At 48.4% G+C, this 144,179-nt stretch overlaps 2 protein-coding genes across 2 annotated transcripts; both read left to right on the forward strand.

Annotated features, from left to right (window-relative positions):
- The first annotated feature begins 46,967 nt into the window (after positions 1 to 46,967).
- Positions 46,968 to 118,212, forward strand: MAPKAPK3 (MAPK activated protein kinase 3). The gene is made up of 10 exons (XM_088461429.1): positions 46,968 to 47,275; positions 84,059 to 84,198; positions 91,795 to 91,859; positions 101,071 to 101,150; positions 101,232 to 101,358; positions 101,747 to 101,822; positions 101,981 to 102,105; positions 110,770 to 110,855; positions 112,325 to 112,405; positions 117,863 to 118,212. Exons 1-10 carry the CDS (start codon positions 47,093 to 47,095, stop codon positions 118,013 to 118,015), a joined length of 1,116 nt encoding a protein of 371 aa, XP_088317555.1. The 5' UTR covers positions 46,968 to 47,092; the 3' UTR covers positions 118,016 to 118,212.
- Positions 112,422 to 116,378, forward strand: LOC148453979 (uncharacterized). The gene is made up of 2 exons (XM_088461428.1): positions 112,422 to 112,487; positions 115,002 to 116,378. Exons 1-2 carry the CDS (start codon positions 112,422 to 112,424, stop codon positions 116,376 to 116,378), a joined length of 1,443 nt encoding a protein of 480 aa, XP_088317554.1.
- Positions 118,213 to 144,179: the final 25,967 nt, after the last annotated feature.

Genomic DNA, 144,179 nt, shown 5'->3' on the forward strand with positions numbered 1-144,179 from the left:
CTGAGGGGAGAGAGGTCAGTGATGTGAGAGGAAGGGGGGGTCTGTACTGAGGGGAGAGAGGTCAGTGATGTGAGAGGAGGGGGGTCTGTACTGAGGGGAGAGAGGTCAGTGATGTGAGAGGAAGGGGGGTCTGTGCTGAAAGGGGAGAGGGGTCAGTGATGTGAGATGAAGGGGGGTCTGTGCTGAAAGGGGAGAGGGGTCAGTGATGTGAGAGGAGGGGGCGTCTGTACTGAGAGGAGAGAGAGGTCAGTGATGTGAGGAAAGAGGGGGTCTGTGCTGAGAGGGGCCAGTGAAAGAGCAGGTCTGCTGTGAGGAGAGGGGAAGCTGTGATGTGAGGAAAGAGGGGGGCAGTGGGGGAGGGGGATGCTGAGAGGTGTTAGGGTTAGGCTGCGAGGGGGAGGATTAGGTTTAGGCAGTGGGGAGGGTTAGGATACTTACTGGTATCCTAACCATGTCGGGATGCTGGCGTTGGGACTCTGAGCACCAGCATCCTGTACCCAACCCATACATACATAGCTGACATTTCAAGGCCGCAGCGGACCTTTTCTTCAGGGTGCTGTACAGGGGCATGAATCAGAAATTAAAATATAGTGCTATGGATTGTTTGAGGGAGGGGGACCCCAAAACTGGTATCTTGCCGAGGTCCCCATGAGGCGTAATCCGACTCTGGGCTGTGTAATGAAGCTGAGAGACACAGGGGCTGGAGAATGAAGCTGAGAGACACAGGGGCTGGGGAATGAAGCTGAGAGACACAGGGGCTGGAGATTGAAGCTGAGAGACACGGGCTGGAGAATGAAGCTGAGAGACACAGGGGCTGGAGAATGAAGCTGAGAGACACAGGGGCTGGAGAATGAAGCTGAGAGACACAGGGGCTGGAAAATGAAGCTGAGAGACACAGGGGCTGGGGAATGAAGCTGAGAGACACAGGGGCTGGGGAATGAAGTTAAGATACACAAAAGCTGGGAAATTAAGCTTAGAGACACCGGGAATGGGGAATGAAGCTGAGAGACACAGGGGCTGGGGAATGAAGCTGAGAGACACAGGGGCTGGGGAATGAAGCTGAGAGACACAGGGGCTGGGGAATGAAGCTGAGAGACACAGGGGCTGGGGAATGAAGCTGAGAGACACAGGGGCTGAGGAATGAAGCTGAGAGACACAGGGGCTGGGGAATGAAGCTGAGGGACACAGGGGCTGGAGAATGATGCTGAGAGACACAGGGGCTGGGGAATGACGCTGAGAGACACGGGCTGGGGAATGAAGCTGTGAGACAGAGGGGCTGGAGAATGAAGCTGAGAGACACAGGGGCTGGGGAATGAAGCTGAGAGACACAGGGGCTGAGGAATGAAGCTGAGAGACACGGGCTGGGGAATGAAGCTGAGGGACACAGGGGCTGGAGAATGAAGCTGAGAGACACAGGGGCTGGGGAATGACGCTGAGAGACACAGGGGCTGGGGAATGAAGCTGAGAGACACAGGGGCTGGGGAATGAAGCTGAGAGACACAGGGGCTGGGGAATGAAGTTAAGATACACAAGAGCTGGGAAATTAAGCTTAGAGACACCGGGAATGGGGAATGAAGCTAAGAGACACCGGGGCTGGAGAATGAAGCTGAGACACAGGGGCTGGAGAATGAAATTAAGAGACACAAGAGCTGGGGAATGAAGCCGAGAGACACAAGAGCTGGGGAATGAAGCCGAGAGACACAAGAGCTGGGGAATGAAGCCGAGAGACACTAGAGCTGGGGAATGAAGCTGAGAGACACAAGGGATGGGGAATGAAGCTGAGAGACACCTGGGCTGAGGAATGAAGCTTAGAGACACACGGGCTGGATAATGAAATTACGAGACACAAGAGTTGGGGAATGAAGCTGAGAGGCACAAGAGCTGGGGAATGAAGCTGAGAGACATGGGCTGGGGAATGAAGCTGAGACAGGCTGGGGAACGAAGCTAAGACAGGCTGGGGAATGAAACTGAGAGACAGAAGAGCTGGGTAATGAAGCTAAGACCAGGGCTGGAGAAAGAAGCTGAGAGACACAGGGGCTGGGGAATGAAGCTGAGAGACACAGGGGCTGGGGAATGAAGCTGAGAGACACAGGGGCTGGGGAATGAAGCTGAGAGACACAGGGGCTGGGGAATGAAGCTGAGAGATACAGGGGCTGGGGAATGAATCTGAGAGTCACAGGGGCTGGGGAATGATGCTGAGAGACACAGGGGCTGGGGAATGAAGCTGAGAGACACAGGGGCTGGGGAATGAAGCTGAGAGACACAGGGGCTGGGGAATGAAGCTGAGAGACATAGGGGCTGGGGAATGAAGCTGAGAGACACAGGGGCTGGGGAATGAAGCTGAGAGTCACAGGGGCTGGGGAATGACGTTGAGAGACACAGGGGCTGGGGAATGACGCTGAGAGACACAGGGGCTGAGGAATGAAGCTGAGAGACACGGGCTGGGGAATGAATCTGAGAGGCACAGGGGCTGGGGAATGAAGCTGAGAGACACGGGCTGGGGAATGAAGCTGAGAGACACAGGGGCTGAGGAATGAAGCTGAGAGACACGGTCTGGGGAATGAAGCTGAGAGACACAGGGGCTGGGGAATGAAGCTGAGAGTCACAGGGGCTGGGGAATGAAGCCGAGAGACACAAGAGCTGGGGAATGATGCTGAGAGACACAGGGGCTGGGGAATGAAGCTGATAGACACAGGGGCTGGGGAATGAAGCTGAGAGACACAGGGGCTGGGGAATGAAACTGAGAGACACAGGGGCTGGGGAATGAAGCTGAGAGACACAGGGGCTGGGGAATGAAGCTGAGAGACACAGGGGCTGGGGAATGAAACTGAGAGACACAGGGGCTGGGGAATGAAGCTGAGACACAGGGGCTGGGGAATGAAGCTGAGAGACACAGGGGCTGGGGAATGAAGGACACAGGGGCTGGGGAATGAAGCTGAGAGACACAGGGGCTGGGGAATGAAGCTGAGAGACACAAGGGCTGGGGAATGAAGCTTTATGCATTTATTTCCATTATAATCTGCCTGGACTAATATGCACTTCGTGGCATTTACCACTGGGTATCAAACCTTTATTTTACAACGTATTATATGCTTGCGAGCAGGTCCCTCTTACCTCTATTATTGTGTGATAATGCACAGGCCCCCATTTATTAATGATCTGATCACATTTGCAATGCGATCAGGGTATGTCAGTATCATAGCGGCCGGATGTATCATTTGGGACATGCAGAGACGGGGTCCGTCCCTGCGATGTCTCCTGGAGCTGCCGGCCAGTGCTAGGGCTGCTGTACATGTGTAGTCCTGGTGACTGGCGGCCGCTGCCGGGGGAGGGGTCCAGGGAACCCTCCGCTGGCTAATTATGCGCGGTGTAGCCCATATTCTACAGTGGTTAATGCCATCTTCAGATGGCGTTCGCTGCGGGGGCCAATATTGGGCATGCATCACATTCCGGATGTTGGTAAATCTGGCAGCATCGCATCCCCCATAGAAACATATAGGGGACGCGATGCCTGCTGTAATGGAGAGATCACAGCAGGTATCGGAGATTCCATGCTGCGGTACATCTGGGGGATACTTAATATTTTAGGTAAACCCCTGAAAACTTGTGTTTTCGTGGATTTTACCTCATATATTCAATGATTAATGGGCCCCAAAGTCTTGTATAATAATAACAAAAATCACTGTAACAGGTGTGAAAAAAAACCTTCCCAGAAACATTTTTCAGCCTCTTGTCTCCCTCTAGTGGTGATTGTAGGAAACACGGCCCAGCTTTGTATTGTATTGGAGATGAAAGACAGAATGGACAATATGATAATGTGCGTAGAGATCACCCGAGCCTAAAGACGCCCACTTCTGCCTTCTTACATGCGTGTGACGACGCAAACCTGCGTAAATATCGGTAACATTGACGCACATTGAGAGGCCATCTTGCCATTGCGGAACGTCTGACCAGCCGCAAACACTGCAGCATTCCTCGCACGCAGAGCGCTCTCATGCTGTGTATTCAATCGCAGTGCATAATTTATGCACGCCCATAAATGGGCGTTCTACCGTACAGCCATGCCTGCGTTTTTCTGACCACCCCCCTGTTACAACCCCCAAATGCAGTCCACCTGTCACTCACTTATGTGCATTCGTAATCGCAATATGATCACTGCGTACGCACAGTGTGGCTTATATGCATGTGCAATGGCAAATGCTCGATCTGCGCACGTAATCGCCATTGTATTCATCAGGCCCCTGCTGGATATATCACCCCAGAGGGGAGGTCCAAATGGCAAGTGCAGGGGGCACAGTGTAGCAGTTTGCATCACCATTGTCCTCAGCTATGGCATCACACTGCAGGTGCAGAGTCATGGTGACATCATACTGCGGGTGCACGGTCATGGTGACATCATACTGCGGGTGCAGGGTCATGGTGACATCATACTGCGGGTGCAGGGTCATGCTGACATCATACTGCGGGTGCAGGGTTATGGTGACATCATACTGCGGGTTGTACGGTCATGGTGACATCATACTGCAGGTGCAGGGTCATGGTGACATGATACTGCGGGTGCAGGGTCATGGTGACTTCATACTGCGGGTGCAGGGTCATGGTGACATCATGCTGCGGGTGCAGGGTCATGGTGACATCATACTGCGGGTGCAGGGTCATGCTGACATCATACTGCGGGTGCAGGGTTATGGTGACATCATACTGCGGGTTGTACGGTCATGGTGACATCATACTGCAGGTGCAGGGTCATGGTGACATGATACTGCGGGTGCAGGGTCATGGTGACTTCATACTGCGGGTGCAGGGTCATGGTGACATCATGCTGCGGGTGCAGGGTCATGGTGACATCATACTGCGGGTGCAGGGTCATGGTGACATCATGCTGTGGGTCCAGGGTCATGGTGATATACTGTGGGGGTCATTCAGACCCGCTTGTGAGCGGCAGTACGCTCGCAAGCGGGTCAATGTCCCCCACTGCGCATGCGCACGACGGTGGGAGCTCCGTTGTGCGCATGCGCGAGACCCGGAGAACGACGGGCTCTCCATCGCTCCGGGTCTCGCACCAAAGGGGGCGTGCTGTCGATGTTGATTGACAGCATGCCCCCTTTGGTGGGCGTGCCGGGGGCGTGCCTGCCAGACGGAGGCATTCCCATGGGAACGCCTACCGTCTCAAGCCGGCCCCACTGACATCACTAGTGATGTCAGTGGGAGTGATTTTGGCTCTGACAGAGCCAAAATCACTCCAGGGCTTGCGGCAGCGAGACCCTACCGCAGGGTCTCCGTCGCAAGCCTGATGGTCGCGATGGTCTTGACCATCGCAACCATCATCATGGACGCTTGCTACAGCTGTGGGTGGTAACCCACAGCTATGCGAGCGTCCATGAGGACGCTCCAAAAAAAGGTAGGAGGGCCCTGATTCAGAGCGAGCGCTCTGGTCAGAGCGTTCAGCTCTGAATCAGGCCCTGTGTGTGCAGGGTCATGGTGACATCAGGCCCTGCTCCACCCACCTCCCAAGGTTCCCTGAGTCTCCCTGACATTGCAGGATAGTAGGCTGTACTATGGGCCTGATTCAGAGCCGGACGCTCTGACCAGAGCGCTCGCTCTGAATCAGGGCCCTCCTCCATGAACATGGAGCGGCCTCCTGGCCGCTCGCATAGCTGTGGGTGACCACCCACAGCATATGCGAGCGGCCAAAAAGATGGTCGCGATGGTCTTGACCATCGCGACCATCGGACTTGCGACGGAGACCCTTCGGTAGGGTCTCCCTGCCACAAGCCCTGGAGTGATTTTGGCTCTATCAGAGCCAAAATCACTACCACTGACATCACTAGTGATGTCAGTGGGGCCGGCTTCAGACGGTAGGCGTTCCCATGGGAACGCCTCCGTCTGGCAGGCACGCCCACCAAAGGGGGCGTGCTGTCAATCAACATCGACAGCACGCCCCCTTTGGTGCGAGACCCGGAGCGATGGAAAACCCGTCGCTCCCCGGGTCTCGCGCATGCGCACGACGGAGCTCCCTAATTCGTGCGCATGCGCAGTGAGGAACATCGACCCGCTTGCGAGCGTACTGCCGCTCGCGAGCGGGTCTGAATGACCCCCTATGTCCTAGCTCTGCCATCCTGCTCTGAGGCTGCATTTCATGGAATATGTATTATACTGGCTGATGTGCCTGGTGTTCCCTGGTGTACTCTCATTCTCCTTCTACCCACTTATGTGTCTCGCTCCCCTTCTCTCTCCCCCTCCACTCTCGATCACCAGCTTCTCTCTCCTCCCTACTCTCTCCTCCCTCCTCTGCTCTTTCTCTCTCCTCATCCTCTTTATCTTCCCCATTCGAATTGGATTCCACTCCCGGCTCTCCGACAGAGTAGGCAAGTCGGCTGGAATGGTCCCCGCAGCTCCATGCCTCCCCGTGCCCACATGCTAAAGTGGGCGGTCTCGGGGCGATGGCGGGATTTGCGCTGAATCGCATCATTATAGCCTCGCCACCTGCTTTACAATGCCGGCAAAATCAGTATGATAAAGCAGGGGGCGAGGGTGTAATGACGCGATAGCGCCGGCATACCCCCCGCACCACCCAGTTAAGACGTTCCTACACCCACTGCTGCCACGACCTGGCAGCCCCCTCCCAGAGGCACACATGGAGATGGGTCTGAGTGCTGGGAGCATGTCTCACACGCTACTCACTGTAACTCTCCCCTCACTACGCTAAGCTTCAGTATCCATTGATTCTCCTACCTGCATCACTGTGTCTTCTCTTACTGCTGCTGACTGAGCTCCAATCTCTAAACACTGCAATGCACTTCCTGGTCACATGACACTCTCCTACCTGCATCACTGTGTCTTCTCTTGCTGCTACTGACTGATCTCTGATATCGAAACACTACAGTGCACTTCCTGGTCACATCCAAGGTGCTCAAGGCACATCCCTCCTACTCAGAGGCATGGCTTTATTAGCTCTCTTTCTGTGCAGCTTACTGCCCATGGTGTGGCCCCACCCACAGCTCTGCAAGCAGTGTCTAACTATACAGAAGCGAGGCTGAGCTGTAGCTGCCTCCTGTCTCGTCTCCCTGCAGTCCCAGGGAGCTCCACAAAGCTGGTGAGTGTTAATTATAAAAATTATTACAATAAACAAAGAAGATGTTTTGTAAGTTATAATTATCTTCTTTGTATTATCCTAATCATTTTTATATCAAATCTCAGGAATATGACAGGAGAGGCACTGCCTCACCTGCCTGCCCTGACTGCACGTTCCGGGTCTGTACATGTAACTTTGTTGCCAATGGTGCGTAACAAAGGGGGGTCAAGCAGGGTGTGTACCCTGGGTGCCATAGGACCGGTGGTGTAGGGGCACTGCCGGCCATGGTACCAGCCCGTTCCAGTTAGCCAGTGTAGTGCCGACCGCAGTGAGTGCAGTCAGCACTACACATTTACAGAGGATGGGCGCTAGGCTTCCCTGCGCCCAGCGCCGTCCTGTGCTGCACAGCCGAGCCCCTTCTCTCCCCCTGATCGCTGCGGCGGCGATGTGTGTGTTAATCAGCAGCCAATGAGAGTCAGACAGACTCTCATTAGCTGCTGCGCCCACTGCAAGATTCGGGCTGGAGCTCCGCCTTCCGGCTCCTGCAGTGTGTAATGGGAGAGACGCCATGACATCATAACGTCTCTCCCATAATGCACAGCGCGCCAGCCCAGGAGGGTGGACGGCAACAGGGGCAGTAGCCAGAATTCAGGTAAGTTTTTATTTTTATTGGTATTTGTCTGCACTGCATCGGGAGGGGGAACCTCTACTGGGGGGGCCTCTACTGGGGGGTGGGGGGACTACTACTGGGGTCAATGCATCAGGAGGGGGGACTACTACTGGGGGAACTTCATCAGGAGGGGGGACCTCTAATGGAGGGGACCTTTACTGGGGGCACTACTGGGGGGGACTACTACTGGGGGCACTGCGTCGGGAGGGGGGACCTCTGCTGGGGACTACTACTGATGGGGGGGACTACTACTGGGGGAACTATATAAGGGGCTTACCACTAGGGGCACTGCACTGGGAGACCACCTACTGAGGGCAATACATAGGGAGGGGGCACTGTATAAGGGATCACTATGGGGGCCTACATAAGGGGGGCCACTACTTGGAGCACTGCATAGGAGGGACTACTACTGGGGGCACTGTATAAAGGGCACTGCATAGGGGGTACCACTACTGGGGGGCACTGCATAGAGGGGGACTACTACTGGGGGCACTATATAAAGGGCACTGCATAGGGTGTACCCCTACTGGGGGGCACTGCATAGAGGGGGACTACTACTGGGGGCACTATATAAAGGGCACTGCATAGGGTGTACCACTACTGGGGGGCACAGCATAGGGGGGATTACTACTGGGGGCATTATATAAAGGGCACTGCATAAAGGGTACCCACTACAGGGGGCACTGCATGGGGGGGAGCACTACTGGGGGCACTGCATAAGGGGGACCACTACTGGGGGCACTGTATAAGAGGGACCACTACTGGGGGCACTGTATAAGAGGGACCACTACTGGGGACATTGCACACTGGGGGTACTGTATAAGGGTCACTACTGGGGTTAAGGTGCATATGGAAAGGAATGTTTAGAGTGACGAGAAAGGGGTGTGTGTTGACGCGCCCCATTTTTTAAGTGACCACGCCCATTTATTTTGCCGCGCGCGTACATTGGGATTGATCCTGGCCGAGGTGACTGATCTTGCAGAGAAATCTGTCCTGATTCCAGAGCGGGGGAATCACTTTCTGGCTACGTCCAAGCCTGGCGGTCCTGTAACCGGAAACTGGTAACTTCCCTAACTGTGATGTCCAAGCCCACATGTGTCTGTGAGGCGCAGACATGGATCTGCCAGACTGGATAACGTCAGCCCTGCGGGGAGGACGGAATCAGTTGTCACATCTAACACCTGTCACCGACACTCTGCCCAACACAAAGGCTGCACAGAACATGCACCAAGAGCTGACAGTCCAGCGTACAATCGCCCAGTGCTGGAGACAACTGTACGTATATAGATAAGAGAAGCACTGTAATCTGCCCAACCTTACCATTCAGGGATATAGCCGAATCTCCCGTCTTGCTGAAAGAATCACATAATTGTCAGCTCAGTAGTCAACAACTTTTACCCATAGTAGATATATAAAGATAAGTATTCTGGAAAGTAGCAGTGGTTAGGGATTATATTGGCATCATAGGCGTCTTTATAATGGGTGCAAGGTGTGCGGTGCACACGGGCCCCTGGGACCAGGGAGGCCCACACCGCACACCCTGCACCCATAGGTAATTATACTTACCTCTCCGCCAATTCCTGAAGTGCTGCTCCACAGTGCCGGATCGGTGCTGCGGAGCAGCAAACACGCACTGGGAAAATGGCGGCGGCCATTTTCCCAGTGATCTGCTCATGCGCAGAAATATGTCCCCAGGAAAGTAGGCTCGGGCGCCATTTTCCCGGAGACCCGCGCATGAGCAGTAGATTCTGGCATGAAGCCAGAATATACAGCGCTTATTGCTGCTGAGAGCCGTCAGAGAGGAGGGGGCCCAAACGGAAGCGGTATGAAATACCGCCGGCCCTCTGGCCGGCAGTTCGAATCCCGGCAGCGGCAGGTCGACAGAAGCAGAGATCCCGGCAGCAGAAGCCTGACAGCGCTGGAAATTCCTATCGTCGGTAGGTAAGTAAAAACTAACCTAACCTAACCCCCTAACCCTCCTTAGGGGTGCCTAACCCTAACCTCCCCCCCAAGTGCCTAAAGCTAATCCCCCTCTAAGTGCCTAACCCTAACCCCCCCTCTTCCCCGCTGCCTAAACTTAAGTCCACCGGGGGGTGCCTAACCCTAACCCTCCCTCCCCCTAGCCTAACCCTAAGTCCCCGCCGGGGGTGCCTAACCCTAACCCTCCCTCCCCCTAGCCTAACCCTAAGTCCCCGCCGGGGGTGCCTAACCCTAACCCTCCCTCCCCCTAGCCGAACCCTAAGTCCCCGCCGGGGGTGCCTAACCCTCCCTCCCCCTAGCCTAACCCTAAGTCCCCGCCGGGGGTGCCTAACCCTAAACCTCCCTCCCCCTAGCCTAACCCTAACCCTCCTGGGGGCTACCTAATCCTAAATCCCCCCCCCGGGTGCCCTAAACCTAACCCCCCCCCCCCCGCGGCTGTCCGCTCGCGGCGCTCGGCATCCCTTCGATCGGGATGCCGTGCTCCGTTCTCCCGGCGTCGGGAAAATGACAGACGTCTAGATATAGGCGCCTGTCATTTAACCCTCGCCGGGATAAAGCAGTCGGGAAGCCGCCTGTCGGGATTAATATAGCCGGTTTCCCGATTGCATCCCGCCCAAACAGAGGCTGCACACAAGCCCCCTCCTTTCTTAAAACGCCCCTGATTGGCATTTTACTTTCCCTAAAGCCATGTATTAAACATTTCAATGGAAGTTTCTAAAAATAATTTACTAGAACCTAACTAACGCCCCCAGCTTGTATTGTGCCCCCTCTGTTTAGTGACGGGCAGATATACATAGCTAGTAGGTTTTGGTGTCACTCAACATATAGAAATGAGCGATGGGGTAAAAGTATTACGTTTATGACCTCTGGGTGCATTTAATTACAGTATTCATCGCCATGTTGCTTTGTAATGCACAAACTCTTCAATAACAATGTATTGTGTTAGATAATAAGCCCCGCGAGAAGACACAAGCTGGTCTCTGACATTACCATGGGGCACTAGGCCTAATTAAAGCATTTGATCCCATTACTGTTACCCGATTGGACGTTACTATGGAGCACACGTTACAGCTACAGCGATTTTTCTGGTCTCACCCTTCATACCGTGGAATGAGCCGTAAAGCGCCGACTTACCCTCAGCTTCCTACGTGAACCTTTGTATTTGGGGATTTACTTGGAACTGTGATAGAACATGGCAGTGCCACTTATTGTGTAAGATTTGGTTAGAATTAATATTTGCATTGAAGCTTAAACTCCCAGCCTGCGCCTTGCGGGCATTGGTGAGATTGTGGCGAGAGTAGCTGCTAGGTTTAAAGCCGTCATTTGTTTTAAGGTGAAACCAATCTTCCCTAAAACAAATGGCTGCTGTAAACCTACCGGCTACATCGTCGATATCTCGCCGCTGTCTGCAACTCACGGACATTTGGGCTGCTGTGTGCTCTCTATTTAACCAGTACAACAAAGGCTACTGTATATGTAAGCATCGCTGCCACCTGCTGGCTATTCATAAGAATGATAATAATACAAAGTTCATCTATATAATATATATATTGCCCTTCTTCAAAAGTACTTAAAGCACTTTACAATTGCAGAAAATAAACCATATTACAAAGTTGAGCAGCCATCTTGGACGCACTACAATTGGTACATTATAATATAATAAAGAATACAGAAAGTGACATATATTTAATAAACAAATACAAACAAAATATGAAACGTGACATACAAGATACAGTGGGCCTAATTCAGACCCGCTCGCGTGCACTGAGCGCTCGCAAGCGGGTCGATGTTGGCCCAGTGCGCATGCGCACGACGGACCCGGCTCTGTCGTGCGCATGCGCGAGACCCGGATAGCGACGGCCAAGCCCTCGCTATGGGTCTTGTACCAAAGGGGGCTTGCTGTCGATGGTGAGTGACAGCACGCCCCCTTTGGTGGGTGTGCCGGGGGCGTGGCTGCCCAGACGGAGGCGTTCCCATGGGAACGCCTACCGTCTGGGGCCGGTCCCACTGACATCACTAGTGATGTCAGTGGGAGTGCTCTCTGCTCTGATAGAGCCAAAAGCACTCCAGGGCTTGCGGCAGCGAGACCCTACCGCAGGGTCTCGTCGCAAGCCCGATGGTCGCCCGGGTTTGGTGTAAAAGATAGACAGAAACTAGATAGACAACAGATGTTAGACAGGCAGTAGGTTGACTGGGACAAAGGGTTGACAGATACAAAAAGTCAACAGGTGGAAAGGTCGACACAAAATAAAATTGGTCTGCACAAAAAAAATGGTCGACTAATTATAATTTATTTTTTTTTACCATAATCTTCACCCTAACCCTCCCTTTGGTGCCTAACCCTAACCGTCCCTTCTAGTGCCTGACCCTAATCACCCCTTCTAGTGCCTAACCCTCCGGTAAGTGCTTAACCCTAAAATAAAAATTGTCCACCATTTTTGCATTGACCTTGTTTTGGGTCGACATTTTTGACCCAACAACTTTTATACATGTTGACCATTTCTGTGTCGACCTTTTTCCATGTCGACCTATTGCCTGTCTAACATCTGTTGTCTATCTAATCACTATCTATTGACTGGAACCTGACTGAGTACTCCCAGCGCTATTTAAATCAGAGTCTACACAGAGACAATGGGCGCAGCGCAAGCCTCAAACTCCACTGGGAGGAGGGTTATCCGCGAGCATTTCATGTCCGACTGGAGGCCCCGTGACCACCCAAGGGACCTGTGCATCTCTCTCTCCACCTCCCTTCTCAGCCCCCAGTCTTCCCCTCCCTGCTACCACTGTCCAGTTCAGTTAATCAGGCATCAGTAACATGGCGCATGGATGGTGCAGTCCCATCACCTTCAGCTCCGCCTACCCCAGAGGCTGCATAACTTTGGCCTCTTAAAAATCTACTACATTAATAGTATCAATAATAATAATAATAATAATAATAATAATAATGACACTTTGTTTGTTACACGTATGTAACCCACTGTCTCTGCGTCACTGGTATGAGGGGCATGGGAGGACTGCTCACCTTCCCACTGATGTCCTACCCTGGCTAGCTTGTGGGTATGGGCAATGAGTGAGTAAGGGGTCCCCGCTCATGCAAGCTTTACAGCTAAGTGAGTTTTTTTTGTGGACTAAGGGGGTCATTCAGACCTGCTCGCGAGCGGCAGGATGCTCGCAAGCGGGTCGATGTTCCCCACTGCGCATGCGCACGACGGAGGGAGCTCCGTCGTGCGCATGCGCGAGACCCGGCGAGCGACGGGCTCACCATCGCTCCGGGTCTCGCACCAAAGGGGGCGTGCTGTCGATGTTGATTGACAGCACGCCCCCTTTGGTGGGCGTGCCGGGGGAGTGGCTGCCAGACGGAGGCGTTCCCATGGGACATCACTAGTGATGTCAGTGGGAGTGATTTTGGCCCTGATAGAGCCAAAATCACTCCAGGGCTTGCGGCAGCGAGACCCTACCGCAGGGTCTCCGTCGCAAGCCCGATGGTCGCGATGGTCAAGACCATCGCGACCATCATCATGGACGCTTGCTATAGCTGTGGGTGGTAACCCACAGCTATGCGAGCGTCCATGAGGACGCTCCAAAAAAAGGTAGGAGGGCCCTGATTCAGAGCAAGCGCTCTGGTCAGAGCGTTCAGCTCTGAATCAGGCCCTAAGTATGGATCGCTATTCTGCTTATACGCACGCAATGCAGATGTTAATATCAGCGGTGATATGTAAATGCATGCATTCGCATTGCGATCGTAGCCAGACATAAGGACGCCCACTTCCCCTTACTTACCTCCGTGTACTAGGGCAACATAGTGAAACAATCGGTAACATTGAGTAACATCGGACCCATACGCACAGGGGGCCTGATTCAGACCCGCTCGCAAGCGCTATGTGCTCGCGAGTGGGTGGATATTTGGCCACTGCGCATGCGCACGCCGGAGACGGCTCCGACGTGCGCATGCACGAGACCCGGCTAGCGACGGGTGCTCCGTCGCTCCGGGTCTCACACCAAAAGGGGGCGGCTGTCGATATTAATCGACAGCTCGCACCGTTTTGGAGGCGTGGCTTCACCAGTGATGTCAGTGGGAGAGCTTCCGGCTCTATTAGAGCCGGAAGCTCTCTGGGGTTTGCGGCCACGAGAAGCTATCACAAGGGTCTCGTCGCAAGCCCCGATGGTCGCGATGGTCAAGACCATCGCGACCACCATCCTGGCTGCTCGCAATAGCTGTGGGTGGTCACCCACAGCTAAGCGAGCGGCCAGGAGGCCGCACCAAAAAAACAAACGCCCTGATTCAGAGCGTCCGTCTCTGAATCAGGCCCAGTGTTGGCAGGTCAGACCTCACTCAGTAATTGCTAACTTCAGCGCACACTATGAGAAGTCAGGTGACGTCTGCTATCGCAGTGGCTGATTTATGAACGCCCATGCAACGCCTTTGAATTGAAACGCACTGGCACGCCTGGGTTCTGCCGACCACCCCCCCATCACCACCCACAAATGGTACTTCCTGTCAATCACTCTGCCAAGGGTCTGCGTAGCCACTGCGATCGCAGTGCCGATCACAGTGGGTAGTTCACGCTTGCTTACTGCAATGCGTACGCATGCGCAGTACGCAACAATAGGCCAATTGCGTGCGTATGAGCAACTGCAATCCTTGCTAAATCAGGCCCAGAGATGGTTGTTAAGGACAGGTCACGTCACGTGGTAACTGTGCAGGACACAGGTGATTCTACGTGGTGGGCAGAGGCGTCGGGACTCTCCTCTACTCTCTCTTCCCCTCCCCTCCCTATTACCTAAGCGGCGGCCGCAGACTGTCAGGCTGTGCGGCTGTATAGTAACAGGCTGCACAGCACAGAGGAGGGAGTGTAATGTGCTATAACTTACAGACCGCACATTATAATTATAAAGGTATAATGTGCGGCACATTATACCGCACATTATACCTCCTCATGCCGTGCTGGGGCTGTGCAGCCTATTACTATAAAGCTGCACAGCCCTGACAGTCCGCGCCAGCCGCTCCCTTGAAATGTTTTGGGGGGGCGAGCTGCCCCCTTGCCCCCCCCCCGTTCTAACGCCCATTGTGGTGGGTTTGCTGGACACAGGTGATGTTATGTGGTGTGTGCAGAACACAGGTGATGTTATGCGGTGTGTGCAGGACACAGGTGATGTTATGTAGTGGGTGTGCAGAATACAAATGATGTTATGCGGTGTGTGCAGGACACAGATTATGTTATGTAGTGGGTGTGCAGAATACAAATGATGTTATGCAGTGTGTGCAGGACACAAATGATGTTATGCGGTGTGTGCAGGACACAAATGATGTTATGCGGTGTGTGCAGGACACAGGTGATGTTATGTAGTGGGTGTGCAGGACACAGGTGATGTTATGTAGTGGGTGTGTAGGATACAAATGATGTTATGTGGTGTGTGCAGGACACAAATGATGTTATGTGGTAGGTGTGCAGGACACAAATGATGTTATGTGGTGTGTGCAGGACACAGGTGATGTTATGTGGTAGGTGTGCAGGACACAGGTGATGTTATGTAGTGGGTGTGCAGAACACAAATGATGTTATGTGGTAGGTGTGCAGGACACAAATGATGTTATGTGGTAGGTGTGCAGGACACAAATGATGTTATGTGGTGTGTGCAGGACATAGGTGATGTTATGTGGTGTGTGTGCAGGACACAGGTGATGTTATGTGGTGGGTGTGCAGGACACAGGTGATGTTATGTGGTGGGTGTGCAGGACACAGGTGATGTTATGTGGTGGGTGTGCAGGACACAGGTGATGTTATGTGGTGGGTGTGCAGGACACAGGTGATGTTATGTGGTGGGTGTGCAGGACACAGGTGATGTTATGTGGTGGGTGTGCAGGACACAGGTGATGTTATGTGGTGGGTGTGCAGGACACAGGTGATGTTATGTGGTGGGTGTGCAGGACACAGGTGATGTTATGTGGTGGGTGTGCAGGACACAGGTGATGTTATGTGGTGGGTGTGCAGGACACAGGTGATGTTATGTGGTGGGTGTGCAGGACACAGGTGATGTTATGTGGTGTGTGCAGGATACAAATGATGTTATGTGGTAGGTGTGCAGGACACAGGTGATGTTATGTAGTGGGTGTGTAGGATACAAATGATGTTATGTGGTAGGTGTGCAGAACACAAATGATGTTATGTGGTGGGTGTGCAGGACACAAATGATGTTATGTGGTGTGTGCAGGACACAGGTGATGCTATGTGGTGGGTGTGCAGGACACAGGTGATGTTATGTGGTAGGTGTGCAGGACACAGGTGATGTTATGTGGTAGGTGTGCAGGACACATGTGATGCTATGTGGTGTGTGCCGGACACAAAGGATGTTATGTGGTGTGTGTGCAGGACACAGGTGATGCTATGTGGTGTGTGCAGGACACAGGTGATGTTATGTAGTGGGTGTGTAGGATACAAATGATGTTATGTGGTGTGTGCAGGACACAAATGATGTTATGTGGTAGGTGTGCAGGACACAAATGATGTTATGTGGTGTGTGCAGGACACAGGTGATGTTATGTGGTAGGTGTGCAGGACACAGGTGATGTTATGTAGTGGGTGTGCAGAACACAAATGATGTTATGTGGTAGGTGTGCAGGACACAAATGATGTTATGTGGTAGGTGTGCAGGACACAAATGATGTTATGTGGTGTGTGCAGGACATAGGTGATGTTATGTGGTGTGTGTGCAGGACACAGGTGATGTTATGTGGTGGGTGTGCAGGACACAGGTGATGTTATGTGGTGGGTGTGCAGGACACAGGTGATGTTATGTGGTGGGTGTGCAGGACACAGGTGATGTTATGTGGTGGGTGTGCAGGACACAGGTGATGTTATGTGGTGGGTGTGCAGGACACAGGTGATGTTATGTGGTGGGTGTGCAGGACACAGGTGATGTTATGTGGTGGGTGTGCAGGACACAGGTGATGTTATGTGGTGGGTGTGCAGGACACAGGTGATGTTATGTGGTGGGTGTGCAGGACACAGGTGATGTTATGTGGTGGGTGTGCAGGACACAGGTGATGTTATGTGGTGGGTGTGCAGGACACAGGTGATGTTATGTGGTGTGTGCAGGATACAAATGATGTTATGTGGTAGGTGTGCAGGACACAGGTGATGTTATGTAGTGGGTGTGTAGGATACAAATGATGTTATGTGGTAGGTGTGCAGAACACAAATGATGTTATGTGGTGGGTGTGCAGGACACAAATGATGTTATGTGGTGTGTGCAGGACACAGGTGATGCTATGTGGTGGGTGTGCAGGACACAGGTGATGTTATGTGGTAGGTGTGCAGGACACAGGTGATGTTATGTGGTAGGTGTGCAGGACACATGTGATGCTATGTGGTGTGTGCCGGACACAAAGGATGTTATGTGGTGTGTGTGCAGGACACAGGTGATGCTATGTGGTGTGTGCAGGACACAGGTGATGTTATGTGGTAGGTGTGCAGGACACAAATGATGTTATGTGGTGGGTGTGCAGGACACAAATGATGTTATGTGGTGTGTGCAGGACACAAATGATGTTATGTGGTGTGTGCAGGACACAAATGATGTTATGTGGTGTGTGCAGGACACAGGTGATGTTATGTGGTGGGTGTGCACATAACATCAAATCATTCATGAACAACCTCTGTGTGTCCTGCCGGAAAGAGGCCACGGCCATCAGGGATTACAGTTGCCACGAGCAATGTTTAGGTAGATGGTATGTTCAAAGTAGCATCCACGGCAGGACACAGGTGATGTAAAGGAGCATCCACGTGAATGGCAGGACACAGGTGATGTAAAGGAGCATCCACGTGAATGGCAGGACACAGGTGATGTAAAGAAGCATCCACGTGAATGGCAGGACACAGGTGATGTAAAGGAGCATCCACGGCAGGACGCAGGTGATGTAAAGGAGCATCCACGTGAATGGCAGGACACAGGTGATGTAAAGGAGCATCCACGTGAATGGCAGGACACAGGTGATGTAAAGGAGCATCCACGTGAATGGCAGGACACAGGTGATGTAAAGGAGCATCCACGTGAATGGCAGGACACAGGTGATGTAAAGGAGCATCCATGTGAATGGCAGGACACAGGTGATGTAAAGGAGCATCCACGTGAATGGCAGGACACTGGTGATGTAAAGGAGCATCCACGTGAATGGCAGGACACAGGTGATGTAAAGGAGCATCCACGTGAATGACAGGACACAGGTAATGTAAAGTAGCATCCACGTGAATGGCTGGACACAGGTGATGTAAAGGAGCATCCACATGAGTGGCAGGACACAGGTGATGTAAAGTAGCATCCACGTGAATGGCAGGACACAAGTGATGTAAAGGAGCATCCACGTGAATGGCAGGACACAGATGATGTAAAGGAGCATCCACGTGAGTGGCAGGACACAAGGGGGTCTGTTCATAGAGCAGAGAAAAGTCCTGTTTTGCGGAACACAGGGCTTTTCTCTGCTTCGTGCAGTTCGCAGATCGTGGTTACCATGGAATAGTTAATGACTTCTCCAGCAGCACCCCAGCTCCATGGGTGAATGGCATCACCACACTTCGCTTCGCTTTTCCTTTGTGTTCAGATATCGCCATCTCAGGATAGTATAATCTGAACACCACCACAAAGCGGGCAGGGAAGTTGCTTACCTCCCTGTCTTCTGCCCGCAGTGCCCGGCTCCCGGTGCTGGCTCCACCCCCTTGATGTCCCAGCAGCCACTGCAGTCTCCCTTGACCTTCATTCGCCTCCTGGCTGCTCACCCTGGATTGCAGCCGAAGACAGGACCGCCGGAGCCCTGGACAGCGCATGAAGACATCGGAGAGGTAAGTATAAATGAATTGCTAATTAAAAGAGCTATATATCGCATCAAACCGAGAGCATCACACTGCCTCCGCCGGCTTACCTTCTTCCCATAGTGCATCCTGGTGCCATCTCCTCCCCAAGTAAATGGCGCACACGCACCTGGCCGTCCACATGATGTAAGAGAAACCGTGATTCATCAGACCAGACCATGGCCCTCATTCAGAGCCACTCGCTATTTGCAGTCGTTCGTTCTAAAACAAGGGGTGGCTATTCAAATGAACCGTTCGCTCATTGCGGTCTGTTCACGCCTCTAGGTCTGAACGAGCGAACAAAACTTGCGTTCGTTTTTTGGAAAAATACGCCCCCTGGCCGCTCGCATCCTACGTCATGTCCGCTATTTATTAGATTAATCGAGTACATCGACCAGGGTATGAGCTGCTCGCTATTCTTGTGGTTGGTTTTTGCTACCACAATTTTGCGAGCAGTTCTGGCTATAAAAGAACCCAGTGACGTGGTCAATGACGCTGCTGTTTTAAATATGCACACCCATAAAACGCCCGTTTTGACCTTTAAGCACGCCTGCGATCGGATCTCCACTCCCCGTTTTCAAGCACCTTCCCCTGTTACCACCCACATACGCCTCATCCTGTCACTCATATTAGCAGGCATTCGCTATTTTGCGAGCACATGAATTTCGGCCGCACTGAGTGGTTCGCGCATGCGTATTACGATCCGTACGCATGCGCAGTTGGGCAAACATCGCTCGGAGCGAACGAGCAGCCACTTGCGTCCGGCTCTGAATCAGGGCCCATGTTCTTCCATTGTTCCATGGTCCAGCTCTGACGCCCATGTGCCCATTACAGGCGCTTTCAGCATAGCCAGGACTCAGCATGGGCACTCTACCAGGTCCTACACTAGCATTATAACATATATACCCAACAAACCATTACATGGCAGTTAAACGCAGGGCCGGCTCCAGGGGTCTGAGCACCCTGTGCCGGCCCGATAAGTAGCGCCCTGACCTTATTACCATAAGCCACGCCCCCTACGTGATATTTTTGGAGGCATGCCTGCGTGGCACGCCTCCAGATAACGTCATGCTGGGGGTAAAGCCCAGCCCTCTCCCGTCAGTGAATGGATGCCGTGCGCATGCGCGCTGCATCCATTCAAACTCCAGTGGTCCGGCACTGCCGCACAGATGCGGTGGTGGGGGTCCCCAACCTCCCGATTTGACCACCCCATGGGCCACTTCTGTCCCGCTGAAATCGGGATGTTGGGGAGGGGTGCGCCCTCTATGGGTAGCGCCCCTGTTCTACAGCACAGGTCCAACACCCCTAGAGCCGCCCCTGGTTAAACGCACTCACCTCCCACGTACAGAGAGTAACATCTAGACAAGGGCTGGCTTGTGAGCCACACCCAACTAGTCTTTTATTAGTCTAATTAAAGCTGCGTAGCATTGTGTGTGTCCTGACACCTTTCTATCATAGTCAGCACTAAATGACTCAGCAATATGTGTTACAGTAGCTCCTCTGTGGCATCGGGCCATACGGGCTAGTCTTCCCTTCCCACACACATCAACGAGCCTTGGCCACCCATGATCCTGTCACCGGTTCTCCTTCCTTGGAGCACATTTGGTAGGTGCTAAGCACTGCATACCGGGAGCACCTCATATGACCTGTCATTTTGGAGCTGCTCTCACCCAGCCGTCACAATGTGGCCTTTGTCAAATTTTCTGAGATCCTTACGCTCGCCCAGTTTTCCAGCTACCAACCCATCAACTTCAAGAACTGACTGTTTGCTGCCTAATATATCCCAGCCCATGGCAGGAGCCATTGCCTACTTCCCAACTAAGCCAGCTGGACAGTCCCGCTTTTCGGGGTGCTGTCCTACCCGTGGGCTGCAGTGGTGGTTGAGAGATTGGGGGGCACTGTCACCGCCGCTATTTTGCTCTGCGGTGCTGGTGAAGATGATTGGATCGTCCATGTAATGCAGTGAGGAGGGGGTGAGGGGAGGCAGCCCAGCAGCTGACGGAGTGTTGGTCTCACCCCCAGCGACATGTGAAAACATCATACTCCTGGGGCATGACCACATCCCCTTTCCGGGGGTCTCGCTTATAACAAAGTGAATATTGGGAGGTTTGCCATTGTAACAAGATAATATATATTATTCACTTCACCTGTCAGTGGTTTCATTATTATGGCTGATCAGTATTATTATTATCCTTCATATGGTGCCACAAGGGTTCCACAGCGCCTAACACATTGAGCAGAACAAGAGAACAGTACAAGACAATGCAGCACAAGTACATGGTATACAAACATTGCCGCAACAGCGGTCATAGGGCCTGATTCAGTACGGATTGCAACAGCGTATGCAGACGGCGTGCGCATTGCAGTGCGAGTGCGCGAATGCCTCACTGCAATTGGGACTGCGATCGCAGCGACTACACAGACCCATCGCAGAGTGATTGACAGGAAGTACCATTTGGGGGAGGTGACGGGAGGGTGGGGGGTGGTCAATGAAACGCGGCGTGCCAGTGCGTTTGAGCACCGTTACAGGGGCGTGCATCGATTAGCCACTGCTATGGCATACGCCGCTTGCGTACAGCAAAGTTAGCCATTTATAAGTGAGGTCTGACCTGCTGTAAATGTGGGAGTGGCTCCGATGTACTTCGATGTTACCGATGTTTTGCAGGTATTACGGATGTGCGAGAGGGGAAGTGGGCGTCTGCATGTTGTCCGTGCGAGTGCTTTGCGATTGCACATATTAGCATACTTTCTCAGCAGACCTGCGTACGCGATTGCAGCCGTCATCGTATCAGCGATCCTTGCTGAATCACGCCCATAGTCCTCAAATAAGTAGTACGGTGGCAGAAGTCATGGGTTAGGTGCCGTAAGTAAGAATAAGTGAAGGACATGGGAAGAGGGAAGAGTGCCCTGGTCATGAGAGCTTACATTCTAAAGGATAGACCAGTATATGCCGAGTCACCTCCGTCCCCCCCCTACTAATAGTACAATACAATATACAAAGGTTCTGCTAATAGTACAATACAATATACAAAGGTTCTACTAATAGTACAATATAATTTACAAAGGTTCTACTAATAGTACAATACAATATACAAAGGTTCTACTAATAGTACAGTACAATATACAAAGGTTCTACTAATAGTACAATACAACATACAAAGGTTCTACTAATAGTACAATACAATATACAAAGGTTCTACTAATAGTACAATACAATATACAAAGGTTCTACTAATAGTACAATATAATTTACAAAGGTTCTACTAATAGTACAATACAATATACAAAGGTTCTACTAATAGTACAATACAATATACAAAGGTTCTACTAATAGTACAATACAATATGCAAAGGTTCTACTAATAGTACAATATAATTTACAAAGGTTCTACTAATAGTACAATACAATATACAAAGGTTCTACTAATAGTACAATACAATATACAAAGGTTCTACTAATAGTACAATACAACATACAAAGGTTCTACTAATAGTACAATACAATATGCAAAGGTTCTACTAATAGTACAATATAATTTACAAAGGTTCTACTAATAGTACAATACAATATACAAAGGTTCTACTAATAGTACAATACAATATACAAAGGTTCTACTAATAGTACAATACAATATACAAAGGTTCTACTAATAGTACAATACAACATACAAAGGTTCTACTAATAGTGTACAGTCAAAAGTAAAACAGTGAGATAGTTATACAAGTGGGTGACAATAACTAAGAGAATGACTGGTGGGGATGGGGGTTAGGGTTCCCCCTGGTGCTTAACCCTAACCATTGACACCAAAATGCCGGCTCCTCTGCAGTGACAGGAGCCGAGTGCACAGTGTGACATTATCCTACAGCGCCCAGCTCCTGTCATAGTGCAGACAGACCAGTGTCCGGGAGTGACGTCATCTGGATCCTCCACAAGGCCACATCCCTTTATTTTAGGCCACACCTCTTTTCTGGTGCTGGTGCGGGTGCACCCTCGGCGCATAGGGAGAGTCAGAGTGCGCACCGGGTGTCACCAGACCTGGTGATGCCTCTGACCCTAACCCTCCCTCTAGTGCCTAACTCTAACCTCACCCCCTGATGCTAAACTCTAACTCTCCCCCTAGTGGCTAAACCTAACCCATGCCCTGGTGCCTAACCTTCCCCCTAGTGCCTAAACCTCCCCCTGGTGCCTAACCCTAACCCTCCCCTAGTGCCTAACACTAACCTTCCCCCTAGTGTCTAGACCTAACCCACCCCCTACTGCTTAGCCCTAACCCTCCCTCTGGTGCCTAACCCTTCCCCTAGTGCCTAACCCTCCCCCTGGTGCCTAACCCTAACCCTCCCCCTAGTGCCTAACCCTAACCCTCCCCCTAGTGCCTAACCCTCCCCCCTGGTGCTTAACCCTCCCACTAGTGTATAACCCTAACACTCCCCCTGGTGCCTAATCCTCCGCCGGTGCCCAACCCTCCCCCTAGTGCCTAAACCTAACCCTCCCCCTAGTGCCTAACCCTCCCCCCTGGTGCCTAACCCTCCCACTAGTGTATAACCCTAACACTCCCCCTGGTGCCTAATCCTCCGCTGGTGCCTAACCCTCCCCCTAGTGCCTAATCCTAACCCTCCCCCTGGTGCCTAACCCTCCCCCTGGTGCCTAACCCTCCCCCTAGTGCCTAATCCTAACCCTCCCCCTGGTGCCTAACCCTCCCACTAGTGTATAACCCTAACCCTCCCCCTGGTGCCTAACCCTCCCCCTGGTGCCTAACCTTCCCCCTAGTGCCTAATCCTAACCCTCCCCCTGGTGCCTAACCCTCCCACTAGTGTATAACCCTAACCCTCCCCCTGGTGCCTAACCCTCCTCCTAGTGCCTAATCCTAACCCTCCCCCTGGTGCCTAACCCTCCCACTAGTGTATAACCCTAACCCTCCCCCTGGTGCCTAACCCTCCTCCTAGTGCCTAATCCTAACCCTCCCCCCTGGTGCCTAACCCTCCCACTAGTGTATAACCCTAACCCTCCCCCTGGGTGCCTAACCCTCCCCCTGGTGCCTAACCCTCCCACTAGTGTATAACCCTAACCCTCCCCCTGGTGCCTAACCCTCCTCCTAGTGCCTAATCCTAACCCTCCCCCCTGGTGCCTAACCCTCCCACTAGTGTATAACCCTAACCCTCCCCCTGGTGCCTAACCCTCCTCCTAGTGCCTAATCCTAACCCTCCCCCCTGGTGCCTAACCCTCCCACTAGTGTATAACCCTAACCCTCCCCCTGGTGCCTAACCCTAACTGTTCCCTCCCACAGCCCAACCCTAACCCTCTGCCAAGTGCCTAACACTAAACCTAACCCTAAAAATTATAAAAATGATCAAATAAACTGCCAGTCCGTCATCCTCAGCGGGAACACACAGCCTTCAGCCCGACAGCTGTTTCTTGATGTTCCCGGGTTCCGGTTGATGACGCTCGGCCATGCACACTGGCATCACGGTATCTATGATTGTGTGCGACGCCATCTCCGGTCCCATTGGGGACAGTCTTGGACTCTGGCATCCCCATGCAGGTGAGTGGGTTTGTTTTTTGATTAGCTTAGGTATAAATGGTGCTCTTTTTACCCGGGTGTGTATGTCACACCGAAACAGCTGTCGGGCTGAAGGCTGTGTGTTCCCGCTGAGGATGACGGACTGGCACTTTATTGTGCTAAGTACTCTTATTATTCCGTCATGCCTCCTTATGATTTGTGGGCAAACACAATCTATGTATGTACTTCATTCATCCTGCTTACTTTTCTATAAGGACGTTATTTTGCATCTATAAGTGGATTTGCTGGCTCCTTGTTTGAACTTTAAGAATACATCTATTTGCCATGCACTTCAACAATTGTACTTTGATGTGTTGTGTGCAGCTGGGTCCTACATTATATATACAGTATATATATATATAAATAAATATATATATATATATATATATAGTGATAAAGTCGGGGTAGGGGGTCCCTCTCCTGGGGTAGATGGACCCCTCCTTACACACAGGAGCCAGGAAACAGTACACCAGTCCAGGGTTTTCGTGCAAGCTGATCGGAACCAGTTTTATTGTGCAATATAAACAAAATAAACAAGACATAAAAATAAATCCTAGCCCGACTGGGCACTAACTAGTCAGGTTAATCCCTCTCTACAAGTGGCAGGACCTACTACCTTACCACAACCACAAACACAGCACTTTCAAATATCACAGTGTCTCTGAACAAACCTCAGTGTCTGTTCTCCCCAGGGTATGTGAGACACTCAACCAAAACCTAACACAGCTTTATCAGAGCCACTTTCAGGAGCAACTACCAATCAGCCTGCTCTCAGAATGAAAGGCCCAACACCTGGAATGGCCTGTGGATGGAGCCCTCCCTTCTCTTCTCACATCCACACCCCTAGGATCCATTATTCGGCTTTTACAAAAAGCCGACACTTCTGGTCTGTTTGGCATAACAGACTTTTCCTGGTGTTTTTAAAACACATTTGATAGGAATCTGGGACACACATATATGCCATCCCAGACTTCTCCAGTGCTTCTACCACAATATATATATATATATATGTATATATAACTACATATATATATATACAGTATATATATATATATGTGGTACCCTGGGTTCTGGGTACATATCTGTGCTGGGGTGTCCATGTTAATACATATATATACATTTATTGTAAAGTATTTTATGTAATGGAAATGTCCTTTAACAGTGAACTAGTACTGCCCCTGTGTGTTACCCCTACAATTCCCAGCAGACTCTGCAGCTTCTAAAGGGGTCAGGAGCAGGTCACATGACCAGTGCAGCGCAAATGACAGCTGTAAGCCAGTAGCCGCTGGCCAGGGCAGAGCTGAGGTAACCGTCTAGGAGGGAAGAGCTATGAGGAGGCGCTGAGGACGGCCACTCTGGAGGGCAGAGAGGAGGGTGTGAGGGGTCTAGGTGTAGCCAGTCCTTTTGGGCAGTGATTGAGGCAGACTCGGCAAAAAGTGACTCCCCCATGTCATCACTGCGGGGAAGAGATGTGCTCCTACCCTGTGAGGGGATTGAAGCAGGGGTGTATCTATAATGGGTGCAGGGTGTGCGGGTCACACAGGCCCCTTGGTCCAGAGAGCCGGGAGCCGTGTCCAGATAGTCGGGAGCCCCGCACCGCACACCCTGCACCCATAGTTATACTCCCCTCTCCAGAGTCCCACATAGGCCAAGGGTCCAGCGCTGTAAAAATGATAGGAAAATGGCCACCGCGGCCATTTTCCCGTCGTTTGCACATGCGCAGTACAGGGAACATGGCCGCCGCGGCCATTTTCCCGGTGACCTGCGCATACTTTATAGACTCTGGGCACACTCTAGTGCCCAGAGTCTATAACCCCGGCGCAGGCAGCGCACAGCTCAGCGCGCTGCCGGCCGCTGGATAGAGAGGAGGGGGCCCGTGTCGGAGACTGCACACGGGCCCCCTCCTCTCTAGAAACACGCCTGGTTTGAAGCAACATATTCAGGTTGTCACTGAGGTGCAGCATAAAGGGGCTCATTGTGGAGCAGTGTATGTGATGAGGACAGCAGACAGAGGTATCTCTTACCTATCACAAAAAGACTGATATATTTATATAGATATCTATATAGTTAATACTATTCTTAATGCAACTATACTAAAGGTACTGTAACTGAAGATACAAAGGCAGAGAAAAATAACAAAGACTTAGAGGGGTATTCAATATGAAAGGTTAACTTCCCTGGCGAAGTTAACGTTTCATATCTGAGTTTTTTTCTGCGTAAAGGTATGGTGCGCGCTCCCACTTATCCCTGTATTCAAAATAAAATTAACGAAAACTGGAAACTCCGAAGTTGGATTTGCGTAAAGTTACGAATTTTTCCTTAAAATAATTGTAAGACCCCCTAAAGTTGTAAAAACATGGGGGAACACTATGGGTACCCCCGTTTTAGCCTTTAATTGAAAGTCGGGGATTTAAATAGCCGCAGCAGGTGTTTTTTTCCCGACATTGAAGAAGTGATGGAGAAGAGCACTTAGGTTTTTTTTTTTCGTTTTTTTAAGTGGTCCCATCAAATTTGGGGTACATGAAAATGGGTACTAGCATATTTTGGTGTCCCTAAAGTAATTTTTTTTAAATTCTGCATTTGTGCACCTGCCGCTATAATTCTATTCTAGAAAACACGTGCCGCATACTTGCAGAATAGCCCTGAACCTATTTCCCTATTGTTTAACAATTTTTTCCCTTTTTTTTTTTTTGCACCCCAATTTTTAAATTAATTTTTTGGGGTGTTCCTATTTTTTTTAAACTTTTTTTTGACACAGTTCTTTTTTAAATGTCAATCTCAGGGGCGCAGGCTATTTTTTTTAAGCCTGCACCCCTAAACCCCAATTCTGCACTTTTTTTCGACACCTATTCGATGGTGAAAAGTTATCACCGTTTTTTATCAAAGACTTTTCAAAACTGCGATAAGTCTTTGAAATTGAATACGGTGTAAAACTAAAACAAGTGATATTAACGGAAAAACGTTAAAAAGTGCGATATTAATGCAAAAAACGATGTTATCGCACCCATATTGAATACCTCTATTAGTTTCAATCTCCCGAGGACCCAATAGCCCCTGTACTGTACATCCTTGTACATAGTTATTCCAGAAAACCTTAACTGACCATGACCTTTAAGCGGAGTTTTATAGATGCAGCAACATTTAAAGGGGAAACATCTCAAACAGATTTTAGACATTAATGCAACTATTGCTGCCAAACGCTCGGATGCTTTATGACAAACTCCCGGGCTTTTAAGTAACCTAAGAAAAGTGCACCAACGATGGCCTGCCCTATTAATTGAAACAGGTAATAGGGAGAACTGAGTTGGACTCAATAAACCTTTTATAATAACGGAGGATATATACTTATGCAAAATAAGATACAATACTGTAGTTAGAACTGAAAGTTTACACTAATGTTAATGTTAAGCAGGTTAAAATATGTATTAATTGTATAAAGTAAATATCTGTAATAGGTATAGAGCAGTGGTTCCCAAACTATTTTGAATCACGGCGCCCTAGAGTATCAGCATTGTTTTCATGGCACCCCTAAGCCAAAAGTTTGTTATTGAGAAATTCAGAAAGAAATGTAGTAAAATAGTAAAGTGACGTAAATTGTGCTGATCGGTCACCCTTAGGGTCAGTTATGTGGTGAGGACGGGGATGTGCTGACCTGTTACCCTTAGGGTCAGTTATGTGGTGAGGACGGGGATGTGCTGACCGGTCACCCTTAGGGTCAGTTATGTGGTGAGGACGGGGATGTGCTGACCTGTTACCCTTAGGGTCAGTTATGTGGTGAGGACGGGGATGTGCTGACCTGTTACCCTTAGGGTCAGTTATGTGGTGAGGACGGGGATGTGCTGACCGGTCACCCTTAGGGTCAGTTATGTGGTGAGGACGGGGATGTGCTGACCTGTTACCCTTAGGGTCAGTTATGTGGTGAGGACGGGGATGTGCTGACCTGTTACCCTTAGGGTCAGTTATGTGGTGAGGACGGGGATGTGCTGACCTGTTACCCTTAGGGTCAGTTATGTGGTGAGGACGGGGATGTGCTGACCTGTTACCCTTAGGGTCAGTTATGTGGTGAGGACGGGGATGTGCTGACCTGTTGCCCTTAGGGTCAGTTATGTGGTGAGGACGGGGATGTGCTGACCGGTCACCCTTAGGGTCAGTTATGTGGTGAGGACGGGGATGTGCTGACCTGTTACCCTTAGGGTCAGTTATGTGGTGAGGACGGGGATGTGCTGACCTGTTACCCTTAGGGTCAGTTATGTGGTGAGGACGGGGATGTGCTGACCTGTTACCCTTAGGGTCAGTTATGTGGTGAGGACGGGGATGTGCTGACCGGTCATCCTTAGGGTCAGTTATGTGGTGAGGACGGGGATGTGCTGACCGGTCATCCTTAGGGTCAGTTATGTGGTGAGGACGGGGATGTGCTGACCGGTCATCCTTAGGGTCAGTTATGTGGTGAGGACGGGGATGTGCTGACCGGTCATCCTTAGGGTCAGTTATGTGGTGAGGACGGGGATGTGCTGACCGGTCATCCTTAGGGTCAGTTATGTGGTGAGGACGGGGATGTGCTGACCGGTCATCCTTAGGGTCAGTTATGTGGTGAGGACGGGGATGTGCTGACCGGTCATCCTTAGGGTCAGTTATGTGGTGAGGACGGGGATGTGCTGACCGGTCATCCTTAGGGTCAGTTATGTGGTGAGGACGGGGATGTGCTGACCGGTCACCCTTAGGGTCAGTTATGTGGTGAGGACGGGGATGTGCTGACCTGTTACCCTTAGGGTCAGTTATGTGGTGAGGACGGGGATGTGCTGACCTGTTACCCTTAGGGTCAGTTATGTGGTGAGGATGGGGATGTGCTGACCTGTTACCCTTAGGGTCAGTTATGTGGTGAGGACGGGGATGTGCTGACCTGTTATCCTTAGGGTCAGTTATGTGGTGAGGACGGGGATGTGCTGACCGGTCATCCTTAGGGTCAGTTATGTGGTGAGGACGGGGATGCGCTGACCGGTCATCCTTAGGGTCAGTTATGTGGTGAGGACGGGGATGCGCTGACCGGTCATCCTTAGGGTCAGTTATGTGGTGAGGACGGGGATGCGCTGACCGGTCATCCTTAGGGTCAGTTATGTGGTGAGGACGGGGATGCGCTAACCGGTCACCCTTAGGGTCAGTTATGTGGTGAGGATGGGGATGCGCTGACCTGTTACCCTTAGGGTCAGTTATGTGGTGAGGACGGGGATGCGCTGACCTGTTACCCTTAGGGTCAGTTATGTGGTGAGGACGGGGATGTGCTACCTCTCATCCTTAGGGTCAGTTATGTGGTGAGGACAGGGATGTGCTGACCTGTTACCCTTAGGGTCAGTTATGTGGTGAGGACAGGGATGTGCTGACCTGTTACCCTTAGGGTCAGTTATGTGGTGAGGACGGGGATGTGCTGACCTGTTACCCTTAGGGTCAGTTATGTGGTGAGGATGGGGATGTGCTGACCTGTTACCCTTAGGGTCAGTTATGTGGTGAGGACGGGGATGTGCTGACTTGTCATCCTTAGGGTCAGTTATGTGGTGAGGACGGGGATGTGCTGACCTGTTACCCTTAGGGTCAGTTATGTGGTGAGGACGGGGATGTGCTTCTGTTTAGTCACATATTTACATTACATTGAGCAGAAATAATTTGAGTTGGTGATGGACCACCACCCTGGGGCACCCCTGCAAGTGTCCCAAGGCACCCCAAGGTGCCACGGCGCAGAGTTTGGGAACCACTGGTATAGAGGTTAATTGTTGATACAAAAGAAAAGTTGACATGTTATAGAAAACTATTCTGTGAACAATTGTTTCAGTCGTGACTTACCTGAGTGACTTACCTGAGTAACTTACCTGAGTGACTTACCTGAGTGACTTACCTGAGTGACTTACCTGAGTAACTTACCTGAGTGACTTACCTGAGTGACTTACCTGAGTAACTTACCTGAGTGACTTACCTGAGTGACTTACCTGAGTAACTTACCTGAGTGACTTACCTGAGTGACTTACCTGAGTAACTTACCTGAGTGACTTACCTGAGTGACTTACCTGAGTGACTCTTTTCCAGATAAATAAAATCAACTTTCCCTATAACACTTGTTTCACCTCTCTGTTGAAGTAGCTAAACAAAGTTAGGAAGTCTATTTGAAGAGATAAAGAGAAGGTCCCATCTCAGTAAGAGAGTTATGTGTGTACTAGACTGTTACTACATTTCTGATTGCAGGGTGTTTTATATATATATATAAATATATATATATATATATATATATATAATGTATATACATATATTCATTTTAGACTTGAGGAGACTGTACAAATTCTGCTAACAAACAATTATTTCCATAGTTCATAAACAATTATACTTATATACATCTAGTAGTGTTTTGCTTGAGGAGCCTACACACTGCACGCACCAAGTGTCAAGCATCTGGTTTTCCCTTTATTGCTCCTCTCCCAGATGTCACATTGAGATAATACATACCTCAGTTACTTTCTGGATGTCTACGCTTTACAATATTGTAAACACAATTCAAATCCATCCTATAGTTTTTACATGATGCCGAAACGAACAGACAGACAGACAAAAAACACACAAAAAACATGGTTCAAATCAAACACAATAATAAGGAATACGTGTCTCCAAAAAATGTCTATGTACAGACACAACCATTCCAACTTGATGTTATTGAACTGTGTGTTACAGTGTTATTGGTCTGTATGTTATTACATTGTTACTGATCTGTGTTATTATATTGTAACTGATCTGTGTGTTACAGTGTTATTCAACTGTGTGTTACTGGTCTGTGTGTTATTACATTGTTACCGATGTGTGTGTTGTTACAGTTTGACTGATCTGTGTGTTATTATATTGTAACTGTTCTGTGTGTTACAATGTTATTGAACTGTGTGTTACTGGTCTGTGTGTTATTACATTGTTACCGATCTGTGTGTTATTACAGTATTACTGATCTGTGTTATTACACTATTACTGATCTGTGTGTAACTGATCTGTGTGTTATTACACTATCACTGATCTGTGTGTAACTGATCTGTGTGTTATTACACTATCACTGATCTGTGTGTAACTGATCTGTGTGTTATTACACTATCACTGATCTGTGTGTAACTGATCTGTGTGTTATTACACTATCACTGATCTGTGTGTAACTGATCTGTGTGTTATTACACTATCACTGATCTGAGTGTAACTGATCTGTGTGTTATTACACTATTACTGATCTGTGTGTTATTTCAGAGTCACTGACCTGTGTGTTATTACAGTGTTACTGGTCTGTGTGTTACTACAGTGTCACTTATCTGTGTCTTAGTACAGCATTACTCATATGTATGCTATTACATTGTCACAGGTCTGTGTATTATTACAGTATCACTGATAAGTGTGTTATCACAGTGATACTGGTCTGTGTGTTATCGCAGTGTTACTGGTCTGTGTGTTATTACAGTGTCACTGATCTGTGTGTTATTACAGTGTTACTGGTCTGTGTGTTACTACAGTGTCACTTATCTGTGTCTTAGTACGGCATTACTCATATGTATGCTATTACAGTGTCACAGGTCTGTGTATTATTACAGTATCACTGATAAGTGTGTTATTACAGTGATACTGGTCTGTGTGTGTTATTATAGTGTTACCGGTCTTTGTGTGTTATTACAGTGTTACTGGTTTGTGTGTTATCACAGTGATACTGGTCTGTGTGTTATCGCAGTGTTACTGGTCTGTGTGTTATTACATTGTTACCGATGTGTGTGTTATTACAGTTTTACTGATTTGTGTGTTATTATATTGTAAATGTTCTGTGTGTTACAGTGTTATTGAACTGTGTGTTATTGGTCTGTGTGTTATTACATTGTTACCGATGTGTGTGTTGTTACAGTTTGACTGATCTGTGTGTTATTATATTGTAACTGTTCTGTGTGTTACAATGTTATTGAACTGTGTGTTACTGGTCTGTGTGTTATTACATTGTTACCGATCTGTGTGTTATTACATTGTTACTGATCTGTGTGTTATTACAGTATTACTGATCTGTGCTACTACACTATTACTGATCTGTGTGTAACTGATCTGTGTGTTATTACACTATCACTGATCTGTGTGTAACTGATCTGTGTGTTATTACACTATCACTGATCTGTGTGTAACTGATCTGTGTGTTATTACACTATTACTGATCTGTGTGTTATTTCAGAGTCACTGACCTGTGTGTTATTACAGTGTTACTGGTCTGTGTGTTACTACAGTGTCACTTATCTGTGTCTTAGTACAGCATTACTCATATGTATGCTATTACATTGTCACAGGTCTGTGTATTATTACAGTATCACTGATAAGTGTGTTATCACAGTGATACTGGTCTGTGTGTTATCGCAGTGTTACTGGTCTGTGTGTTATTACAGTGTCACTGATCTGTGTGTTATTACAGTGTTACTGGTCTGTGTGTTACTACAGTGTCACTTATCTGTGTCTTAGTACGGCATTACTCATATGTATGCTATTACAGTGTCACAGGTCTGTATATTATTACAGTATCACTGATAAGTGTGTTATTACAGTGATACTGGTCTGTGTGTGTTATTATAGTGTTACTGGTCTTTGTGTGTTATTACAGTGTTACTGGTTTGTGTGTTATCACAGTGATACTGGTCTGTGTGTTATCGCAGTGTTACTGGTCTGTGTGTTATTACAGTGTCACTGGTATGTGTGTGTTATTACAGTGTCACTGATCTGTGTGTGTTATTACAGTGTCACTGATCTGTGTGTTATTACAGTGTCACTGGTATGTGTGTGTTATTACAGTGTTACTGGTCTGTGTGTTATCACAGTGTTACTGGTATGTGTGTGTTATTACAGAGTTACTGGTCTGTGTGTTATTACAGTGTTACTGGTATGTGTGTGTTATTACAGTGTTAGTGGTATGTGTGTGTTATTACAGTGTTACTGGTCTGTGTGTTATTACATTGTTACTGGTCTGTGTGTTATTACAGTGTTACTGGTCTGTGTGTTATTACAGTGTTACTGGTCTGTGTGTGTTATTACAGTGTTACTGGTCTCTGTGTTATTACAGTGATACTGGTCTGTGTGTGTTACTACAGTGTTACTGGTCTGTGTGTTATTACAGTGTTACTGGTCTGTGTGTTATTACAGTGTTACTGGGCTGTGTGTGTTATTACAGTGTTACTGGTCTGTGTGTTATTACATTGTTACTGGTCTGTGTGTTATTACAGTGTTACTGGTATGTGTGTGTTATTACAGTGTTACTGGTCTGTGTGTTATTACAGTGATACTGGTATGTGTGTGTTATTACAGTGTTACTGGTTTGTGTGTTATTACAGTGTTACTGGTATGTGTGTGTTATTACAGTGTTACTGGCCTGTGTGTGTTATTACAGTGTTACTGGTATGTGTGTGTTATTACAGTGTTATTGGTCTGTGTGTTATTACAGTGATACTGGTGTGTGTGTGTTATTACAGTGTTACTGGCCTGTGTGTGTTATTACAGTGTTACTGGCCTGTGTGTTATTACAGTGTTACTGGCCTGTGTGTGTTATTACAGTGTTACTGGCCTGTGTGTGTTATTACAGTGTTACTGGTATGTGTGTTATTACAGTGTTACTGGCCTGTGTGTGTTATTACAGTGTTACTGGCCTGTGTGTGTTATTACAGTGTTACTGGTATGTGTGTGTTATTACAGTGTTACTGGCCTGTGTGTGTTATTACAGTGTTACTGGTATGTGTGTGTTATTACAGTGTTACTGGCCTGTGTGTTATTACAGTGTTACTGGCCTGTGTGTGTTTTACAGTGTTACTGGCCTGTGTGTGTTATTACAGTGTTACTGGCCTGTGTGTTATTACAGTGTTACTGGCCTGTGTGTGTTATTACAGTGTTACTGGTCTGTGTGTTATTACAGTGTTACTGGTCTGTGTGTTATTACAGTGTTACTGGCCTGTGTGTGTTATTACAGTGTTACTGGCCTGTGTGTGTTATTACAGTGTTACTGGTCTGTGTGTTATTACAGTGTTACTGGCATGTGTGAGTTATTACAGTGCTACTGGCCTGTGTGTGTTATTACAGTGTTACTGGCCTGTGTGTGTTATTACATTGTTACTGGCCTGTGTGTTATTACAGTGTTATTGGTCTGTGTGTTATTACAGTGATACTGGTCTGTGTGTTATTACAGTGTTACTGGGCTGTGTGTGTTATTACAGTGTTACTGGTCTGTGTGTTATTACATTGTTACTGGTCTGTGTGTTATTACAGTGTTACTGGTATGTGTGTGTTATTACAGTGTTACTGGTCTGTGTGTTATTACAGTGATACTGGTATGTGTGTGTTATTACAGTGTTACTGGTCTGTGTGTTATTACAGTGTTACTGGTATGTGTGTGTTATTACAGTGTTACTGGCCTGTGTGTGTTATTACAGTGTTACTGGTATGTGTGTGTTATTACAGTGTTATTGGTCTGTGTATTATTACAGTGATACTGGCGTGTGTGTGTTATTACAGTGTTACTGGCCTGTGTGTGTTATTACAGTGTTACTGGCCTGTGTGTGTTATTACAGTGTTCCCGGCCTGTGTGTGTAATTACAGTGTTACTGGCCTGTGTGTGTTATTACAGTGTTACTGGCCTGTGTGTGTTATTACTGTGTTACTGGCCTGTGTGTTATTACAGTGTTACTGGCCTGTGTGTGTTATTACAGTGTTACTGGCCTGTGTGTTATTACAGTGTTACTGGCCTGTGTGTGTTATTACAGTGTTCCCGGCCTGTGTGTGTTATTACTGTGTTACCGGCCTGTGTGTGTTATTACAGTGTTACCGGCCTGTGTGTGTTATTACAGTGTTACCGGCCTGTGTGTGTTATTACAGTGTTACTGGCCTGTGTGTGTTATTACAGTGTTACTGGCCTGTGTGTGTTATTACAGTGTTACTGGCCTGTGTGTGTTATTACAGTGTTACTGGTATGTGTGTTATTACAGTGTTACTGGCCTGTGTGTGTTATTACAGTGTTACTGGACTGTGTGTGTGATTACAGTGTTACTGGCCTGTGTGTGTGATTACAATGTTACTGGTATGTGTGTGTGATTACAGTGTTACTGGCCTGTGTGTGTTTTTACAGTGTTACTGGTATGTGTGTGTTATTACAGTGTTACTGGCCTGTGTGTTATTACAGTGTTACTGGCCTGTGTGTGTTTTACAGTGTTACTGGCCTGTGTGTGTTATTACAGTGTTACTGGCCTGTGTGTGTTATTACAGTGTTACTGGCCTGTGTGTTATTACAGTGTTACTGGCCTGTGTGTGTTATTACAGTGTTACTGGTCTGTGTGTTATTACAGTGTTACTGGTCTGTGTGTTATTACAGTGTTACTGGCCTGTGTGAGTTATTACAGTGCTACTGGCCTGTGTGTGTTATTACAGTGTTACTGGCCTGTGTGTGTTATTACAGTGTTACTGGTCTGTGTGTTATTACAGTGTTACTGGTCTGTGTGTTATTACAGTGTTACTGGCCTGAGTGTGTTATTACAGTGTTACTGGTCTGTGTGTTATTACAGTGCTACTGGCCTGCGTGAGTTATTACAGTGCTACTGGCCTGCGTGTGTTATTACAGTGATACTGGCCTGCGTGTGTTATTACAGTGATACTGGCCTGCGTGTGTTATTACAGTGTTACTGGCCTGCGTGTGTTATTACAGTGTTACTGGTCTGTGTGTGTTATTACAGTGTTACTGGCCTGTGTGTTATTACAGTGATACTGGCCTGCGTGTGTTATTACAGTGTTACTGGCCTGCGTGTGTTATTACAGTGTTACTGGCCTGCGTGTGTTATTACAGTGTTACTGGTCTGTGTGTGTTATTACAGTGTTACTGGCCTGTGTGTTATTACAGTGATACTGGCCTGTGTGTGTTATTACAGTGTTACTGGCCTGTGTGTGTTATCACAGTGTTACTGGTATGTGTGTGTTATCACAGTGTTACTGGTATGTGTGTGTTATCACAGTGTTAGTGGCATGTGTGTGTTATCACAGTGTTACTGGCCTGTGTGTGTTATTACAGTGTTACTGGCCTGTGTGTGTTATTACAGTGTTACTGGTATGTGTGTGTTATTACAGTGTTACTGGCCTGTGTGTTATTACAGTGTTACTGGCCTGTGCGTGTTATTACAGTGTTAATGGTATGTGTGTGTTATTACAGTGATACTGGTCTGTGTGTGTTATTACAGTGTTACTGGCATGTGTGTGTTATTACAGTGTTACTGGCCTGTGTGTGTTATTACAGTGTTACTGGCATGTGTGTGTTATTACAGTGATACTGGTATGTGTGTGTTATTACAGTGTTACTGGCATGTGTGTGTTATTACAGTGTTACTGGCCTGTGTGTGTTATTACAGTGTTACTGGCCTGTGTGTTATTACAGTGTTATTGGTCTGTGTGTTATTACAGTGATACTGGCGTGTGTGTGTTACTACAGTGTTACTGTCCTGTGTGTGTTATTACAGTGATACTGGTATGTGTGTGTTATTACAGTGTTACTGGTATGTGTGTGTTATTAAAGTGTTACTGGCCTGTGTGTGTTATTACAGTGATACTGGTATGTGTGTGTTATTACAGTGTTACTGGCCTGTGTGTGTTATTACAGTGTTATTGGTATGTGTGTGTTATTACAGTGATACTGGTATGTGTGTGTTATTACAGTGTTACTGGTATGTGTGTGTTATTACAGTGATACTGGTCTGTGTGTTATTACAGTGTTACTGGACTGTGTGTGTTATTACAGTGTTACAGGCCTGTGTGTGTTATTACAGTGTTCCCGGCCTGTGTGTGTTATTACAGTGTTACTGGCCTGTGTGTGTTATTACAGTGTTACTGGCCTGTGTGTGTTATTACAGTGTTACTGGCCTGTGTGTGTTATTACAGTGTTACTGGCCTGTGTGTGTTATTACAGTGTTACTGGCCTGTGTGTTATTACAGTGTTACTGGCCTGTGTGTGTTATTACAGTGTTCCCGGCCTGTGTGTGTTATTACTGTGTTACTGGCCTGTGTGTGTTATTACAGTGTTACTGGCCTGTGTGTGTTATTACAGTGTTACTGGCCTGTGTGTTATTACAGTGTTATTGGTCTGTGTGTTATTACAGTGATACTGGCGTGTGTGTGTTATTACAGTGTTACTGGTGTGTGTGTGTTATTACAGTGTTACTGCCGTGTGTGTGTTATTACAGTGTTACTGGCCTGTGTGTGTTATTACAGTGTTACTGGCCTGTGTGTTATTACAGTGTTATTGGTCTGTGTGTTATTACAGTGATACTGGCGTGTGTGTGTTATTACAGTGTTACTGGCGTGTGTGTGTTATTACAGTGTTACTGGTATGTGTGTGTTATTACAGTGATACTGGTCTGTGTGTGTTATTACAGTGATACTGGTATGCGTGTGTTATTACAGTGTTACTGGCCTGCGTGTGTTATTACAGTGATACTGGCCTGCGTGTGTTATTACAGTGTTACTGGCCTGCGTGTGTTATTACAGTGTTACTGGCCTGTGTGTTATTACAGTGTTACTGGTCTGTGTGTGTTATTACAGTGTTACTGGCCTGTGTGTTATTACAGTGATACTGGCCTGTGTGTGTTATTACAGTGATACTGGCCTGTGTGTGTTATTACAGTGTTACTGGCCTGTGTGTGTTCTTACAGTGTTACTGGCCTGTGTGTTCTTACAGTGTTACTGGCCTGTGTGTGTTATTACAGTGTTACTGGCCTGTGTGTTATTACAGTGTTACTGGCCTGTGTGTGTTATTACAGTGTTCCCGGCCTGTGTGTGTTATTACAGTGTTACCGGCCTGTGTGTGTTATTACAGTGTTACTGGCCTGTGTGTGTTATTACAGTGTTCCCGGCCTGTGTGTGTTATTACAGTGATACTGGCCTGTGTGTTTTATTACAGTGTTACTGGCCTGTGTGTGTTATTACAGTGTTACTGGCCTGTGTGTGTTATTACAGTGTTACTGGCCTGTGTGTTATTACAGTGTTACTGGCCTGTGTGTGTTATTACAGTGTTACTGGCCTGTGTGTTATTACAGTGTTACTGGTATGTGTGTGTTATTACAGTGTTACTGGCCTGTGTGTGTTATTACTGTGTTACTGGCCTGTGTGTGTTATTACAGTGTTACTGGCCTGTGTGTGTTATTACAGTGTTACTGGCCTGTGTGTTATTACAGTGTTATTGGTCTGTGTGTTATTACAGTGATACTGGCGTGTGTGTGTTATTACAGTGTTACTGGTGTGTGTGTGTTATTACAGTGTTACTGCCGTGTGTGTGTTATTACAGTGTTACTGGCCTGTGTGTGTTATTACAGTGTTACTGGCCTGTGTGTTATTACAGTGTTATTGGTCTGTGTGTTATTACAGTGATACTGGCGTGTGTGTGTTATTACAGTGTTACTGGCGTGTGTGTGTTATTACAGTGTTACTGGTATGTGTGTGTTATTACAGTGATACTGGTCTGTGTGTGTTATTACAGTGATACTGGTATGCGTGTGTTATTACAGTGTTACTGGCCTGCGTGTGTTATTACAGTGATACTGGCCTGCGTGTGTTATTACAGTGTTACTGGCCTGCGTGTGTTATTACAGTGTTACTGGCCTGTGTGTTATTACAGTGTTACTGGTCTGTGTGTGTTATTACAGTGTTACTGGCCTGTGTGTTATTACAGTGATACTGGCCTGTGTGTGTTATTACAGTGATACTGGCCTGTGTGTGTTATTACAGTGTTACTGGCCTGTGTGTGTTCTTACAGTGTTACTGGCCTGTGTGTTCTTACAGTGTTACTGGCCTGTGTGTGTTATTACAGTGTTACTGGCCTGTGTGTTATTACAGTGTTACTGGCCTGTGTGTGTTATTACAGTGTTCCCGGCCTGTGTGTGTTATTACAGTGTTACCGGCCTGTGTGTGTTATTACAGTGTTACTGGCCTGTGTGTGTTATTACAGTGTTCCCGGCCTGTGTGTGTTATTACAGTGATACTGGCCTGTGTGTTTTATTACAGTGTTACTGGCCTGTGTGTGTTATTACAGTGTTACTGGCCTGTGTGTGTTATTACAGTGTTACTGGCCTGTGTGTTATTACAGTGTTACTGGCCTGTGTGTGTTATTACAGTGTTACTGGCCTGTGTGTTATTACAGTGTTACTGGTATGTGTGTGTTATTACAGTGTTACTGGCCTGTGTGTGTTATTACTGTGTTACTGGCCTGTGTGTGTTATTACAGTGTTACTGGCCTGTGTGTGTTATTACAGTGTTACTGGCCTGTGTGTGTTATTACAGTGTTCCCGGTCTGTGTGTGTTATTACTGTGTTACTGGCCTGTGTGTGTAATTACAGTGTTACTGGCCTGTGTGTGTTATTACAGTGTTACTGGCCTGTGTGTGTTATTACAGTGTTACTGGCCTGTGTGTGTTATTACAGTGTTACTGGCCTGTGTGTTATTACAGTGTTACTGGCCTGTGTGTGTTATTACAGTGTTCCCGGCCTGTGTGTGTTATTACTGTGTTACCGGCCTGTGTGTGTTATTACAGTGTTACCGGCCTGTGTGTGTTATTACAGTGTTACTGGTCTGTGTGTGTTATTACAGTGTTACTGGCCTGTGTGTGTTATTTCAGTGTTCCCGGCCTGTGTGTGTTATTACAGTGTTACTGGCCTGTGTGTGTTATTACAGTGTTACTGGCCTGTGTGTTATTACAGTGTTATTGGTCTGTGTGTTATTACAGTGATACTGGCGTGTGTGTGTTATTACAGTGTTACTGGCCTGTGTGTGTTATTACAGTGTTACTGGCCTGTGTGTGTTATTACAGTGTTACTGGCCTGTGTGTGTTATTACAGTGTTCCCGGCCTGTGTGTGTAATTACAGTGTTACTGGCCTGTGTGTGTTATTACAGTGTTACTGGCCTGTGTGTGTTATTACTGTGTTACTGGCCTGTGTGTGTTATTACAGTGTTACTGGCCTGTGTGTGTTATTACAGTGTTACTGGCCTGTGTGTTATTACAGTGTTACTGGCCTGTGTGTGTTATTACAGTGTTCCCGGCCTGTGTGTGTTATTACTGTGTTACCGGCCTGTGTGTGTTATTACAGTGTTACCGGCCTGTGTGTGTTATTACAGTGTTACCGGCCTGTGTGTGTTATTACAGTGTTACTGGCCTGTGTGTGTTATTACAGTGTTCCCGGCCTGTGTGTGTTATTACAGTGTTCCCGGCCTGTGTGTGTTATTACAGTGTTACTGGCCTGTGTGTGTTATTACAGTGTTACTGGCCTGTGTGTGTTATTACAGTGTTACTGGCCTGTGTGTGTTATTACAGTGTTACTGGCCTGTGTGTGTTATTACAGTGTTACTGGCCTGTGTGTTATTACAGTGTTATTGGTCTGTGTGTTATTACAGTGATACTGGCGTGTGTGTGTTATTACAGTGTTACTGGTGTGTGTGTGTTATTACAGTGTTACTGGTGTGTGTGTGTTATTACAGTGTTACTGGCCTGTGTGTGTTATTACAGTGTTACTGGCCTGTGTGTGTTATTACAGTGTTACTGGCCTGTGTGTGTTATTACAGTGTTACTGGCCTGTGTGTTATTACAGTGTTACTGGCCTGTGTGTGTTATTACAGTGTTCCCGGCCTGTGTGTGTTATTACAGTGTTCCCGGCCTGTGTGTGTTATTACTGTGTTACTGGCCTGTGTGTGTTATTACAGTGTTACTGGCCTGTGTGTGTTATTACAGTGTTACTGGCCTGTGTGTTATTACAGTGTTATTGGTCTGTGTGTTATTACAGTGATACTGGCATGTGTGTGTTATTACAGTGTTACTGGCGTGTGTGTGTTATTACAGTGTTACTGGCCTGTGTGTGTTATTACTGTGTTACTGGCCTGTGTGTGTTATTACAGTGTTACTGGCCTGTGTGTGTTATTACAGTGTTACTGGCCTGTGTGTGTTATTACAGTTTTACTGGCCTGTGTGTTATTACAGTGTTACTGGCCTATGTGTGTTATTACAGTGTTCCCGGCCTGTGTGTGTTATTACTGTGTTACTGGCCTGTGTGTGTTATTACAGTGTTACTGGCCTGTGTGTGTTATTACAGTGTTACTGGCCTGTGTGTTATTACAGTGTTATTGGTCTGTGTGTTATTACAGTGATACTGGCGTGTGTGTGTTATTACAGTGTTACTGGCCTGTGTGTGTTATTACAGTGTTACTGGCCTGTGTGTGTTATTACAGTGTTACTGGCCTGTGTGTGTTATTACAGTGTTACTGGCCTGTGTGTTATTACAGTGTTACTGGCCTGTGTGTGTTAATACAGTGTTCCCGGCCTGTGTGTGTTATTACAGTGTTACTGGCCTGTGTGTGTTATTACAGTGTTACTGGCCTGTGTGTTATTACAGTGTTATTGGTCTGTGTGTTATTACAGTGATACTGGCATGTGTGTGTTATTACAGTGTTACTGGTGTGTGTGTGTTATTACAGTGTTACTGGTGTGTGTGTGTTATTACAGTGTTACTGGCCTGTGTGTGTTATTACAGTGTTACTGGCCTGTGTGTTATTACAGTGTTATTGGTCTGTGTGTTATTACAGTGATACTGGCGTGTGTGTGTTATTACAGTGTTACTGGTGTGTGTGTGTTATTACAGTGTTACTGGCCTGTGTGCGTTATTACAGTGTTACTGGCCTGTGTGTGTTATTACAGTGTTACTGGCCTGTGTGTTATTACAGTGTTATTGGTCTGTGTGTTATTACAGTGATACTGGTGTGTGTGTGTTATTACAGTGTTACTGGTGTGTGTGTGTGTGTTATTACAGTGTTACTGGCCTGTGTGTGTTATTACAGTGTTACTGGCCTGTGTGTGTTATTACAGTGTTACTGGCCTGTGTGTTATTACAGTGTTATTGGTCTGTGTGTTTTTACAGTGATACTGGCGTGTGTGTGTTATTACAGTGTTACTGGCCTGTGTGTGTTATTACAGTGTTACTGGCCTGTGTGTGTTATTACAGTGTTACTGGCCTGTGTGTGTTATTACAGTGATACTGGCGTGTGTGTGTTATTACAGTGTTACTGGCCTGTGTGTGTTATTACAGTGTTACTGGCCTGTGTGTTATTACAGTGTTATTGGTCTGTGTGTTATTACAGTGATACTGGCGTGTGTGTGTTATTACAGTGATACTGGCCTGTGTGTGTTATTACAGTGTTACTGGCCTGTGTGTGTTATTACAGTGTTACTGGCCTGTGTGTTATTACAGTGTTATTGGTCTGTGTGTTATTACAGTGATACTGGCGTGTGTGTGTTATTACAGTGTTACTGGCCTGTGTGTGTTATTACAGTGTTACTGGCCTGTGTGTGTTATTACAGTGTTACTGGCCTGTGTGTGTTATTACAGTGTTACTGGCCTGTGTGTGTTATTACAGTGTTACTGGCCTGTGTGTTATTACAGTGTTATTGGTCTGTGTGTTATTACAGTGATACTGGCGTGTGTGTGTTATTACAGTGATACTGGCCTGTGTGTGTTATTACAGTGTTATTGGTCTGTGTGTTATTACAGTGATACTGGCGTGTGTGTGTTATTACAGTGATACTGGCCTGTGTGTGTTATTACAGTGTTACTGGCCTGCGTGTGTTATTACAGTGTTACTGGCCTGTGTGTTATTACAGTGTTATTGGTCTGTGTGTTATTACAGTGATACTGGCGTGTGTGTGTTATTACAGTGTTACTGGCCTGTGTGTGTTATTACAGTGTTACTGGCCTGTGTGTGTTATTACAGTGTTACTGGCCTGTGTGTGTTATTACAGTGTTACTGGCCTGTGTGTGTTATTACAGTGTTACTGGCCTGTGTGTGTTATTACAGTGTTACTGGTCTGTGTGTTATTACAGTGTTACTGGTGTGTGTGTTATTACAGTGTTACTGGCCTGTGTGTGTTATTACAGTGTTACTGGCCTGTGTGTGTTATTACAGTGTTACTGGCCTGTGTGTGTTATTACAGTGTTACTGGTCTGTGTGTTATTACAGTGATACTGGCGTGTGTGTGTTATTACAGTGATACTGGCGTGTGTGTGTTATTACAGTGTTACTGGCGTGTGTGTGTTATTACAGTGTTACTGGCCTGTGTGTGTTATTACAGTGTTACTGGCCTGTGTGTTATTACAGTGTTATTGGTCTGTGTGTTATTACAGTGATACTGGTGTGTGTGTGTTATTACAGTGTTACTGGTGTGTGTGTGTTATTACAGTGTTACTGACCTGTGTGTGTTATTACAGTGTTACTGGCCTGTGTGTTATTACAGTGATACTGGCCTGTGTGTGTTATTACAGTGTTACTGGCCTGTGTGTGTTATTACAGTGTTACTGGCCTGTGTGTTATTACAGTGTTATTGGTCTGTGTGTTATTACAGTGATACTGGTGTGTGTGTGTTATTACAGTGTTACTGGCGTGTGTGTGTTATTACAGTGTTACTGACCTGTGTGTGTTATTACAGTGTTACTGGCCTGTGTGTTATTACAGTGTTACTGGCCTGTGTGTGTTATTACAGTGTTACTGGCCTGTGTGTGTTATTACAGTGTTACTGGTCTGTGTGTGTTATTACAGTGTTACTGGCCTGTGTGTTATTACAGTGTTACTGGCCTGTGTGTGTTATTACAGTGTTACTGGCCTGTGTGTGTTATTACAGTGTTACTGGCCTGTGTGTTATTACAGTGTTACTGGCCTGTGTGTGTTATTACAGTGTTACTGGCCTGTGTGTGTTATTACAGTGTTACTGACCTGTGTGTGTTATTACAGTGATACTGGCCTGTGTGTGTTATTACAGTGTTACTGGCCTGTGTGTGTTATTACAGTGTTACTGGCCTGTGTGTTATTACAGTGTTATTGGTCTGTGTGTTATTACAGTGATACTGGTGTGTGTGTGTTATTACAGTGTTACTGGTGTGTGTGTGTTATTACAGTGTTACTGACCTGTGTGTGTTATTACAGTGTTACTGGCCTGTGTGTTATTACAGTGTTACTGGCCTGTGTGTGTTATTACAGTGTTACTGGCCTGTGTGTGTTATTACAGTGTTACTGGCCTGTGTGTGTTATTACAGTGTTACTGGCCTGTGTGTGTTATTACAGTGTTACTGGTCTGTGTGTTATTACAGTGTTACTGACCTGTGTGTGTTATTACAGTGTTACTGGTGTGTGTGTTATTACAGTGTTACTGGCCTGTGTGTGTTATTACAGTGTTACTGGTGTGTGTGTTATTACAGTGTTACTGGCCTGTGTGTGTTATTACAGTGTTACTGGTCTGTGTGTTATTACAGTGTTATTGGTCTGTGTGTTATTACAGTGTTACTGGTGTGTGTGTTATTACAGTGTTACTGGCCTGTGTGTGTTATTACAGTGTTACTGGCCTGTGTGTGTTATTACAGTGTTACTGGCCTGTGTGTGTTATTACAGTGTTACTGGCCTGTGTGTGTTATTACAGTGATACTGGCCTGTGTGTGTTATTACAGTGTTACTGGCCTGTGTGTGTTATTACAGTGTTACTGGCCTGTGTGTGTTATTACAGTGTTACTGGCCTGTGTGTTATTACAGTGTTATTGGTCTGTGTGTTATTACAGTGATACTGGCGTGTGTGTGTTATTACAGTGATACTGGCCTGTGTGTGTTATTACAGTGTTACTGGCCTGTGTGTGTTATTACAGTGTTACTGGCCTGTGTGTTATTACAGTGTTATTGGTCTGTGTGTTATTACAGTGATACTGGCGTGTGTGTGTTATTACAGTGTTACTGGCCTGTGTGTGTTATTACAGTGTTACTGGCCTGTGTGTGTTATTACAGTGTTACTGGCCTGTGTGTGTTATTACAGTGTTACTGGTCTGTGTGTTATTACAGTGTTACTGGTGTGTGTGTTATTACAGTGTTACTGGCCTGTGTGTGTTATTACAGTGTTACTGGCCTGTGTGTGTTATTACAGTGTTACTGGTCTGTGTGTTATTACAGTGATACTGGCGTGTGTGTGTTATTACAGTGTTACTGGCGTGTGTGTGTTATTACAGTGTTACTGGCGTGTGTGTGTTATTACAGTGTTACTGGCCTGTGTGTGTTATTACAGTGTTACTGGCCTGTGTGTTATTACAGTGTTATTGGTCTGTGTGTTATTACAGTGATACTGGTGTGTGTGTGTTATTACAGTGTTACTGGTGTGTGTGTGTTATTACAGTGTTACTGACCTGTGTGTGTTATTACAGTGTTACTGGCCTGTGTGTTATTACAGTGATACTGGCCTGTGTGTGTTATTACAGTGTTACTGGCCTGTGTGTGTTATTACAGTGTTACTGGCCTGTGTGTTATTACAGTGTTATTGGTCTGTGTGTTATTACAGTGATACTGGTGTGTGTGTGTTATTACAGTGTTACTGGTGTGTGTGTGTTATTACAGTGTTACTGACCTGTGTGTGTTATTACAGTGTTACTGGCCTGTGTGTTATTACAGTGTTACTGGCCTGTGTGTGTTATTACAGTGTTACTGGCCTGTGTGTGTTATTACAGTGTTACTGGCCTGTGTGTGTTATTACAGTGTTACTGGCCTGTGTGTTATTACAGTGTTACTGGCCTGTGTGTGTTATTACAGTGTTACTGGCCTGTGTGTGTTATTACAGTGTTACTGGCCTGTGTGTTATTACAGTGTTACTGGCCTGTGTGTGTTATTACAGTGTTACTGGCCTGTGTGTGTTATTACAGTGTTACTGGCCTGTGTGTGTTATTACAGTGATACTGGCCTGTGTGTGTTATTACAGTGTTACTGGCCTGTGTGTTATTACAGTGTTATTGGTCTGTGTGTTATTACAGTGATACTGGTGTGTGTGTGTTATTACAGTGTTACTGGTGTGTGTGTGTTATTACAGTGTTACTGACCTGTGTGTGTTATTACAGTGTTACTGGCCTGTGTGTTATTACAGTGTTACTGGCCTGTGTGTGTTATTACAGTGTTACTGGCCTGTGTGTGTTATTACAGTGTTACTGACCTGTGTGTGTTATTACAGTGTTACTGGTGTGTGTGTTATTACAGTGTTACTGGCCTGTGTGTGTTATTACAGTGTTACTGGTCTGTGTGTTATTACAGTGTTACTGGCCTGTGTGTGTTATTACAGTGTTACTGGTCTGTGTGTTATTACAGTGTTACTGGTGTGTGTGTTATTACAGTGTTACTGGCCTGTGTGTGTTATTACAGTGTTACTGGTCTGTGTGTTATTACAGTGTTACTGGCCTGTGTGTGTTATTACAGTGTTACTGGCCTGTGTGTGTTATTACAGTGTTACTGGTCTGTGTGTTATTACAGTGTTACTGGTGTGTGTGTTATTACAGTGTTACTGGCCTGTGTGTGTTATTACAGTGTTACTGGCCTGTGTGTGTTATTACAGTGTTACTGGCCTGTGTGTGTTATTACAGTGTTACTGGCCTGTGTGTGTTATTATAGTGTCACTGATTGTTACATAATTACAGTTCCCTAGCAATAACCGGTTGTTGCTGGGATCACTCCATGGACTTGTCCCTGTGCAGACAGACAACAGTGAATGGCTGAATCAGGCTGCAGTCCCCGCCCAGTGGCCACCCCCCCCTCACCGCCCCTCCCGCCCAGGCCCCGCCCCTTGGTGGCACAGTGAATGGCTGAATCAGGCTGCAGTCCCCGCCCAGTGGCCACCCCCCCCCGTCCCCGCCCCTCCCGCCCAGGCCCCGCCCCTTGGTGGCACAGTGAATGGCTGAATCAGGCTGCAGTCCCCGCCCAGTGGCCACCCCCGTCCCCGCCCCTCCCGCCCAGGCCCCGCCCCTTGGTGGCACAGTGACTGGAGCCGATGACTGTAGGACGGACGCGTCTCAGTCTCCGGGACTCTAGCACCGAGCTGCGGCCATGAGGCTGGGGGCTGCCGCACGGTCCTGAGGGGGCAGCATGGAGGAGAATGCCAATGTGCCGGAGACGGGCACTGACAGCCTCCCAGCACTGACACAGCCCATCAAGCGCCATGCCATCACCGATGACTACAAGGTGTCCAAGCAGGTGCTGGGCCTGGGCATCAACGGGAAAGTGCTGGAGTGTTACCGCAGGGACACCGGGCAGAAGTGTGCGCTGAAGGTAGGTGCCAGCCCGAGGGCCCAGGGAGTGTGCCAGGGCACAGGGTAACCTAGATACACCAGGAAGGCACCATATTCATGGCATAGACAGGGTTATATGATGGGTACAGGGCAGGCATGGCATAGACAGGGTTATATGGTGGGTACAGGTCACGCTTGGCACAGCAAGGGTTATATGGTTGGTACAGGGCAGGCATGGCACAGCCAGGGTTATATGGTGGGTACAGGGCAGGTATGGCACAGCCAGGGTTATATGGTGGGTACAGGGCAGGTATGGCACAGCCAGGGTTATATGGTGGGTACAGAGCAGGTATGGCACAGCCAGGTTATATGGTGGGTACAGGGCAGGCATGGCACAGCCAGGGTTATATGGTGGGTACAGGGCAGGCATGGCACAGCCAGGGTTATATGGTGGGTACAGGGCAGGCATGGCACAGCCAGGGTTATATGGTGGGTACAGGGCAGGCATGGCACAGTCAGGGTTATATGGTGGGTACAGGGCAGATATGGCAGTGCCTGGGTTAAGTAGCTGCGATAAGGAGAAGTGTGTACGAAATGTGCGGGTGAGGGGATGAGGAGGGGCCTTGATGAGGTCACACAATAGACTTGTCAGTAAATCAATCTGTCAGGAATTTGCTATAAAACTAAACACAGACGTTTTATAGTCTAAGACTGAGCTGTCACCTGTATCTCTTCTGAGTCACTCATTCACCAAACACCTATATACTGTGTGTATATATATATATATATATATATATGTGTGTGTGTGTGTGTATATGTACCTATAGCCAGGATTTGTCATGTGTGATGTACAGAAAGTGGGCCTGATTCAGAGCCGCTCGTAAGCGGCCGCTCGTTCGCTTCGAGCGATATTCACACAACTGCGCATGCGTATGGGTTATAATACGCATGCGCGAACCAGTCATTGCGGTCGGAAATTGTGTGCTCGCAAAATAGCGAATGCCTGCTAATTTGACTGACAGATTGAGGCGTTTGTGGGTGGTAACAGGGGAAGGTGCTTGAAAACGGGGAGTGGTGATCCGAACGCAGGCGTGCCAAACGGTCAAAACGGGCGTTTTAAGGGTGTGCATAATTAACAAAGCAGCGTCATTGCCCACGTCACTTGGTTGTCTTTTAGCCTGAACTGCTCGCATGATTGCGGTAGGAAAATGCTACCACAAGCACTGCGAGCAGTTCAGACGCCTTTCGATGTACTCGATTAATCTAATAAATAGCGGAGATGACGTAGGATGCGAACGGCCAGGGGGAGTTTTTAAAAAAATAGCGAGCGCATGTTTTGTTCGCTCGTTCAGACATAGAGGCGTCAACAGACCGCAAAGAGCGAGCGCTCAATTTAAATATCCGGCCCCTTTTTCTGAATGAGCGAGCGCAAATAGCGTCCGGCTCTGCATCAGGCCCTGTGTTACTTAGTGTCACAGTGTAGGTTGTACAGGTAGCAATGTAACATCTGTAAGGGAGAATATAACTTATATACCAGGGCGCCTCATATCTATCATATATACAGTATATACAGGCTTGTCTCACAACTGAGGATATGTCATATCAGTGAGATTATGAGGGAGATTGAGAAGGTGACAGGGATTATCTTGCTCTGCCGTATATATATATATATATATATACATATATATATATATATATATATATATATATATATGTGTGTGTGTATGTGTATATATATATGTAGGGTGGGGGGACCATCTGCGTTATGTATCGCCATGGTTACGTATCTAATGGGTGGGGGGCTAGGGAGTCTGTATCACAGCAGCATTTGTACGGCCGCAGCGAGTCCTGTGCTGGTAATGATACCTCAGGATAAGATAGAGGTCCTTATTCAGAGGTGGACGCCAATGGCGCTGTAATTACGATCCCGTACACAGCGGTTGTGCAAATGTTGCAGCCTCTGGGATTTGTATTAGCACGCCCGCTAGCGGCATCTCAAGTCCGCCGTACACAGATGCACCATGGGTCGCACGTTGGTCACTGCATCGATGTTCTGAGTAACCATATGGTCGCTGAGAATTTCCATTGGAAGCCATCAGAGCCTTAACCACTGCGCACAAGGTCGTAGGCACAGACGCCTCCAAAATGGGCGCTACACGTCTGCGTTTGAGTAGCCACAACCCCGTTACCTCCCACAAACGCTCCCTCACTGCCATTTATTCCGTCTAAGGCCTGATTCAGACCCGGACGCTATGCTGCGCTCGCTCGCATCGAGCGACTTTTCGCAATCTGCGCATGTGTATGAGTCGCAGTGCGCGTGCGCGAACCAGCCATTGCGATGGGAAAGTGCTCGCCCGTAGCCCACAGTCGGGCCGCTATTTTGAGTGACAGATAGTGCCGTTTGTGGGTGGTAACAGGGGAGGGTGCTTGAAAACGGGGGTGTGGATGTGCGAACACAGGCGTGTCCGACCGTCAGAACGGCGTTTAATGGGTGTGCATAATTAGCAAAGTAGCGACATTACACACGTGACTGGGTTGTATTTTAGCCTGAACTGCTCGCAATGTTGTGGTGGGAAAAGGCTACCACAAGCGCTGCAAGCAGCTCCGATGGCTCTCCATGTTCCCGATTAATCCTACAACTGCCGGAGATGACGTGTGTTGCGAGTGGCAAAGGGGTGTCTTCATACAGGTGCGAGCGCATAGTGCGGCCGCTCGCTATTACTTAGTGGGCGGCTTTACGCGACGCAGTGCAAGCACATGATTTAAATAGCCGGCCCCTTTTAGCCAGCGAGCAGCCGCAAATAGCGTCCGGGTCTGAATCGGCTCCTAAGTCCTCAATGCAACCGCCTATATTAATGAAAAATGACCTTGCTTCCATCACTGAATCAGGCTCAGAGGCGATGGTGGTGGCGATGTCGAAGGTACGTGGCCAATTCTTTCGGTCTGCACTTGCGCCAGCGCCGTGCTGCGCTTGCGTGCCGCCGGAAGATGCAGTCCAATTTTGGACGTAAGCTGGGAATTTCTGTGGGCGTGTCTGAGAGGTCACATGGGGGTGAATAGCCTGACGCGGGTGTTTCACTGACAGTGACGCCGCCTGAAGACACAATTGCACTGACACAGGACGCCATGATGAAATGGCGAATTTGCACCTGCGATAGGGCTGATGCAAGCCACCATATTGCAACCGATGGTGCGTCTAAATATAAAACGATACAGAATCGGTTGCGGCATTAGCAGAAAGATGCAGACGGTGTTGCGGGAAAAGACGAGGCCGCATCGGTATGCAGCGCAGAATCCGTCCCGGAAAGAGAAGACTGAGAAGAAAAAACTATTTTATTTCATCGATAAATTTTTTTTCTCCGCCCTGTAACCGCCATATTTACTAAAAAGTGATACGCAGCTTTTCTTTCACCTCCTGTCGCTGATTTACTACTAAAACATCCTAGAGCCTGTAAGAGTCAGCGTGTGCCCGGCAATCGCGCCAACTGTACGCACTGCAGGATCCGGTGTACGACCGCGCAATATATAACGTCCCATGCTGCATTTAGCAGCATGACGTCATTCATTGCATCGTCCCACCTGCTGTGCATCACAGTAGATGCGACGATCCGCTGAATGACCGCCGTCCGCGCGCTTTTGGGGGTACACACTGCGATCCGCACGATTCATCGTTCTAACTGACAATGGAATGCTATACCGTAAGACGGATCGCATAATGTGTACCCAGCCTATGAGCGGGATATGTCACCCATCCAGACAGATTACGCAGGCGTAGCGTTACTGAGAGCCCTGACGTCCACTTGTAAACAAAGAAATAAACAAATATATGAAAACATTTTAATATTGTTCCCAGTTGAAAAAAGTGAATAATAGTAACTTTATGAGCTACGCAGTACCCCTGAGATGTAGCCGGCAGGAGCGCGGCAGCTCATTACCATGAATTATAGGATAATATAATGGCTGCTGCCGCTATGTGGGGTCACCAGTGCTCTATCATTTCCTATGTTCCCTCTCACCTATTAATGCACCCGATACAGTGATGGATACATTTCCGATGTTTATGCAGTTAATCGATTATCTGTGATCTGCGCACGCAGTTTAATTACCGTTGTATAAGGTCATTGACAGAAAGGGACCATTTGAGTGTGGCAATGGGGGGGAGGGTCGCGCCATGTCTCAGCCTGTGACCGCGATTCCATACGCAGTAAAGATGGCTCTGGCGGCTCAGTACACCCGCCATTCTGCGTAACCATGGGGTTACTAAGAGGGCCGATGATCGATGGATCTGCGTGTTTTGCGGAGCTGCCGGTGGCTTTGACATTTGTATATTTTTGTACAAACTTGCAGCCGGTGTGTCATTAGCGCACATCTGTGAATCAGGCCCAATATCAGCGCATCTCACTTGGAGTATTTGGCGCCCATGTGTACAGAGTATCTTGTCTGAATTTGCGCTGCTCATACTCAGCAAAAATGTCGAACGCAAATACAGGCAATGCAGAGTCAGACGCATATTTATCACATCTGCATGTACGATTGAAGAGTCAGAACACAACTGTGACAGGGCGCTATCGTGGCACCATTCAGTGAGGGCGTATTCACACAAATGCGCTATGCAGCCCCCCACTCACTGCTTATAATGACTTGTAGTAAACCAGGTGCTATGCTAGAGACACACGTGGCACCATCTCCATATGTGTGTAATATATGCCACTCGCACGTGGCACCATCTCCATATGTGTGTGATATACGCCACTCGCACGTGGCACCATCTCCATATGTGTGTAATATACGCCACTCGCACGTGGCACCATCTCCATATGTGTGTAATATACGCCACTTGCACGTGGCTCCATCTCCATATGTGTATAATACACACCACACAAACGTGGTTCCATCTCCATATGTGTATAATATACACCACACGAATGTGGCTGCATCTTCATATGTGTATAATACACACCACACAAACGTGGTTCCATCTCCATATGTGTGTAATACACACCACACAAACGTGGCTCCATCTCCATATGTGTATAATACACACCACACAAACGTGGTTCCATCTCCATATGTGTGTAATACACACCACACAAACGTGGCTCCATCTCCATATGTGTATAATATACACCACACAAACATGGTTCCATCTCCATATGTGTGTAATACACACCACACAAACATGGCTCCATCTCCATATGTGTATAATATACACCACACAAACGTGGCTCCATCTCCATATGTGTATAATACACACCACACAAACGTGGTTCCATCTCCATATGTGTGTAATACACACCACACAAACGTGGCTCCATCTCCATATGTGTATAATATACACCACACAAACATGGTTCCATCTCCATATGTGTATAATACACACCACACAAACGTGGTTCCATCTCCATATGTGTGTAATACACACCACACAAACGTGGCTCCATCTCCATATGTGTGTAATATACGCCACACAAACGTGGCTGCATCTTCATATGCGTGTAATACAGTGTATCCGGAAAGTATTCACAACGCTTCACTTTTTCCACATTTTGTTATGTTACAGTCTGGAATAAATTCATTTTTGTCCTCAAAATTCTACACACAATACCCCATAATGACAACGTGTAAAAAGTTTTTTTGAGATTTTTGCAAATTGAATTAAAAAAAAAAAAACAATAAAGGTACATACACACACAACTATCTTTTGAACGATTATCGAAAATGATATAGTTTATCGTTCAATCGTTGAAAAAATCGTTCACTTTCTGAGTTAAAACAATGAACGATTATCGTTCATGCGTGTTCACGTTTGTAGTTTGTAGTTCAGTCAGACTGACCAACTCAACGATTTTCAGTAAGGGAATATGCAAAAATTGTTTGTAGTTAAAAAAAAATCGTTCATTACATTTAGTAATTGAACGATTTTAGTAAACGATTTTCGTTCATTTTTCCCTTGAAAAAATGAACGAAAATCGTTTACTAAAATCGTTCATTTACTAAATCATTGTGTGTGTATGCAGCTTAAGAAATCACAGGTACATAAGTATTCACAGCCTTTGCCATGAAGCTCAAAATTGAGCTCAGGTGCATCTTGTTTCCACTGTTCATCCTTGAGATGTTCCTACAGGTTAATTGGAGTCCACCTGTGGTAAATTCAGTTGATTGGACATGATTTTGAAAGCATACACCTGTCTATATCAGGTCCCACACTTGACAGTGCATGTCAGAGCACAAACCAAGTATGAGGTCCAAGGAATTGTCTGTAGACCTCTAAGACAGGATTGTCTCGAGGCACAAATCTGGGGAAGGGTATAGAAAAATATCTGCTGCATTGAAGGTCTCAATGAGCCCAGTGGCCTCCATCATCTGTAAATGGAAGAAGTTAGGAACCACCAGGCCTCTTCCTAGAGCTGGCTGGCCGTCTAAACTGAGCGAGCGGGGGAGAAGGGCCCTAGTCAGGGAGGTGACCAAGAACCTGATGGTCACTCTGTCAGAGCTACAGCATTCCTCTGTGGAGAGAGGAGAACCTTCAAGAAGGACAACCATCTTTGCAGCAATCCACCAATCAGGCCTGTATGGCAAAGTGGCCAGACGGAAGCCACTCCTTAGTAAAAAGCACATGGCAGCCCACCTGGAGTTTTCCAAAATACACCTGAAGGACTCTCAGACCATGAGAATCAAAAAGAAAAGAACTCTCTGGCGTGAATGCCAGGCGTTATGTAGGTAGCAAACCAGGCACCGCTCATCACCAGGCCAATACCATCCCTACAGTGAAGCATGGTGGTGGCAGCATCATGCTGTGGTGATGTTTTTCAGCGGCAGGAACTGGGAGACTAGTCAGGATAGAGGGAAAGATAAATGCAGCAATGTACAGAGACATCCTGGATGATAACCTGCTCCAGAGCGCTCTTGACCTCAGACTGGGCCGACTGTTCATCTTTCAGCAGGACAACGACCCTAAGTACACAGCCAACATATCAAAGGGGTGGCTTCAGGACAACTCTGTGAATGTCCTTGAGTGGCCCAGCCAGAGCCCAGACTTGAATCCGATTGAACATCTCTGGAGAGATCTGAAAATGGCCGTGCACCGACGCTTCCCATCCAACCTGATGGAGCTTGAGAGGTGCTGCAAAGAGGAATGGGTGAAACTGCCCAAAGATAGGTGTGCCGAGCTTGTGGCATCATATTCAAAAAGACTTGAGGCTGTAATTGCTGTCAAAGGTGCATCAACAAAGTATTGAGCAAAGGCTGTGACTACTTATGTACATGTGATTTCGTAGTTTTTTTTTAATTTTTATTAAATTTGCAAAAATCTCAAAAAAACTTTTTACACGTTGTCATTATGGGGTATTGTGTGTAGAATTTTGGGGACAAAAATTTATTTATTCCATTTTGGAATAAGGCAGTAACATAACAAAATGTGGAAAAAGTGAAGCGTTGTGAATACTTTCCGGATGCACTGTATATGCCACAAGTGGCTCCATCTCCATATGTGTGTTATATATTCCACATGTGGCTCCTTCTCCATCTGTGTGTAATATGAGCCACATGTGGCTCCATCTCCATATGTGTGTTATATACTCCACATGTGGCTGCATCTCCATATGTGTATTATATATGCCACATGTGGCGCCATCTCCATAAATGTGTTAAATATGCCACATGTATCTGCATCTACAGATGTGTATAATATACACCACACGCACGTGGCTCAATCTCCATATGTGTGTTATATACTCCACATGTGGCTGCATCTCCATATGTGTGTTATATATGCCACACGTGGCTGCATCTCCAGATGTGTGGAATATATGCCACATGTGGCTCCATCTCCAGATGTGTGTAATATATGCCACATGTGGCTCCATCTCCATATGTGTGCTATATATGCCACATGTGGCTCCATCTCCATATGTGTGTTATATATGCCACATGTGGCTCCATCTCCATATGTGTTATATATGCTACATGTGGCTCCATCTCCATATGTGTGTTATATATGCCACATGTGGCTCCATCTCCATATGTGTGTTATATATGCCACATGTGGCTCCATCTCCATATGTGTGTTATATATGCCACATGTGGCTCCATCTCCATATGTGTGTAATATATGCCACATGTGGCTGCATCTCCACATGTGTGTTATATATGCCACATGTGGCTCCATCTCCACATGTGTGTAATATATGCCACATGTGGCTCCATCTCCATATGTGTGTTATATATGCCAAATGTGGCTCCATCTCCATATGTGTGTTATATATGCCACATGTGGCTCCATCTCCATATGTGTGTAATATATGCCACATGTGGCTCCATCTCCATATGTGTGTTATATATGCCACATGTGGCTCCATCTCCATATGTGTGTTATATATGCCACATGTGGCTCCATATGTGTGTAATATATGCCACATGTGGCTGCATCTCCACATGTGTGTTATATATGCCACATGTGGCTGCATCTCCACATGTGTGTTATATATGCCACATGTGGCTCCATCTCCAAATGTGTGTTATATATATGCCACATGTGGCTGCATCTCCAAATGTGTGTTATATATATGCCACATGTGGCTGCATCTCCAAATGTGTGTTATATATATGCCACATGTGGCTGCATCTCCATATGTGTGTTATATATGCCACATGTGGCTGCATCTCCATATGTGTGTTATATATGCCACATGTGGCTGCATCTCCATATGTGTGTTATATATGCCACATGTGGCTGCATCTCCATATGTGTGTTATATATGCCACATGTGGCTGCATCTCCATATGTGTGTGATATATACCACACGTGGCTGCATCTCCATATGTGTGTAATATATGCCACATGCGGCTCCATCTCCATATGTGTGTATTATATGCTCATTTTCCGGGCACGTTTATTTTGAGCAGTGTCACCCGATTTACTGCCAACTCTGCATCGTCTCTGTGATCAGATCCTCAGTATCTCATTATGGCACAAGCTGCTCAGCACAGAGATATCAGATGGGAGCGGGAATAGGAACACTCTGCTTCTGCACAGCGGCAGCGATAGAGGGGGCGCCGCTCCTTCCTGCACTCTGATTGGTGAATGACCATCCACCAATCAGTGTGCTGCTATGTCTGCATATTGTATGGCGGGTACAGCTCGCTGCCCAGAGTTTATGGGGCCTATTTATCACCCGATATCAGGAGATACCCACAAATATGAGTTATCTACCAGATGTACTATGTAGGGATCACACCGTAGATATCTGCCGCTGTCCTCCATGTCCTCCAGCAGCAGCCCGCAGAGGTTCCTATAGGGGACACAACGCTTTCAGATGTACTAAGCTTGGGCGCCGCAGCTGACGCCGTCTGTAGATAGTGTCGTTGTGCTGCAGCCTATGGGCTACATATCGCTAAACGTACGGGAAAGGGTCCCGGAGGAACGCGTGGTCTGTAGTCCCCGCACGTCCTGGAGTCTCGGCACAGAGATCTCTGACGCGGTCACTTCACTCCGAACACATCGCAGGATGCGCTCATTTCAGAGCCCCTGTCTCTGTGGGTGCTATTTAATACATCCCCGCGCTATGATTACATACCGCAATGCGACCATGGGCGCTAATATCGAGTGTGCGATTATTGATAAATGGGCCCCTACATCACAACCAGAGCGGCCTGGCGCGATCGTCGCAGTTGCATGTATGTGATGTGTGGCGGCAGATAGCCTGTCCCTAGGATCGTCGTCCTCTGGATACGCCGCCGCTCACAGATATAACCGGGCAGCTTTATTTATACGCTGCGAGTTGGAGTTCAGTCAGGAGACGCCACCTCTCTCTGTCCGCACATTTTACATTCACGTCCCCCGAAACGCAGCGTGGTTTTACCGAGGTGCAAAGTGTTACCTTGTAGATGGATATACTGGAGACGAGAGACATTATCTGATTATAAATTACACCTGGTAACAATAGCGGATGAGGGAAGTAAGTACAATGGCCAGGGATCGGGAGAACGGAACTTAAGACAGAAGCTGCATACATACACAACGATTTTTTTAATGATTATCGTTAAACGATATCGTTTAACGATAATTGATGGCAAAAATCGTTCACTTTCTGAGTCAAACGATGAACGATTATTGTTCATGCGCGTTCACGTTTGTAGTTTGTCGTTCAGTCAGACTTGTCAACTCAACGATTTTCATTAAGGGAATATGCAAAAATCGTTTGTAGTTCATAAAAATCGTTCATGACATTTAGTAAATGAACAACTTTAGTAAACGATTTTAGTAAATTTTTTAATGGGAAAAAATCGTTTACTCAAATCGTTCATTAAAAAAATCGTTGTGTGTGTATGCAGCTAGACACTTACATTTCTCCTGTGAAACTACAAGTCCCAGCACTGCCTTCGTGCCAACCGGGGGAGATACTCGGTATACAGCGTGCGGCACTCTGTTATCTCATACCGTACGGCGCCTGCAGTACACTCTATACTACATGTCACCGGTGTAACTATCAGTCATACATGGGGTTATCAGCCCGTGGTTACACGTCTGTCTGCGGCTGAGTCAGTGTGGGCGGAAGGTGAGGTATTGTCATTGCGGGTGTGTTACACAGGACCCATGGGTGTGTTACACGCCTGCTCTGGAATGTGTCTCCATAAGGATGGCAGCTGGGATCCCAGCAGGCCTCACACCGGTCGTTAGGGCGCGGTTATTATGAACAAGCGGCAATTATTTGGTGTAGGAGGATTAATGCAGAATAATACAGCTCTGTACAAAGAGAAACATTCCTGGATTATATAATGCTAGTAATATAATACATCCGTGTAACTGTGCTCAGGCCATGGAGAGACATTTGGGTAATTGATTCTATACATTTTGCTGCATCCCCAATACCGGCCGCCTGAGTGAATTTATAACGCCCGTTGTGGCGTGTAACCACAGCAAATGTATAATAGCGTACTATAGTAACAGCGGCATGTATAGTGTACGTCACAGACATAGACACGAGCCAGAGATACCATTCTATACAAAGTGCATGTAATGCTCTGTGACAGGAATATGATCTTCCGCGTGTGACAGGTGATATAAGAGGTGTAAATAATGGTCAGAATTGACGTTTTCCAGTGTTTCATGCCCAGTGTTCAATACTTACTGGCTGGCAGGACATGCTGGTACCTGTAGTTCCCTAATAACTGGAGGTTGCCTGCGGTATACTGGCTTATGGGGGTTTATGTAATAGGGCACAGGTTACGAAACGCAGTGTTATCCCGGCTGCAGATTTAATGCAGCAATAAGTTGAAAGGCAAAACCAGGCTGTAGCTGAGGTCTCTGAAATTGCGCTGTTCTAAAGAACTGGGGCCCTATTACATAAACCGCAGTGACGTCATTTATCAGAGCTTTGTTTATCTTATCTATCCGTGGCCAATATATGGGGGAATGATCCACCGTAGTTTTTGTGAAGGGGGCTGTTTGCCAATGATGGGGAATTATTTTGTTATAGTGTTATAGGCTGAGACATTTTTTTTTCATAAGAATGTAGCCTGGTAATTCACCAGGGACTAGTGACATCACTGAGGTATGAGGCACTATGTGACTGCAGTCTGTCCATTCACCAGGGACTAGTGACATCATTGAGGTATGAGGCACTGTGTGACTGCAGTCTGTCCATTCACCAGGGACTAGTGACATCACTGAGGTATGAGGCACTATGTGACTGCAGTCTGTCCATTCACCAGGGACTAGTGACATCACTGAGGTATGAGGCACTATGTGACTGCAGTCTGTCCATTCACCAGGGACTAGTGACATCACTGAGGTATGAGGCACTGTGTGACTGCAGTCTGTCCATTCACCAGGGACTAGTGACATCACTGAGGTATGAGGCACTATGTGACTGCAGTCTGTACATTCACCAGGGACTAGTGACATCACTGAGGTATGAGGCACTGTGTGACTGCCATCTGTCCATTCACCAGGGACTAGTGACATCACTGAGGTCTGATGCACTGTGTGACTGCCATCTGTCCATTCACCAGGGACTAGTGACATCACTGAGGTCCGAGGCACTGTGTGACTGCCATCTGTCCATACACCAGGTATATAGTGTCATGAAGTTTATCTTCCTTCATAAGCTGCACTGATAGGCTGCAGTCACATAGTGCCTCACACCATGGGAATGGCCTTAGGACCTCATTCAGAGCCCCTCGCTGCTGGCGGGCGCTCGCTCTGAATGTGGGCGTTTTTTTCTTGTTCTCTGGCCCCTCGCAAAGCTGTGGGAGACCACCCACAGCTTGTGCGAGCGGCCAGGAGACCGTCGCGATAATTGCGACCATCAGGCTTGTGACGAGACCCTGGGGTAGGGTCTAGGCTGCCCGAGTGGGCTTCCTGCTCTAATAGAGCAGGAAGTCCACTACTGACATCACTAGTGATGTAAGCAACCCCTCCCACAAACGCCAGGCGTTCCTAAGGGAACACCTGCGTTTGGCCGGCCACCCCCCCTACCCGCCCACAAAACGGGGTCGACTGCCACCCCGTCTTGTTGCGAGCCACCTAGCGACTGAACTTCAGTCGCTCAGCGGGGCTTGCGCACGCCGGACGCAGGGGCATGCGCTGGGCATTAACATCAAACCGCTTGCGAGCGGCTCTGAATCGGACCCTTAATTTCTAGTGGATTCATGTGCTGCAGTTAGGAAGTGTTTAGTCATGACACTAGTCCCTATTAAATTGATAAGATGCACTGATAGGCGCTGCCGTCAGGAAGTGCCTCATATCTCTGTTATGTTATTAGTGAATTGATAGGCGCTGCCGTCAGGAAGTGCCTCATATCTCTTATGTTATTAGTGAATTGATAGGCGCTGCCGTCAGGAAGTGCCTCATGTCTCAGTGATGTTATTAGTGAATTGATAGGCGCTGCAGTCAGGAAGTGCCTCATGCCTCAGTAATGGTCCTTGTGAAATGATAGGTTACTGTCAGGAAGTGCCTCATGCCTCAGTAATGGTCCTTGTGAATTGATAGGGTACAGACAGGAAGTGCCTCATGCCTCAGTAATGGTCCTTGTGAAATTATAGGTTACTGTCAGGAAGTGCCGCATGCCTCAGTAATGGTCCTTGTGAATTGATAGGGTACAGACAGGAAGTGTCTCATGCCTCAGTAATGGTCCTTGTGAAATGATAGGCTGCTGTCAGGAAGTGCCTCATGCCTCAGTAGTGGTCCTTGTGAATTGATAAGGTACAGACAGGAAGTGCTTCAGATTGATAGACAGCTGTCAGAAAGGGCCTCATGCCTCAATGATGTTCCTAGTGAATTGATGGTCTTCAGTCAGGAAGTGCCTCATGCCTCAGTGATGTTCCTTATGAGTTGATAGGGTAGTGTCAGGAAGTGCTTCAGTTGTCACTAGTTCCTAGTGAATTGATAGGCTGCTGTCAGGAAGTGCCGCATGCCTCAGTAATGGTCCTTGTGAAATGATAGGCTGCTGTCAGGAAGTGCCTCATGCCTCAGTAATGGTCCTTGCGAAATGATAGGGTACAGACAGGAAGTGCTGCATGCCTCAGTAATGGTCCTTGTGAATTGATAGGGTACAGACAGGAAGTGCCTCATGCCTCAGTAATGGTCCTTGTGAAATGATAGGCTGCTGTCAGGAAGTGCCTCATGCCTCAGTAATGGTCCTTGTGAATCGATAGGGTACAGACAGGAAGTGCCTCATGCCTCAGTAATGTTCCTTGTGAAATGATAGGCTGCTGTCAGGAAGTGCCTCATGCCTCAGTAATGGTCCTTGTGAATTGATAGGGTACAGACAGGAAGTGCTTCAGATTGATAGACAGCTGTCAGAAAGGGCCTCATGCCTCAATGATGTTCCTAGTGAATTGATGGTCTTCAGTCAGGAAGTGCCTCGTGTCTCAGTGACATGAATTTGGCTCCCCCACCTGTACAGGTAATGGGTGCACTGTAATAACTTCCTAATCTGTGTCCTAGTTGGAGAAGGGGGCTGGGGATATTTTACTGCTGTAACCGGAGCCCCCGGCTGGGACAGGAGCACATTCCCCTCATCCTGATGACTCCTGAGCTTTAAAAAGAAAGTGATTAGGAACTTACCCACCCCCTCATCATGTAGAAAGCATGTCTGATCCCTGCGTGTTCTCCTTTACATGTTCTTCTGTACATTGCCGACATCACGCAGCGACATTTGCCATGACAGAGAGCGTAGCATTTATTAATAAGGGTTTTTTTTATTTTTTCACATAGGGTTCTAAAAACTCTTATAGACCAAAAGGACATTTAATTGTCCTCAGGATATTATTTAACGCACCTTTCAGATATATCCTTGTGTGTTGTCTTTTTTCTTCCCTTTCCTGTACACTTAGGGCCTGATTCAATACAGATCACAACTGCGTATCCAATAGCGATTACACACGCAGTCTCACTGCGATAGTATGCTAATCCATTGCGATCGCTATTCCGTCGCAGCACTACACAAGGACGCCCACTTTAATTTTACACAAATCCGTAATATTTAGCAAGACTGCGAAACCATTGGGAACATGGAGAACCATCGCAGCCTCACACACACTTGCACAAGGTCGGACCTTACTGAGAAATTGCTAACTTCAGCGCACACTATGGCCCTGATTCAGAGCCGGACGCTCTGACAAAGCGCTCGCTCTGAATCAGGGCCGACCCTCCTACTTTTTGGAGCGGCCCTACTTTTTGGACCACCCACAGCTATAGCGAACGGCCAAAATGATGGTTGCGATGGTCATGACCATCGCGACCATCGGGCTTGCGACGAGACCCTTGCGGGCAGCCACACCACCGGCACGCCCACCAAAGGGGGCATGCTATCACTCAACATCGACAGCACGCCTCCTTTGGTGCGAGACCCATAACGACAGCTTGGCCGTCGTTATTCGGGTCTCGTGCATGCGCACGACGGAGCCGCCTCCGTCGTGCGTATGCGCACTTGGGCAACATCGATCCGCTTGCGAGCGCTCAGCGCTCGCGAGCAGGTCTGAATTAGGCCCTATAAGCCCTCGGGCGGCATCTGGTGTCGCAGTGGATAATTTATGCACGCCCCAGCAACGGCATATGAATACCCTTAAATTGCTGGAGAGAAATAATCGCTGTCCAGACAATTATTGTGGTTCCAATGCACAAAAAGTTCTTATTGCAATAAATGAAAGTTACACGCTTTCATCTAGCACAATTAGCGCAAAGACAATTAAATACAGAAAATAAGATAGAGCCCAATACATACGCGTGCGGATCGGTCCCAGCATACAGTCATCAGTACAGAAGTCTGTGGTCATCCAAGAAGAATGGCTGTATACTATAACCAGCATGCAAGCTATACACCCTCCCAGAACAAAGAAACTATTAACAGGTTTCCATTGGGTCTTGCGTGTGGACATTCTGGTACGATGCAGGTCATTGGACAGTTCATACAGTATCACTAGGGGTATGTCCCAGTTCCTCAGACGTTGCTTTGTGTGGTTTTCCCGCCGAAGAACTGGTTTAAACTAGTAAAAAACACTTCATACATTTTCACATTCTAACCACTATTTTCATATAGTTCATATCTTGCGAACGCATGATGCGATTTCCTTGCAGGTCGAACCGGAAATCTGGAAATAAACAGTGATTTAGAATGGTACCAAACATGATATGTCTACTAGCTTATGTACCCTAAATATCGTATACATTACATTTCACAACATAAGTATTCGCTAATATAACCTCTGATATTAAGCTTTTAATGTGGAGGAACCTTTTTCTAAGTTTTGGTATATGTAAGTGTGAGAATATTGCGTAAAGTCGCTAATATACGTGGTGCGTTTATGTGTAGAGTGCTTTGATAAACAGCGCAACCTTGCGCTGTGCGTCTTATATTTCTACTTCAGGGTCCATAGGGTATCCACAGGATACCTTGGGGTATAGGTGTGACGTCAGTCGCAGGGCACCAAAGAGTTAAGCTTTCAGCCTCCCAGGATGCACTAGGTCCCCCTCCTATACCCCGCCCCCGGGCCAAGGCACCTCAGTTTAGTTTGGTGCCCGGCCGGAGTCGGGTGCACCTGTTGGAGTGGGGGCTAGAAGAGCCCCTGAAGCTTATTCTTCATGCAGCTGTGGCTGCACATCTGGATGAACAGCATGGACAGTCAGTCCTGACGTCCATGCTGTCTTCCCTACACCCCGCCGGTACCAGAACGCCGGTACTGATCCGGGGATGCTGGTGGGCGTCTGGGGTCACAGCTAGCGGTGACCCCAGATGCTCCGGACCATGGCCGGATTCAAGGGGGACAGAGGTAAGCAGCGGGGTCCCGCGGTGGGTCCCCGCTGATCACATGGTCCTAAGTCCCCAGGCAGGGGGCTCCCTGGGGACTGGCTGCAGCGTGGAGCCAGGCGACCAACCTGCGCTTCCACTACCCCCTGGGACAGCGGACCGCAGCAGAGCGGTAGCGCTGCGGCGTCCCAGGGGTTAAATGCATGCCAGGGGAGCGCGCCTTCCCTGTCTCACAGCCGGCGCCTCCCCCGCTGCACACAGCCCTCTCTGCATGCTGCCGACTGGTCCTGTGGCAGCGCTCCTCCCCCAGGCCAGCCTCCTCTCTGCTCCTCGGCGGCCATCTTCTCCAGAACGCATGGTGAACGCTGCTGGAAGCGCTGGACGGAAGCATCGTGGTCTGGGTCCCCCCGCATACCTCTCCTCCGCTGTGGTCAGGTCTGTGTATGCAGCGCTGTGTCCTACCAGGCCCTGTGTCTGTGTAGTTGAGTGATCAGCGCTGTTAGTGCAGGAATTGTTATTTCTCTGCATTGTATGTGACTGTGCTAGCGCTGCTGCCTGTAACTTTTCTTCTCTAAACTGTCAGCTTTATTACTGTCCCTGTTCTTCTGCTAAAGCCCTTGCGGTGCGGTGCTGCAGGGTGGTCTCTCGCCTATTTAATACTTAATTGGTGAGAGAGGTCACATACGTGGTGCCATCATGTCTGAAAGTGATTTTCCCCTCCGGCTACAGTGTACCACGTGCAAAGTACCGTTAGCGGAGGGGGAGGGTAGCGCGGAGGGCCTTTGCCGGCAGTGTTTGTCCATGGCGCGGCCTATTACGGTTACAGCACCGGTACAGGAGCCGCCCTGGGCTTGTTTCGCTCAGGCGTTAACAGCTTTAGTGGGCCAGTTAGCTCAGCAGCCCGCGTTTACTCCGAGGGGTTTGTCCCAGCAGTCTGTGGTGTCGTCACCCATGCAGGGGTTCCCACGACAATTGGTGGTACCCCACAGTCTCCCTATTTCCCCGCTCCCGGGTTCTCAGGAGCCAGCGTGGGTTAACTCCCTGACGAGTTCTGTACAGCACTTGTCGGATGTGTTGCAAGGGGAGTCTGTGATGCGGCCTCATAAAAGGCCGGTGGCGTCTCTGTCCGCTCCTTATGAGGATGACGAAGGGACGTCTGATGATGGGGAGATTCTTGATCCTTACGATCAGGAACCTCTCCATACTAAGGACGCTGATGCTAAGTCCAAAGTATATATTCCTGGACTTATTCGGGCGGTCCGCACAGCCTTGGTGATTGAGGACGAAGTTCCCCCAGCGGCTAAATCTAAGTATGCCTTTTTCAAAGATGTGAAGGGCGATGCCACAGTCTTTCCTCTTTCGGGTCAGTTGGTGGACCATTTAGAGGAGGCGTGGAAACAACCTGGCAAAAGATACCAGCCGCAGAGACGCCTGGCGGTGGCTTATCCGTTCGCGGATAATTATTTTGCTAAGTGGGAATCCCCTCCACAGGTGGATTCTCACGTGACCCGTCTTGTCCGTAGTGCCACATTGCCGATGCCATCCATGTCCTCCCTTAAGGATGCTACGGACCGCAAGGTAGAAATCTGCCTGAAGTCCGCTTATTCCCTTGCAGGGGGGGCAGCACGGCCGGCTATGGCCATTTGCTGGGTTGCCAGAGCGATGGAGCGCTGGGCGGATTCATTAGAGGCTTCTTTTGAATCCGACTGTCCGGCCGAACAGGCGGAGTTGATTGGCAATCTCCGTGATTCGGCCACCTACATCAACGAGGCGGCTCTAGACATTAGTACTCTGGTGTCTAGAATTTCTTCAGCAGCGGTAGCTGCTCGTCGCACCTTGTGGCTGCGATCCTGGAAGGCGGACGCAGATTCCAAGAAAGGTCTGGAAGCGTTGCCGTTTACCGGAGAAGTTCTCTTCGGTCCGGATCTGGATAAGATTGTGGCCACGCTGGCGGCAGCCAAATCGGCTTGTCTCCCGTCGGCCACTGCTCCTTCTGGTTCGGGACCATCGTCCTTTCGGTCATCTAGGGCCCAGGGCAGGCCCAAACCACAGTCGTTTCCTCGACAGGCTGGCCCTAAGAAATCGGTCAAGCCCCGGAAGCAGGCATGGAGTACCAGACGTCCGGCCCCCAAGCCAGATGACAAGCCTGCGGCCTGACGGTCCGGGCCTCCCTTTGGGGGATCCCAGGGTGGGAGGCCGCCTGCTACAGTTCGCCCAGTGTTGGTCGACCACTACGACAGACACTTGGGTTCTGGAGGTGGTTTCCCACGGATACGCCCTCTCCTTCCGGCACAGACCCCCGGCTCGCTTCTTCACCACGGGTCTCCCATCAGACCGGAACAAGGCTACGGAGCTGCGGAAGGTATTGCACACTATGCTCCAGGCTGGAGTTATAGTGGCGGTTCCATTCTCCCAGAGGGGCCAGGGTTTCTATTCAAATCTATTTTTGGTACAGAAACCCAATGGGTCATATCGTCCGATTCTCAACCTCAAAGCACTCAACAAGTCTTTGCGGGTCCCGAAGTTTCGGATGGAGACCCTACGGTCCATCATTCTGGCGCTGGAACCTGGGGACTACTTGGTGTCATTGGACATACAGGACGCTTACCTGCATGTCCCTATTCTTAGGCGCCATCAACAGTTCCTCAGGTTTGCAATCCGCAGCGACCACTTCCAGTTTCGGGCGTTACCTTTTGGCCTGGCAACAGCACCACGTGTTTTCACCAAGGTGATGGCGGTCATGGCGGCTTCTCTGCGGCTGCAGGGAGTCCGCATGTTGCCGTATTTGGACGACCTGTTATTGGTGGCAGGATCTCCAGAGCTCCTGTTACGCCACTTGGACCTGACCATTGCACTGCTGCAACGGCACGGCTGGCTAATCAACTGGCAGAAGTCCACTCTAATCCCGTCTCGGAGGATTCTGCATCTTGGAGCCTTATTGGACTCGGGACAGCAAAGGATCTTCGTGACGGAGGACAAGATCTCTGCTTTACAGTCAAGGGTGCGCAGTTGCCTGCACAGCCGCCGGGTGTCCTTACACTCGGCGATGAGGTTACTGGGCTCCATGGTGTCGGTGTTCGACATGGTGGAATACGCCCAGTTTCACTCCAGACCTCTGCAGCACCTGATCCTGTCCAAGTGGAACGGGCTGACTCAGTCTTTGAAGTCCCAGACGATTGTGCTCACCCAGGAGGTTCGCCTGTCCCTTGCGTGGTGGTTACAGACGACCCACCTCAACAAGGGACGTCCGTTCTGGGTTCCAAATTGGGTCCTGTTGACAACGGACGCCAGTCTTCAGGGCTGGGGAGCAGTTTCGGGTCCACACTTGTTCCAGGGCAGGTGGACGCCGACAGAAGCGGAGCTTCCAATAAATATCTTGGAACTCCGTGCGGTCTTCAATGCTCTCCAGCAGGCACAGCGGTTTCTCCAGGGTCGCCCGGTGCAGGTCCAGTCGGACAACGCTACCACCGTGGCCTACATAAACAGGCAAGGAGGAACTCGCAGTCGGGCGGCTCTCGTAGAGGTCTCTCGGATCCTGGTTTGGGCGGAGCGCAATCTTCCGGCCATATCAGCGGTCTTCATCCCGGGAGTGCTAAATTGGGAGGCGGACTTTCTAAGTCGCCAGGACATTCATCCGGGGGAATGGTCCCTGCACCCGGACGTTTTTCAACTACTGGTGGACAGGTGGGGTCTTCCAGAAATCGACCTCATGGCGTCCCGGCACAACAACAAGTTGCCGGTGTACGGGTCTCGCACAAGAGACGAAGGGGCGTCTCTGGTGGATGCTCTGTCCGTCCGGTGGACGTTCAGGTTCGCATACCTGTTCCCTCCGGTCTCCCTTCTTCCACGGGTAATCCGGAAATTCAAACAGGAAGGAGGGACGCTCCTGTTGATAGCTCCCGCGTGGCCCAGACGGCACTGGTTCTCAGACCTTCAGGGTCTGTCCGTGGACAGTCCTCTGCGGTTGCCGCTACGACCGAACCTTCTGTCTCAGGGTCCTTGCCTTCACCCGGACCTGACTCGGCTGTCTTTGACGGCGTGGCTGTTGAGACTGCCATGCTGAGGTCCCGGGGGTTTTCCAGCTCTGTGGTGCGTACCATGTTACGAGCTCGGAAACCGTCTTCCGCGAGGATATACCATCGCGTGTGGCATACGTTCTTCCAGTGGTGTCGACCGAGAGGTTATGCACCGCGGGAGTTTCGTCTGTCTCGGATTCTCGCCTTCCTGCAAGCGGGACTATATCATGGGCTTCGCCTTGCTTCATTGAAGGTACAGGTTTCGGCCCTATCTGTCTGGTTTCACCGTAGGATTGCTACAATCCCGGATGTGCGCACCTTTATGCAGGGTGTTCTCCGCATTCAGCCGCCCTTTGTTCCACCTGTGGCGCCTTGGGATTTGGCTGTGGTCCTGAGGGCTCTCCAAGGACCGCCGTTTGAACCACTGGGCTCAGTGGATCTTAAATGGCTAACAGCTAAGACTGTTTTCCTTCTGGCCATTGCTTCGGCCAGACGTGTTTCTGAGTTAGGGGCTCTTTCTTGTAGACCCCCTTTCTTGGTTTTTTATGGGAACAGGGCAGTGCTCCGCACTCGGCCGAGTTTCTTCCCAAAGTTGTTTCCCAGTTTCATGTTAACGAGGAAATAGTTGTTCCGGCCTTTAACTCACCGGGTCTTTCCGTGGGTGAGGCCTCTTTGGATGTTGTGCGGGCCTTAAGGACTTATGTTGACCGCACTTCTTCGTTTAGGAAGTCGGACGCTTTGTTTGTCCTCTATGGCTTCCGTAAAAAGGGTTGGCCTGCTTCAAAGCAAACTTTGGCAGCCTGGATCCGTATGGCTATTTCTGAAGCTTATCTTCATGAAGGCCTACCGGTCCCTCCTTCTCTGAAGGCTCATTCCACTAGGTCTGTGGGTCCTTCGTGGGCAGCTCGACGTGGTGCCTCGGCAGTTCAGATCTGCAAGGCTGCTACGTGGTCTTCTGTCCATACCTTCGTGAGGTATTACAGGTTTGACACCTTCGCCTCTCAGGATGCTTCCTTCGGGCGGCGGATTCTCCTTTCTGCACAGGAGCGTCCCCACCCTTAAAGGATACTGCTTTGGGACATCCCCAAGGTATCCTGTGGATACCCTATGGACCCTGAAGTAAAAAATATGAGATATGGTAAGAACTTACCCTTGTTATCTCTATTTCTACGAAGTCCATAGGGTTCCACAGGACTCCCGCCCTGTCGCACCTGTGCTGCAGATGGGCTTTGCTCTGGTCACCGGTTTTCCGTCTCCCTCCGGTGAGAAAGTGATTCTTGTATGTGTCCAGATCTTTGTTCTCTCTCTTCCTTCTCCTCCTCCGGCCTATGGCTTGGTAACTAACTGAGGTGCCTTGGCCCGGGGGCGGGGTATAGGAGGGGGACCTAGTGCATCCTGGGAGGCTGAAAGCTTAACTCTTTGGTGCCCTGCGACTGACGTCACACCTATACCCCAAGGTATCCTGTGGAACCCTATGGACTTCGTAGAAATAGAGATAACAAGGGTAAGTTCTTACCATATCTCATATTATTTTATGTTTTATTTAATGTGCGTATGGGGTATGGTAGGACTTTCAACAAATTGCGGTAGCAACGCAGACGCACGATGCTAATAATCGCAACACAAGATGGCATCGTCAGGGGCGGCACAAAATGGCGTCGCCAGATATTAATTTAAGATTTGGTCTCAGCCAATCATCCGGCTTCGACAGGCATTGAAATGCACTGACACGCCTGCGTTCGGCCGACCACCCCCCGTCACCACCCACAAACGGCACTTCATGTTAATCTCTCTGCGATGGGTCTGCGTAGTCACTGTGATCGCCGTCCCCATGCAGCGGCTAGTTTGCGCACTGTGACGTATACGCATGCACAGAACGCAATAATCAGCGGATTGCGTGCGTATTAGCATCTGGGATCTTTGCTGAATCAGACCCTTAGGGGTATATTTACTAAAGTGAGAGTTTTTACAAGTGGAGATGTTTCCCATAGCAACCAATCAGATTCTAGCTATTATCTTCTAGAAGGTGCTAGATAGATGATAAGTAGAATCTGATTGGTTGCTATGGGCAACATCTCCACTTCTAAAAGCTCTCACTTCTAAGTGGCTCATCCATCTGTATATCTCTAGCACATGCTGGACAGGTTTACATGAATGGTTACAAAACATTACTATATATTGCATCGATGTGATAAGATATATAGCGATATTTTTCGGTAGCCAGTTCATGTTTAACGTGAATAGACCCTTTGAAATCGGTAAGGAATACCGCCGGACACATGTCTAATCCCAACGGCGGAAGACTGGAAGTGAAGATCCCGACAGGTAAGTACTTCATTTATTACTAACCTAACCTCCCCCCAAGTGCCTAACCCTAATCCCCCCTCTAAGTGCCTAAACCTAACCCCCCTTCCCCACCGCCTAAACCTAAGTCTCCCCTGGGGGCGTTTAAGCCTAACCCTCCCGGGGGAGTGCCTAACCCTAAATCCCCCCCCCCCCCCCCCGGGAGCCCCTAAACCTCCCCCCCTCCTGTGGCTGTCCGCTGTCGGCGCCCGGCTTACCTTCGATCGGTATGCTGGGCGTCATGCTCCCGGCGTAGGTAAAATGACAGGCGTCGGGATCTCGACGCCTGTCATTAGACCCCTGCCGGAATTAGACAGTCGGGAAGCCGGTGGTCGGCATTTCGACCGCCGGCTTCCCGACTGCATCCCGACCCTATAGTGCGTGCCTGTTTTAATACTTGTAATTGAATATTTGAAAGATTACATTTGTGCTATTTTTATCATCTGTCTCCTGCTCCGCACATGATCTGATTACGTAGCACATTTACACTGTGTACTGACAAGTTGTACATTTCACTAATGTTATAGAAGGTTCATACTGAGCATAGAGTCTGCCCACCTCCCGTTTTCTCTTTGTGGTATTGACAGCAATGACGTACTATAAAGCTGGGTATACACTTGCTAATGTGTGTACCCAGCGATGCGGTGACCTCTCCGCCCGATATGTCGGGCACCGGCTCCATCCACTATGCTGGTGTCGGCATCTGGGTTGTTCCATCGGCCCTACATGCAGACCGATGGAACGACCCCGGTGGAATACCCGCGCATGGTCGTGTGCGGGTGGTTGTTGCATAGTGGTACTCACTGGCCGATGTGGACCATTAATTTGGTATGCATGCAACTGTACGGCAGCCGATACCTAAAGCCAAGATCCAGAATATTACATGCGTCCATTGCGCTGTTATAGAGGTATAAATGGGCTGACTAGCGGCAAGCATTACTGCACATGCCCACTCTCAGCTTCAGATAGCAGGCATACATGGGGTGGCCAGGAGGCCACTGTATGCTATGTGAGGTGTTGTGAATGGAGAGAGCTACTGCACAGACTACATGCTAATCCTCCAGGGAGGCTTCATTCCCTATTCCAAGATGGCCGCTGGCTTAAGTGCTGCGCAATATCGTTTCTTGTGTTGAGTGTCACAGTGGGAGACAATAGTTTCTCACTTAGCTCCACTGAGACCCTATATTACAGCTGACAAGAAAGCTATTCCAGCATCCCTGCACCGCTACCCCCGTCCTCATACACTCACCGGCTGGTGAGCTCTATGTCGGCCCACTCCGTTCAAACATATCAGTGTGTATAATAGTGAGTACGGCTGTACCCAGTATCCCTTCAATAAATCACTACACTGGTTAAGTAACTGAGTTGTTCATTGTCTCAGGGCATCCGCTGGTGTGTACAGAAGCCCTGCTTCATCATCAGACCTGTACACACACACAAGGCACACAAGTATCAAGTACACAAGCCCCAAGCTACTAGAACACCCAAAGCAGCACACAGACACCATATTAGGCGCATGCACAGCACAGACTCCCATAGAGCGCAGAGATAAAACAGCACAGAGTGTTTGCAGTGCAGTATGACAGCAGAAAAGCTGAGGCTGCACAAATTATGTCTATAAGAAGCATACACACAGGAGCTACACCCATAATGGAATTTATCAAGCTAAACGGTGCAGAAAATTATACAACCTGGACGTTTGATATGGAAATGCAATTAAAGTGTGAAACGTTATGGAAGGTCACAGTAGACCCTGGTGCAGATCCAAGCCCAGAAGATATAGAGAGACCCATAGGTACCATAGGCTTAGTGTAGAGCAACATGTGTACTCTATTATACACATGGGAAAGAGTCAGCAAAGGACACGTGGACAGCACTGCAAGCAACATATCAAGATGGAGGTCTCATGGGAAGGATACATTTAAGATGTGTATAATACAATACCAAGTTATGTGAATGCAGCAGTATGAGTGATTATATTGACAGCATAAAGTATGTATCTTGGCAACTATTGTCTGTTGGAGTGAAAGTAGGTGATGAAGAGATTGCTACAACAATGCTACATAACTCCAGAGTTTGACTTCCTGGTTGTGAATTTGGAGGCATACACAGAAAAGTTGACCATAGACACAGAGGGAAGCTATTACAATTCACTACATTATACACAAAAAGTGAAAACTTAAAAGTTCAAGTGCTACAATTGTCACAAGATCGATCACAGAGCATTTGAGTGAAAGTAAAATAATGTGAATTCTATCCAAAGTAAGAAATGCAACAGCAAAGATGAATCAGTCCTGAGTGTTACACATAATCGCAGAAAGGATTACTGGTACATTGACTCAGGCGCAACAAGGCATTTCAGCTGCAATGAGGGATGCATCACCTAGGTAGACTCATGTGATCTTATCAGAATTAAAGGGATGGGACATCAACTGCTTACAGCTACAAAGGTTGGAACAATGAAAACCTGCTTGAAAATTAAGACTAGAGTAAAGGTCACAGAAATCCAAAGTGTGCTTTATGTACCAGGGATGGGAACAAATCTTATTGCCTTCAGTGTCCTTGAACAGAGAGGTCACAGAGTTCATTTCAAAAAAGGAAAATGTATTGTGTGAAAGAGAAGAGGGACCACCATAGCTACAGGTACAAGATGTCAGCAGTTGTATGTCCTTGACATGCAGCACTGTTACATAATGATGACTACTGAATCATAGCCACTAGAACACTGGCATAGAAGATTTGGTCACTTGGATACGATAGTGTTCAGCTACATCAATCCGGGATGGTCACAGGAATGTCAGTGACTGACACAGAGATACCCATATGTGGGAGCTGTATATTAGGGAAACAAAGTTGTCAACTATTTTCCCATGTCAGCATGCAAAGCTTCAGTATAAAGTGAGAACAGAGCTAAAAGTAATAAAAATAGGTATATATGGCTTGGTTTAGTTAAAAACCTGTTTAGCCTTCAGTCAAAACAACAAGTTGTGATGGATACTTGCTAATTGGAATGCATGAACTGCCTTTCTTTCATCAAACTAGTAATTTCCAAATTCATGCTGGTTATTATTAATACACTTTATATTTAAATGCACTCTGAAAACCTTCTGTGACAGGTGCCAATTGGATTACCCACTTCATAGTGGTTCTGGACTATTCCCAGGTGTCTTTACATGGCTATTCCTATACTTATATGCTGATTTTATTTTTAACATATTATATGCATTACTGTATATTGTATTACCCATATTAATATTAAACAGGTTTTAAACTAAACCAAGCCGTATAAACCAATTTTTATTACTTATTATGGCTGTTCTCACTTTATATTGTCTATGTTTATATTGGGAGTCTGACACCCTCTTTGTACAGCTGCTATATTGACAGGACCGATTTGGTCACTTACCTATGTGTAAGGAGAGCTAGAGCACCACTCGAGATAGTACATACAGATGTGTGTGATCCAGTGAGATGAAGTCAGTAAGTGGATACAGACACTTTGTGATGTTCATAGGTGATTTCCCAAGAATGACACGTGTACTTCATTAGAGAGTAGCCTGAAGTAGCAAAGAAGATTACAGACTACTATAGACTTGCGGAGAATCAAACCGGTCACAGACGCAAGACCCTGAGATCTGATAATGGTGGAATACCTAAACAGAGAGGTGGAACTCTTCTTGAGAAAATATGGAATAGAGCAGCAGTTGACCATTGCCTGTACTCCTGAGCAAAACGGTGTAAGTGAATGAGCAAATCATAAATTAGTGGAGAAAGCAGGATGTGTGCTGAAGGACGCAGGCGTAGACAGACAGTTTTGGCTGGAAGCCTTGACCACTGCAGTTTACCTCAAAAACCGTTCTCCTACTCTTGCCCTAAAGAACATAACACCTATTGAAGTGTGGTCAAAGAGAAAACCAAGTGTAAAACAACTAATTTGTAAGTATCACTGATGTACACATACCAAAAGAAAGAAGACGTAAGCTGGATTCAAAATCAGTAATGTGCATCATGCTTGGCTACTGTCATTAGTAAATGCTACAGATTATGGAATCTAAGTACCAAAAAGCTTGTCAAGTCTAGAGATGTCCTATTCAAAGAAACAGGGAAAGTTATAGAAAAGCTGGAAGTTGATACACAGAACAAGTCTGTGTCACTGGACATGCCAGCAGCTGGAGACGTACCTGAACTAGAGGCTACCAGCGTCGAAGTTCAGCCACAGAAAAAATCTTCTGCATGATCAAATAGAGGCAAGCCACCTAAGGGGTATGAAAAAAAATTTGCAAACATTTAGTGAATCTCTGGATATTCAAGAACTAAAGTCAAGACCCCACTGGAGTGAAAGGAACTCTAAGATCGAAAACAAAACTTTGCAAGACCTAAGGGTCCCAAATAAGGGAGACATCCAAAATAGTGAGTGTGACAGCAGTTATGAGTTTGTGAGTCAAGAGACTGCTGTTATGGTCCATGTTATCAGTGAGGGGACTCTACTGATGTGAATACCAAGAGGGCCAGACCAAAGTTACGTAAAATATAGAAGTTTTCTTATGTGTGTAACCCTGTATTCTATTCAGGATGCTACTAGGAAGCTTAAGTCAAATGTTTGTGTAACATGGAATAGCTTGTAGCGAGGGGAGGCTTCATTCCCTATTCCAATGTAGTGGCCGGCGTAAGTACTGCGCATGCGCGTTGCCATTTTGTTACTGTGTTGAGTGTCATAATGGGAGACAGTAATCTTCCACTTACCTCTAGTAAGACCCAGTATTACTGCTAACCAGAACGCCGTTCCAGCATCCCTGCACCGCTACCCGCAACTGCATAGCCTCACCAGCTGTATGTCACCCCACTCAAGTTTCGCTCCATTATACAACAGTGAGTACGACTGTATTCATTATCCCTTCAATAAACCACTACACTGGTTAAGTAACTGGGCACCGCTGGCGTGTACAGAAACTCTGCTACATCAAACCTGTACACACATATTTCTAACATGAGGCTTCCAGTATAATGTTATCCATTGGCTGCCCAGCATTGTATTGCTGCTGGCAGTAGTGTGCATGTATATAGGGAAGCAATCGGGAAGCCGACTGCCTATATACCGGCAGCCGGCTTCCCGACTGTCATATCCCGGCAAGGGTGAAATGCCGGGCATCTAGATGTAGACGTCCGCATTTCCCCGACGCCGGGAGACCGGCGTCCAGCATCCGAATCGTAGCGATGCCGGGCGCCGCGAGCGGACAGCCGCGGGGGGGGGAGGGTTAGGTTTAGGGCTCCCGGGGGTGACTTAGGGTTAGGCACCCCCCTGGGAGGGTTAGGGTTAGGCTAAGGGGAGGGAGGGTTAGGCACCCCCGGGGGGGACAGGGTTAGGCACCCCCCCAGGGGACTTAGGTTTAGGCAGCAGTGAAGGGGGGATTAGGGTTAGGCACTTGGGGGGGGGAGTTAGGGTTAGGCACCCCTAAGGAGGGTTAGGTTAGGTTAGTAGATACTCACCTATCCACGATCGGGATTTCCAGCGCTGTCGGGCTTCCGCTGCTTCTAACTCTGCTCTTGTCGGGCTGCCGCTGACGGGAATCGTATTTCATACCCTTTCCTGTATATATAGTGAGTACTGTATATTGTTCAACTCCCATAAAAGAATGGTAGTTGTAATAAAGGTTATATCTATTACATGCACATTGTATTTTTATATAGAGTTATTTTAAGTTTTTATATAAATATTTCATTTGTGCTACCAGTGGAACCGCAACGTCCAGTCAGGAGGTCACAATGGCGGCTTCCCGACAATACGTAACTCTAATTACCCTGGATATAATAATGATAACTCATGGTGAGAAGTCATATTTATAAATAAATGTTCATGTCATACATCAGTCCCTATATGACATGTATGTGTGTGTTCCTGTCCTGTCACACATACATGAGGAATATTGCCGGCACCGTGGAGGAAACGCCATCAGCACAATCACTCCATTCAATCACACCTGATAACGAGCTGAGTTTTGTCTAACAAGCGGCTTAATGATTATCCGGTGACAAGGGCGGCGGGGGATGGGAATCACCTTCATGTACCCGTGTAAGGAGGAATGTTCTGCAGGGAAACTACCAGAATATTTATTATTACACAAGTCGCTCTGGATCCATCGGAACCCTCCGCCAGCAATGGTGGCTGCGCGTGCGCAGTATCCCCGACAGCACTCCAGGCACGTCGCAGGGACGGGCGCCTTCCGGAACCCCTGTCCCTGCGGGTGCCGGATGATACATCCCGGCGCTATGATCGCATTTTGTAATGTAACGCACAGATTGTATTGCAAATGGGCCCCTATGTAACGGTCGTCGTCCGCCGGGTTGTGCCGAGGGCTAAAAGCACATTGATGAACTATGAACTATAATATATAACAGCGTAATATAACATACCTACAATTAGCCTTTACTGCATTTGTAATTGCTGTTTCTAGGGCGGACTCTGTAACCTGCCCAAGTAGGGCTCCGGCGGAGATGTTTGCGGCTGAGCGTTTCGATCTGATAGGACAGGTGACAGCTTATGTAGAAGGAAAATGTAATGTTATTAGTCCTCCTGGTTGTTTTCAGGTTCTGGAAACAGCTGCTACAGACTAATAATGGGGGAAATGGAAACTGAGACACGAATCCAAGCGCTATATGCAATCTGTATATGCAGAGAATGTACCTGGAGCATCCGCGGTGTATAAATGCCATTAAACCGCTTTTATAACCGTTCCAGTAATTGTTTGCATAGCAACAGCACGAGGCAGGCCCTCGCCAACAACAGTGGAGGGCGGATCGCTAGCTCTGCAGCCGAAGGACAAACGTTTGTATACAGTAATAAGGTTGTTGTTTTATTCTGTCTCTGTGCTGCATTGTCGTGACGATGGCATAATCAGGGGTCAGGCACAGAACCTAGGAATGTGGTCACGAGTAGCTCGGAAATAGCTGTGTGCCAGCAATGCGGGGGTTAATCTGAGGGGCTGTATCCAGGTCCCCTGCTGAGTCCTGTAATAAAGTCCTTGTTTATGTAGTCTCTGTGAGATAAGTCCTTATGGCCCAGTAGATACAAAGGCATAGGAACCCATGCAGAGTGGAAGGTACAGGCATGTGCGCAGTGTGTCGTGCTTATTTATGCACTGCGCACGCCCCGGACCCTAACGTACGCAAGTACGGGCGATGCATAGTCATATACATTGCAGCGTTATCTCCAATAGTGGCTGAGGAGGTGTAACTGGGCAGTAAGAGGATGTTCGCACGTAGGAAGAGTTTAGCGATGGCGCATTAATGGAAAGCTGGACATAGGCGTAAATAGTCCCATTTCCAAGCGTATCGTGAGCACCAAGTACAGGCTGGTGTAATTCCACACTGATGGTGATGATGGCAGGTACCAGAACAAGCGAGCAGACAGGGGACGGGCACACTGAAAGGAAGCGTACAACTCTGCATATGGGGGAACATACGCATTTAGTTTGTGCACTCAGGCCCTGATCCAGCAGCGATTGCAAATGCAACTACGTACGCAGATCGAGCGATTGCTAGGCATTGCGCATGCGTATAAGCCGCACTGCGGTTACGGACACACAGAGGAATGCATCGCAGAGTGAGTGACGGGCTAGGAGCGTTAGGGGGAGGTGACGGAGGACTGGAGTGGTAGAAGAAAAGCAGGCGTGCCTGTCCATTTGAACGCCATTTCTTGGGCGTGCATATGCAGCATGAGAGCCCACTGTGTGCGCAGAGACTAGCACCTAGGTCAGATTTGGTGGTCGATTGTACCGATGTTTACACAGAAGAGCGACAGTGGACGGATGTGAGAAAGCAGCAGTGGGCGTCTGTGTTGGCGGTGCTTTTACAAGCATTAGCCTATTTTCGCAGCTGCGTTCGGTGCTAATTCGCAGCTGCGATCACAGTACCAATCGCTGCTGAATCAGGCCCTCAATGCATCTATGGGCGTTTTTCGTTCAACTCAGAATCAGACTCCATGTGTGGTCACTTCCAAAAGGTTATACAGTATATTCATTTAGGAAAAACTAATTGTACATATTGGCATATATCACTGCACATGTCTATAATAAGGGCAACTAGATGCATCTAATGGGTGACATATTAATCCTCATTACACCCCATTTAATAATGTTCTGTCTTTGTGTTCTTAAGAGATTCACGTGCTAGACAAGTTTGATTATTTTATAAATGCTGCATAACTAATTGAATGGAATTGTCTAGCTTACATTAAGTTGTGATGGTATTTGAAGAGCAACTGAAGACTTCGGTAAGAGTCAAATTGGAAATAAATATTATTAGTGGTAGTAATGGGAGCTTAGTAGTGAGTGTGAACTGTGAAGTATGAAAAGGGGATTTTAATAATTTGTAGGCAGGCCAGGTGGTTTGTAGTGATTTACCCTTCGCCACACACGTGTCAATCAAGCTGAGATGAGTGCTCTCTTTATAAGCATTTTACAATGTTTTTAATGTATCCATTATTCTCATAAAGGCTTATTTACCAACAGAAAAGGGTGCAAACCCACGATCAGAGCCAGCCCAGCGTCTCTCAGTAAGGTGCCCCCGACACTCGTCCCTTCTTGGGAGTGTGGAGATCCCACGATCAGGGCCAGCCCAGCGTCTCTTAGTAAGGCGCCCCCGACACTCGTCCCTACTTGGGAGTGTGGAGATCCTTAGATCAGGCCAGCCCAGCGTCTCTCAGTAAGGCGCCCCTGACACTCGTCCCTTCTTGGGAGTGTGGAGATCCTTAGATCAGGGCCAGCCGAGCGTCTCTCAGTAAGGCGCCCCCGACACTCGTCCCTTCTTGGGAGTGTGGAGATCCCACGATCAGGGCCAGCCCAGCGTCTCTCAGTAAGGCGCCCCTGACACTCGTCCCTTCTTGGGAATGTGGAGATCCCATGATCAGGGCCAGCCCAGCGTCTCTCAGTAAGGCGCCCCTGACACTCGTCCATAATTGGGAGTGTGGAGATCCTTAGATCAGGGCCAGCCGAGCCTCTCTCAGCAAGGCGCCCCCGACACTCGTCCCTTCTTGGGAGTGTGGAGATCCCACGATCAGGGCCAGCCGAGCATCTCTCAGTAAGGCGCCCCCGACACTCGTCCCTACGTGGGAATGTGGTTGATCAGGGTCAGCCGAGCATCTCTCAGTAAGGCGCCCCCGACACTCGTCCCTACTTGGGAATGTGGAGATCCCACGATCAGGGCCAGCCGAGCGTCTCTCAGTAAGGCACCCCCGACACTCCTCCCTACTTGGGAATGTGGAGATCCCACGATCAGGGCCAGCCGAGCTTCTCTCAGTAAGGCGCCCCCGACACTCCTCCCTACTTGGGAATGTGGAGATCCCACGATCAGGGCCAGCCGAGCGTCTCTCAGTAAGGCGCCCCCGACACTCCTCCCTACTTGGGAATGTGGAGATCCCACGATCAGGGCCAGCCGAGCTTCTCTCAGTAAGGCGCCCCCGACACTCCTCCCTACTTGGGAATGTGGAGATCCTTAGATCAGGGCCAGCCGAGCATCTCTCAGTAAGGCGCCCCCGACACTCGTCCCTTCTTGGGAATGTGGAGATCCCATGATCAGGGCCAGCCCAGCGTCTCTTAGTAAGGCGCCCCCGACACTCGTCCCTACTTGGGAGTGTGGAGATCCTTAGATCAGGCCAGCCCAGCGTCTCTCAGTAAGGCGCCCCTGACACTCGTCCCTTCTTGGGAGTGTGGAGATCCTTAGATCAGGGCCAGCCGAGCGTCTCTCAGTAAGGCGCCCCCGACACTCGTCCCTTCTTGGGAGTGTGGAGATCCCACGATCAGGGCCAGCCCAGCGTCTCTCAGTAAGGCGCCCCTGACACTCGTCCCTTCTTGGGAATGTGGAGATCCCACGATCAGGGCCAGCCCAGCGTCTCTCAGTAAGGCGCCCCTGACACTCGTCCATAATTGGGAGTGTGGAGATCCTTAGATCAGGGCCAGCCGAGCCTCTCTCAGCAAGGCGCCCCTGACACTCGTCCCTTCTTGGGAGTGTGGAGATCCCACGATCAGGGCCAGCCCAGCGTCTCTCAGTAAGGCGCCCCCGACACTCGTCCCTTCTAGGGAGTGTGGAGATCCCACGATCAGGGCCAGCCCAGCGTCTCTCAGTAAGGTGCCCCCGACACTCGTTCCTTCTTGGGAATGTGGAGATCCTTAGATCAGGGCCATCCGAGCGTCTTTCAGTAAGGCGCCCCCGACACTCGCCCCTTCTTGGGAATGTGGAGATCCCACGATCGGGGCCAGCCGAGTGTCTCTCAGTAAGGTGCCCCCGACACTCGTCCCTACTTGGGAATGTGGAGATCCCACGATCAGGGCCAGCCCAGCGTCTCTCAGTAAGGCACCCCCGACACTCGTCCCTTCTTGGGAGTGTGGAGATGCTTAGATCAGGGCCAGCTGAGCACCTCCCAGTAAGGCGCCCCCAACACTCCTCCCTTCTTGGGAGTGTGGAGATCCCATGATCAGGGCCAGCCGAGCATCTCTCAGTAAGGCGCCCCCGACACTCGTCCCTACTTGGGAATGTGGTTGATCAGGGTCAGCCGAGCATCTCTCAGTAAGGCGCCCCCAACACTCGTCCCTACTTGGGAATGTGGAGATCCCATGATCAGGGCCAGCCGAGCGTCTCTCAGTAAGGCGCCCCTGACACTCCTCCCTACTTGGGAATGTGGAGATCCCACGATCAGGGCCAGCCGAGCTTCTCTCAGTAAGGCGCCCCCGACACTCCTCCCTACTTGGGAATGTGGAGATCCCACGATCAGGGCCAGCCGAGCGTCTCTCAGTAAGGCGCCCCCGACACTCCTCCCTACTTGGGAATGTGGAGATCCCACGATCAGGGCCAGCCGAGCTTCTCTCAGTAAGGCGCCCCCGACACTCCTCCCTACTTGGGAATGTGGAGATCCTTAGATCAGGGCCAGCCGAGCATCTCTCAGTAAGGCGCCCCCGACACTCGTCCCTTCTTGGGAATGTGGAGATCCCATGATCAGGGCCAGTCGAGTGTCTCTCAGTAAGGCGCCCCCGACACTTGTCCCTTCTTGGGAGTGTGGAGATCCCACGATCAGGGCCAGCCCAGCGTCTCTCAGTAAGGCGCCCCCGACACTTGTCCCTTCTTGGGAGTGTGGAGATCCCACGATCAGGGCCAGCCCAGCGTCTCTCAGTAAGGTGCCCCTGACACTCATCCCTTCTTGGGAGTGTGGAGATCCCACGATCAGGGCCAGCCCAGCGTCTCTCAGTAAGGTGCCCCTGACACTCGTTCCTTCTTGGGAATGTGGAGATCCTTAGATCAGGGCCAGCCGAGCGTCTTTCAGTAAGGCGCCCCCGACACTCGCCCCTACTTGGGAATGTGGAGATCCCACGATCGGGGCCAGCCGAGTGTCTCTCAGTAAGGTGCCCCCGACACTCGTCCCTACTTGGGAATGTGGAGATCCCACGATCAGGGCCAGCCCAGCGTATCTCAGTAAGGCACCCCCGACACTCGTCCCTTCTTGGGAGTGTGGAGATGCTTAGATCAGGGCCAGCCGAGCACCTCTCAGTAAGGCGCGCCAAACACTCCTCCCTTCTTGGGAGTGTGGAGATCCCACGATCAGGGCCAGCCGAGTGTCTCTCAGTAAGGCGCCCCCGACACTCGTCCCTACTTGGGAGTGTGGAGATCCCACGATCAGGGCCAGCCGAGCGTCTCTCAGTAAGGCGCCCCCGACACTCGACCCTACTTGGGAATGTGGAGATCCTTAGATCAGAGCCAGCCAAGCGTCTCTCAGTAAGGCGCCCCCGACACTCGTCCCTACTTGGGAATGTGGAGATCCCACGATCAGGGCCAGCCGAGCATCTCTCAGTAAGGCGCCCCCGACTCTCGTCCCTACTTGGGAATGTTGAGATCCCACGATCAGGGCCAGCCGAGCGTCTCTCAGTAAGGCGCCCCCGACACTCCTCCCTACTTGGGAATGTGGAGATCCCACGATCAGGGCCAGCCAAGAGTCTCTCAGTAAGGCGCCCCCGACACTCCTCCCTACTTGGGAATGTGGAGATCCCACGATCAGGGCCAGCCGAGCTTCTCTCAGTAAGGCGCCCTCCGACACTCGTCCCTACTTGGGAATGTGGAGATCCTTAGATCAGGGCCAGCCGAGCATCTCTCAGTAAGGCGCCCCCGACACTCGTCCCTTCTTGGGAATGTGGAGCTGGGCTGTGACATAGCCTATCACCACACTCCTGAACTATTACCATTATGGATGAGCAGGTGCCAGAATAATGTGTGCCGGGATATTGTGTGCCATGGATATTGTGTGCCATGGATATTGTGTGTCAGGGATATTGTGTGCCAGGGATATAGTGTGCCAGGGATATAGTGTGCCAGGGATATAGTGTGCCAGGGATATAGTGTGCCAGGGATATAGTGTGCCAGGGATATAGTGTGCCAGGGATATAGTGTGCCAGGGATATAGTGTGCCAGGGATATTGTGTGCCAGGGATATTGTGTGCCAGGGATATTGTGTGCCAGGGATATTGTGTGCCTCTGCTCTTCTGTGGTGTCACATGTACAGTGGGGCAAAAAAGTATTTGGACAGCCACCGATTCTGCAAGTTGTTGCACTATAAAAGATGAGAGAGGTCTGTAATTTACATCATAGGTGCACTTTAACTGTGAGAGACAGAATCGGAACAAAAAATTCCGGAAATCACATTGTAGGATTTTTAAACAATTTATTTGTATATTCTTGTGGAAAATAAATATTTGGATATCTACCAACCAGCAAGAATTCTGGCTTTCACAGACCTGTTACTTCTTCTTTAAGAAGCTCATCTATCCTCCACTCGTTACCTGTATTAATGGCACCTGTTTGAACTGGTTAACTGTATAAAAGTCACCTGTCCACACCCTCAAACAGTCAGACTGCAACCTCTCCACCGTGGCCAAGACCAGAGAGCTGTCTAAGGACACCAGGGACAAAATTGTAGACCTGCACAAGGCTGGGATGAGCTACTCGTCAATAGGCAAGCAGCTTGGTGAGAAGAGATCAACTGTTGGCGCAATTATTAAAAAATTGAAGAAATACAAGATCACTGACAATCTCCCTCGACCAGGGGCTCCATGCAAGATCTCACCTCATGGGGTATCAATGATCTTTAGAACAGTGAGGGATCAGCCCAGAACTACATGGGGGGGCCCTGGTCAATGACCTCAAGAGAGCAGGGACCACAGTCACAAAGGTTACCATTAGTAACACACTACGTCGTCATGGATTAAAATCCTGCAGCGCCCGAAAGGTCCCCCTGCTTAAGCCAGGACATGTCCAGGCCCGTCTAAAGTTTACCCGTGACCATCTGGATGATCCAGAGGAGGATTGGGAGAATGTCATGTGGTCAGATGAGACCAAAATATAACTTTTTGGTATAAACTCCACACGCCGTGTTTGGAGGGAGAAGAATGATGAGTGGCATCCCAAAAACACCATACCCACTGTGAAGCATGTTGGGGGAAACATCATGCTTTGGGGATGCTTTTCTGTAAAGGGGACAGGACGACTGATCCGTATTACGGAGAGGATGAATGGGGCCATGTATCGTGACATTTTGGGGAAAAACCTCCTTCCCTCAGTAAGAGCATTGAAGATGCAACGTGATTGGGTCTTCCAGCATGACAATGACCCCAAACACACTGCCCGGGCAAGTAAGGAGTGGCTCCATAAGAAGCATTTCAAGGTCCTGGATTGGCCTAGCCAGTCTCCAGACCTCAACCCAATAGAAAATCTGTGGAGGGAGTTGAAAGTCCGTGTTGCCCGGTGACAGCCCCAAAACATGACACATCTAGAGAAGATCTGCATTGAAGATTGGGCCACAATACCAGCTGCAGGGTGTGCAAACCTGGTCAAGAACTACAGGAAACATTTGACCTCTGTAATCGCCGACCGAGGTTACTTTACAAAGTATTGAGTTAAACGTTTTGATTGTCCAAATATTTATTTTCGACAAGAATATACAAATAAATTGTTTAAAAATCATACAATGTGATTTCCGGATTTTTTTGTTCTGATTCTGTCTCTCACAGTTGAAGTGCACCTATGCTGGAAATTACAGACCTCTCTCATCTTTTAAAGTACAAAACTTGCACAATCGGTGGCTGTCCATATACTTTTTTGCCCCACTGTATATTGTGCAGGTCACACAGTTGTCTGATCTCCCAGCAGACTGATGACCCCTCTGCCTGTCATCCCCAGATTCTCAGCGACAGCCCCAAATCTCGGCGAGAGTTGGAGTACCACACTAGAGCCTCAGGGGGACCCCACATCGTGCCTGTGCTGGATGTGTACGAGAACATACACCGAGGGAAGCGATGTCTGCTCATTGTCATGGAATGGTATGATAACACGCGACCCACTACATATGACAGGAGCACACATACATGTAGCGAGAGGTATAGGTGCTGCGAGGGAGACGTATGGGAACACCATTATAGTGATGCACTTATAGAGCTACAGAGCACCTGTTACCATCACTAACAAGCCTGGACACAAGACAGAAACTGGAATCTGATACTACAGTATGTGCTTCTCCTTCCCTCACACATACCATCGTCTACATCAGAGGTTCTCAAACTCTGTCCTCAGGACCCCACACAGGTCACATTTCCCAGGTCACCCAGCAGGTGCACAGGTGTACTCATTACTCACTGACACATTTCCCAGGTCACCCAGCAGGAGAACAGGTGTATTCATTACTCACTGACACGTTTCCCAGGTCACCCAGCAGGAGCACAGGTGTAGTCATTACTCACTGACACGTTTCCCAGGTCACCCAGCAGGAGCACAGGTGTACTCATTACTCACTGACACATTGCCTAAGTCACACAGCAGGAGCACAGGTGTATTCATTACTCACTGACACATTTCCCAGGTCACCCAGCAGGTGCACAGGTGTACTCATTACTCACTGACACATTTCCCAGGTCACCCAGCAGGTGCACAGGTGTACTCATTACTCACTGACACATTGCCTAAGTCACACAGCAGGAGCACAGGTGTAGTCATCACTCACTGACACATTTCCCAGGTCACACAGCAGGAGCACAGGTGTATTCATTACTCACTGACACATTTCCCAGGTCACCCAGCAGGTGCACAGGTGTATTCATTACTCACTGACACATTTCCCAGGTCACCCAGCAGGTGCACAGGTGTACTCATTACTCACTGACACATTTCCCAGGTCACCCAGCAGGTGCACAGGTGTACTCATTACTCACTGACACATTGCCTAAGTCACCCAGCAGGAGCACAGGTGTATTCATTACTCACTGACACATTTCCCAGGTCACCCAGCAGGTGCACAGGTGTAGTCATTACTCACTGACACATTTCCCAGGTCACCCAGCAGGAGCACAGGTGTATTCATTACTCACTGACACATTTCCCAGGTCACCCAGCAGGAGCACAGGTGTATTCATTACTCACTGACACGTTTCCCAGGTCACCCAGCAGGAGCACAGGTGTACTCATTACTCACTGACACATTTCCCAGGTCACCCAGCAGGAGCACAGGTGTATTCATTACTCACTGACACGTTTCCCAGGTCACCCAGCAGGAGCACAGGTGTACTCATTACTCACTGACACATTGCCTAAGTCACCCAGCAGGAGCACAGGTGTATTCATTACTCACTGACACATTTCCCAGGTCACCCAGCAGGAGCACAGGTGTATTCATTACTCACTGACACATTTCCCAGGTCACCCAGCAGGTGCACAGGTGTATTCATTACTCACTGACACATTTCCCAGGTCATATGGAAAAGATTTCTGGACTGCACAACCTGACTATATATGTAATGGGAGGTGCTACCTGATGAGACTAATTGCAGGCACAGAAACAGACAAATCTCAGGTGCACAACTCCAAATTATTAATAATATAGATAAATGCAATAAAATGTTGCAATCAATAGAGGTTTTTAGCATAATCATGGCCAAGGTTATGGGCCTACCCACCATATCCAGGTAACCTCTTTCGGGTAGGTCCCTAACATACTAAGGTTCAAATCCAGAGCGCAGGACCCCCCAAAACCGGCCCAGCTAAGCTGCCCCAGGGCACCACCATAGTAAGAAAAGTGCAGTGTAAAGAGATAGTTAGGAGCAGCTGCAGCTGCATATAAAGAATGAAAATAAAAAAGTGAAGTACATATATATTAAACACACACAGTGAAGGGTTAAAATGTGTTATAAAGGAAAATGTGTTATAATGCGGTGCCCTGAGACACCTCAACCAACGCAATCCAGGGGGACCCACGCCCCAAAAATGAACCAAAATTGCACTACAGTATATAACTTGTAGGACTTACCTAGAATTGTGCCTAATACAGTGTGCATATACATTACCATACTACATGCTTTTAAACCAATAAGGTAGGGTGCTAGTCCAGAATGAGGGCATCTCCTTTCCCTCAGATGTGCAATAAAGCACATTAAATGGAGCATATGGAAAAGATTTCTGGACTGCACAACCTGACTATATATATATGATGGGAGGTGCTACCTGATGAGACTAATTGCAGGCACAGAAACAGAAAATCACAGGTGCACAACTCCAAATCATCAATAATATATATAAATAAATTTCCCAGGTCACCCAGCAGGAGCACAGGTGTATTCATTACTCACTGACACATTTCCCAGGTTACACAGCAGGTGCACAGGTGTACTCATTACTCACTGACACATTTCCCAGGTCACCCAGCAGGAGCACAGGTGTATTCATTACTCACTGACACATTTCCCAGGTTACACAGCAGGAGCACAGGTGTACTCATTACTCACTGACACATTTCCCAGGTCACCCAGCAGGTGCACAGGTGTATTCATTACTCACTGACACATTTCCCAGGTCACCCAGCAGGAGCACAGGTGTAATCATTACTCACTGACACATTTCCCAGGTCACCCAGCAGGTGCACAGGTGTATTCATTACTCACTGACACATTTCCCAGGTCACCCAGCAGGTGCACAGGTGTAATCATTACTCACTGACACATTTCCCAGGTCACACAGCAGGAGCACAGTTGTATTCATTACTCACTGACACATTTCCCAGGTCACCCAGCAGGAGAACAGGTGTATTCATTACTCACTGACACATTTCCCAGGTTACACAGCAGGAGCACAGGTGTAATCATTACTCACTGACACATTTCCCAGGTCACCCAGCAGGAGCACAGGTGTATTCATTACTCACTGACACATTTCCCAGGTCACCCAGCAGGAGCACAGGTGTACTCATTACTCACTGACACATTTCCCAGGTCACCCAGCAGGAGCACAGGTGTATTCATTACTCACTGACACATTTCCCAGGTTACACAGCAGGAGCACAGGTGTACTCATTACTCACTGACACATTTCCCAGGTCACCCAGCAGGTGCACAGGTGTATTCATTACTCACTGACACATTTCCCAGGTCACCCAGCAGGAGCACAGGTGTAATCATTACTCACTGACACATTTCCCAGGTCACCCAGCAGGTGCACAGGTGTATTCATTACTCACTGACACATTTCCCAGGTCACCCAGCAGGTGCACAGGTGTAATCATTACTCACTGACACATTTCCCAGGTCACACAGCAGGAGCACAGGTGTATTCATTACTCACTGACACATTTCCCAGGTCACCCAGCAGGAGAACAGGTGTATTCATTACTCACTGACACATTTCCCAGGTTACACAGCAGGAGCACAGGTGTAATCATTACTCACTGACACATTTCCCAGGTCACCCAGCAGGAGCACAGGTGTATTCTTTACTCACTGACACATTTCCCAGGTCACCCAGCAGGAGCACAGGTGTATTCATTACTCACTGACACATTTCCCAGGTCACCCAGCAGGAGCACAGGTGTAATCATTACTCACTGACACATTTCCCAGGTTACCCAGCAGGAGCACAGGTGTAATCATTACTCACTGACACATTTCCCAGGTTACACAGCAGGAGCACAGGTGTATTCATTACTCACTGACACATTTCCCAGGTCACCCAGCAGGAGCACAGGTGTATTCATAACTCACCGACACGTTTCCCAGGTCACCCAGCAGGTGCACAGGTGTACTCATTACTCACTGACACATTTCCCAGGTCACCCAGCAGGTGCACAGGTGTATTCATTACTCACTGACACAGTTCCCAGGTCACCCAGCAGGAGCACAGGTGTATTCATTACTCACTGACACATTTCCCAGGTCACCCAGCAGGAGCACAGGTGTATTCATTACTCACTGACACATTTCCCAGGTCACACAGCAGGAGCACAGGTGTATTCATTACTCACTGACACATTTCCCAGGTCACCCAGCAGGTGCACAGGTGTATTCATTACTCACTGACACATTTCCCAGGTCACCCAGCAGCTGCACAGGTGTACTCATTACTCTCTGACACATTTCCCAGGTCACCCAGCAGGAGCACAGGTGTAGTCATTACTCACTGACACATTTCCCAGGTCACACAGCAGGAGCACAGGTGTATTCATTACTCACTGACACATTTCCCAGGTTACACAGCAGGAGCACAGGTGTAGTCATTACTCACTGACACATTTCCCAGGTCATATGGAAAAGATTTCTGGACTGCACAACCTGACTATACATTTTAAAAGATCCAGAACTAATTATTTAACTCGTGATTCTGTGAGGAGACCTGGAAAACATGCACTGTTTGGGGTCCTGAGGACCGAGTTTGAGAGTCTGGGGTGTACTCCTAACTCCCCACAAGGGCACCTAACACTTGGTTGCTGACACCCGGCTTCTTATGTGAGTGTGATGATCGCTATTGCAGCAATGTGTATAAACCACGTCCTGTCCTGCACTGTATTGTACTGTAAGTCCCTGTTTTCTTGTTTGCTCATTTGTATACATGTACTGTGTGAGGCGCTGCGTCCCCCTTGTGGCGCCATATAAATAATGGATACTAATAATAAATCACAACCTGTGGATCTCCTGACTAGCTATGCTGAGACTTGTAGTTCTACAACTGATGAGAGCCACATAATGCCTAAGGCTGATGTATACATAGGGATTAATGTCATCATAGAGTAGTAAAAATCTAGGGACAGACAGTCCCCATAATTCATCTCCTATAATACTCAGCCACTCAGTAATCCTCCAGCTGAGGCCATCATACAGCATAGAGCGTCAGGGGCAGCTGGGAGCACTGGGAACGCTGCGCATGTTACCTGTATTACTGGTTACACCGCTCCTGCTCACAAGCCTCAATTTAATATTAACGACAGGTATTTACTTGTCACCTGTCATTTTATCCCTATGTCGCAATCACTTTATAAATCAGGATATACAGTATATATAATTTATAGAAATATCCATGCTTGTTGTTCACTGTCTCTCCCCTCTGTGTCACTCCTGTCTGTCTGCCCCTCCCCTATAGAGTGTAAGCTCTCATCCTAACCCCCCTCTCTATGCTCCTCACTCACTGTCTCTCCCCTCTGTGTCACTCCTGTCTGTCTGCCCCTCCCCTATAGACTGTAAGCTCTCATCCTAACCCCCCTCTCTATGCTCCTCACTCACTACCTCTCCCCTCTGTGTCACTCCTGTCTGTCTGCCCCTCCCCTATAGACTGTAAGCTCTCATCCTAACCCCCCTCTCTATGCTCCTCACTCACTGTCTCTCCCCTCTGTGTCACTCCTGTCTGTCTGCCCCTCCCCTATAGACTGTAAGCTCTCATCCTAACCCCCCTCTCTATGCTCCTCACTCACTATCTCTCCCCTCTGTGTCACTCCTGTCTGTCTGTCCCTCCCCTATAGACTGTAAGCTCTCATCCTAACCCCCCTCTCTATGCTCCTTACTCGCTGTCTCTCCCCTCTGTGTCACCCCTGTCTGTCTGCCCCTCCCCTATAGAGTGTAAGCTCTCATCCTAACCCCCTCTCTATGCTCCTCACTCACTGTCTCTCCCCTCTGTGTCACTCCTGTCTGTCTGCCCCTCCCCTATAGACTGTAAGCTCTCATCCTAACCCCCCTCTCTATGCTCCTCACTCACTGTCTCTCCCCTCTGTGTCACCCCTGTCTGTCTGTCCCTCCCCTATAGAGTGTAAGCTCTCATCCTAACCCCCTCTCTATGCTCCTCACTCACTGTCTCTCCCCTCTGTGTCACTCCTGTCTGTCTGCCCCTCCCCTATAGACTGTAAGCTCTCATCCTAACCCCCCTCTCTATGCTCCTCACTCACTGTCTCTCCCCTCTGTGTCACCCCTGTCTGTCTGCCCCTCCCCTATAGTGTGTAAGCTCTCATCCTAACCCACCTCTCTATGCTCCTCACTCACTGTCTCTCCCCTCTGTGTCACCCCTGTCTGTCTGCCCCTCCCCTATAGTGTGTAAGCTCTCATCCTAACCCACCTCTCTATGCTCCTCACTCACTGGCTCTCTCCTCTGTGTCACTCCTGTCTGTCTGCCCCTCCCCTATAGTGTAAGCTCTCATCCTAACCCCCTCTCTATGCTCCTCACTCACTGTCTCTCCCCTCTGTGTCACTCCTGTCTGTCTGCCCCTCCCCTATAGAGTGTAAGATCTCGTCCTAACCCACCTCTCTATGCTCCTCACTCACTGTCTCTCCCCTCTGTGTCACCCCTGTCTGTCTGCCCCTCCCCTATAGTGTGTAAGCTCTCATCCTAACCCCCCTCTCTATGCTCCTCACTCACTGACTCTCCTCTCTGTGTCACCCCTGTCTGTCTGCACCTCCCCTATAGAGTGTAAGATCTCATCCTAAGCCCCCTCTCTATGCTCCTCACTCACTGACTCTCCCCTCTGTGTTACTCCTGTCTGTCTGCCCCTCCCCTATAGTGTGTAAGCTCTCATCCTAACCCCCTCTCTATGCTCCACACTAATTGTCTCTCCGCTCTGTGGCGCCCCTGTCTGTCTGTCTGCCCCTCCCTTATAGTGTGTAAGCTCTCATCCTAACCCCCCTCTCTATGCACCTCACACTGTCTCTCCCCTCTGTGTCACCTCTGTCTGTCTGCCCCTACCCTTTAGACTATAAGCTCTCACGAGCAGGGCCCTCTTCCCTGATGTTTTTTTTCTTCCCCGATATATACCTTCATATCCTCCCCACTGCCAGCACCAAACCCTTGGGTTCTGCTGCCCTGCTGCGTATTTGGGTATTATGACCACTGACAGCAATGTTTATATACAATATACAGGTTCTGCCATGTTCTGTACTGTAAATCACTTTTTTCTTGTTTTGTTCATACTGTTTCTGTCTATGTACTTTGTAAGGCGCTGCTAACCCCTTGTGGTGCCATATAAAGATAATAATGATATATACATGTATGCATGTAAATAAATACATAGATGTTAAGGAAGTTAATAAAAGGGAATATACTATATACTATACTATATAGTGGGAGGCAGTAGATACATATTATACATGTTGTTAGAACTCACTTGTCTTCATATATATATCACAGGTTCTTTATTACTGAGCTAGATTAACATAGAATAAATGGACTATTTACATTAAATCTGTTGTACTCTCACTCCCCTGCAGCAGACTGCCATGTTAGGGGGGAGGAGCAGTAATGCACAGTGTGGATTGGTTGACAGGGCCAGTGATGTCACAGCAGCTCAAGTTGCTGCAGTCTCTGCTTTCAGATACCATTTGGCATAAAAATGGTATGTGTGTGTGGTGTGTGTGTGTGTGTGTGTGTGTGTGTGTGTGTGTGTGTGTGTGTGTGTGTGTGTGTGTGTGTGTGTGTGTGGTGGGGGTGGGGTGGATGTGTTCAACAGTCAGTAATGGGCTGGTAAATATGAGGGTTTATTGGTCATTTACAGAGACCTGGTTACATCGATGAAATTCTGGTTCCTATTAAACTGACAAGTTACATACAGGCTCTACCTCCGTTGTGTGGCGGTGACCGGCGCTCTCTATGTACATACATTGATCTGTCCTTTGTCTGTGTGTCAGTATGCAGGGTGGGGAGCTGTTCACTCGCATCCAGCAGAGGGGAGACCAGGCGTTTACTGAGCGAGGTGAGAATACTGTCTGCGCTTCTTTGTAGATGGTTGGTTTATGGCTCGTTACCGATGTTAATGTAGCTGATATAATGCCAGGATGGGTTCTGTGGTGCAAAACAAGTAACACAAGGTTAGTCCAAATAGCCTAGATATTGGCCACAACAAGATGACGGAGTTTGCGCTGGCATAGGGCAGGAGCAGAGTGAGGCAGGGGCAGGACACTATGGCCCTCATTCGGAGGCGCTCGCAAGAAGCGAGCGCTGGTTCAGAATGAGGCCAGGCGCTTCTTTTTTTTTAGTGCGGCCTCCTGGTCGCTAGCTAAGCTGTGGGTTACCACTCACAGCTTAACAAACGCCTAGGTTTATGGTCGCGATGGTGAACACCATCGAGACCATCGGGGCTTGCGACGAGACCCTAAGGTTGGGTCTCAGCAGCCGCAAGCCCCAGGGAGCTTCAACATCAACAGCCGCCCCTTTTGTAGAGAGCTTCGGAGCAAGGGAGTTTCTCTCTCGCTCCGGGGCTTGCGCACGCGCAGTGCGGCCGCTGCGTGTGCGCAAGGCTAACTATCGACCCGGTTGCGAGCACATTGGTGCTTGCGACCGGGTCTGAATGAGACCCTATATAACTGGATCCCATAGCAACACTAAGGGGCTACGGGAGGAGGTACTACGTCACCCGGCTCCTCCCTATTTCAGTGTCACCGCACTTGTGCTGTGAGGTTAGTAGATATCAGGCAGTGGCAGAAACTTCTCCTTTGCAGCACTGGGCTATTGTGGAGCCAGATTATTGGAGTGAGATAGAGGGGGAGAGGGATAATATTGGGGTGTATTGCCGCTGGGCAGGTAGAAACTCACACAAAGTGCCACATAAAATAATCAGTCTTCATGTCCCAACAGTCACTGCGTTTTGAAGAGAAGTTAATTGTTTTATTGAAAGGGGTGGTAGTGGGGTGCTAGTATAGTAGTATCAGGGTGCTAGTATAGTACTATGAGGATGCTAGTATAGTGGTATGAGGGTGCTAGTATAGTAGTATGAGGGTGCTAGTATAGTGGTATGAGGGTGCTAATATTGTGGTATGAGGGTGCTAGTATAGTAGTATGAGGGTGCTAGTATAGTAGTATGGGTGCTAGTATAGTGGTATGAGGGTGCTAGTATAGTAGTGTATGAGGGTGCTAGTATAGTGGTATGAGGGTGCTAGTATAGTGGTATGAGGGTGCTAATATAGTGGTATGAGGGTGCTAGTATAGTAGTATGAGGGTGCTAGTATAGTAGTATGAGGGTGCTAGTATAGTACTATGAGAGTGCTAGTATAGTAGTATGAGGGTGCTAGTATAGTAGTATGAGGGTGCTAGTATAGTAGTATGAGGGTGCTAGTATAGTAGTATCAGTGTGCTAGTATAGTAGTATCAGTGTGCTAGTATAGTACTATAAGGGTGCTAGTATAGTACTATAAGGGTGCTAGTATAGTAGTATGAGGGTGCTAGTATAGTGGTATGAGGGTGCTAGTATAGTGGTATGAGGGTGCTAGTATAGTGGTATGAGGGTGCTAATATAGTGGTATGAGGGTGCTAATATAGTGGTATGAGGGTGCTAGTATAGTGGTATGAAGGTGCTAGTATAGTAGTATGGGTGCTAGTAGAATGGTATGAGGGTGCTAGTATAGTGGTATGAGGGTGCTAGTATAGTGGTATGAGGATACTAGTATAGTAGTATGAGGATACTAGTATAGTGGTATGAGGGTGCTAGTAAAGTGGTATGAGGGTGCTAGTATAGTGGTATCATGGTGTTAGTATAGTAGTATGAGGGTGCTGGCATAGTAGTATGAGGGTGCTGGTATAGTAGTATGAGGGTGCTGGTATAGTGGTATGAGGGTGCTAGTATAGTGGTATCAGGGTGCTAGTATAGTGGTATGAGGGTGCTAGTATAGTGGTATGAGGGTGCTAATATAGTGGTATGAGGATGCTAATATAGTGGTATGAGGGTGCTAGTATAGTAGTATGAGGATGCTAGTATAGTGGTATGAGGGTGCTAGTATAGTGGTATCATGGTGTTAGTATAGTAGTATGAGGGTGCTGGCATAGTAGTATGAGGGTGCTGGTATAGTAGTATGAGGGTGCTAGTAATGTGGTATGAGGGTGCTAGTGATGTAGTATGAGGATGCTAGTATAGTAGTATGAGGGTGCAAGTATAGTGGTATGAGGGTGCTAGTATAGCGGTATGAGGGTACCAGTATAGTGGTATGAGGGTACCAGTATAGTGGTATGAGGGTGCCAGTATAGTGGTATGTGGGTGCTAGTATAGTGGTATGTGGGTGCTAGTATAGTGGTATGAGGGTGCTAGTATAGTAGTATGAGGGTGCTAGTATAGTGGTATGAGGGTGCTAGTATAGTGGTATGAGGGTGCTAGTATAGTAGTATGAGGATACTAGTATTGTGGTATGAGGGTGCTAGTATAGTAGTATGAGGGTGCTAGTATAGTAGTATGAGGATGCTAGTATAGTAGTATGAGGGTTCTACTATAGTGGTATGAGGGTGCCAGTATAGTGGTATGAGGGTGCCAATATAGTGGTATGAGGGTGCTAGTATAGTGGTATGAGGATACTAGTATAGTGGTATGAGGATACTAGTATAGTGGTATGAGGATACTAGTATAGTGGTATGAGGATGCTAGTATAGTGGTATGAGGGTGCTAGTATAGTGGTAAGAGGGTGCTAGTATAGTGGTAAGAGGGTGCCAATATAGTGGTATGAGGGTGCTAGTATAGTAGTATGAGGGTGCTAGTATAGTGGTATGAGGGTGCTAGTATAGTGGTATGAGGGTGCTAGTATAGTAGTATGAGGGTGTTAGTAGTATGAGGGTGCTAGTATAGTAGTATGAGGGTGTTAATATAGTGGTATGAGGGTGCTATTATAGTGGTATGAGGGTGCTATTATAGTGGTATGAGGATTCTAGTATATAGTAGTATGAGGGTGCTAGTATAGTGGTATGAGGGTGCCAGTATAGTGGTATGAGGGTGCCAGTATAGTGGTATGAGGGTGCTAGTATAGTGGTATGAGGTTGCTAGTATAGTGGTATGAGGATGCTAGTATAGTGGTATGAGGATGCTAGTATAGTGGTATGAGGGTGCTAGTATAGTGGTATGAGGGTGCCAGTATAGTGGTATGAGGGTGCCAATATAGTGGTATGAGGGTGCTAGTATAGTGGTATGAGGATACTAGTATAGTAGTATGAGGATACTAGTATAGTGGTATGAGGGTGCTAGTAAAGTGGTATGAGGGTGCTAGTATAGTGGTATCATGGTGTTAGTATAGTAGTATGAGGGTGCTGGCAAAGTAGTATGAGGGTGCTGGTATAGTAGTATGAGGGTGCTAGTATAGTGGTATGAGGGTGCTAGTATAGTGGTATCAGGGTGCTAGTATAGTACTATGAGGGTGCTAGTATAGTGGTATGAGGGTGCTAGTATAGTGGTATGAGGGTGCTAGTATAGTGGTATGAGGGTGCTAATATAGTGGTATGAGGGTGCTAATATAGTGGTATGAGGCTGCTAGTATAGTAGTATGAGGATGCTAGTATAGTAGTATGAGGGTGCTAGTATAGTAGTATGAGGGTGCTAGTATAGTACTATGAGGGTGCTAGTATAATATTATGAGGGTGCTAGTATAGTATTATGAGGGTGCTAGTATAGTAGTATGAGGGTGCCAGTATAGTGGTATGAGGGTGCCAGTATAGTGGTATGAGGGTGCCAGTATAGTGGTATGAGGGTGCCAGTATAGTGGTATGAGGGTGCCAGTATAGTGGTATGAGGGTGCTAGTATAGTGGTATGAGGATGCTAGTATAGTGGTATGAGGATGCTAGTATAGTAGTATGAGGGTGCTTGTATAGTGGTATGAGGATGCTAGTATAGTAGTATGAGGGTGCCAATATAGTGGTATGAGGGTGCTAGTATAGTGGTATGAGGATACTAGTATAGTAGTATGAGGATACTAGTATAGTGGTATGAGGGTGCTAGTAAAGTGGTATGAGGGTGCTAGTATAGTGGTATCATGGTGTTAGTATAGTAGTATGAGGGTGCTGGCATAGTAGTATGAGGGTGCTGGTATAGTAGTATGAGGGTGCTAGTAATGTGGTATGAGGATGCCAGTATAGTGGTATGAGGGTGCCAGTATAGTGGTATGAGGGTGCCAATATAGTGGTATGAGGGTGCTAGTATAGTAGTATGAGGGTGCTGGTATAGTGGTATGAGGGTGCTAGTATAGTAGTATGAGGGTGCCAATATAGTGGTATGAGGGTGCTAGTATAGTGGTATGAGGATACTAGTATAGTAGTATGAGGATACTAGTATAGTGGTATGAGGGTGCTAGTAAAGTGGTATGAGGGTGCTAGTATAGTGGTATCATGGTGTTAGTATAGTAGTATGAGGGTGCTGGTATAGTAGTATGAGGGTGCTGGTATAGTGGTATCAGGGTGCTAGTATAGTACTATGAGGGTGCTAGTATAGTGGTATGAGGGTGCTAGTATAGTGGTATGAGGGTGCAAGTATAGTGGTATGAGGGTGCTAATATAGTGGTATGAGGGTGCTAGTATAGTAGTATGAGGGTGCTAGTATAGTAGTATGAGGGTGCTAGTATAGTACTATGAGGGTGCTAGTATAATATTATGAGGGTGCTAGTATAGTGGTATGAGGGTGCCAGTATAGTGGTATGAGGGTGCCAGTATAGTGGTATGAGGGTGCCAGTATAGTGGTATGAGGGTGCCAGTATAGTGGTATGAGGGTGCTAGTATAGTGGTATGAGGATGCTAGTATAGTGGTATGAGGATGCTAGTATAGTAGTATGAGGGTGCTTGTATAGTGGTATGAGGATGCTAGTATAGTAGTATGAGGGTGCCAATATAGTGGTATAAGGATACTAGTATAGTAGTATGAGGATACTAGTATAGTGGTATGAGGGTGCTAGTAAAGTGGTATGAGGGTGCTAGTATAGTGGTATCATGGTGTTAGTATAGTACTATGAGGGTGCTGGCATAGTAGTATGAGGGTGCTGGTATAGTAGTATGAGGGTGCTAGTAATGTGGTATGAGGGTGCTAGTGATGTGGTATGAGGGTGCTAGTATAGTGGTATGAGGGTGCCAGTATAGTGGTATGAGGGTGCTAGTATAGTGGTATGAGGATACTAGTATAGTAGTATGAGGATACTAGTATAGTGGTATGAGGGTGCTAGTAAAGTGGTATGAGGGTGCTAGTATAGTGGTATGAGGGTGCTAGTATAGTGGTATGAGGGTGCTGGCATAGTAGTATGAGGGTGCTGGTATAGTAGTATGAGGGTGCTAGTAATGTGGTATGAGGGTGCTAGTAATGTGGTATGAGGGTGCTAGTGATGTGGTATGAGGGTGCTAGTATAGTGGTATGAGGGTGCTAGTATAGTGGTATGAGGGTGCCAATATAGTGGTATGAGGGTGCTAGTATAGTGGTATGAGGATACTAGTATAGTGGTATGAGGATACTAGTATAGTGGTATGAGGATGCCAGTATAGTGGTATGAGGGTGCCAGTATAGTGGTATGAGGGTGCCAATATAGTGGTATGAGGGTGCTAGTATAGTAGTATGAGGGTGCTAGTATAGTGGTATGAGGGTGCTAGTATTGTGGTATGAGGGTGCTAGTATAGTAGTATGAGGGTTCCAATATAGTGGTATGAGGGTGTTAGTATAGTAGTATGAGGGTGTTAATATAGTGGTATGAGAGTGCTATTATAGTGGTATGAGGGTGCTAGTACAGTGGTATGAGGGTGCTAATATAGTAGTATGAGGATGCTAGTATAGTAGTATGAGGGTGCTAGTATAGTAGTATGAGGGTGCCAATATAGTGGTATGAGGGTTCTACTATAGTGGTATGAGGGTGCTAGTATAGTAGTATGAGGATTCTAGTATAGTGGTATGAGGGTGCTAGTAAAGTGGTATGAGGTTGCTAGTATAGTGGTATGAGGATGCTAGTATAGTAGTATGAGGGTTCTACTATAGTGGTATGAGGGTGCTAGTATAGTAGTCTGAGGGTGCCAATATAGTGGTATGAGGCTGCTAGTATAGTGGTATGAGGGTGCTAGTATAGTAGGATGAGGGTGCCAATATAGTGGTATGAGGGTGCTAGTATAGTAGTATGAGGGTGCTTGTATAGTAGTATGAGGGTTCTACTATAGTGGTATGAGGGTGCTAGTATAGTGGTATGACGGTGCTAGTATAGTGGTATGAGGGTGCTATTATAGTGGTATGAGGGTGCTAGTATAGTGGTATGAAGGTGCTAGTATAGTGGTATGAGGGTGCTAGTATAGTGTTATCAGGGTGCTAGTATAGTAGTATGAGGTTACTAGTATAGTAGTATGAGGATGCTAGTATAGTAGTATGAGGGTTCTACTATAGTGGTATGAGGGTGCTAGTATAGTGGTATGAGGGTGCTAGTATAGTAGTATGAGGGTGCCAATATAGTGGTATGAGGGTGCTAGTAAAGTGGTATGAGGGTGCTAGTATAGTGGTATCAGGATACTAGTATAGTGGTATGAGGATGCTAGTATAGTAGTATGAGGGTGCTAGTATAGTGGTATGAGGATGCTAGTATAGTAGTATGAGGGTGCTAGTATAGTAGTATGAGGGTGCTAGTATAGTAGTATGATGGTGCTAGTATAGTGGTATGAGGATGCTAGTATAGTAGTATGAGGGTTCTACTATAGTGGTATGAGGATGGTAGTATAGTAGTATGAGGGTGCTAGTATAGTGGTATGAGGGTGCTAGTATAGTAGTATGAGGGTGCTAGTATAGTGGTATGAGGGTGCTAGTATAGTGGTATGAGGATGCTAGTATAGTAGTATGAGGGTGCTAATATAGTAGTATGAGGATGCTAGTATAGTAGTATGAGGGTGCTAGTATAGTAGTATGAGGGTGCCAATATAGTGGTATGAGGGTTCTACTATAGTGGTATGAGGGTGCTAGTATAGTAGTATGAGGATTCTAGTATAGTGGTATGAGGGTGCTAGTAAAGTGGTATGAGGTTACTAGTATAGTGGTATGAGGATGCTAGTATAGTAGTATGAGGGTTCTACTATAGTGGTATGAGGGTGCTAGTATAGTGGTATGAGGGTGCTAGTATAGTAGTCTGAGGGTGCCAATATAGTAGTATGAGGCTGCTAGTATAGTGGTATGAGGGTGCTAGTATAGTAGTATGAGGGTGCTAGTATAGTAGTATGAGGGTGCTTGTATAGTAGTATGAGGGTTCTACTATAGTGGTATGAGGGTGCTAGTATAGTGGTATGACAGTACTAGTATAGTGGTATGAGGGTGCTATTATAGTGGTATGAGGGTGCTAGTATAGTGGTATGAGGGTGCTAGTATAGTGTTATCAGGGTGCTAGTATAGTAGTATGAGGTTACTAGTATAGTAGTATGAGGATGCTAGTATAGTAGTATGAGGATGCTAGTATAGTAGTATGAGGGTTCTATTATAGTGGTATGAGGGTGCTAGTATAGTGGTATGAGGGTGCTAGTATAGTAGTATGAGGGTGCCAATATAGTGGTATGAGGGTGCTAGTAAAGTGGTATGAGGGTGCTAGTATAGTGGTATCAGGATGCTAGTATAGTGGTATGAGGATGCTAGTATAGTAGTATGAGGGTGCTAGTATAGTGGTATGAGGATGCTAGTATAGTAGTATGAGGGTGCTAGTATAGTAGTATGAGGGTGCTAGTATAGTGGTATGAGGATGCTAGTATAGTAGTATGAGGGTGCTAGTATAGTGGTATGAGGATGCTAGTATAGTAGTATGAGGGTTCTGCTATAGTGGTATGAGGATGCTAGTATAGTGGTATGAGGGTGCTAGTATAGTGGTATGAGGGTGCTAGTATAGTAGTATGAGGGTGCTAGTATAGTGGTATGAGGGTGCTAGTATAGTGGTATGAGGATGCTAGTATAGTAGTATGAGGGTGCTAGTTTAGTGGTATAAGGATGCTAGTATAGTAGTATGAGGGTTCTACTATAGTGGTATGTGGATGCTAGTATAGTAGTATGAGGGTGCTAGTATAGTGGTATGAGGGTGCTAGTATAGTAGTATTAGCGTGCTAGTATAGTAGTATGAGGGTTCTACTTTAGTGGTATGAGGGTGCTAGTATAGTGGTATGAGGGTGCTAGTATAGTAGTACGAGGGTTCTACTATAGTGGTATGAGGATGCTAGCATAGTAGTATGAGGGTTCTACTATAGTGGTATGAGGATGCTAGTATAGTGGTATGAGGGTGCTAGTATAGTAGTATGAGGATACAAGTATAGTGGTATGAGGGTGCTAGTATAGTAGTATGAGGGTTCTTCTATAGTGGTATTTGGGTGCTAGTATAGTAGTATGAGGATACTAGTATAGTGGTATCAGGGTGCTAGTATAGTTGTATGAGGGTGCTAGTATAGTAGTATGATGTTGCTAGTAAAGTGTTATGAGGGTGCTAGTATAGTGGTGTGAGGGTGCTAGTATTGTGGTATCAGGGTGCTAGTATAGTAGTATGAGGGTGCTAGTATAGTAGTATGAGGACACTAGTATAGTGGCATGAGGGTGCTAGTATTGTGGTATCAGGGTGCTAGTATAGTAGTATGAGGGTGCTAGTATAGTATTATGATGGTGCTAGTATAGTGGTATGAGGGTGCTAGTGGTATGAGGGTGCTAGTATTGTGGTATGAGGGTGCTAGTAAAGTGGTATGAGGGTGCTAGTATAGTGGTATCAGGGTGCTAGTATAGTAGTATGAGGGTGCTAGTATAGTAGTATGATGGTGCTAGTATAGTGGTATGAAGGTGCTAGTTTAGTGGTATGAGGGTGCTAGTATTGTGGTATGAGGGTGCTAGTAAAGTAGTATGAGGGTGCTAGTAAAGAGCTTGGAGGCTGGACCTCACTGTGACGGCTATACCTCTGCCCATTGCGCCTCTGGAGATTTCCCTCCCACCCCGCGATGTACGGCTAGCTGTGGCTGCATCTCCCAACACTGCATCTAGCTGCAAAAATGTGCAGTGACCCACAGCAACCAATCAGCAAACTGCTTCTATCTGTCTGCTAGAAGGTAAATAACGGAAGCCAGCGCGCAGTTACTCCGGTAATGTTAGCCAATGAGCCCCGATTTATCCAGGTGACGGTGATGAGTTTAGTGAGACTAGGAATGGATTTGGTTTAGTTTGATGAGAGCTCAGAATTTGCTTCTCTCTCTGCAGAGGCCTCGGAGATCATGCGTGACATAGGCATGGCCATACAGCACCTACACGGGCTGAACATTGCCCACAGGGACGTTAAGGTCAGTACATGTATCTGCCTCAGTGTACCTATCACATGTCGGCTACACCGTGTCATTATGTGTCTCTTACTATCCCCCCAGCCGGAGAATCTCCTCTACACGACCAAGGACAGCAACGCCGAGCTGAAGATCACAGATTTCGGCTTCTCCAAGGAAACGACCATACAGAACGCACTGCAGACGCCATGTTACACTCCGTACTATGTTGGTGAGTAAGGTGTGTGGGGGACGAGGAGATGGGGAGCCAGGCAGGGTCCACCTTGTTTCTTTGCACCACGGTACCCCTGCACTATACTACGCCGGCCACAGACAGAGGGGACTCTACCTGCCAATCATCCGGCTGCTTCTCCTCCATGTTGGAATTGGGCTGGGAATGCTGCGCTGGGAAATTATGTCACAACTCTGCGCTACATTCCCAAAAGGAGATTCCTTCCCATCTCCCTTCCATAAAAGGGCCTGCACAGTACATATGGGGTTGGCAGTGCCCAGGGCACATTCTGCCGCCCTGTTGGCAGTCATGGGGTTATAAGTGGTTACATGGAGAGAGGCCATTCCCTAAGTCCTGACAACACTGAAACCTGTTCCCTTCTCCGCAGCTCCCGAGGTGCTGGGTCCGGAGAAGTACGACAAGTCCTGTGATATGTGGTCCCTTGGGGTCATCATGTATATCCTGCAAGTATAAAACATATTACTGAATCCATCCTTTTCTCCAGTACTACCATCCAAGTGCCACGCCGTCCATTTGCCCTGCCTCCGTTCTTCCTGCCCGTCCTCCTTTCTTCCTCAGCCCCGTATAGTCCATGTATATTCATGTCTCTTCCTCTTCCCAGGCTCTGCGGTTATCCCCCCTTTTATTCCAACACTGGCCAGGCCATCTCTCCCGGGATGAAGAAGAGGATCCGGATGGGCCAGTACGAGTTCCCAGCGCCGGAGTGGAACGATGTTTCAGAGGAAGGTACAGAGCTGCTGACCACAAGATAAACTAAAGTACAGAGCTGCAGGCTACAACATTAACTAACGTACAGAGCTGCAGGCTACAACATTAACTAACGTACAGAGCTGCAGGCTACAACATTAACTAACGTACAGAGCTGCAGGCTACAAGATTAACTACAAGATTAACTAACGTACAGAGCTGCAGGCTACAAGATTAACGTACAGAGCTGCAGACCACAAGATTAACTAACGTACAGAGCTGAAGGCTACTAGATTAACTAACGTACAGAGCTGCAGACCACAAGATTAACTAACGTACAGAGCTGCAGGCTACAAGATTAACTAACATACAGAGCTGCAGGCTACAAGATTAACTAACATACAGAGCTGAAGGCTACTAGATTAACTAACGTACAGAGCTGCAGACCACAAGATTAACTAACGTACAGAGCTGAAGGCTACTAGATTAACTAACGTACAGAGCTGCAGGCTACTAGATTTACTAACGTACAGAGCTGCAGACCACAAGATTAACTAACGTACAGAGCTGCAGACCACAAGATTAACTAACGTACAGAGCTGCAGACCACAAGATTAACTAACGTACAGAGCTGCAGGCTACAAGATGAACTAACGTACAGAGCTGAAGGCTACTAGATTAACTAACGTACAGAGCTGCAGACCACAAGATTAACTAACGTACAGAGCTGCAGGCTACAAGATTAACTAACGTACAGAGCTGCAGGCTGCAAGATTAACGTACAGAGCTGCAGACCACAAGATTAACTAACGTACAGAGCTGCAGGCTACAAGATTAACTAACGTACAGAGCTGAAGGCTACTAGATTAACTAACGTACAGAGCTGCAGACCACAAGATTAACTAACGTACAGAGCTGCAGGCTACAAGATTAACTAACATACAGAGCTGCAGGCTACAAGATTAACTAACGTACAGAGCTGCAGGCTACAAGATTAACGTACAGAGCTGCAGACCAGAAGATTAACTAACGTAAAGGGGGTTTTCCACCTTCAGATCAATTTAATCTACTGATTTGTGCTATCAGCCATGTTTTACATCATCAGGCTGCTTGGTTTAGTTTTGTTGTCCTGGCATGCGTCACACATATGCCGTTCTCTTAGTAAATGGAAGGAAGAATAAAGACCTCTGCCTGATAATATAAATACATGACTGGAAAGCACAGCATTAAGCCAAATGAAGTCATTTATTTAGTAACAGTTGCAGGAGGACGCGGTAGAGGGTCTGATTCATTACCAATCGCAACTGTGATTACGCACACAACCGGTCGATTGTTGCGTTCTGCACATGTGTATGCATTACAGTGCGCGAACCAGCCACTGCGATCGGGACTACAGTGACTACGCAAACCCATCGCAGAGTGATTGACAGGAAGTGCCGTTTGTGGGAGGTGATGGGGGGGTGGTCGGTGAAATGCAGGCGTGCCAGTTCGTTTGAACGCCGTTGCAGGGGCGTGCATATATTATCCACTGCGATGTCATACACAGCTTGTGTATTCACTGCATGCGACGAGGTTAGCAATTCCTGAGGTCAGAGCCTGTGTAAGGAAAACGCAGACGTGTCAGTACATCACATATCTATCTATCTATCTATCTATCTATCTATCTATCTCATTATCTATCTCATCTATCTATCTCATATCTATCTATCTATCTGTCTATCTATCTCTCTATCTCATTATCTATCTATCTCATAGCTAGCTATCTATCTATCTTTCTATCTCATAACTATCTATCTCATATCTATCTATATATATCTATCTATCTATCTCATTATCTATCTATCTATCTATCTATCTATCTCATTATCTATCTCATATCTATCTATCTCATATCTATCTATCTATCACATTATCTATCTCATTATCTATCTCATATCTATCTATCTATCTATCTATCTATCTATCTATCTCTATCTCATTATCTATCTTTCTACTTCAGGGTCCATAGGGGGTCCACAGGGTTGACCTTGGGGTTATAGCTGGAACAGGATCCATGGGCACCACACAGTTAAGCTTTTAGCTCCCAGGATGCACTTGGGTCCTCCTCTATACCCCGCCCCCGAGCCACAGGCACCTCAGTGTAAGCTGGTGCCCGGCCGGAGTCGGTCACCGCGCAGGGGGGCTGCAGGAGCAGCCCCCAAAAGCTTTTATTTTAAGTTAAATTTTATTTATTTTTAATCTATTTTTACTACAGACGGCAGCGAAGGGCTGTCTGTACAGACGCCCACGCTGCCGCTCTGATCCCCGACTGGCGCCGCGACGCCAGTACTGATCTGGGGATCGCGGCGGGAGGGCAGAGTCCGTACTAGCCGGACTCTGTCTACCTCCCAGGACTGCTGCCGGAGTCGCCGGAGATTCAGGTAAGCCGCGCGTCGCTGGCTAGCGGCGGCGCGCGGAATGCCTTAAATGCAGTCCTTTAGCCTCCGGTCCGGGGGACAGACCGGAGGCTGCTGGCAGTGGCGGCGGGCCCCCCCATAACCCGTGGGACCACTAGACCACCAGGGATAACCGGCAAGCGGGAAGCCAGCATCCCTGGGGTTATGGCCAGCCAGGGGAGGAAGCCTTCCCTGTCAGCGGCTCCTCCCCTCAGCTCAGCGCGCCTTTCAGCACGCAGTCTGGCGTCGCTGAGCTGCAGATTCCTCGGCCACTCCTCCTCTGAGGTCTCCAGCGGCCATTTTCCCAGTGGCAGCGCAGATCTCAGGGAGCACGCGGACCGGTCCCCCTGTGTACCTCTCCCCTGATTAAGGACAGCGTACACAGCACTATAGCCCTCCCAGACACTGAATCTGGGCAGGTTGATTGTAGTGGAAAGGTGCAGTGAGTATATCTTCCTGCATGGTATGTGACTATTGCTAGTGCTGCCTGTCTGTGCTTATTTTCCGCTTACTGTCAGCTTATACCTATCCCTTTACTTCTCCTACAAGCCCTGCAGGTGTGTGGGGGAGGGGCGTTTCTACTGACCTCACTTATATAGATCACGTATTTGTGAGGTCCGTCACATACAGTTGTGTGCTACTCAGTGCCATATTTTGGGCTGTTGTTCAGCACACCGGTGAGTGCGTTTTACTTCTACCCTGGTGCCAGATATATAATATATTCTGTCATGTCAGACGAGGAGGTTGAGCGCTCAGTGGCTCCGGTGTTGGCCTCCTGCGGACGCTGTTCTGCAGGAGTAGATAGGGAGGATTTGTCACAGGATGGCCTGTGTAGTCGATGCCAGGTGGCTCCTGGCCCATCCAGACCTTCTCTGGCGCAGGAACCACCGTGGGCGATGTTTTCTCAAGTGCTGGTGTCTATTGCGGACCGTCTGTCGGTCCCGACTGCTCTCCCTACTATGGCGGTGCCCCAGCCGACCATCCCCCATTTCCCGGGTGTCCCGTAGTTATTGCGGAGTCCTCCTGGGTCTCAATCAGTTGGTCCCTATGCGGGGTTGCCTATGTATATACAGGCTTCCCCTGTGCCGCAGCAGCCTGTGGTACCTTTTCAGGCCCCTATGGCGACGCCTCCACCATGGGTGGATGTGCTCTCCAACTCCGTGCAAAATTTGGCGGCCGCTTCCTCGGCTTTTCAGTCAATGTTGCAGACTGACATGCCTTCTAGGATTTCTAAACGCCCACTCGTGACACGGGCTGCTCAGGTATCGGACTCAGAGGGTTCCTCAGATGATGGGGAGGTCCCTGATGACACTGACTCGGACGCCTCAGTCCAGGAAATGGATACCAAGTCGTCCATTAATGTGCGAGCACTAGTTAGGGCGGTGCGAGCTATTCTTCTTATAGAGGATGAGGCACCGGTTCCTAGGTCGAAGTTTCCTAGTTTCAAAAAAACTAAGGTGGCTTCTGCGGTGTTTCCCCTGTCGGATCAGTTGACGGATCATATGGCGGTAGCTTGGCAGGCGCCCAGTAAGAGATTCCTTCCTCAGAAGCGGTTGGCTTCTAATTACCCCTTCCCTGAGGCACATTGTAAAAAATGGGAAACTCCACCGGCGGTGGATTCCCATGTCACCCGTTTAACTCGGGGCGCCACCTTACCATTACTGTCGATATCCTCGCTGAAGGATCCCACGGACAGGAAAGTTGAGACTTGCTTAAAGTCTATTTACTCCCTCTCCGGGGCGGTGGCCCGACCGTCCATGGCCATTTCCTGGGTGGCCAAGGCCATTGAGGGGTGGGCCAATGCATTGGAAGATACCTTCCCGGACGACGCTCCGGATGTCCAGCGGGCGTTGTTGGGACAAATGAGGGACGCCGCTTCTTACATTGGAGAAGCTTCTTTAGATGCTAGTCTGCTGACCTCGCGGGTATCGGCTGCAGCGGTGTCTGCCCGCCGATCCTTATGGTTGCGGTCCTGGAGAGCGGACTCTGATTCAAAGAAAGGTCTGGAGGCCTTACCTTTCAATGGGGAATTACTGTTTGGTCCGGACTTGGACAAAATAGTGGACACCCTGGCTAAATCCAAGTCGGCCTTCCTCCCTTCGGCGGCACTGCCTGCTAAGGTTCGGAGTTCGGCTTTTCGTTCCTTTCGGGTTCAGGGTAAGGCGAAAGGTCAGTCCTTCCCGAGACAGTCTGCGAGTAAGACGGCCTCTAAACCCAAGAAGCAAGCCTGGAGTGCTCGGCGCCCTTCTTCCAAGCAGGAAGATAAACCTGCGGCCTGATGGGACGGGCCTCCCTCTGGGGGACCTCAGAGTGGGAGGCCGACTTCTTCTATTTGCCCAGTGCTGGCACAATACCACCACGGATGCCTGGGTTCGAGAAGTGGTCTCCCAGGGGTACGCCCTGTCTTTTCGGCACAGACCACCCCACCAGTTTTTCTGCACAAGTCCTTCTCAGAACAAGACCAAGGCGTTACAGGTTCAGGAGGCTATAGAGTCCTTGCTGAAAGCAGGGGTCATTGTTCCCGTTCCTCTATCACAACGAGGGACGGGGTATTATTCGTCTCTGTTTCTGGTGCAGAAACCCAATGGTTCTCATCGCCCTATCCTCAACTTGAAGTCTCTGAACAAATTCCTCAGAGTTCCCAAGTTCAGGATGGAAACGTTACGTTCCATCATTCTGGCGATGGAACCGGGGGATTACATGGTGTCCCTGGACATCCAGGACGCCTACCTCCATGTTCCGATAGCATCTTCACACCAGCGGTATCTGAGGTTCGCTATCCTTCAACACCACTATCAGTTCCGGGCGCTACCCTTTGGTCTCTCCACGGCACCGAGGGTGTTCACGAAGATTATGGCGGTCATGGCCGCACATCTTCGGAACCAGAATGTACGGCTGCTGCCGTACCTGGACGACCTCCTGTTGCTGGCGAGCTCCCCGGAGGTACTGCTTCAACATCTCCACCTGACGATCGCTTGCCTGCAAGCACACGGGTGGTTGATAAATTGGAAAAAGTCCTCTCTGATTCCATCACAGCGGATGGTTCATTTGGGAGCCCTGCTGGATTCGCGTCAGCAAAGGATCTTCCTGACTCCGGAGAAGGTCGCCTCACTACAGCTGCGGATACGCAGTTGCCTGAGCCATTGCCGCCTGTCTGTCCATTCGGCTATGAGAGTTCTGGGGTCCATGGTGTCGACATTCGACATGGTGGAATTTGCCCAGTTCCATTCCCGGCCCCTGCAGGGGCTGATTCTATCAGAATGGAACGGGTTACCTCACCGGATCCGCTCTCAGGTGCTGGTGTTGTCTCCGGACGTTCGGCTATCTTTGGCTTGGTGGCTTCAGACAGCTCATCTGGTCGAGGGGCGCCCATTTTGGATCCCGGACTGGGTCCTGCTCACTACGGATGCCAGTCTCCGGGGTTGGGGGGCAGTGACCGGCTCTTTGTCGCTTCAGGGTCGTTGGTCAGCGGAAGAAGCACTTCTCCCCATCAACATCCTGGAACTGCGGGCAGTATACAAGGCCCTGCAGTCGTCCGGCCCCGCTCTTCACGGAAGAGCGGTACAGGTGCAGTCCGACAACGCCACCACGGTGGCGTATATCAATCACCAAGGCGGAACTCGCAGTCAGGCAGCGATGTCGGAGGTGTCTCGTATCCTGTCTTGGGCGGAGGGTCACATTCCAGCGATCTCGGCGGTCTTCATCCCCGGAGTCCTCAATTGGGAGGCGGACTTCCTCAGCCGTCACGACGTGCATCCCGGGGAATGGTCGCTTCACCCAGAGGTGTTTCAGCTACTCGTGGACAGGTGGGGACTGCCGGAGCTGGACTTGATGGCCTCCCGTCACAATCACAAGTTGCCCGTTTACGGGTCAAGGACAAGAGACGCAGGTGCAAGTCTGGTGGACGCGCTGTCGGTGACATGGACGTTTCACCTGGCGTATCTGTTTCCTCCGATATCCCTGCTTCCTCGGGTTCTGCGGAAATTCAAGCAGGACGGCGGCATGCTCGTGCTGGTAGCTCCGGCGTGGCCCAGACGTCCTTAGTACTCCGATCTGAGGAGCCTCTCCATCGACGCTCCGTACCTTCTTCCTCAACGTCGGGACCTGTTGTCTCAGGGGCCCTGCCTTTACCCGGATCTGGGTCGGCTGTCTTTGACGGCGTGGCTCTTGAGACAGCCGTCTTGAGGTCTCGGGGCTTCTCCAGTTCGGTTATTGGTACGATGCTCAGGGCACGCAAGCCTGCTTCAGCACGGATTTATCACAGAGTGTGGCACACTTACTTTCAGTGGTGTGAGTCCAGACTTTATGATCCTCAGGTGTTCCGAGTTTCTAGGATCTTGGAATTTCTTCAGTCAGGATTGGATCTCGGCTTACTTCTTGCATCTCTGAAGGTTCATGTGTCCGCCTTGTCCGTGTGGTTTCAACGGCGGATTGCAATACTACCAGACGTTCACACCTTTTTCCAAGGTGTTCTCAGGATCCAGCCTCCCTTTGTGCCTCCTGTGGCTCCTTGGGACTTGGCGGTGGTGCTACGGGTCCTGCAGGGTCCTCCGTTTGAGCCTCTTGAGGCGGTGGAGCTCAAGTGGCTGACATTTAAGACGGTTTTTCTCCTGGCAATTGCTTCGGCCAGGAGGGTGTCTGAATTGGGGGCGCTTTCCTGTCGCCCTCCTTTCCTGATTTTTCACCAGGACAGAGCGGTGCTCCGCACTCGTCCTGAGTTTTTGCCCAAAGTGGTCTCGAAGTTCCATATTAATCAGGAACTTGTTGTGCCAGCTTTTCAATCCCCTGATCTTTCAGCTGGTGAGACTTCCTTAGATGTGGTCCGGGCGCTTAGAATTTATGTAGACCGGACGGCTTCGGTTAGGAAGTCTGATTCCTTGTTTATCCTCTTTGGTTTTCACAAGAGGGGTTGGCCTGCCAACAAACAAACGTTAGCCCGTTGGCTTCGTTCCGTTATTTGTGAGGCTTATGCACAGGAGGGCTTACCTGTGCCAGCCTCTGTTAAGGCTCATTCCACTCGTTCTGTGGGTCCCTCTTGGGCTGCTAGACGTGGCGCTTCTGCTGTTCAGCTGTGTAGGGCGGCCACTTGGTCTTCAATTCAAACGTTTTTGAGGTTCTATGCATTTGACACCTTTGCCTCTCAGGATGCATCCTTTGGGCGCCGGGTACTCCTTTCAGCACAGGAGCGTCCCCGCCCTTAGTTGTACTGCTTTGGGACATCCCCAAGGTCAACCCTGTGGACCCCCTATGGACCCTGAAGTAGAAAACAAGAGATATGGTAAGAACTTACCTTTGTTATCTCTGTTTCTACGAAGTCCATAGGGTCCACAGGGCGCCCGCCCTGACGCACCTGGCTTCAAATGGGCTGTGTGGCTGGTCACCGGTTTTCCGTCTCCTATTGCTGTGAGTATGGTTTCTTGTGTGTTCCAGTCTTCCTTCTCTCTGTTCCATATTCTCCTCCGGCCTAGGCTGCTTACCAACTGAGGTGCCTGTGGCTCGGGGGCGGGGTATAGAGGAGGACCCAAGTGCATCCTGGGAGCTAAAAGCTTAACTGTGTGGTGCCCATGGAACCTGTTCCAGCTATAACCCCAAGGTCAACCCTGTGGACCCTATGGACTTCGTAGAAACAGAGATAACAAAGGTAAGTTCTTACCATATCTCTTGTTATCTCATAGCTATCTATCTATCTATCTATCTCATTATCTATCTCATATCTATCTATCTTTCTATCTCATAACTATCTATCTCATATCTATCTATCTATATCTATCTATCTATCTCATTATCTATCTATCTATCTCATATCTATCTATCACATTATCTATCTCATATCTATCTATCTATCTATCTATCTCATTATCTATCTATCTATCTCATATCTATCTATCTATCTCATTATCTATCTCATTTCTATCTATCTCATTATCTATCTCATATCTATCTATCTATCTCATATCTATCACATTATCTATCTATCTCATATCTATCTATCTATCTATCTATCTATCTATCTCCTATCTATCTATCTATGTATCTATCTATCTATCTATCTATCTATCTCATTATCTATCTATCTATCTATCTATCTCATTATCTATCTATCTCATATCTATCTATCTATCTATCTATCTATCTCATATCTATCTATCTGTCTGTCTGTCCTGTACACATACACACAATTGTACATTTATCCTCCCCTGTGGTAGCCCTGATATAAGACAATTATTGGGGGTGTATCTGACGTTCTCCTTTGTGTGTCCTGTTGCAGCTAAACAGATGATCCGACACCTCCTAATGACGGACCCAACAGAGAGGATGACAATCACTCAGTTCATGAACCACCTGTGGATAAATGTATGTGAGCTCCTCAGTGTCTCTGCAGGGTCCAGTATATGATCATGGGGTCTATTTACTAAGCTTTGTTAGGAGATAAAGTGAACGGTGATAAGGCACCAGCCAATCAGCTCCTGTAATTTTTCACACACAGCCTGTGACATATCAGTTAGGAGCTGATTGGCTGGTAGCTTATCACCGTTCACTTTATCTCCTAAGAAAGCTTAGTAAATAGACCCCCACGTCTCGTAGCCCGCATGGCTTGTCCCCATATTGTGACAGTGATGCAGGAAGTCCCTGGTATAACATCAGTGAGAACCAGGCTCCAGGTTGTGATTTGCAGTAGGTCAGACGCCATCTTGTTGTAGCCTTCCCGTCACCACTAAATTATCTGCATAGACGAAGCAACGAACACAACACAATCCGATCGCCCCCCTTCCCGTCCAGCGAGAGCTGTCAGACATTCAGAGGTCCCCACAGTTCAGGTTACCAGTCTCTGTACTGTAAGTGGTGTCTGTAGAAGTCAGCAGAACATTCCTCTATCTTCCCATTAATACATATATACAGTATATATTGTGACTCAGTACAATTGGGGGAGGGGGGCAAGTGGCTGGGAGAGAGACCACAGACTGTTTCGCTTGCTAAACATTTGTATTTCCGTAACACTTAGTGCAGCCCAATAGTTACGAAACATCTCCACAGAGCTCTGTGACCACACATCTCTTACTGGAAACCAGTCCCTATATGCAGCACAGAGGAGGCCAGCACACGTGTAATACATACATGAGGGTGCGGTCACAGATAAATACAGAGCCTCGGACAGCATGCAGTTACTTGTCTGCATATCGCCGCCATTCGCTGGGATCTAGGTTACACAATTTGTACAAGATTTACTGTATATAACTCAACAACCAAGTTGTCTCTGACCAGTTGCTTGTAACGTTCCAAATACAGGGAATATAATGAATGTTATGTGACACTGAGGCTCATAGGGACCAAAATTTACACCCAGTGAATGTACCTACCGGCAATCTGAGACCGAAGGGCTTCATTTATGGTAACCCGGTACCGTCATATATTATTACCTATAAAACCTTGCCGACTGCTTGTCAGCTATGCTGAACCCCCCTCAAATTCACCCATTTGTCAAATGTACTGACCCTGGCAAGATGGGGAGGACGCGGGGTGCTGGGCAACTAGAAGCTGTATACGCAATGACCTACATAAGACCTTCAGCCCTTGGGTAATATGAAGAGATGCTATGAACACTTTCCATAGATGACATAAGCACATGGCTCCATCTACAGGCTGTGCAATGTAACTGCACCTCACCAATTAAATTACTGTGAAGAGTACTTTCTAAATGTTTGAATGTTTTAGGCCCAGCAGTGTCATCATCTTACTCTGATTTTACCCATTTATCTGCCTTTATAAGTCATTTCTTTTTTGTGTTTTTGCCATTTGTTGCTAAAGTTTTATACCTTCTACAGCAATCTATGGTGGTTCCTCAGACCCCTTTGCACACAGCTCGTGTTCTGCAGGAAGACAAAGAGCACTGGGATGAGGTGAAGGTGAGTGGTTACTGTCATGTTCCGCATTAAACACCGATATCTCAGCTGGATTCATAATTCCTCTGTCTTGTTCTCACTTCAGGTTTCTCCCTGCTCAGGTGTCTCTGCTCCCAGTATCTCTCACCTGTTATACTCTCCCTCTCTTCTATCCTCACTCCCAGCTACTCTCTCCCCCTCATCTATCCTCACTGCCAGCTACTCTCTACCCCTCATCTATCCTCACTGCCAGCTACTCTCTCCCCCTGATTTATCCTCACTCCCAGCTACTCTCTATCCCTCATCTATCCTCACACCCAGCTACTCTCTCTACCCCTCATCTATTCTCACACCCAGCTACTCTCTCTACCCCTCATCTATTCTCACTGCCAGCTACTCTCTCTACCCCTCATCTATCCTCACTCCCAGCTACTCTCTAACCCTCATCTATCCTCACTCCCAGCTACTCTCTCTACCCCTCATCTATCCTCACACCCAGCTACTCTCTCTACCCCTCATCTATCCTCACTCCCAGCTACTCTCTACCCCTCATCTATCCTCACTCCCAGCTACTCTCTCTACCCCTCATCTATCCTCACACCCAGCTACTCTCTCTACCCCTCATCTATTCTCACTCCCAGCTACTCTCTCCCCCTCATCTATCCTCACTCCCAGCTACTCTCTCTACCCCTCATCTATCCTCACACCCAGCTACTCTCTCTACCCCTCATCTATTCTCACTGCCAGCTACTCTCTCTACCCCTCATCTATCCTCACTCCCAGCTACTCTCTACCCCTCATCTATCCTCACTCCCAGCTACTCTATCCCCCTCATCTATTCTCACTGCCAGCTACTCTCTCCCCCTGATCTATCCTCACTCCCAGCTACTCTCTAACCCTCATCTATCCTCACTGCCAGCTACTCTCTCCCTCTCTTCTATCCTCACTGCCAGCTACTCTCTCTACCCCTCATCTATTCTCACTGCCAGCTACTCTCTCTACCCCTCATCTATTCTCACTGCCAGCTACTCTCTAACCCTCATCTATCCTCACTGCCAGCTACTCTCTCCCCCGATCTATCCTCACTCCCAACTATTCTCTATCCCTCATCTATCCTCACTGCCAGCTACTCTCTCCCTCTCTTCTATCCTCACTGCCAGCTACTCTCTACCCCTCATCTATCCTTACTCCCAGCTACTCTTTCCCCCTCATCTATTCTCACTGCCAGCTACTCTCGACCCCTCATCTATTCTCACTGCCAGCTACTCTCTCCCCCACATCTATCCTTACTCCCGGCTACTCTCTCCCTCTCTTCTATCCTCACTCCCAGCTACTCTCTCCCTTCTCATCTATCCTCACTCCCAACTATTCTCTCTTCTATCCTCACTGCCAGCTACTCTCTACCCCTCAACTATCCTTACTCCCAGCTACTCTCTCCTCCTCATCTATCCTCACTCCCAACTATTCTCTCTACCCATCTATCCTCACTCCCAGCTACTCTCTCCCCCTCATCTATCCTCACTCCCAGCTACACTCTCCCCCTCATCTATCCTCACTGCCAGCTACTCTCTCCCCCTCATCTATCCTCACTCCCAGCTACTCTCTCTACCCCTCATCTATCCTCACTCCCAGCTACTCTCTCCTCCTCATCTATCCTCACTCCCAGCTACACTCTCCCCCTCATCTATCCTCACTCCCAGCTACTCTCTCTACCCATCATCTATCCTCACTCCCAGCTACTCTCTCCCCCTCATCTATTCTCACTGCCAACTACTCTCTACCCCTCATCTATCCTCACTCCCAGCTACTCTCCTCCTCTATCCTCACTCCCAGCTAATCTCTCTACCCCTGATCTATCCTCAATCCCAGCTACACTCTCCCCATCATCTATTCTCACTCCCAGCTACTCTCTACCCCTCATCTATTCTCACTCCCAGCTACTCTCTACCCCTCATCTATTCTCACACCCAGCTACTCTCTCCCCCTCATCTATCCTCACTGCCAGCTACTCTCTCCCCCTCATCTATCCTCACTCCCAGCTACTCTCTATCCCTCATCTATCCTCACTCCCAGCTACTCTCTATCCCTCATCTATCCTCACTCCAGCTACTCTCTCTACCCCTCATCTATCCTCACTCCAGCTACTCTCTCTACCCCTCATCTATTCTCACTCCCAGCTACTCTCTACCCCTCATCTATTCTCACACCCAGCTACTCTCTCCCCCACATCTATCCTTACTCCCAGCTACTCTCTCCTCCTCATCTATCCTCACTCCCAACTATTCTCTCTACCCATCTATCCTCACTCCCAGCTACTCTCTCCCCCTCATCTATCCTCACTCCCAGCTACACTCTCCCCCTCATCTATCCTCACTGCCAGCTACTCTCTCCCCCTCATCTATCCTCACTCCCAGCTACTCTCTCTACCCCTCATCTATCCTCACTCCCAGCTACTCTCTCCCCCTCATCTATCCTCACTCCCAGCTACTCTCTCTACCCCTCATCTATCCTCACTCCCAGCTTCTCCTCCTCATCTATTCTCACTCCCAGCTACACTCTCCCCCTCATCTATCCTCACTCCCAGCTACTCTCTCTACCCCTCATCTATCCTCACTCCCAGCTACTCTCTCCCCCTCATCTATTCTCACTGCCAACTACTCTCTACCCCTCATCTATCCTCACTCCCAGCTACTCTCCTCCTCCTCTATCCTCACTCCCAGCTACTCTCTCTACCCCTGATCTATCCTCAATCCCAGCTACTCTCTCCCCCTCATCTATTCTCACACCCAGCTACTCTCTATCCCTCATCTATTCTCACTCCCAGCTACTCTCTACCCCTCATCTATTCTCACACCCAGCTACTCTCTGCCCCTCATCTATCCTCACTGCCAGCTACTCTCTCCCCCTCATCTATCCTCACTCCCAGCTACTCTCTATTACTCATCTATCCTCACTCCCAGCTACTCTCTCCCCCTCATCTATCCTCACTCCCAGCTACTCTCTCTACCCCTCATCTATCCTCACTCCCAGCTACTCTCTCCCCCTCATCTATCCTTACTCCCAGCTACACTCTCCCCCTCATCTACCCTCACTCCCAGCTACTCTCTCTACCCCATCTATCCTCACTCCCAGCTACTCTCTCCCCCTCATTTATTCTCACTGCCAACTACTCTATCCCCATCATCTATTCTCTGTCCCCCTCATCAGTCCTCACTCCCAGCTACTCTCTCCCCCTCATCTATCCTCTTTGCCAGCTTCTCTCTCCCCCTCATCTATCCTCACTCCCAGCTACTCTCTCCCCCTCATCTATCCTCAATTCCAGGTAATCTCTCCCCCTCTTCTATCCTCACTTCCAGCTACACTCTCCCCCATCTATCCTCACTCCCAACTATTCTCTCCCCTCTCTTCTGTCCTCACTTCCAGATATTCTCTCCCTCTCATCTATCCTCCTGATCTTCTGTCCCCTGCTCCCGGCTCTTCTCTCCCTGATCTTCTGTCTCCTGCTCCCAGCTCTTCTCTCCCTGATCTTCTGTCTCCTGCTCCCAGCTCTTCTCTCCCTGATCTTCTGTCCCCTGCTCGCTCTTCTCTCCCTGATCTTCTGTCCCCTGCTCCCAGCTCTTCTCTCCCTGATCTTCTGTCCCCTGCTCCCGGCTCTTCTCTCCCTGATCTTCTGTCTCCTGCTCCCAGCTCTTCTCTCCCTGATCTTCTGTCCCCTGCTCCCGGCTCTTCTCTCCCTGATCTTCTGTCCCCTGCTCCCAGCTCTTCTCTCCCTGATCTTCTGTCCCCTGCTCCCTGCTCTTCTCTCCCTGATCTTCTGTCCCCTGCTCCCTGCTCTTCTCTCCCTGATCTTCTGTCTCCTGCTCCCAGCTCTTCTCTCCCTGATCTTCTGTCCCCTGCTCCCTGCTCTTCTCTCCCTGATCTTCTGTCCCCTGCTCCCAGCTCTTCTCTCCCTGATCTTCTGTCCCCTGCTCCCTGCTCCCTGCTCTTCTCTCCCTGATCTTCTGTCCCCTGCTCCCAGCTCTTCTCTCCCTGATCTTCTGTCTCCTGCTCCCAGCTCTTCTCTCCCTGATCTTCTGTCCCCTGCTCCCTGCTCTTCTCTCCCTGATCTTCTGTCCCCTGCTCCCAGCTCTTCTCTCCCTGATCTTCTGTCTCCTGCTCCCAGCTCTTCTCTCCCTGATCTTCTGTCCCCTGCTCCCAGCTCTTCTCTCCCTGATCTTCTGTCCCCTGTTCCCAGCTCTTCTCTCCCTGATCTTCTGTCCCCTGCTCCCAGCTCTTCTCTCCCTGATCTTCTGTCCCCTGCTCCCAGCTCTTCTCTCCCTGATCTTCTGTCCCCTGCTCCCAGCTCTTCTCTCCCTGATCTTCTGTCCCCTGCTCCCAGCTCTTCTCTCCCTGATCTTCTGTCCCCTGCTCCCAGCTCTTCTCTCCCTGATCTTCTGTCTCCTGCTCCCAGCTCTTCTCTCCCTGATCTTCTGTCTCCTGCTCCCAGCTCTTCTCTCCTTGATCTTCTGTCCCCTGCTCCCAGCTCTTCTCTCCCTGATCTTCTGTCCCCTGCTCGCTCTTCTCTCCCTGATCTTCTGTCTCCTGCTCCCAGCTCTTCTCTCCCTGATCTTCTGTCCCCTGCTCCCAGCTCTTCTCTCCCTGATCTTCTGTCCCCTGCTCCCAGCTCTTCTCTCCCTGATCTTCTGTCTCCTGCTCCCAGCTCTTCTCTCCCTGATCTTCTGTCCCCTGCTCCCAGCTCTTCTCTCCCTGATCTTCTCTCCCCTGCTCCCAGCTCTTCTCTCCCTGATCTTCTGTCCCCTGCTCCCAGCTCTTCTCTCCCTGATCTTCTGTCCCCTGCTCGCTCTTCTCTCCCTGATCTTCTGTCTCCTGCTCCCAGCTCTTCTCTCCCTGATCTTCTGTCCCCTGCTCCCAGCTCTTCTCTCCCTGATCTTCTGTCCCCTGCTCCCAGCTCTTCTCTCCCTGATCTTCTGTCCCCTGCTCCCTGCTCTTCTCTCCCTGATCTTCTGTCCCCTGCTCCCAGCTCTTCTCTCCCTGATCTTCTGTCCCCTGCTCCCAGCTCTTCTCTCCTTGATCTTCTGTCCCCTGCTCCCAGCTCTTCTCTCCCTGATCTTCTGTCCCCTGCTCCCAGCTCTTCTCTCCTTGATCTTCTGTCCCCTGCTCCCAGCTCTTCTCTCCCTGATCTTCTGTCCCCTGCTCCCAGCTCTTCTCTCCCTGATCTTCTGTCCCCTGCCCCCAGCTCTTCTCTCCCAGATATCTTCTTCGATTTATTCTCTCCTAACCTTTCCATCCCTACTGACCCAATCCCTTTTTTTGCCCACTTGTAGCATTTCTTTTGCTGCTCCTCTCACAACCATCTCTTCTCTTTATATTTGTCCAGTACTCATTTATATTAGTCCTGCTGACGGCTCTTCTTCTCCCGCTGTGTCTTCTTCCTCCTCACTGGCCGGATAACTCCTCGCTATTCTTTCTCTTTCTCACCAGGAGGAGATGACTAGTGCTCTGGCCACGATGAGAGTCGATTATGACCAAGTGAAGATAAAAGATCTCAACTCGTCCACTAACAAATTGCTCAACAAGAGACGCAAGAAGCAAACTGATGGATCTGCGCCCCCGGCTAGCTGCAACAACCAATAGGACTGTGTACGGCTTTGTGTGGGCCCGTGGTGGAGAACGTGACTGCACACACACCTCCGATGGTCGGAGTCTTTGTGTGGCTTTTAGATATTTTTATGGTCTTTTGTTTAACTGTAGTATATTTTAAACACGTCACTGTTGGGTATTGGGACAGCATACCCTGTGTGTACATACATATAAATATTTATGGAACCGAATTGCTGAGCCTGTATTTGTTTCTGGTGTGTGAAGTGCATCATCGCCTCCCCCAGTGGTTGCAGTGGTGAAGTTCTGGATGTTGCTACTGATGACGTAGAGAGCTCAGGTGGAACATGCTATACTTCCCCCCCTACATGCCAGCCATGGACCTTCTATCCTCCCTCTGTGTCTGCTGGCTCATTGCTCATCTTCCCCATAGGCTCTTCTCCTGCTGCTTTACTCCTGTGTCCTCTGGCCCATCCCCATTAATGACTCCTGACGGTTATTAGTATTTCTCCTTCTTTCTGCTGCAAAATCTGTCAATGCCTGTACTAACTGTCCATCAAGCAAAGCTTTACTTACCTGGCAATCATCGGTGGTCAGGATTGGTTCTCACATACACAGAGGAAGTTGAGATCAATTAAAAAGCATAAATTATCCGCTGTGCAATGCGGAAGCGCCTTTGGGGCCAGAGTCAGTTCCAGATATTCTCTTAAATTACCACTCGATTTTGAGGAACAGAAAGTTCACAGCTAGTGAGAAGGATTTGGGTGAAGGCATTCTTATTAAAGAAAATAAAAAGAAAAAAACAAAGTAAAATCACTTGTGTGACGCATTTTGCAATATTGCAGTGGAGAAACGCATTTCCAGGTATAGTCTGAGTAATATATGGGAAAGGTTTCTGGACTGCACAACCTGACTATATATATAATGGGAGGTGCTACCTGATGAGACTAATTGCAGGCACAGAAACAGACAAATCTCAGGTGCACAACTACAAATTATTAATAATATAGATAAATGCAATAAAATTTTGCAATCAATAGAGGTTTTTAGCATAATCATGGCCAAGCTTATGGGCCTACCCACCATATCCAGGTAACCTCTTTCGGGTAGGTCCCTAACATACTAGGGTTCAAATCCAGAGCGCAGGACCCCCCAAAACTGGCCCAGCCAAGCTGCCCCAGGGCATCACCATAGTAAGAAAAGTGCAGTGTAAAGAGATAGTTAGGAGCAGCTGCAGATAAAGAATGAAAATAAAAAGTGAAATACATATATATTAAACACACACAGTGAAGTGTGCCTGCAATTCGTCTCATCAGTAGCACCTCCCATCATATATATATAGTCAGGTTGTGCAGTTCAGAAATCTTTCCCATATACTCCATTTAATGTGCTTTATTGCACTTCTGATGCAAAGGAGACGCCCACATTCTGGATTAGCACCCTTCCTTATTGGTTTCAAAGCATGTAGTATGGTAATGTATATGCACACTGTATTAGGCACAATTCTAGGTAAGTCCTACAAGTTATATACTGTAGTGCAACTTTGGTTAATTTTTGGGGTGTGGGTCCCCCTGGATTGCCTTTGGTTGAACTGTTTCAGGGCACCGCATTATAACACATTTTCCTTTATAACACATTTTAGCCCTTCACTGTTTGTTTATTATATATGTACCTCACTTTTTTATTTTCATTCTTTATATACAGCTGTAGCTGCTCCTAACTATCTCTTTACACTGCACTTTTCTTACTATGGCGGTGCCCTGGGGCGGCTTAGCTGGGCCAGTTTTGGGGGGGTCCTGCTCTCTGGATTTGAACCCTAGTATGTTAGGGACCAACCCGAAAGAGGTTACCTGGATATGGTGAGTAGGCCCATAACCTTGGCCATGATTATGCTAAAAACCTCTATTGATTGCAACATTTTATTGCATTTATCTATATTATTAATAATTAGGAGTTGTGCACCTGAGATTTGTCTGTTTCATAGTCTGAGTAATGTTGTAAATAGTCCTACACAGTAAGCATCACACATAACAGATCCAGATCAGATGTCTCCTTGTTCTCAGGATTATTTTATACACTTTGTAGACAAAAGTGATTGGAAACTGACAGCAAATAGATCAGTGAGATGTCAGTGAGGTCAGTACGATGTAGGTTATCACGTGCAGTGATTACTGCAGACGCCCTTCCTGGCAAACTATCCACAAGTTCCTGGACAGCAGCAGGCGGTATGTTCTGCCATTATTCCGCCTTATGTACAGCGACCAACTGTGACACTGAGGAAGGTCGGGACGGCCTAGAACGTACCCGTCGCTCCAATTCCTCCCAGAGGTTCTCTCTTTTTTTTTTCTAAATTCAATCATTTTTATTGAAAAAAATTTGTTTGTTTAACAGACATATACGAAACTAGTATAAAGAAAAAAGAAAAGTATATATCAATTGGGCAGGATTAGATACGGAAAACAGATATAGCATACAATGGGCAAATATATAGCAATGTACATAAAAGTATATTATGGCATAGAAATAACAGGATATATGGAATACTCCTTATAATACATATCTAGGACAAAAAAGGACTCGAGGACGCCATTCGAGCACATAAATCCAGAGATAAAAGAAATACAGTATTTGAAGTTTAGTGATACGTACAACCTGCCGCAACTAGCTTAGATATAAAAATCACATATCAAAATACAGAATAGAATCAAAATAGTAAAACATCTACCCAAATATCAAAATAAACATATATTCCTGGATAATAAAATAAATAAAACTACCCCTTCCCTTGATTCCCCCCCCCCTGTATAACCTACCCCCAACTCAGGCACCCTTGGATCCCTAAATACCCCCCACCCACACTAACTACAGTAAACTACCATAAGCATCCCCCTTTATTGAAGGATAGCAGAAAAAATAAAATAAATAACTAATAGCGGCAATATACTAATAACCCTAAGCTAAAGTAGCCCAGCTCTCCCACCTTATAAACAAAAATGGCGTTCCTTTCAAATAAAATGTGTTGGTATCAGGCTTACATGACAAAAAACATACAATATCTCAGAGAAAATAACCAAATACTAATGCAGAGCATTACATTTCAAAAACAATAAATATATTAGTCCGGCCAAGTCTCAGCTCCCTGCGAGAATGTATGAACAGACCCATCCCCGGCTCCCCAGAAAAATAAAAATATTCATAGGACATTAACAAGAAATCCGGAGGACTCCCGACCATCCAGGGACGTGTAGAGTAGAGCGAAAAATTCTTGACTGAATTCAGTAGCGTCAACCTAACTAGACTGATCTTCATGTACATTAGGACAGAATCTTGGTACTCAGGAGCTAAAAGAGCATTCAATCCAGAAGTGGGCACCGCCATAGAACAGGATAGACTCAGAGAATATTCCTCCATAGAAACAGCGTAGACAGCCGCTACCGAACACTGAAAACCATCCTTCACGTCATCCAACTACCTCTGAGTAGAGGTATTAATAGCCCGGAGAAGTTGTAACAGAGAGGCAGCCATCTTTACTAATTTCCAGCGGGAATAATAACAGGATGATAGGCGCATATAATGGAGGGTGGTATAAGGGCTACAAACCTTCAAAATGCCGGGAGCCCAGTACAGCAGGGAAAATGAAATACCTGGTCAGAAGGCAACTAGCTGCAAAATGGCGGCGGCTAGCACACCACCAGAGCCCAACACAGATGAACAGGAGGCAGCGGGCAGCAACAATATAGGAAAGCACCAGGCAGGATGACCGCTGGATCAGGAAACAATGGAGCAGAACAGCATCAGCAATGACGATTAACCAGAGAAAGTACAACACACTGGAGTAGGAGCATAGAGCAGCAGGAGGATCCGCCATCAAGCCAAGGAGAAGCACCGCAACAAGATGGCGGCGATCAGCCACCAGCACTCCCCAAGCGCCACAACAGACGGATGAGATCCGAAGATGAGATGGACATCAGGGATCCACAACAGGATCACAATGGATGCGCCCGGGGAGCAGGACGGAGATCTCAGGTAAGTACAATATGCGATGCAGCCTCCGGAGCCCGGAATCAGGGACAGCGCACGCTGCAAGCAGAGAGCCCGGCCTCCGAAAACACCGGGGATATATCACCACAGCCTCCCAGCAGGCTTCCACCTCCGAGCCCCCGGCATGCAGGAGAAGGTAGCCCACCACAGTCACCCACGACAGTGTCCTGCATGATGTTGCTGCCAGCAGGGAGTCCGCGGAGATCACAGAGGAGGAACCGAGATGCAACACCAGTGACGGGTGAACGCTATGCTGGACTAAGGTGGGATCCAGTAAGTTTTTGAGTTCTAGGCACTGAGGGTGCGGGCAGTGGATTGTGTGGTCTTAGAGCTTCCTATTGGCTCAGGCGGTCACAGCACCAGGCGGCGTTTTGCCCAGGTTGTATGTGCAACCTAGAGGCGGGAGGGATGTCCATCGAAGGTTCTGCCAACGATAATTGTCCAAAAACCATTGATGGATAGCTTGCGGCAGTGCATGCGCAAACCTCCACCACCAGACCTCCGCCATCGATGTGCACCACTGGGCATCTCCCCATTACGCAAACCATCGATGGCAAAAAAGAGCTTGGAAAAACTTCTGCTTCAGGGCCAAACATGCCCTCTCTGCGGCCCCGAATGCACCGAAACATAGCAGACAGTTCGATAACAGAACTATTCAGCAGTTACAGGAAGCATAGTGCGCTCCTGTATAGATTGACAACTGGGATCCCCATGGGGAAGCTGACGGACGGAATCCCGACTGTCTAATCCCAACGGCTGTCATTTTACCTACGCCAGGAGCCCGACACCCGGCTAACCGATCGAAGGTAAGCCGGGCGCTGAGTGCGGACAGCCGCTGGGTGGGGTAGGTTTAGGGTTCCCGGTGGGGGGACTTTAGGTTAGGCACCTCCCGTGGGAGTTTAGGGTTAGGCTAGGGGAAGGGAGGGTTAGGCACCCCCGGGGAGGTTAGGTTTAGGCTAGGGGAAGGGGGAGTTAGGTTTAGGCACTTAGAGGGGGGATTATGGTTAGGCACTTGGGGGGGAGGTTAGGGTTAGGCACCCCTAAGGAGGGTTAGGGTGTAGAACAGGTTAGAGAATACTTACCTGGGGACGATCAGGATTTTCACTGCTGTCGGGATTTGAACTGAATCCTCTCCATGTACATACTGTATGGACGCCCCAGCTTGGATCTGACACTGGAATCAGGCGGGATCCAGCTGTGCAGGGTCATGTTTCCTGGAAAGGAGATTTTCATTTGCCCATATCACATCTTGGTTGGACAAAGAGCTATTCCCAAACTAGCAGCTTTAATCTGCGCCGCAATACTCCATGTGGGAAGGTGCTGCGTTACAGACGTAGGGGTCCTCGGGGCCCATTTATGGGCATGACATTACAGCCCATGACCGCACTGCGGCTGCCTGTAGGAATGGAGGGAGAGCAGCAGGTATTGGAGATATCTGCTGTGATCCCTCCTTTCTACATGGGGGTGATACTAAATATTGCGTTTACCCCCTGAACGGGTGTTTTGGGGACAGTAAGCCTCAAATATTTCATGATAATTGGGCCCCTATGTATCATATCTAACCATACTGACTTGTATATTGGATTTCATTACTTACTTAGGTGTAACAGGGACAGAACTTGCGAGAACGCGCTGTGAAGGTGAAACGCGCCATATATGTGCAGTCTCTCGCCACTGGCAGGTTCTGGCCCAGCAGTGTTACTGCGCTTGCGCAAGCTTAGGTCGTGCGTGCACGCTGCGGGCCTGAGGCAGACGTAAGACTGAATACAAACTAATCTTGTGGGTATCTGCAAACTGCGCATGCAGCGGAGAAAGCAATTCCATACCGCGCATATGGCGTATCATGTATTACTTACACGGACGGAGACGGAAAGTGCGGACAGATTGATCCATACATTGAAGGGTCTGTTAGCGTAAAATGGGGTTTCTGAGTGACAAATGGATCAATCCGAACCATCTTCCTATAGGCTTGGTGGGCTGATGCCATCTGCAGATGGTGTTAGTTCCCGCAGTCCAGATTCTAAAACCTTTTGGAGCTTGATACACGGGACACGCCGACAGAAATCTATTAAGGGTCCGGTGTACTATGATGTGGGGGACATTTGCTTATCTCCTGCGCTGACCCATTCATACAAACTATGAAACTTATATTTGAGTATTGGGCGTTTGATTCCTAGGCCCCATAATCTTAAGGAAAGTCGATGCTAATGGAGCATACACACGGTCAGATTTGTCAGATCTGTCACATGAACGATTTGAACGAATTTTGACTGCATTAAAAATTAATGGAATCGTCCAAGTCTGACTGCAAAGACATCAGATGTCAGATATCGTTATCTGACCATCGGGAACGCGCATCGTTCATCTGACAGATATGTCAGATTTTCCTTCAGATATGAACAATTTAACGATTTTTTAAAATCGTCATTCAGATCTGAAGAAAAATCTGACCGTGTGTATGCACCATAAGAGGACACACTTTGCACTTGTATAAATCACTAATCTGTATTTTGTCCATGTACCTCAAGGGGGCGCTATTATTCTACCAATAGTCATTTCCACAGTATGTTATATAATTTTTTATATGGTGTCTACAGAATAAATAGTATATATCCCCTGTGAATTACCCCCTCGGTCCCCCAGAGTTGACCGTACAATGAATAAATCTTTCTTTCTACATTTGGGTGATATTTTGAGAAATATAGGGGTAGGCAAAATATTCGGTTTGTTAATACATACATCATATCCTATATATCTTTTATGGTTATAACATATCATTTGTACTTTCAACATCACAAAATAAGTATTGTAACCACAGCCCAGATTTATATTGCAGCTCAATCACCATGCAGAAACACGGTTTAATAACTTGCTTTAATAAATAGCATGTATCCCCAATGCCTCTTAAATTTCCAGAGAAACGAAATCTTGGGCAGTAATACAAAACATGTTCATCAAAATGCAATCTGCAGACCGGCCACTAGAGAGCGACACTACTCTGCAAGGGACCCCTTTCACAATAAAAAAAAATAATACCTAAAGGTCTGGAAGTAACTACGGATCCAATGACTAAATGATTTATTTATTAATAGGTGACCCTGAAGAAAACAGACGATGCTCTTCCAATGATGGGTTATGTAGATAATTTGGGGCTATGAGAAGGGAACCACTGAGATGCTGATTAGATTGTGTACATTAAGGAGAGACTATAAACAATGGAAAGTCACAGGACATCTGAATTGGGAAGGCTGTCTGACAGTGTTAGGGAATATGTACAGTCATGGGAAGAGTTCTCAGCAGTAAAGGTAGTATGGGTTTATAGTGTGATGGGGTAGGCTGTACTCTTGGTTATATACATGCAGTTTGTTGCACCAGGACAGAATCTGGCTTATGTATATACGCAGATCCGTAATCGCAGGCAGGTCTGCTGTGAAAATATGCTAATGATTGTTATCGCAATGCCGTCCCACTGCCAGCATAGAGACGCCCACTGCCTCCCACTACCGCTATATCCTGTTCCGTGATAGCTTGCAGTCCTTCACAAACATCAGTAACATCGAGTACCATCGGTCCCTCAGGGAGAATTACAGCAGCCCTGACCTTACTCAGGAATTGCGAACCTCGTTGCTCGCAGTGATAGCTCAGACTGCGTATGCGATCGCAGTGGCTAATTTATGCACGCCCCTGTAACAGTGTTCAAACTCACTGGCAGGCCTGCGTTTCGCCAACGACTCTCCTGTCACCTCCCCCAAACGCTCACTGTCTGTCAATCACTCTGCAATGGGTCTGCCTAGTCTCTGCGATCGCAGTGGAGCCTTCGCGCATTGCGATGCATACACATGCACAGTTCACAACAATCGCCCACCTGTGTGCGGAATCGCAATAGCGACCCTTACTGAATCGGGCCCAACGTCCGGAAATGAGACAGGAAGAGAATACATTCCAGGACCATGGACAGCGAGTCCTGATACTACACACATTCCATTTACCAACCTCAGGCTGTGACTGGCACACGTGGGGGATATTCAGACTGTCAGCCATGGCAGGGGATGTGTTTGATGTGAGAAAGTCTCATGCTGGGTACACACTGGCAGCCAATATATCTGCTGCCCGTCGGCTAGTATGGACCTGCGATATGGCGTAGTTCACCGACATATCGCATTGGCCGTGCTGCACAGCCGATGGACAGATATGTCTGCAGACCGCCCGTACACACACAGCGGCAGCCGCGGGGAGGGGGGCGGGGCCAGACACAGGTGATGGCCTTTCAGTGTATGAATGACCATCATCTGCAGATATATCTGTATAGTGTGTATCCACCTTTAGACACAAGCTATAATGGGGGAGATGTATCAAACCTTAGGTATAGAGGGGAAGTTGCCCATATCAACCAATCAGCTCCTAGCTAGCATTTATTTAGCACAGTCTATAAAATGACAGAGAGAAACTGATTCGTTGCTATGGGCAATTTCTCTACTTCATCTCTCTAAGGTTTGATACATCTCGTCCAGTATCCCTTAGTGAGAGGCTATTGTTGTGTAACTACAAGTCCCAGACTGAGGGCCTGATTCACTACGGATCGCAATACTGCGTACGCACGCAGTTCAACTGCGATAGCAAGGCACTCCACTGCGATCGCAATGCAAACTCAGCACCACATAAGGACGCCCACTTTACCATACGCACATCCGTAATGCTTAGCAAAATAGCAAAACTATCGGTACAATCGAGTAACATCGGACCCATACGCGCACTTGCACAAGCCCAGACCTTGCTCGGAAATTGCTAACAGCCACGCACGCTATGAGGCCTCAGGCTGCCTATGGCTACGCAGTGGATAATTTATGCACGCCCCTGTAACAGCATTGAAATGCACTGGCACGCCTGCGTTTGCCCGACCAACCCCCCATACCACCCATAAACGTCACTTCCTGTCAATCACTCTGCGATGGTTCTGCGTAGCCTCTGCGGTCGCAGTCCTGATCGCAGTGACTGGTTTGCGCACTGCGATGTATGCACAGAACGCAACAATAGGCCGAATGCGTGCGTATTAGCAGCTGCGATCCTTGCTGCATCAGGCCCTTACACAATGAATGATGGAAATGTTCTCTGTTACTCAGAATGAGCTGTGTCCTCGGAGCTGTTGGTCAGTGTATGGCCGAGGTCAGTTTGCCGCACGGTAGTAATCACAGAAGAGGAACAGTCAGTATGTTACTCCTGCAAACACCGAGGACAATGACAACATCTCTCTGTCACCGTCTGGTTCTCTCTCTCAGTATTTCTCCCACTGATCACCCAACATCTCAGCTGCTTTCTCTGTATACGGTTCCCAGAAATGCTCCAACACCTTCTATTCAGCAACTGTTTGTGATGCTGTTCACACTGCACGTTGTCCCCTCTCCCTCGCTCTGTTCTCCTACACAAAACACTCGCTCCCCCTCCTTCCACCTCACACTCCCACTGTCAGTGACTCTACTTCCTCCCAGTTGCTGGAGGCATCTCCTGGGAACTACGGGCCTGATTCAGACCCGCTCGCGAGCGCACAGCAAGCGGGTCGATGTTCCCCCACTGCACATTCGCCGCCTCCGGCGTGTGCATGCGTGAGCCCCAGCGAGCGACGGCAGCTCCGTCGCTCACTACAAGACGGGGCGGCGGTCGATGTTGATTGACAGCTCGCCCCGTTTTTTAGGCAGGGAGGGGGGGTGGCTGCACAAACGCGGGCGTTCCCTTGTGATGTCAGTAGTGGATTTCCTGTTTTATTAGAGCAGGAAGTCCACTCGGGCTTGCAGGACCCGAGACCCTCCCGCAGGGCCTCGACGCAAGCCCGATGGTCGCGATAATTGCGACCATCGCAGGCCGCTCGCACTAGCTGTCGGTGGTCACCCACAGCTTTGCGAGCTGCCTGGAGGCCGAAACAAATTAAAAAAAACTGCGCTGAATCAGAGTGAGCGCTCGCAAACAGCGAGCGCCTCTGAATCAGGCCCTACGTCCCTCTCCCAATACCCCTGTGCCAGTCTAATCCCAGCCTTCTATCACCACATCCTATCTAAAGAACATTATTACCATTTCCTCCCCACTACCGCTGGTCCTATACTTTGCTCTATCCATGATCTACTTATATATAACTCATGGAAACGCCTCTCAGTGCCACGGACACTACATCTCCTGCCTATGGGGCCTCCATCTCAGCCTCTCCCAGCGCTTGGTGGGGTCATCGGCCACTTACTGATCATCAACGTTCCTTCACCCCACTTCCCTCCTCCCCGGCTATTTGTAGTAATCCACCGTCCTCCTCAGGGGTGGATTTAGGGATCAGGCCGCCCCTAGGCACAACATTAATGGACGTCCCCCGCCCACCGAGTTTACTATTTTCATGATTAAGTTGTATACCCTAATTAGCTGATTGCCAGCGTACTATAACATAATGGGGCAGGGCGGCACTTGGGCGCTGATGGCACTACTGTTACTGACAGTAATAATACAAGCTGATAGGTGGTACCAGTCTGGGACTCTGTAATATCTCATTAACTACAAGTATTACCGCCGTACTGTACTGTGCACCCAGGGGCAGAAGGGGAGTGGAGCGGGCACTACGCACCCGGGTCCAAGCTTGTGGTAGGGGCCTGGGTCCGCCGCTGCCCTCCCTCTTACTGGTCAGCAGCTCCTCTCCTCAGCCCAGCACATGCTGCTGTGTGCTGGGGTGCAGTGCGGATAGGGAGGCTGCTGCTGCCTCTGAGCAGTGGTTGGGGGGCGTGCCATCACACTGATCGCCCCCCCTCCTGGATGTGCCCCTGGCTGAGCTCCAGCGCCCCCTCCCCAGCGCACGGCCCTGCAATTATTTGTATTGTGTTTTTCCTCCTAAAGGGGGCGTGGCCACTACTTCTGCTATTAGGCCACACCTCCAAAAAATAAACCGGTGGCCAGTGTCCAGGTCTGACACAGGGCACCATCCAGTACAGCGACCTGCACACTGACACAGGGCACCATCCAGTACAGCGACCTGCACACTGACACAGGGCACCATCCAGTACAGCGACCTGCGCACTGACACAGGGCACCATCCAGTACAGCGACCTGCGCACTGACACAGGGCACCATCCAGTACAGCGACCTGCACACTGACACAGGGCACCATCCAGTACAGCGACCTGCACACTGACACAGGGCACCATCCAGTACAGCGACCTGCACACTGACACAGGGCACCATCCAGTACAGCGAACTGCGCACTGACACAGGGCACCATCCTGTACAGCGACCTGCACACTGACACAGGGCTCCATCCAGTTCAGCGACCTGCACACTGACACAGGGCTCCATACAGTACAGCGACCTGCACACTGACACAGGGCACCATCCAGTACAGCGACCTGCACACTGACACAGGGCTCCATCCAGTACAGCGACCTGCACACTGACACAGGGCACCATCCAGTACAGCGACCTGCACACTGACACAGGGCACCATCCAGTACAGTGACCTGCGCACAGATACAGGACACCATCCAGTACAGTGTCCAGGTCTGACACAGGGCTCCATCCAGTACAGCGACCTGCACACTGACACAGGGCTCCATGCAGTACAGCGACCTGCACACTGACACAGGGCACCATCCAGTACGGCGACCTGCACACTGACACAGAGCTCCATCCAGAAATGGCCGCTATCCCCATACACTAGTATCACAGATATCTCCTACTTACCTTCCTCTCCCGGAATGGTCGCTGTCCCCATACACTAGTATCACAGATATCTCCTGCTTACCTTCCTCTCCCGGAATAGCCCGCTGTCCTCATACACTAATATCACAGATATCTCCTGCTTACCTTCCTCTCCCGGAATAGCTGCTGTCCCCATACACTAATACCACAGATATCTCCTGCTTACCTTTCTCTCCCGGAATGGCCGCTGTCCCCATACACTAGTATCACAGATATCTCCTACTTACCTTTCTCTCCCGGAATGGCCCGCTGTCCCCATACACTAGTATCACAGATATCTCCTGCTTACCTTCCTCTCCCAGAATGTCCCGCTGTCCCCATACACTAGTATCACAGATATCTCCTGCTTACCTTCCTCTCTCGGAATGGCCCGCTGTCCCCATACACTAGTATCACAGATATCTCCTACTTACCTTTCTCTCCCGGAATGGCCCGCTGTCCCCATACACTAGTATCACAGATATCTCCTGCTTACGTTCCTCTCCCAGAATGTCCCGCTGTCCCCATACACTAGTATCACAGATATCTCCTGCTTACCTTCCTCTCCCGGAATGGCCCGCTGTCCCCATACACTAGTATCACAGATATCTCCTGCTTACCTGTCTCTCCCGGAATGGCCGCTGTCCCCATACACTAGTATCACAGATATCTCCTGCTTACCTTCCTCTCCCGGAATGGCCCGCTGTCCCCATACACTAGTATCACAGATATCTCCTGCTTACCTTCCTCTCCCGGAATGGCCCGCTGTCCCCATACACTAGTATCACAGATATCTCCTGCTTACCTTCCTCTCCCGGAATGGCCCGCTGTCCCCATACACTAGTATCACAGATATCTCCTGCTTACCTTCCTCTCCCGGAATGGCCCGCTGTCCCCGTACACTAGTATCACAGATATCTCCTACTTACCTTTCTCTCTCGGAATGGCCGCTGTCCCCATACACTAGTAGCACAGATATCTCCTGCTTACCTTTCTCTCTCGGAATGGCCGCTGTCCCCATACACTAGTATCACAGATATCTCCTGCTTACCTTTCTCTCCCGGAATGGCCCGCTGTCCCCATACACTAGTATCACAGATATCTCCTGCTTACCTTCCTCTCCCGGAATGGCCGCTGTCCCCATACACTAGTATCACAGATATCTCCTACTTACCTTCCTCTCCCGGAATGGCCGCTGTCCCCATACACTAGTATCACAGATATCTCCTCCTTACCTTCCTCTCCCGGAATGGCCGCTGTCCCCATACACTAGTATCACAGATATCTCCTACTTACCTTCCTCTCCCGGAATGGACGCTGTCCCCATACACTAGTATCACAGATATCTCCTCCTTACCTTTCTCTCTCGGAATGGCCGCTGTCCTCATACACTAGTATCACAGATATCTCCTGCTTACCTTTCTCTCTCGGAATGGCCGCTGTCCCCATACACTAGCCTGGGGACAGTATTCATCAAGCGGGAGAATTCACCATCTTCAGATGGCAAATACTCCGGCATTACAACCCTCTTCTTCCCTATGGGAAGAAGGTCCGAGTTGCGAAGAGGGTTCCGCCCCTGTCCGGCTCCTTCCGCCAGACGTCGGGGCTCTTGTGCGCATACGTGACCTGTATGTTGCGCATGCGCACTCCTGTCACAGGAGCAGTGAAGCCAGTCGCTGGACAGCTGATTTCGCATCCGTGGCAGCCGTGGCAAGTTAGGACGTTAGGGGTTATTTCTGGGTCAGCCGCAGTTCACACAGCTCCCGTGTGCAGCGGAACTCTTATACCGGCGGATTCATTCGCAAAGTGAGTGACTGGCTAAGACTCAGACTGTTATAATAGAAAGCGGCCAGTAATTGGCTAAGAGTGTTCAGACTCTTAGCCAATCATGTGTAGAGTGCAGGAAACCTAGTGGGTCCTGTCATTCTCTGGGGAATCGCTGTAAGACAGTACAGGATCTACTGACAGGAGCTTCTGTGTCCGGGAGATCACCTTTTCCCTTGTTTTATTCTGAGATGAGCTGGGAACCTACCCGGGGAAAGGGACAGACATCCTCCTGGCAGAAGGTATAGTGTGCGTATCTGGTATCGGAAGTCACACTGTAAAGAAGAATATTATTTATATGTTTAAATCATTAACCACACACCAACTTCCACCTGATTGACCATTGGAATGGGGGACTCCATTTTATTGTAGGGGTCACCACTTTCCAAGGATTGCCAGCCCTGGGCTGACCAGTTAGGGAAAGGATTGCCAGCCCTGGCCTGACCAGTTAGGGAAAGGATTGCCAGCCCTGGCCTGACCAGTTAGGGAAAGGATTGCCAGCCCTGGGCTGACCAGTTAGGGAAAGGATTGCCAGCCCTGGGCTGACCAGTTAGGGAAAGGATTGCCAGCCCTGGGCTGACCAGTTAGGGAAAGGATTGCCAGCCCTGGGCTGACCAGTTAGGGAAAGGATTGCCAGCCCTGGGCTGACCAGTTAGGGAAAGGATTGCCAGCCCTGGGCTGACCAGTTAGGGAAAGGATTGCCAGCCCTGGGCTGACCAGTTAGGGACTGGTAATGCTTAACGCTGTGTCTCCCTGCAGTGGTAATACCATCCTGGCTGGTACAGCCTGGTGCTATATTAAAATGAGGGGGAACGCGGGCTTTCCCCTTGATTTTCCTGTATCAAAAAAGGACTCAGAGGTCCAGGGCTGGTGATGCTTTTGTGGGGAGGGGGATACCCCGCGACAATTTTTTACATTCATTTTTAACCTTTTTTTTACACCACAGAAGCCTGCACAGATCACACTGATGTATGCAGTGCTTCCGCAGAACGCGCCGCTCACAGGCAATACGACTGCACTCACACACGGTCAAACGCGATGGCATAGACCAAAAATAGACAACCGCGATTCTTAGCAAATCCACGTGTTTGAGCGTGAAAAACACACGTGAGGCTCAGTGATCCCCAGCATGTTTTCTACACGCACAGACATGATTCATGGAAATTATACCTCCTGTCTAGATTTTACCTGTCGAATTCACGTCAATGTCGACCATTTGGGTGCCAACATTTTGACATTATGTCAGTCAACATTTTGGTGTCAACATTCCATTTGATCTTGGGGTACCTGTCCATCCCTGTGACCAGACCCCCTGTGCCTCCTACCCCAGCACTGACTCCTCTCTCTGTCCTCTGCACCCCATCACCTACTCATCTGTACATATGGGCCTGGGGTACCCGTCCATCCCTGTCACCAGACCCCCTGTGCCTCCTACCTCAGCACTGACTCCTCTCTCTGTCCTCTGACAGTGCACCCATCACCTCCTCTTCTCCATCTGTACATATGGGCCTGGGGTACCCGTCCATCCCTGTGACCAGACCCCCTGTGCCTCCTACCTCAGCACCGACTCCTCTCTCTGTCCTCTGCACCCCATCACCTACTCATCTGTACATATGGGCCTGGGGTACCCGTCCATCCCTGTCACCAGACCCCCTGTGCCTCCTACCTCAGCACTGACTCCTCTCTCTGTCCTCTGACAGTGCACCCCATCACCTCCTCTTCTCCATCTGTACATATGGGCTTGGGGTACCCGTCCATCCCTGTACCTCCTACCCCAGCACTGACTCCTCTCTCTGTCCTCTGCACCCCATCACCTCCTCCATCTGTACATATGGGCCTGGGGTACCCGTCCATCCCTGTGACCAGACCCCCTGTGCCTCCTACCCCAGCACTGACTCCTCTCTCTGTCCTCTGCACCCCATCACCTCCTCATCTGTACATATGGGCTTGGGGTACCCGTCCATCCCTGTGACCAGACCCCCTGTGTCTCCTAGCCCAGCACTGACTCCTCTCTCTGTCCTCTGCACCCCATCACCTCCTCATCTGTACATATGGGCTTGGGGTACCCGTCCATCCCCGTAACCAGACCCCCTGTGTGCCTCCTACGTCAGCACTGACTCCTCTCTCTGTCCTCTGCACCCCATCTCCTCCTCATCTGTACATATGGGCCTGGGGTACCCGTCCATCCCCGTGACCAGACCCCCTGTGCCTCCTGCCCCAGCACTGACTCCTCTCTCTGTCCTCTGCACCCCATCTCCTCCTCATCTGTACATATGAGCCTGGGGTACCCGTCCATTCCCGTGACCAGACCCCCTGTGCCTCCTACCTCAGCACTGACTCCTCTCTCTGTCCGCTGCACCCCATCACCTCCTCATCTGTACATATGGGCTTGGGGTACCCATCCATCACTGTGACCAGACCCCCTGTGTGCCTCCTACCTCAGCACTGACTCCTCTCTGTCCGCTGCACCCCATCTCCTCCTCATCTGTACATATGGGCTTGGGGTACCCGTCCATCCCTGTCACCAGACCCCCTGTGCCTCCTACCTCAGCACTGACTCCTCTCTCTGTCCTCTGATAGTGCACCCATCACCTCCTCTTCTGCATCTGTACATATGGGCTTGGGGTACCCGTCCATCCCTGTGACCAGACCCCCTGTGCCTCCTACCCCAGCACTGACTCCTCTCTCTGTCCGCTGCACCCCATCTCCTCCTCATCTGTACATATGGGCTTGGGGTACCCGTCCATCCCCGTGACCAGACCCCCTGTGTGCCTCCTACCTCAGCACTGACTCCTCTCTCTGTCCGCTGCACCCCATCACCTCCTCATCTGTACATATGGGCTTGGGGTACCCGTCCATCACTGTGACCAGACCCCCTGTGTGCCTCCTACCTCAGCACTGACTCCTCTCTCTGTCCGCTGCACCCCATCTCCTCCTCATCTGTACATATGGGCTTGGTCAGTGTATTTGCTCATTCAGGTTTTCAGTATCATCTACATAGTGATTACATAACAGCTCCTGATCTATCATCTCAGCCGGATCATATTGCTGATGTCCTTGCTGCCGTCTCCTATTTCACATCCTCTCATATAAGTGAGCGAGAATAAAACTGAACTTTTCATTATCTCCCCTCGTTCTGGCACCACAATCACTGAGGACACTACGGGAACCTCTCCATTTCTCCAGCTCAGCCCCCTCGGAGGGTGACACCCCTAGTGATGCCACTCTATACCCACTGTAATAACTGCCAGCTATCTTCCGATTACACACATCGCTTATATATGTCCCTTTGTCATGCATGATACAAAGGATAGGTTAGTACCTTATAGAAGACGACTATTGTATGAGATTGCAAAATACAGTGCATCCGGAAAGTGTTCACAGCGCTTCACTTTTTTCCACATTTTGTTATATTACAGCCTTATTCCAAAATGGACTAAATTAATTTTTGTCCTCAAAATTCTACACACAATAAATACTCCATAATGACAACATGTAAAAAAATTTTTTTATATTTTTTGCAAATTTAGCCGGTGCACAGCCATTTTCAGATCTCTCCAGAGATGTTCAATCAGATTCAAGTCTGGGCTCTGGCTGGGCCACTCAAGGACATTCACAGAGTTCTCCTGAAGCCACTCCTTTGATATCTTGGTTGTGTGCTTAGGGTCGTTGTCCTGCTGAAAGATGAACCGTCGCTCCAGTCTGAGGTCAGGAGTGCTCTGGAGCAGGTTATTATCCAAGATGTCTCTGTACATTGCTGCATTTATCTTTCTCTCTATCCTGACTAGTCTCCCTGTTCCTGCCGCTGAAACACATCCCCACAGCATGATGCTGCCACCACCATGCTTCACTGTAGGGATGGTATTGGCCTGGTGATGAGCGGTGCCTGGTTTCCTCCAAACATAACGTCTGGCATTCACACCAAAGAGTTCAATGTTTGTCTCATCAGAATAGAGAATTTTGTTTCTCATGGTCTGAGAGTCCTTCAGGTGCATTTTGGCAAACTCCAGGCGGGCTGCCATGTGCTTTTTTTTTACTAAGGATTGGCTTCCGTCTGGCCACTCTACCATACAGGCCTGATTGGTGGATTGCTGCAGAGGTGGTTGTCCTTCTGGAAGGTTCTCCTCTCTCCACAGAGGAATGCTGTAGCTCTGACAGAGTGACCATCGGGGTCTTGGTCACCTTCCTAACTAGGGCCCTTCTCCCACAATTGGTCAGTTTAGATGGCCGGTCAACTTTAGGAAGAGTCCTGGTGGTTACGAAGTTCTTTCATTTACGGATGATGGAGGCCACTGTGCTCATTGGGACCTTCAAAGCAGCAGATATTTTTCTGTACCTTTCCCCAGATTTGTGCCTTGAGACAATCCTGTCTCGGAGATCTACAGACAATTCCTTGGACTTCATGCTTGGTTTGTGCTCTGACATGCAAGATGGTAACATAACAAAATGTGGAAAAGTGAAGCGCTGTGAATACTTTCCGGATGCACTGTAACTAATAAACTTGTTCATTATGAATATAGATAAAAGGGACTATGTACTAATCCTTGGAGAGAGATTAAGTGGGTGGAGATAAAGTACCAACCAATCATCCCCTGACATTTTTCAATCACAGCCTGTAAAATGACAGATAGGAGCTGTTTGGTTGGTACTTTATCTCTCTTTCCAAGGCTTTGTACACAGACCCCCATGTCTCTATGCAGATATTGGCATTAAATATCAGATGCTCCTGATTTAATACAGTGTCTGACTGGTGAGTACTTACTGTAAGGAACTGGCAGATGATGGGTGAGCCTGCCATCTGCTGTGAGAGGCTGGCATGTCTTGTCTGACTGACAACCTGACAGTAGGGTATTATTACTGCGGAGCCATCCATGTGTTAGGCTGACTCAGCGAGACAACATTATGTCACCTTTCCTGCGATGCTCTTGTGTGTACATAATATAAATGTGTGGGAAAAGGACGTACACTAAGGAGGGATCACTGCATAGAATTAGCCATCCACGATCATACCCTGTATTTCTTCACTATACCACAGGCAGATAACCTCCTGTAACTTGTATATTAGTGCATGAGTGACACAGAGAACACGTGAGCTCTGTGTGATGTCATCTCACTCTGTGCTTCTCCTGTCCCGATTCTATAATAAGGTGCCTGTGATGTCACTATGGTCTCCTTATAGCTCCCCAGTGTATGTGTGTCACAGGCCGTTCCTGATACGTGTGTCATGTTCCTTAGTTATGCGGATAACATGCTATACGTCTGTACTATGAGGTCACCCTGCAATGTCTTTCTCTGTGTGACTTACAGTATAACAACACAGCAGAATAGTATGCACATTTATAGATGGTGTGCATTATGTACAGTTACTATGAAGTATAGATCAGCCTGAGACCTGTGATACTGTGTAATATGTGCAGCAGGCAGCGTGGGGTTAATATTTTTAATTCCTATGTAGTCATTCTGGGACTTATAGCCTTCAAAAACTGAAATAAATTCGAGCTGTCACACACGTGTGTCTTGTGCAGGCAGCATGTCTCATCCTTAATACATACTTGCCTACATTCTGGCTGCTTCCTCCGGGAGGATATACAGGAATAATATCCGGAATGTGATGCATCCAGATATTGGCCCCGCAGCTAACGCCATCTGAAGGTGACATTAGTCGCTGTAGCCTATGGGCTACACCGTGCACTATTAGCCGGTGGAGGGATCTGCCGCAACCCTCTCCGGGCTATGGCGGCTATACATGCGCAGCAGCCCTGGCCGGCAGATCTCTGGGCACATTGCAAGGACGGGATCCTTTCGGGGCAGTGTCTCTGCATGTCCCGGATTATACATCCGGCTGATATGATCACAATTTGCAATGCGATCATGGGCGTTACTGACATGCCCTGATCGCATTGCAAAAGCAATCATTAATAAATATGACAGATAAAAACAGATAATAGAGATTTTATATATATATAATGCATGGGGCCCCAGGCAAGGTGTGTATAATGATGTATGGGGCCCTGGGCAGTGTGTATGTAATAATGGAAGGGCCCCAGGCAATGTGTGTACAATGATGTATGGGGCCCCGGGCAATGTGTGTATAATGATGTATGGGGTCCCAGGCAGTGTGTGTATTATGATGTATGGGGTCCCAGGCAATGTGCCTATAATGATGTATGGGGCCTAAATGTGTGTATTATGATGTATGGGGCCCCAGGCAATGTGTGTATAATAATGTATGGGGCCCCATGCAATGTGTGTATAATAATGTGTAGGGCCTCAGGCAATGTGTGTATAATAATATATGGGGCCCCAGGCAATGTGTGTATAATATAATAATCTGTGTCTCAGGCAATGTGTGTATAATGTATGGAGTCACAGGCAATGTGTGTATAATAATGTATGGGGCCCCAGGCAATGTGTGTATAAAGATGTACACTACCATGTAAAAGTTTGGGGTCACCTAGACAATTTTGTGTTTTACATGAAAACTGACTTTTATTTATCAAATGAGTTGCAAAATGAATAGAACATAAAGCCAAGACATTGGTAAGGTTAGAAATAATGATTTTTATTTGAAATAATAATTTTGTCCTTCAACCTTGGCTTTCGTCAAAGAATGCTCCTTTTGCAGCAATTACAGCATTGCAGACCTTTGGCATCTAGCTGATAATTTGTTGAGGTAATCTGAAGAAATGTCACCCCACGCTTTCTGAAGCACCTCCCACAAGTTGGATTGGCTTGATGGGCACTTCTTGCGTACCACACGGTCAAGCTGCTCCCACAACAGCTCAATGGGGTTGAGATCTGGTGACTGCGCTGGCCACTCCATTACAGACAGAATACCAGCTGCCTGCTTCTACCCTAAATAGTTCTTGTATAATGTGGAGGTGTGCTTTGGGTCATTGTCCTGTTGGAGGAGGAAATTAGCTCCAATCAACCGCTGTCCACAGTATGGTATGGCGTTGCAAAATGGAGTGATAGCCTTCCTTATTCAATATCCCTTTTACCTTGTACAAAGCTCCCACTTTACCAGCACCAAAGCAGCCCCAGACCATCACATTACCTCCACCATGCTTGACAGATGGCGTCAGGCACTCTTCCAGCATCTTCTCACTTGTTCTGCGTCTCACAAATGTTCTTCTGTGTGATCCAAACACCTCAAACTTCAATTCGTCCATAACACTTTTTTCCAATCTTCCTCTGTCCAATGTCTGTGTTCTTTTGCCCATATTAATCTTTTCCTTTTATTGGCCAGTCTCTGATATGGCTTATTCTTTGCCACTCTGCCTAGAAGGCCAGCATCCCAGTCACCTCTTCACTGTAGACGCTGACACTGACGTTTTGCAGGTACCATTTAATGAAGCTGCCAGTTGAGGGCTTGTGAGGGATCTATTTCTCAAACTAGAGACTCTAATGTACTTGTCTTCTAACGAGCAAACCCGTTTTCAGCTGTGCTAACATAATGGCACAAGGGTTTTCTAATCATCCAGTAGTCTTCTAACGCACTTAGCAAACACAAAGTACCATTGGAACACTGGTGTGATGGTTGCTGGAAATGGGCCTCTATACACCTATGTAGATATTCCTTTAAAAACCAGACGTTTGCAGCTAGTATAGTCATCTACCACATTAACAATGTATAGAGTGTATTTCTGATTCATTTTATGTTATGCAGGGAAGGAAGGCTGGCTGCACTGGGGGGGGAATAGGCAGGGAAGGAAGGCTGGCTGCACTGGGGGGGGGGAATAGGCAGGGAAGGAAGGCTGGCTGCACTGGGGGGGGGAATGGGCAGGGAAGGAAGGCTGGCTGCACTGGGGGAATGGGCAGGGAAGGAAGGCTGGCTGCACTGGGGGGAATAGGCAGGGAAGGAAGGCTGGCTGCACTGGGGGGAATAGGCAGGGAAGGAAGGCTGGCTGCACTGGGGGGGGGAATGGGCAGGGAAGGAAGGCTGGCTGCACTGGGGGGGGGGAATGGGCAGGGAAGGAAGGCTGGCTGCACTGGGGGGGGGAATGGGCAGGGAAGGAAGGCTGGCTGCACTGGGGGGGGGGAATGGGCAGGGAAGGAAGGCTGGCTGCACTGGGGGGGGGGGAATAGGCAGGGAAGGAAGTCTGGCTGCACTGGGGGGGGAATGGACAGGGAAGGAAGGCTGGCTGCACTGGGGGGGGAATGGACAGGGAAGGAAGGCTGGCTGCACTGGGGGGGGAATGGACAGGGAAGGAAGGCTGGCTGCACTAGGGGGAATAGGCAGGGAAGGAAGGCTGGCTGCACTGGGGGAATGGGCAGGGAAGGAAGGCTGGCTGCACTGGGGGGGGAATAGGCAGGGAAGGAAGGCTGGCTGGACTGGGGGGGGAATGGGCAGGGAAGGAAGGCTGGCTGGACTGGGGGGCGGGAATGGGCAGGGAAGGAAGGCTGGCTGGACTGGGGGGGGAATGGGCTGGGAAGGAAGGCTGGCTGGACTGGGGGGCGGGAATGGGCAGGGAAGGAAGGCTGGCTGCACTGGGGGGGGAATGGGCAGGGAAGGAAGGCTGGCTGCACTGGGGGGGGGGAATGGGTAGGGAAGGAAGGCTGGCTGGACCGGGGGGGGTGGGCAGGGAAGAAAAGCTGGCTGCACTGAGGGAGGCTGGGATGGAGAGGGCTTAGGGAAGGCTGGCTGTAATCGAGTGGGGGCACAAGACAGGGTCACCAGAAACAAAGATGAGAAAGGGGTCAGGGTGGCAGCGGCGAGCAATGCACTGCGCGGCGGGCGCCAGGCGGAGAAAAAGAGCATCTGGCTGCGTTGCAGGATTAGAACTATGGAGCCGGCCGCGAGCCAATCATAGCTCGCATAACGGCAATCAGGAGCAGCCGCTTGTTCCGCGAGCTGTGATTGGCTCGCGGCCAGCTGAATACTACTGAGCTGGCCGTGAGCCAATAACAACTCATGGAACAGCAGCCAATCAGGAGTGGCTTCTCCTGATTGCTGCCGTTTTGCGAGCTTTGATTGGCTTGCGGCCGGCTCTATGTTAGTTGTTCAAATGCCGCAGCACTGATGCTCTTCCTCGTCGCCCGGGCGCCATCTCTCTCCGGGCCTGGGACAGGAGGCCCTGCAGTCCCCCCCCTGATGGCGGCCCTGAATGTGTGTATAATAATGTATGGGGCCCCAGGCAATGTATGTGTGTATAATAATGTATGGGGCCCCAGGCAATGTGTGTATAATAATGTATAGGGTCCCAGGCAGTGTATGTGTGTATAATGATGTATAGGGTCCCAGGCAGTGTATGTGTGAAATGATATATGGGGCTCCAGGCAATGTGTGTATAATAATGTATGGGATCCCAGTCAATGTGTGTATAATAATGTATGGGGCCCCAGGCAATGTATGTGTGTATAATAATGTATGGGGTCTTAGGCAATGTGTGTAAAATAATGTATGGGGTCCCAGGCAATGTGTGTATAATAATGTATGGGGCCCCAGGCAATGTATGTGTGTATAATAATGTATGGGGTCTTAGGCAATGTGTGTATATGGCAATGTGTGTAAAATAATGTATGGGGTCCCAGGCAATGTTTGTATAATAATGTTTGGGGCCCCAGGCAATGTGTGTATAATAATGTATAGGGTCCCAGGCAATATGTGTATAATGGCAATGAGTATATATAAATGTATGGGGTCCCAGGCAATGTGTGTATAATAATGTAAGGTGTCCCAGGGAATGTGTGTATAATAATGTATGGGGTCTCAGGCAATGTGTGTATAATAATGTACGGGGCCCCAGGCAATGTATGTGTGTATAATAATGTATGGGGCCCCAGGCAATGTGTGTATAATAATGTATAGGGTCCCAGGCAGTGTATGTGTGTATAATAATGTATGGGGTCTAAGGCAATGTGTGTATAATGGCAATGTGTGTAAAATAATGTATGTGGTCCCAGGCAATGTGTGTATAATAATGTTTGGGGCCCCAGGCAATGTGTGTATAATAATGTATAGGGTCCCAGGCAATATGTGTATAATGGCAATGAGTGTATATAAATGTATGGGGTCCCAGGCAATGTGTGTAAAATAATGTATGGGGTCCCAGGCAATGTGTGTATAATAATGTATGGGGCCCCAGGCAATGTATGGGTTCTTAGGCAATGTGTGTATAATGGCAATGTGTGTAAAATAATGTCTGGGGTCCCAGGCAATGTGTGCATAAAATTGTATGGGTTCCCAGGCAATGAGTGTATAATAATGTATGGGGTCCCAGGCAATGTGTGTATAATAATGTATGGGATCTCAGGCAAAGTGTGTATAATAATCATTGGGGCCCCAGGCAATGTGTGTATAATAATGTATAGGGTCCCAGGCAATGTGTGTATAATGGCAATGAGTGTATATAAATGTATGGGGTCCCAGGCAATGTGTGTATAATAATGTATGGGGTCCCAGGGTATGTGTGTATAATAATGTATGGGGTCTCAGGCAATGTGTGCATAATAATGTATGGGGCCCCAGGTAGTGTATGTGTGTATAATAATTTATGAGGTACCAGGCAATGTGTGTATAATATTGTATGGGGTCCCAGGCAAAGTGTGTATAATGGCAATGAGTGTATTATAATGTATGGGGTCTCAGGCAATGTGTGTATGATAAAGCATAGGGTCTCAGGCAATGTGTGTATAATGGCAATGAGTGTATAATAATGTATGGGGTCCCAGGCAATGTGTGTATAATATTGTATGGGGTCCCAGGCACAGTGTGTATAATGGCAATGAGTGTATTATAATGTATGGGGTCTCAGGCAAAGTGTGTATAATAATGTATGGGGCCCAGGCAATGAGTGTATAATAATGAATGGGGTCCCAGGCAGTGTATGTGTGTATAATAATGTATGAGGTCCCAGGCAATGTGTGTATAATATTGTATGGGGTCCCAGGCAATGTGTGTATAATATTGTATGGGGTCCCAGGCAAAGTGTGTATAATAAAGTATGGGGTCCCAGGCAAAGTGTGTATAATAAAGTATGAGGTCCCAGGCAATGTGTGTATAATATTGTATGGGGTCCCAGGCAATGTGTGTATAATATTGTATGGGGTCCCAGGCAATGTGTGTATAATATTGTATGGGGTCCCAGGCAAAGTGTGTATAATAAAGTATGGGGTCCCAGGCAAAGTGTGTATAATAAAGTATGGGGTCCCAGGCAAAGTGTGTATAATAAAGTATGGGGCCCCAGGCAATGTGTGTATAATAATGTTTGGGGCCCCAGGCAATGTGTGTATAATAAAGTATGGGGTCTCAGGCAAAGTGTGTATAGTAATGTATGGGGCCCCATGTTGGCCGGGGCCCCCGTGTAGATCAGTGTCAGTGCCCGGGGCCCCGGCTCTCCCCTCCTCTGCCCCCCGCTCCCTCCTCCTCCTCCCCCCGCTCCTCCCTCCGCCTGTGTCAGGGAATAGATCGGAGAGACATCCGTACAGTCACCGCCGCTATGCTGCTGCCGCTCTCCCGGGGCCCCCATCACACCGTCACCGCATCATCACCGCTCGGGGTGACCGGGAGGAGGAGCAGCCCCATGTGATCCCCCCGGGTGTCCGGCCGCCGGTACAGGAGGATGTGGACCCCCACTGAGGAGGAGAAATACGGAGTGGGTGAGTGTGAGAGACCCCGACCCGAGACGCCCGTCACAGAGCCCCCTACACCTAGTATATACACTAATATATATATATATACATTACACAGGTGTCACACACCCTATACACACTATATATACTACACTGCACTACACTAGTACGTGACGGGAATGTGACACACACACCTAGTATATACACTAATATACATCATTACACAGGTGTCACACATCCTATACACACTATATATACTACACTGCACTACACTAGTACGTGACGGGAATGTGACACACACACCTAGTATATACACTAATATACATCATTACACAGGTGTCACACATCCTATACACACTATATATACTACACTGCACTACACTAGTACGTGACGGGAATGTGACACACACACCTAGTATATACTAATATACATCATTACACAGGTGTCACACACCCTATACACACTATATATACTACACTGCACTACACTAGTACGTGACGGGAATGTGACACACACACCTAGTATATACACTAATATACATCATTACACAGGTGTCACACATCCTATACACACTATATATACTACACTGCACTACACTAGTACGTGACGGGAATGTGACACACACACCTAGTATATACACTAATATACATCATTACACAGGTGTCACACACCCTATACACACTATATATACTACACTGCACTACACTAGTACGTGACGGGAATGTGACACACACACCTAGTATATACACTAATATACATCATTACACAGGTGTCACACATCCTATACACACTATATATACTACACTGCACTACACTAGTACGTGACGGGAATGTGACACACACACACCTAGTATATACACTAATATACATCATTACACAGGTGTCACACATCCTATACACACTATATATACTACACTGCACTACACTAGTACGTGACGGGAATGTGACACACACACACCTAGTATATACACTAATATACATCATTACACAGGTGTCACACATCCTATACACACTATATATACTACACTGCACTACACTAGTACGTGACGGGAATGTGAC

This window comes from Taudactylus pleione, unplaced genomic scaffold (assembly GCF_031769625.1).
Source record: "Taudactylus pleione unplaced genomic scaffold, aTauple2 ptg001046l, whole genome shotgun sequence".
NCBI lineage: Eukaryota > Metazoa > Chordata > Amphibia > Anura > Myobatrachidae > Taudactylus > Taudactylus pleione.

Coding starts and splice junctions, on each gene's coding strand:
- MAPKAPK3 (XM_088461429.1), top strand. CDS start 47,093: ATGGAGGAGAATGCCAATGTGCCGGAGACGGGCACTGACAGCCTCCCA. Junction 84,199..91,794: donor CTGCTCATTGTCATGGAATG/GTATGATAACAC, acceptor TCTGTGTGTCAG/TATGCAGGGTGGGGAGCTGT. Junction 91,860..101,070: donor CCAGGCGTTTACTGAGCGAG/GTGAGAATACTG, acceptor CTCTCTCTGCAG/AGGCCTCGGAGATCATGCGT.
- LOC148453979 (XM_088461428.1), top strand. CDS start 112,422: ATGTTCCGCATTAAACACCGATATCTCAGCTGGATTCATAATTCCTCT. Junction 112,488..115,001: donor CTGTCTTGTTCTCACTTCAG/GTTTCTCCCTGC, acceptor CCTCACTCCCAG/CTACTCTCTCCCCCTCATCT.